The following is a 144,179-nucleotide window of genomic DNA, read 5'->3' as shown; positions in this document are numbered from 1 at the left end:
TATAGTAAGACTTTATATTAGGTATATTGGTAGTAGGCTGGGTGCGGTGGCTCACACATGTAATCCCAGCACTTTGGGAGGCCAAGGCGGGTGGATCGTGAGGTCAAGGAATCAAGACCATCCTGGCCAACATAGTGAAACCCTGTCTCTACTAAAAATACAAAAATTAGCTGGGTGTGGTGGCGTGTGCCTGTAGTCCCAGCTACTCTGGAGGCTGAGGCAGGAGAATTGCCTGAACCCAGGAGGCGGAGGTTGCGATGAGCCGAGATCAGGCCACTACAGTCCAGTCTGGCAACAGAGTGAGACTCTGACTCAAGAAAAAGAAGAAGAATTATTGGTAGTAAAAAGATCTATTCTGCCATTCTAATGGACAAAATGATGTATCATTTTATTTTGTATTTTAAAACCTTAAAATTAATAATAGTATTTACTTTTATATTATTACAAAAGCAGTCCTAGAAAAATTAGGAAATACAAATCAGCACAAGAGAGGGAAATTCATAATCTTGAAAATCTCAACTTTTTGCTATATTTGCATTGCACTTGCTTTTTAGAGCATGGCATTATTTTATGGACAGCTTTCTTAATTTATTCCACAGTTATCGCTCCATTCTTTTTATGTTGTTACTTTTCCTGTGTTAATATCAGTAATTAAATTTTCCTGGACAAACACTAATTTTATAGAGACTTCAAAATTATCTCATATAGAGGTGTACATAGCATTCTGTTTAAAAGATATCTCATAATGGCAGTGCTATTTTCTCATAACTTGCATTTATGACCTGATGTTAGAGAGCAGGAGGGATTGAAATCATCCTACCTTCTTTCAGATGGGCAGGTTTATTCTGTTTTAAGTGGTTTTGCATTTGTGGGCCAGGAAACATGTTTCTACATCCAGTTCCGCTGGTCTTGAAGAACTTGAAAATGCCTCCCTATTCTGGCGGTCACTTGCATGTGGCCCCCATCTTCAATATGCTATGCTTTCCTTTCTTCCCTACCCTCCACTGGCTTCTTCACCTCCACCCCCATGACTCACCTCCTGCTACTTTTCTGGGAAGTTAGGAGAAGCTGTCTCTAACTGTTAACCTGATTCTGTGCTTTACCAAAACCCAGAATATATCTTGAAAAGGTATTTTAAAAAGGAAAGAAAAATAGTATTTCTCTATTCTCTTAATTTATCTAGGTTAAATGCATTTTACTATGATTAATACACAGGGAAATTTAAAAAATTAGTCTTCTTAAGAATTTTACAGTTTACTGAAAAAAGAAGACACATATACACATAACTGTAATTCAATGAAGAAAGTGTGATATGCTATAAGAGAAGATGCTGGTGATATAGTTCGGATATTTGTCCTTGCCCAAATCTCATGTTGATTTTTTTTTTTTTTGAGACAAGGTTTCACTCTGTCTCCCAGGCTAGAGTGCAGTGATTGTGATCTTGGCTTACTGCAACATCCATCTCCCAGGCTCAAGCCATCCTCCTGCTTCAGCCTCCTGAGTAACTGGAACTATAGGCACATGCCATGGTGCCTGGCTAATTTTTGTATTTTTTTTTTTTTTTTTTGTAGCGATGGGGTTTTGCCATGTTGCCCTGGCTTGTCTTGAACTCCTGAGTTCAGGTGGTCCGTGCACCTTGGCCTCCCAAAGTGCTGGGATTACAGGCATGAGCCACTGTGCCCAGCTCCATATCTCATGTTGAATTGTAATCCCCAATGCTAGAGATGGGGCTTGGTGAGAGGTATTTGGGTCATGGGATCCCTCATGGCTTGGTGCTATCTGCATGATAGTGAGTTCTCATGAGATCTGGTTGTTTAAAAGTGTGTGGCACCTCCCCCCCACCACCTACTCTCTCTCTTGCTCTTGCTCTACCATGTGAGATCCTGGCTCCCTCTTTGACTTCTGTCATGAATGTAAGCTTCCTGAGGCCTCTTCAGAAGTAGATGCCAGTACCATGCTTCCTGTGCAGCTTGCAGAACTATAAGCCAATTAAGCCTCTTTTCTTATAAATTACCTATTTTCAGACACTTCTTTATAGCAGTGCAAGAATGGCCTAACACAGGAAATTGGTACCAAAGAGCGAGGCATTGCCATAAAGATATCTGGAAATGTGGAAGCAGCTTTGGAACTGAGTAATGGGCAGAGACTGGAAAAGTTTGGAGGGCTCAGAGGAAGACATGAAGATAAGGAACTTATGTAAACTCCTCTAAAAAGTTTGGAACTTCTTAGAGACTGGTTAAATGATTGTGACCAAAATGCTGATAGTGATATGGACAGTGAAGTCCAGGCTGCCAAGGTCTCTGATGGAAATGAGGAACTTATTGGGAGCCGGAGCAAAGGTAAGACGTAAGATGTGGCCACATCTTATGCCTTAGCAAAGAGTGTGGCTGCATTGTGTCCATGCCCTAAGGATCTATGGAAGTTCGAACTAAAGGGTGATGATTTAGGGTATCTGGCAGAAGAAAGTTCTAAGCATCAAAGCATTCAAGATGTGACCTGGCTGCTTCTAACAGCCTATATTCAAATGTGGGAGCAAAGAAATGACTTAAAGTTGGAATTTATACTCACAAGAGATGCAGAACATAAAAGTTTGAAAAATTTGCAGAACGGGCATGTGACAGAGAAAAACAAAGCTTCTTCAGGAAAGGAATTTAAGCAGGCTAAGGAGCAACCACTTGCTAGAAATGTGCATAACTAAAAGGGAGCCAAATGTTAATATCAAAGACAATGTCCCAAAAGGCCTCGAAGGTGTTTCAGAGATCTTCTCAGCAGTCCCTCCCACTGTAGGCCCAGAGGCCTGGGATGGAAGAATAGTTTCATGGGCCAGGCCCAGTGATCCACTGCCCTGTGCAGCCTTGGGACACTGACTCCCACATCCCAGCCACTCCAGCCCCAATGGGGGCCAAGTACAGCTTGAACTGCTACTTTGGAGAACATAAGCCATACAGTTTGGCAGCTTCCACATGGTGTTAAACTTGTTGGTGCATAGAGCACAAGAGTGAAGGGTTGTCAGCTTCCACCAAGATTTCAGAGGATGTGTGAGAAAGCCTGGATGTTGAGGCAGAAGCCTGCTGCAGGGGCAGAGCCCTTACAGAGAAACTCTACTAGGGCAGTGCTGAGGGGATATGTAGGATTGGAGCCCACACACAGGGTCTCCACTGGGGTATTGCCTAGTGGAGCTGTGGGAAGGGGGCCACTGTCTTCCAGACCCCAGAATGGTAGATCTACTGGCAGCTTGCTGGCTGTGCCTGGAAAAGCCACAGGCACTCAACTCCAACACACGAGAGCAGCTGTGGGGGCTGCACCCTGCAAAGCCAAATGGGTGGTATGGCCCAAGGCCCTGGGAACTCAGCCTTGCACCAGTGTGCACTGGATGCAGGATATGGAGTCAGAGGAGATTATTTTGGAGTTTTAAGATGTAATGACTACTTTGCCGGGTTTTGAACTTTCATGGGGCCTGTAACCCCTATCTTCTGGCTGATTTCTCCCTTTTGAAACAGGAATATTTACCCAATGCCTGTGTATGTTGGAAATAACTAACTTGTTTTTGATTTTACAGGGTTGCAGGTAGAAGAAACTTGTCTCAGATGAGAGTTAGGATTTTTGAGTTAATGTTATAATGAGTTAAGACTTTGGGCAACTGTTGGGAAGGCATGATTGTATTTTGCAATGTGAGAAGGATATAAGATTTGCTAAGTGCCAGGGGCAGAATGATATAGTTTGGATATTTGTCCTTGTCCAAATCTCATATTGAATTGTAATCCCCAATGCTGGGGCCTGGTGGGAGATGTTTTGGTCATAGGGGTGGATCCCTCATGGCTTAGTGAAGTCTTCATGATAGTGAGTTCTCATAAGATCTGGCTCCCACTGTCCCATATGAGATGCTGCCCCCTGCTTCACCATCTGCCATGATTGTAAGCTTCCTGAGGCCTCCCCAGAAGCAGATGCCAGCACCATGTTTCCTGTACAGTCTGCAGAACTGTGAGCTAATTAAACCTCTTTTCTTATAAATTACCCAGTCTCATAGCAATGCAAGAATGACCTAATACATTAGGGGAATTTCAAGGGAGAGCTTATTTTCAACTGTAGAGATTAAGTTTTCATAAGAATTGTCATTTGTGCTAAACCTCAAATGATGGATTGGATATGACAAAGCTGTGCATGAGGCAGGAAGGGCATGCCAAGAAATAATAGCAGATACTGGGTCCAGAGGTAGCAGTGAGTGCTGTAGGTGTGGGAGATATTTGATTGTTCCTCTGGGGGAGTGTTTGGTGGCTCTTTGGCTAGGTGTTTGGTGGTTTCTCTGGAGAGGTTTGGTGGTTCCTCTGGGGAGGTGTTTGGTGGTTTTTCTGGAGAGGTGTTTGGTGGTTCCTCTTGAAAGGTGTTTGGTGGCTCCTCTGGAAAGTTGTTTGGTGGTTCCTCTGGGAGATGTTTGGTGGTTCCTCTGGGGAGGTTTTTTGTGGTTTCTTGGGGAGGTTTAGTGGGTCCTCTTGGAAGTCTTGGGTGATTCTTCTGGGGGACTGTTTGGTGGTTCCTTGTAGAGGTTTGGTGGGTCCTCTGGAGAGGTGTCTGGTGATTCCCCTGGAGAGGTTTTGGTGGTTCCTCTGAAGAAGTGTCTGGTGGTTCCTCTGGAGAGGTATTTGGTGGTTCCCTGGGGAGGTTTAGTGGATCCTTTTGGAGGTGTTTGGTGGTTTCCCTGAGGAAGTGTTTGGTGGTTCCTTGGGGGAGGCTTGGTGGTTCCTCAGGGGGGCAGTGTTTGGTGGTCCCTTTGGGGGGTAGGTCCTCTTCAAAGTGTTTGGTGGTTCCTTTGGGGAGGTTTGGTGGTTCCTCTGGGGATGTGTTTGGTGGTTCCTCTGGGGAGATGTTTGGTTGTTCCTTGGGGGAAGTTTGGTGGTTCCTTGGGGGATGTTTGGTGGTTCCTTGGGGAGGTTTGGTGGTTCCTCTAGGCCGGTGTTTGGTGGTTCCTTGGGGGATGTTTGGTGGTTCCTCTGGGGAGGTGTTTGATGGTTCCTCTGGGTAAGTGTTTGGTGGTTCCTCTGGGAGGTGGTTCTTTGGGGAGGTTAGGTGGTTCCTCTAGGGAGGTGTTTTGTGGTTCTTTGGGGGAGGTTTGGTGGTTCATCTGGGGAGCTGTTTGGTAGTTTATTTGGTAAGAACGTAGGAAGTATAAAGTAAATACTGATTATAAAGTACCTTGATGCTAAGGAGGCTGGCCGCTTTAAAGGTTTTGAGGGAAATAAGTGGAGCTTCGCTCTAGAAAAGTTAACCTGAAAGGCATTCCCATATTAGATCAGGGATGGGAGAGCCTGGAGCTGTACCCTATCATATAGGCTTGTCTGGAGCTTTCAGACAGGCAGTGACTGACTGAAGCTAGCTGGTGGTTTGCTTATTAAACATGTCTGAGTGAATTTTCTTTATTCTACAAAGAAATATTCTCTCTCTGTCTCAGTTTTCTTAAAACACATGGCCCTCTCAATCCATCCCCTCACCCTGTTTTGAATAAAGACATGGATTTTAGAAGTTAACAATAATTGTACCCTTACTTTGTGCCAGACACTATTCTAAGTGCTTCTAAATCTTTTTTCCTCACAACCATTCCACAAGCTTGGTATTGTCCTTTAACAATGAGGTTTTGAGGCACAGGGAGATGAGTGAAGCTGGCTGAGGCCAAACCTGTGATCAGAATGGTGGCCGAGGGTTTGAATCCAGGCAGTGCCTGGCTCCAGAGCCCTTTGTTCTTCACCATTGCATGATGCAATTGAGGGTAGAAAAAGTGCCTAGATTACAAGCTAATCAACTGAGCAAGCACAAGTTTAAAAGGCCACTGACATTTGCCCTCAGTGTCCAGAATCTCAGTGGAGGGCTCATGGGAGGCTGGAGAAGTTATGCCCTAGCTGAGAGGCAACCTTGCCTCAGCTCTAGCTGGTGGCTGCCATGTAGGAAAACAGGCCACTGTCACCAAAAATTTCAAATTTTAAAAGAAGCTGGAAACCTAGATTTTCATGTGAAATCTCTTGATTGTTAAATGGTGGTTTAAATGAGTTTAAACATAATGATGTTATATAAGGTACCATTCGTGGGAAGTAATTAAGTGTTGTCATGAGTTGTGATTGATTCCTATGCCTCCCTCCAATTCATTGCCAATTCTCCTTTTCTTTCTTTAATTTGGCTTTAGCTGCCTTTTGTGCATTAGGATTTCAGTTAGACAAAGTGATAAGAACCGTAGCATTACATTGCTTATAAGGAATGACTGATGCTTGATTTCTTTGAACAGCTAAAGATGAATATTAGGAGTAGTTTTATATTAGCACACTGTATAATTATAATTTTAAGGTACCATTATTATACTATACAGTGTGAGGGAGTGGTGTGATTCAGAAAATTCTCTTAAAATTTTTATCTCAAATTAGAAACTATAACCCCCTTAGACATAGCCTTCAGCATTTTTCCAGTTTGGGACTGTATTGGTCCATTCTCTCACTGCTATGAAGAAATACCTGAAACTGGGTAATTTATAAAGAAAAGAGGTTTAACTGACTCATGGTTGTGCAGGCTGCACAGGCTTCTGCTTCTCAGGAGGCCTCAGGAAACTTACAATCATGGTGGAAGACAAAGCCTTCTGGAAGCAGCCATGTTTTACATGGCCAGAGCAGGAGAAAGAGAGTGAGGTGGGAGGTGCCACGTGCTTTTTAAACAATCAGATCTTGTGAGAATTCTATCACAAGAAGAGTACCAAAAAGGGAAATCTGTTCCCATGATTCAATCACCTCCCACCAGGCCCCACCTCCAACATTGTATTACGATTCGACATGAGATTTGGTGGGGACGGGGACACAGACCCAAACCATATCAGGGACTATGGTAATACCCTGCTCTTCATTCAGGTAACCCCCTCACCCCTGATTCTCTCCTCTGGTTTTCCCTTCCTTCTGATCCAGTGCAGAAGACATCTGGTTTTGGACGTCTGGTCTCACTATCTCTTTCCATAGCAGAGAAGCAAAGGATTCTTTTTCCTCTTTGATTTTTTGGGTGGTGTTGTCCAACCCCAACCAACGTACTTTAAACTTTTTATGTTTGTTCTACAGGAGATTACAGAGTCCAGGTTATGGGAGCTTTTTGTTGGAACACATAACATTTCCATCAATAAAGTTAGCTTCCTATAAAACAAACAAACAACCCATACTAAGATGGCCAAATAAGAGACATTTGTGGACTGGACTTGGCCTGCAGACCATCAATGATTGTCCCTATGTGAGGGGTCAGGGAGGCCAGTTCAGAGGCCACCATAGTGGCCCAGGCAGGGGGTAAGGAGGGCCTGGGCCTACATCCTGGGTGTGAGAAATTAGGAGAGCTCTGCTGTATGTCAGGAACCTCCCTCTTTTTCTTAGCATAAAAGGAAAGCCAGGCATAATTATATTGGTTCCTTGTGAGATAAGGCTTTTCTGACACCCTGGTATAACTGAGAAAATCTTTTTTCCCCTGTCAGATATCATGTCAACCCAATTGTTCACAGCCCGGTCCAGGCTCACTGGAAGATGGACATGGAAAGAATAGAGACTTTGCACATTTGTATTTAGCATCATGTTCAGAAGCACCAGTGAATGGGAGTTTGTATCAGTGATTGTACCTGCGGGATTTAAATTTATAATAGAGGTGATTGAGTGATGATACTCATCAGAGGCTAACATTGAAAGATTTTCATTACTTACATTTCCTAAAGAAGGGTTTCAAGGAAGGGGCACACCATACCACGTAGAGCCACATGATGCTACGGGCTGAACGTTTGTGTCTTCCCCAATATTCATATGGTGAAACTCTGACCTCCAAGGTGAAGGTATTTGGAAAGGTATTTGGCCTTTGGGAGATAATTTGGTCCTGAGAGTAGAGCCCTCATGGTGGGTTTAGTGCCCTTATAACAAGAGACAAGAGAGAGCTTGCTTCTTTTCTCTTTTTTTTTCCCTCTCTCTCTACTGTATGAAGATACAGCAGGAAGATGTCCATCTGCAAACTAGGGAGTGGGTCCTCCCCAGACAGTGGATCTGCATCTTGACCTTGAATTTCCCAGCCTCCAGAACTGTCAGAAATGCGTGTTTGTTGTTTATGCCACCCAACCTATGGTATTTGTGTCACGTAGTCCAGGTGAACTCAGACACAGGAGTGTTGGTCAGGAGACAGAACGGAGTGAGGGTGAAGCACAAGCCAGAGCCTCTGTTGTGTTTTCTGCAGGAAAGGTAGGGCAGCTGGGAGAAACAGTTTAGGATTGGCTACTTCTGATACTCCAGTGGGTTTTAGGAATGGGGCTATCCTTAGTTGTCCAGTACCTGGCTTTGGGTGGATTTTGGGCAGAGGAAATATTGACTTGACATGTGAGGTCAAGGAGGTGGTTGTTGGGTAAATAAAGGAGGTGGCTGTGGGGTATGGACTCAGGACACTGTTTGCATATGAAGGGTGTAGAGTAAGGCTAGTTTATTATCTTGGAAATAAGTTGGTCATGGGAGGGCAGTCTCTCCCTGACCAACTGGACCCTCCAAAATGTGAGAATATTATAAAATATAGAAAATAAAAAATATTGGCCAGGCACAGTGGCTCACACCTGTAATCCTAGCACTTTGGGAGGCCGAGGTGGGCAGGTCGCTTGAGGCCAGGAGTTTGAGACCAGCCTGGCCAACATGGCAAAACCCCATCTCTACTAAAAATACAAAAACTACCTGGGCCTGGTGGTACATGCCTGTAACCTCAGCTACTTGAGAGGCTGAGGCAGGAGAATTGCTTGAACCTAGGAGGTGGAGGTTGCAGTTAGCCAAGATTGAATCACTGCATTCCAGCCTGGGCCACAGAGCAAGACTCTGTCTCAAAAAATATATGATTAATATAGAGTTCCATCAGGGATTTTGCACTTCCAATAGAAGTAGGAATTAGTTAAAGGGCTAACTTCTTTCTTTAAATAATTGTTTTCTTTTAAAAATGAACATTTAACAACCAGCAGTGAAAAGGGCTAACTTCGCAGAGAGACCTAAGCATGTTGTCTATCTTGTAGGTCTTGCTTCATTTAGATGAGATAATGAGAATAGATGGGAGCTTGTGCAATTTGTAGTCAGCTTCATTTCCTGGTTCTCACACACCAGCCTGACATTGTTGTGTTTGGATTCACAACATGGCCAGGGGATGTTTACATCCCCACCCAGACAGCTGTGCTCATTGAAATAGAAGGAATGATGATGATGTTTATTTCCGGAATGGTAAAACACTGAAACCCTTGGTCTCTAAAAATAGGTCACTGTTTTACTTAGAGGTGAACTGGCATTGTTTACCTAAATGCAGAAGTGTCTGACAATGGTTGTCCAAAGTTAGTTTAAGTTGAAAAAGATCTTACATTATTTCGAAAGTGTCAGAAACGGTAAGTCTTTGAAATTCTGCAGATTTTTATTCCTGGCATAATCAGAAAATTTGGAACCACGATTACAAGACTGTTTGCATGTATTTACTCTAAATTGGCCAAGTTTGGGAAATCATGAATGTAGTTGATTCTTATCTCATCAGTTCTCTAAATCAGAACGGCTTTGTTGATGCCTGAATGCTGACCCTGAAAAGTTTCTAAGGCCGCCTCAACCCTAGACTTGACTGGCCCATTTAGGAATAAAACAAAGTGTGCAGAAGAGTCTGCTTTACCAGTGACAGTCTTTTTCTTGTGGTTCTAGGGAAGCCAGATAACTCCGCGGGATGGCCTTTAAAAACATTACAGAAATCTCCATTCTGCAAATCTAAAGATAAAACTTCGTTCTCTGGACATGCTGTGCTCTCACACAAGAGTGCAAGGTTGGTGATTATTTGTGTAACAGTAACACTCTTCTACTGTTTAATGCTCCCTGGACCTAGCATCTTTGTCCCCAACCCCTATAGCTGTATTTCTCACACTGAATATATTGCCCTCACTATTCCAAGAACTTATGTTGGAAGCATAATAAGAGAAGAATTTGACAGGCCTCAGGAAATTTAATATAAATGCAATAGTCCTTTTTGTCACACACCTGCATTGATTATTAGTGGTTCTCCCCCTTCTAGTCCCTCTCCTGTCTGAGCAGCCCATAAACTATTACCAGGTCAGTGTTCTGAGACCCATTTCTGCTTCATGAACTTGCAACAGGCTGGCATTTCAGACACTGCAAGATCTGCTCAGTCCTTTAATCTCCAGTATCGTGTTCCAGCACATCAAAACCTGAACTGTCTCTGTGACGTCGTCTTACCTTCTTTCTGGGTCTCCCTGTTCCATCCCTATCTGGAGTGTGCTGAATCAGTTGTCCACCCATGTAGACCTACAAGGCCCACTCAAGCCATCGCTTCCATCAACCCTTTCTCAGCTGCTCCTGCTGTCCTCCCCATGAACCTTGCAATTTAGCAGTTATTTATTGTTTTATATTATTCTCTGAAGTATGGAAGTTTTTTCCCCCAATTCAAAAAGCTGGTTTCATTTGTGTTAGTCTATGTCAGAAAGAGTAGGAGCAGGTTTCACCAAAGAGCCATGGCAGGGTGGTTCAGAGCTCAGGAAAGATCTGTAGGATAGCTCTCCAGCTGCTTACAGAAAGGCATTGCCTAGAGGGACTTTCCATGGCTCAGAGTCAAACCCTCAATTTTGCGGGCTCAGAGGCTTAATTTTATTCATTTGTTCTCTCAGCAGGTTTAGTCTCTGAAGGGCAGACTTACAGTAACTGAGCTCATTTGTAAACTGAGCAACCAAGCCCATTTTTAAGATCCAGAACCACTGAGGAAACTCAAGCAGTGCTCTTGGCTCTTGGCTGGTGCACGCGCCCTCTGGGGGCCTACAGGAGGTCCCAATTATCATTAGCGGTTGCTTGGTAAGTTAAATAATCTACATGTTTTATGCCCTTGAACTACAATCAGCTGGATGCACCTATTGCCTCATAGGTCTGCATGCTGTTGGAACCACAGGAGCCAAGTGCTCAGTGCAGTCACCCTTTCCCCTTCATGTGCTGGAAGGTCATTACCATAGTCTTGTGGCTGGTTGACCGGCTGTGCTACGTCCCCACTCAACACTGCAAATGATTGACATATTCATGGAGGTATTCTGACTCTTAAGGTGACTTGACCTATTTTTCCAGGCACTGATTTTACATTTTGTCTTTCCAAGCTCAATCTCGATTCTTTTATTTTAAGATGAGGGTGGCTTCCTGGAGCCTCTGAGTACTGACAACAGTGTGCTCTGCTGCCGAGGCATCCTGCCTCCCTATGGAGAACATGGAGTAGTCACTTAATACCTGCCACCCAAGGGACTGGATGGAAGAAGGGCAGGCTTCAGAGGATTTACACTCTGAAGACAGTTATGTTTGATCTGAAAATGAAAAAGTGGTGAATATTTCTTAGGTTGTCAGTCAGTCTTAAACTATTTGAGTTGAAAAGGGAACCTATAATAATGTTCCCTCCCGGGCTATTTTATTGTGCTGGGAATCTCCTCTCTATGCTGTAAGCCAAATATTCTAGATCACGGGTCAAGGATGAAAGAGCACCAGCCACCACCTCTTGGACTATTGCATCCGTGCTCAGCTCTCAGGGGAAGGCTTTGCAGAAATGTCTGCAGTAGAAGAAACACATGCTTTCAGCAGTTGGCGTGGAAGTGGTTAGCAGTTTCTTTAAAGGAGTGAGAAAGAGAGACTTGTGGGTTCAAGCCTCAGTCCCTGGGCTGTGAAGATGGAACTAATGTAACCTCTTTGGCTAGAGATCATGGCAGCAAGGTCTCCGCAGGAGAGGTAGCACTCTGCTCTCTTTTCTTGTTGTTGTTTCAAACAGGACATGACCTCCAGTAATTTAAAGGCTGTTTTGATTTCTTCTTCCTTGAGACAGCTCATCCTGCCTCTAGCTGGTTGCCTGTGAGGAGGAAGAGAGAGGAAGGAAAATAACGAAAGAGGGAAGGAAGTTCCTTCCCCACATTGAGTGACCCGGCTCCCGCACCAGGACATTCAGGGATTTATTTCAGCATGTTCTCCCCACCCCCACCTTCCTTTCCATTTCCCCTTACTCAGACTCTCCAGCTCATCACAGCTGGCCATGCAATCTCCCACCTGCAGAATGGGCCCTGCCTCTTTCCCAGACCAATCTGGGCTTGAGGCAGGAAGCAATTAAGCAGACCTATCAAGTCCCTCCTTACTTCCAGACATCCTCATGGATCTGCTTGCTAACCAAGCATGCACGTCCCTCTGCTAATGCTTGAGCTGCTGCATCACACCGGGAGTGGCAACAAGCCCTCCTTGTCCCCCTGCCTCCTGTCTGCTGGGACAGAGCACCTGCAGCTGAGTTCTCCAGCCAGAGCCTGCCCCCACAGGCTCTGAATCCACCATTCTGCTTGGGGATGACCTCAGAGAATTCTGAATCCAGGAAAATTCTTGGGCCTGCAGGCTTTAGCTCTCCTCTCAACTCTCCATGGTACACCTATTTTTTGATATAGATAATCAACATTTTCTCAGTCTTGTGTAGAGTATTATGCAAATACAGCTTCTCTAGTTCTTTTCCAACCAAAATGCTCCCTGTAAGTTCTTCCTATATTGAAATTCTGCAGCCTCTACTGCCATTGCCCTTCTGACTGGGACTTGTCTCACTGTGTCCTTGTGGATGTCCTTAAACCTGAGCCCTGATTGCCTTCCCAGATGCTACCGGCCTGCTTGCCAGGGCTTCTCCTGAAGTGGACCCTGCTTTCCCATTGCTGTGCCCTGCCCACTGCTGTGATTGCTCCTGTTGATCAGCCCTCATGGTTTGCCTGAGCTATCCCTATAGTGCTCTATTTCCTGAGACTCAGTAACAGTTGCCTGCAGGGAGTGGGGGCCAGGAGAAGGATAGAGATTTGGCATCTCTAAAGCCGAACATCTTTTTTTTTTTTAAGACAAGGTCTTGTTCTACGTCGCCCAGTCTGAACATCAGTGGTGTCATCTCGGGTTACTGCAACTTCTGCCCCCCTGGATCCAGTGATCCTCCCACCTCAGTCTCTTGAGTAGCTGGGACCACAGGCATGTGCCACCATGTCTGGCTAATTTTTGTATTTTCGGTATAGATGGTGCTTTGCCATGTTGCCCAGGCTGCTCTCAAACCCCTGATCTTAAGCATTCCACCTGCCTCGGCCTCTCAAAGTGCTGGGATTACTGGCATGAGCCACTGTGCCCAGACAACAATTTCTTTCTTTTTTTCTGTTTTTTTTTTTTTTTTGGAGATGGGGTCTTGCTATGTTGCCCAGGCTGTACTTGAACTCCTGCACTTAAGCCATCCTCTTGCTTCAGCCTCTGGAGTAGCTAGGACTATGGGTACTTGCCACTATGCCTGGATATGCTGACAACTTTTAAATTCTGTTTAAATTATTTAAGTGGGGGTAATGACAGAATGAGGGAGAGTGTTTTCTAATTTTTACTTCAGAACTTCGTCTTCTTTTGTGGAAAAGGGACCAGATCACATTTTGACCACTCTGTAATGAGCTCTGTGTAGTGATTTAAGTTAAAGTGGGCCGTGCTCTCAGATATGGTTCAGTAAGATTTTAGCATTCCCTGTAGCTCCAGACAGCTAAATGGGGCTCTGGGCCTCTCCAAGAATCCCTGGCACCTGGGCATGCCTCTCCCATCATGGAGCTCTCTGCAATATGTTGTGCCAGCCTCTGTCCGTGACTCCAGGTATTTCGGTTTTCTTATTAAAACAATAGTTGTGAGATACAACAAGCTCTTTGCAAAAGAATGGTAGCTGTTAGAGATGCGGACACACTCAGACATTTAGTCTGTCCCTTGGGGATCAGTAGAGTTTTTGGTACTGATTTCTCCAGGGCTTTCTCCAGTCCAGATTAAAATAATCCTTCAAATGAGCCTTCCATCGCACCCCTTGGGATATGTTTCTATTCTCATAAATTTTACCATAAAGACAATTTGGGGAAAAAAAGTCATTTTTGTTTCTTTTCAAGAAAATTGATTTTGACATTTCTGTCCTTACAGGAAGCTTCTGATGGAAGAATTGCTTTGCAGCTGAAGGACTCTGTGATGTGGAGTGGACTCAAAGGCCCTCAAGAAAATAAAAGAAGTGGCTGAAGTCCTTTGAGAGAGGATCTGTTTTATGATAGTCTTTGAAAAGAGCATAGATCCAGATATGACTGGTTTCAGTGGGTCCAACAGGGTGGTCGAAGGTGGCCAGTCGTGTTTGGAATCTTTTCACACTGAATGCGAGGTGGGGAGCCAGACTGATTATCAGAACCTTTGGTGCTCAAAGACTCCTTCAGTAGGACATGATGCTGAAAACGGGGTGGGGGGGCCTGGGCTCAGACAACCAGCATCCTCGTCTGACTCCACTTGGAAAATGTCCCTTGTTCTGTGCTCCCAAAGCAGTCTGTTCAATGTCAGTTAGAACAGGTATTGCATTATGTTATAATTAGACATTTGTCCTTTTCTTCTTCTTTAGACTATGTGCTGTTTGAGAGAACTATTTCTTATACAACTGTCTAGATCATAACAGGCACTTGTAAATATTTGTTGGCCAACCCTGGTCTCTGCACATTAATAAGTTAAATTATTTAAACTCACAGCAGTTTTATGGAAGAGATATTATTAGCTCCACTTTACAGAAGAAGAGACTGAGGTTTAAGTTACTGAGTTATTTACCCCAAGTCCTGCAGCTAGTAGGTGGGAGAGCCAGGTTAACAACCCTCAGTAAGAACCCAGAACATGATCCCCAAATCAACTTGACATCAAAACTCAAGGTCTTAAGCCAGATGCTGTTTTCCCTGTCTAATCACAAGTCGTGCTTGGCAGGTATTCAAATCTTGCTGTTGACTGATGTGATGTGCTTTTTTGTCAAGTTTGCCTAACTGGGTTTTCCCTACTGTTTTCTAACTTCTCTGATAATAAAAACATATTCCTTCCATGCTGCTGTTATCTGAGCTCCAGAGATTCCCTCCCCCACCAAATCTGTCTCTTTCCCAAGCAGTACTAATTTTCCTAGTAAAGGGCATTTAGTTGTTTTCTACTTCTACTTTTCTGATCATACATTTAAAGGTTTCTTTTTTGGAGTATTTCGTATCAGTTTTGGATAAAAATAATACGTTTCCTGAGAAATACGGGAACATTGGCCCCTAAGGGAAAGTGTGATTTGGCCTCTAATTGGTGTATTTTATGGCCTCCGAGGAGTGCTAACGTGGGAGGCTGCACGGGCTATGGCCCCACTGCAGGTCAAATCAGGCTCAAGTGGGAATAAGCATGACCTTATTGTTTCCAGACCTTTAGGGACAGCTAGCGTGCCCTTATTAATGGGATCTAGTTGTGTTGTGAGTTTAGGGGACAGCAGAGTGTGGGGAGCCAGAGTTGTGGACACTGGAGAGCAGGGTTAGCAGACCCCAGTTGCACATCTATTTTAATGAGCTCAAAAGATTCAAACTCTCTGGCTTTGTGTGCTGACACACCCTGGGGTGAGGTGTGGAAAAATCATCATGGCTCAGCAATTGAGGATTTCAGAGGTAGAATGAGAGGCATGAGCCTGCTGACTGGGATCCCAGTAAATCCAGCTGAAAGATGTGGCTGGGCCAAAGGGGCCTGGTGTACATGAAGTCTGGGAGATCGAGTAGAGAAATCCGCCACCTGGTTAGTGAGTCCAGCACTTCTCGCTGGTTGACTCATTAAAATTATGTTAGTCATGTCCAATGGACCCACTTGCCTTTGCTGCTAGAGAAAGCTCACAGCCTCCATTGATGGATGGGAAGGTGGGAGAGAGGAGTGCAGAGCCAGGAAGCCCAGTTTACTTATAAAGAAGAAAAAATAGAAAAAGGAAGGCTGGGCGTTGTGGCTCAGGCCGTGGCTCACACCTGTAATCCCAGCACTTTGGGAGGCTGATGTGGGCGGATCACTTGAGGTCAGGAGTTCAAGACCAGCCTGGCCCACATGATGAAACCCCATCTCTACTAAAAATACAAAAATTAGCCAAGCATGGTGGAGGGCGCCTGTAATCCCAGCTACTGGGGAGGCTGACGCAGGAGAATTGTGTGAGCCTGGGAGGCTGAGGGCAGTGAGCCAAGATCATGCCACTGCACTCCAGCCTGAGTGACAGAGAGACATTCTGTCTCAAAAAAAAAAAAAAAAAAAAAAAAAGGAAAAGAAAACAGAAAAAGGAAGGTCAGTGTTGAAGCTACCTGGGCAAATCTGTGAAGAGATAATTTAGTCAAGGGACTACTAAATTAAAAACAATAGTATAACACATACACGTGGACACACACGTGCACGCACACAACCAAGCCCATATGCTGTATGTTGAAGCCTGAAATCACTGCCGAATTTCTGTCCATGTGTACATTATTTTATTGTTTACAGTAATTGATTCAAACCTCCAGTGTTGCTAAAGTGTGTAGGATCTTTTTCCTCTCCTTACTTGAGTCTCATTGGATTGCTGCTGGTACTAGTCGGTTAGCTATTTGCTAGCTGGTCCCCAGCAACTGGTTTTATTTTTTATTCTATTGATAGTGTGAACTGTTTAACTGATGACTCGTATTAAATATTTGCTGAATGTAAGATGTTCTGCTGGAGACTTGACTTGCGTAGTTTGCAGCTCTGAGAGTCGGGTATTATCATTCCCATTATATAGAAGAGGAAATTGAGGCTTAGAATGTTCAATGACTTGCACTCAAGGCTGCATAGCTGGTTAGAACTGGGATTCAAATATAGGCTTTTCCGACTGCAAGTTCCTCCATGGGATTGATACATTTTCCCTGATTGGGGTTTTTCTTCCGTATTGGCTGCTAGGCTTCTGAAGCTAAAGTCATAGCCTATTTCTAGCAAGTGTGAAGCACTTGATGAGATGTATTAAATATATTGAATTAAATTCTGGTTTTATTTTCATTACCCTTATTTCCCCTTTCCAAGATTTATTTACTTATCTGTCTTATTAATATCTATCTATCTACACATTTATTTATTAAATAGACTGTCTCAAATTTTTTGGACAAGCTATTTGGTGGTGTAGTAGTAAACAGGAAGAAAATACCTATGTAAAGAAATAACTTTCTAGACCTAATAATTTCTAATAAATTTTCCATAGAGTCATGAAACCTAGCATATATCCTATTTCCTATTTCTTTACTACTTTGCTTATCTCTCTGTTTTCCTTTCTTTCTTTTTGAGTTTTAAAAGCCTAAAGCCACAGTCAAACTTTTGGCTATATGCAAATTATTTTCTTATTTGATTGACTCAAACCCAAATATTGCTAAATAAATGTTTGGGAGCTTTTTCCATTCCTTATTCTGGTGTCATTAAAGTTCAGCTGGCTTTGGTTATAAGAGTTCTAACAGTTTTATAACAGGTCATTTGCCTATTTTCATTGCACAGTGGCAAATAAAATGCATTACATGAAGCTTGTGAATGATATCATTTTACCTCTTTGTTGAGAGAGAAAAAAATGACATTCTTGGTCACTTTTGGGAATTCCTGTAACCAGACACATTCTCTAGCTTGGAGACAGACTCAAGTCCTTCAGGTTGAAGAGAGAGCCTAACTCCTTCCTAAATAATCAAATAGTTATATCCACCAGTTTTTGGAAGATCAAAGGCTTAGGCCACCAGCAGGTTCAGTCAGGATGGTGGTTTCTGATAGGTTCAGCAGTGAGAACACAAAATGAGTTTAATTGGCACAGTGTGAGAACTTTTGTTTTTTTAAGTTTGAGTATTTTGGTGTATTAGATATATAAGCACATCAAATGTGTTATTTTAAGGATACAATTCCTTAGCGTAAATCTAAAATTTTATAAATGTGTTATTTTTGAGACAATATGAAGTAAATTAGCAGCACATAGTGAAAAATTTATTAAAGTCATAGGTTAAAAACTGAAGTGTTGGAAACTTTAAATAAGGGCAGTCTTTCCTGGAGAAACATGAGATGAAGGATGCCAACTGCTGGATACCTGGAAATTCTGTAGTGACTGGGGCTACCATTCATTAGAAGGTCCTGATGCCTTTTTGCCCTTCTTCACCTCTTGAACGTTGTTAAATGTGACCTTCTTGTGCTGAATAAAGGTCACTTTGATTTGTGTTGTTGGTGTACTATTGGTAGATGTCCTGCTTATCAGCTTCTCTTTATTGCAGCAAATTCCCTTTACATCTCTTGGATCGTAGTTTTTCAAATTGAGCATCAGTCTTCAACATTTTATTTGTATCCCCATTAACTGAATTTGAAACATCAAACAATTCTAGCATTTAAGTAGTTACTAGCCTTTTATACATATTGACAATTAGCAGAAACTGATGTGTCCCTCATTTTAATGAACCCAAGTGGCATATAATCCAATGGAATCACGACCCATTTAAAAATGCATAAATAGGTTCTTCTATATCAGTCAAATATTTTACATCATTCCTTTCTCTCCTAGAACTTGGATCTCTCTTCTTTTCTCTAATAACTTTATCTTAATGTCATACACTTTTACACTTGAAAGTTTTCTGTTGATCACCCTGTTGTATTTCTTAGCAACATATGTGTATTTTGTTCCTATGAATAAAAGGCTCTAAGTGTTTTTTTAAAAAAAGACCTTTCATATTGGATTATCATTATAGGCATTATTGCAGTTAAAACAATACAAATAATTTAATAACTTTAAAAATTTAATAAAATAAAAGCAAATATTCTTCAGAAACACAACTTTTAATGAGTTGACTCTGTTGTATACTTATGGCACCCTGGTTAAAATAAGTGTCTGACTATCTCTTTATTTTAACAGTTTTGGGTTATACAGCATGATTAGATGCTGGAAAGGTAAGAGGTAAGACTGTTTTGAAATGAGCCAAAAAATATTCATGAAAGGGAAGTTGGGAAAGGATGACTTCTACCATGGAGACCTTCCCTGACAAATCAGTTTTAGAAAAGTGGACGTTGAGATATGGAAGTTGAATCCCTTAGAACTACCCATGGCCTATAGCCCTTAAAAAAAGTAGTGGTCTGAAGGTAGTGGAGAACATTAGAAAAGTCATGAAGAAGGTCAACTTCACAGGTGTACAAGCTGTGCTGTTGCACAGGTCCCAGGCTCACAGGGGTCCCGAATTTGTTTTAATGCTCTGCTGTCACCATCTTAAAATTCTTAGTGATTTTTGAACAAGGGACTCATATTTTAAATTTTATTTTAATGAGGGCCAGCAAATTATGTGGCCATTATTGGTCATGAATGTTTGACAGGGGAAAACCTTGGCAGAGAAAATAAGATGGTAGTTCCAGAGCCATCTGGAGCTAGCTTGCACCATCCTGTTAGAGCTGATTTATTAAATATTTGGGAATTATGAGAGCCAGTCATTAAACCTACCACTTCAGGAATATTTACACTGCAGATAATCTTCAAATGTTACAAATCAGGCTTTTCCCTGAATGTTACACCACTGTTTATTAGTCACTTAAAGGTGAAATAATGTAACAACTAAAAGTTGACTGGTCATATTTTGTGATTGACAACTAAAACAGTGAGATTAAGAGAAATAATCATAATAGCTAAAATCAGTTATCGTAATAATCAGGTACAATGCTAGATGCATTACAAAGATTATTTAAACCTCAAAAACCCGTATGAGGTGTGCTGTGGTGTGAATGTTTGTGTCCCCCCTAAATTCATATGTAGAAATCCTAACCCCAAGGTGACAGTATTAGGAGGTGGGGCCTTTTGGGACGCAATTAGGTCCTAAGGCAGAGCCCTCATGAATAAGATTAGTGCCCTTATAAAACAGACCTGAGAGAGCTTGTTTGTCTTTTCCAGGTGGGGACCCAGCACAAAAGCACTGTGTATAAATCAGGAAATGAGCCCTCACCACATACCAAGACTACCAGCACCTTGATCTTGGACTTACCATACTCCAGAACTGTGAGAAATAAATTTCCGTGGTTTATAAGTCACCCACTCCATGGTATTTTATTAGGTAGCCTGAACAGACTAAGAGAAGAGAAGATTATTCCCATTCTACACATAGAAAAACTGATGAGCAGAGAAGATAATTAACTTGCCTAATGGATACCTAGCTAGTAAGAGAGAATCAGTGAGCTGGGACTTAAATCCAGAGGCTGTATTTCTGACACCCCACATTAAAAGCTATTTCCCATGTCTCCACTCCCGACCCTAGTAAACCTATTTCCACCCATATCTTTTCCACCAGACAATCTCATAAGCCTCCTGACCATTAGTTTTGTACCACAAAATCTTCAGGTCTATTTGAAAAGTATTAACATGCTAGCAGCCCTTGCTCTCGGCACCTCCTCAGCCTTGGAGTCCACTCTGGCGGCGCTTGAAGAGCCCTTCAGCCCGCCATGGCACTGTGGGAGCCCCTCTCTGGGCTGGCGGAGGTGGGAGCTGGCTCCCTCTGCTTGCAGGAAGGTGTGGAGGGAGAGGCGGGGGCGGGAACCGGGCTGCGCATGGCGCTCATGGGCCAACGGGCTCTGGGTGGGCATGGGCTCTGTGGGCCCCACACTCCCAGTGGCTGGCAGGCATTGCCGGCCCCAGGCAGTGAGGGGCTTAGCACCTGGGCCAGCAGCTGCAAAAGGTGCACCGGGTCCTCCAGCAGTGCTGGCCTGCCGGCGCTGTGCTCGATTTCTCAGGGGGCCTCAGCTGCCTCCCTGCAAGGCAGGGCTCAGGACATGCAGCCCACCACACCGGAACCTCCCCAATGAGCGCCACCCCCTACTCTGCTGCGCCTGTCCCATCAACTGCCCAAGGGCTGAGGAGTGCAGGCACACCGTGAGGGACTAGCTGGGAGCTCCGCCTGCAGTGCAGCTGCGAAATCCACTAGATGAAGCTAGCTGGGCTCCTGAGTCTAGTGGGGACTTGGAGAACCTTTATGTCTAGCTAAGGGATTGTAAATACACCAATCAGGGCTCTGTGTCTAGCTCAAGGTTTGTAAATACACTAATCAGCACTCTGTGTCTAGCTGACCTAGTGGGGACTTGGAGAACTTTCCTGTCTGGCACTCTGTATCTAGCTCTGGGATTGTAAATGCACCAATCAGCACTCTGTCAAAATGGACCAATCAGCTCTCTGTAAAATGGACCAATCAGCTCTATGTAAAATGGACCAGTGAGCTCTAGGTAAAATGGACCAATCAGCAGGATGTGGGTGGGGTCAGGTAAGGGAATAAAAGCAGGCTGCCTGAGCGTGCAGTGGTAGCCCACTCCAGTTTTCATGTGTACTGCTGAAGCGTCTTTTGTTCACTCCTTAACAGTAAGTGTAGCTGGTGCACGCTGCCTTTTTGAACTGTAACATTCACTGCAAAGGCTTGCAGCTTGATTCCGGAAGTCAGCGAGACCACGAACCCACCACAAGAAAGAAATTGCAGACACATCTGAACCAGCTGAAGGAACAGACTCCAGACACCCCACATTTAAGAACTATAACACTCACCGCGAGGGTCCGCGGCTTCATTCTTGAAGTCAGTGAGACCAAGAACCCACCGATTCTGGACACATCCAGTGTCTCTTGGGTTTCCCTGAGGCTTTAGCACTATCCCAGTGTGTCCATAATCATTGCAAATCCTAGCTGAAACATTTTTATCTACATTCAATTTTGGCGTCTGGGTTATTTAACCAGCACTTGTTCTGATCCAGCCTATTTGATGTAGGCTAAGCAATATATATTTACTTTGACTTTCTCACTCACAGATAACCCAAAAAATGCCAAATAGTTCATATTGTACATTCAGTAGTGTTATGACTGTAAAAATCCTAGAAAATGTACATTTCACATTCATAACAGACGTAAGTTCAAATTGTAGTCCAGTCACATATTAGCTGTGCAATTTTGGATGGTACCACTGTCTCTTATGTGTAAAATGAGTATTTAATAGTCACCACCTCGTAGGATTGTTGTGAGGATTGAGATAATGTAAAAACACACAGCTTCATAAACACTAGCTATTTTTCTCATTGCTAAAAATTAACAAAATTAAAATAATTTGCAAACACGTGAACTTGAGATACTAAGATTTTAACATATTTATTTGTAAAACTTGAATCATATTTGCAGTTTTGTATCCTTTCATTTAATGATAAATACTTTTTTCTGTTTTTGAAAAGATTTTAATTGTGGCTAAAAGGCATATAACATAAAATTACAATCAACCATTTTTAAGTGTACTGTTCCATAGCATGAGGTACGTTCACATTTTTCTACAACCAGTCTCCAGAAATGTTTCATCTTGCAAAACTGACCATACCCATTAAACAACTCCCCATTCCCCTCTCCTTGCAACCCAGATGTTATTTTTTTTCTTTTTTCTTTTTAAATTATACCTTAAGTTTGGGGATACAGGTGCAGAATGTGCAGGTTTGTTACATAGTTATACAAGTGCCATGGTGGTTTGCTGCACCCAACAGCCAGTCATCTACATTAGGTATTTATCCTAATGCTATCCCTTCCCTAGCCCCACACCCCCTGACAGGACCCAGTGTGTGATGTTCCCTCCCTGTGTCCATGTGTTCTCATTGTTCAACTCCCACCGTGAGTGAGAACATGCAGTGTTTGGTTTTCTGTTCCTGTGTTAGTTTGCTGAGGATGATGGTTTCTGGCTTCATCCATGTCCCTGCAAAGGGCATTAACTCATCCTTTTTTATGGCTGCATAGTATTTCGTGTGTATGTGTGCCACATTTTCTTTATCCAGTCTATCAGTGATGAGCATTTGGGTTGGTTCCAAGTATTTGCTATTGTGAATAGTGCTGCAATAAACATATGAATGCATATGTCTTTATAGTAGAATGATTTATAATCCTTTGGTTATATACCCAAGAATGGGATTGCTGGGTATTTCTGGTTCTAGATCCTTGAGAAATTGCCACACTGTCTTCCACAATGATCAAACTAATTTACACTCCCACCAACAGTGTAAAAGCATTCCTATTTCTCCACATCCTCTCCAGCATCTGTTGTTTCCTGACTTTTTAATGATTGCCATTCTAACTGGCATGAGATGTTATCTCATTGTGGTTTTGATATACATTTTTCTAATGACCACTGATGAGCTTTTTTTCATTTGTTTGTTGGCCACATAAATGTCTTCTTTTGAGAAGTGACTGTTCATATCTTTTGCCCACTTTTTGATGGGGTTGTTTTTTTCTTGTAAATTTGTTTAAGTTCCTTGTAGCTTCTGGATGTTAGCCCTTTGTCAGATGGATAGATTGCAAAAATTTTCTCCCGTTCTGTAGGTTGCCTGTTCACTCTGATGATAGTTTCTTTTGCTGTGCAGAAGCTTTTTAGTTTAATTAGATCCCATTTGTCTATTTTGACTTTTGTTGCCATTGCTTTTGGTGTTTTAGTCATTAAGTCTTTGCCCATGCCTATGTCCTGAATGGTATTGTCTAGGTTTTCTTCTAGGGTTTTTATGGTTTTAGGTCTTATGTTTAAGTCTTTAATCCATCTTGAGTGAATTTTTGTATAAGGTGTAAGGAAGGGGTTCGGTTTCAGTTTTCTGCATATGGTTAGCCAGTTTTCCCAACACCATTTATTGATAGGGAATCCTTTCCTCATTGTTGCTTTTTATCAGATTTGTCAAAGACTGGTTGGTTGTAGATGTGTGGCATTATTTCTGAGGCATCTGTTCTGTTCCATTGATCTATATATTTGTTTTGGCACCAGTACCATGCTGTTTTGGTTATTGTAGCTTTGTAGTGTAGTTTGAAGTCAGATAACATGATGCCTCCAGGTTTGTTCTTTTTGCTTAGGGTTGTCTTGGCTATAGGGGCTCTTTTTTGGTTTCATATGAAATTCAAAGTATTTTTTTCTAATTCTGTGAAGAAAGTCAATGGTAGCTTGATGGGGATAGCATTGAATCTATACATTACTTTGAGCAGTATGACCATTTTCAGGATGTTGATTCTTCCTATCCACGAACATGGAATGTTCTTCCATTTGTTTGTGTCCTTTCTTATTTCCTTGAGCAGTGGTTTGTGTTTCTTCTTGAAGAGGTCCTTCACATCCCTTGTAAGTTGTATTCCTAGGTATTTTATTCTCTTTGTAGCAATTTTGAATGGGAGTTCACTCATGATTTTGCTCTCTGTTTGTCTGTCATTGGTGTATAGGAATGCTTATGATTTTTGCACATTGATTTTGTATCCTGAGACTTTGCTGACATTGCTTATCAGCTTAAGGAGATTTTGGGCTGAGATGATGGGGTTTTCTAAATATACAATCATGTCATCTGCAAACAGAGACAATTTGACTTCCTCTCTTCCTATTTGAATACCTTTTATTTCTTTCTCTTGCCTGATTGCCCTGGCCAGAACTTCTAATACTATGTTGAATAGGAGTGGTGAGAGAGGACATCCTTGTCTTGTGCTGGTTTTTAAAGGGAATGCTTCCAACTTTTGCCCATTCAGTGTGATATTGGCTGTGGGTTTGTCATAAATAGCTTTTATTATTTTGAGATACATTCCATCAATACCTAGTTTATTGAGAGTTTTTAGCATGAAGGGGTGTTGAATTTTATTGAAGGCCTTTTCTGTATCTATTGAGATAATCGTGTGGTTTTTGTCATTGGTTCTGTTTATATGATGGGTTATGTTTATTGCATTGTGCATGTTGAACCAGCCTTGCATTCCAGGGATGAAGCTGACTTGATTGTGGTGGATAAGCTTTTTAATGTGCTGCTGGATTTGATTTGCCAGTATTTTATTGAGAACTTTTGTATTGATGTTCATCAGTGATATTGGCCTGAATTTTTGTTGTTGTTGTTGTGTCTCTACCAGGTTTTGATATTAGGATGATGCTGGCCTCATAAAATGAGTTAGGGAGGAGTCCATCTTTTTCTATTGTTTGGAATAGTTTCAGAAGGAATGGTACCAGCTCTTCTTTGTACCTCTGGTAGAATTTGGCTGTGAATCCGTCTGGTCCTGGGCTTTTTTTGGTTGGTAGGCTAATAATTACTGCCTCAATTTCAGAACTTGTTATTGGTCTATTCAGGGATTCAACTTCTTCCAGGTTTAGTCTTGGGAGGGTGTATGTTTCCAGGAATTTATCCATTTCTTCCAGATTTTCTAGTTTATTTGTGTAGAGGTGTTTATAGTGTTCTCTAATGGTAGTTTGTGTTTCTGCGGGATCAGTGGTGATATCCCCTTTATCATTTTTTTATGGTGTCTATTGATTCTTCTCCCTTTTCTTCTTTATTAGTCTGGCTAACAGTTTATCTATTTTGTTGATGTTTTAAAAAAGCCAGCTGCTGGATTCATTGAATTTTTGAAGGGTGTTTTGTGTCTCAGTCTCCTTCAGTTCTGCTTTGATCTTAGTTATTTCTTGTCTTCTACCTTTTGAATTTGTTTGCTCTTGTTTCTCTAGTTCTTTCAATTGTGTGTTAGAGTGTTGAATTTAGATCTTTCCAGCTTTCTCCTGTGGGCATTTAGTGCTATAAATTTCCCTCTAAACACTGCTTTAGCTGTGTCCCAGAGGTACTGATATGTTGTGTCTTTGTTCTCATTGGTTTCAAAAAACTTATTTATTTCTGCGTTAATTTTGTTATTTGCCCAGTAGTCATTCAGGAGCAGGTTGTTCAGTTTCCATGTAGTTGTGTGGTTTTGAGTGAATTTCTTAATCCTGAGTTCTAATTTGATTGCAATGTGGTCTGAGAGACTGTTTATTATTATTTTTGTTCTTTTTCATTTGCTGAGGAGTGTTTTACTTCCAATTATGTGGTCAATTGTAGAATAAGTGTGATGTGGTGCTGAGAAGAATGTATATTCTGTTGATTTGGGGTGGAGTTCTGTAGATGTCTATTAGGTCCACTTGGTCCAGAGCTGAGTTCAAGTCCTGAATATCCTTGTTAATTTTGTCTCGTTGATCTGTCTAATATTGACAGTGTTCTAATTTTATAAAATGTTACTTTAAAACATACTTTCTGGCCAGGTGCGGTGGCTCACGCCTGTAATCCCAGCACTTTGAGAGGCCGAGGTGGGTGGATCATTTGAGGTCAGGAGTTCGAGACCAGCCTGGCCAACATGGTGAAACCTTGCCTCTGCTAAAAATACAAAAATTAGCCAAGGGTGATGGTGGGTGCCTGTAGTCCCAGCTACTCAGGAGGCTGAGGTAGAAGAATTGCTTGAACCCAGAAGGTGGGGGGTGCGGTGATCTGAGATCACGCCGATGTACTCCATCCTGGGTGACAGAGTAAGACTCTGTCTCAAAAAACAAACAACAAAACAAAACAAAAACTTTCTAATGGCTGTGTAGTATTTAGTCTTTCAGTGGACCACAATTTTGGAATATTAAGGATGTTTACATATTTTGGTGCCATAAAGAATGCGGAGATAAACATTTTTGCTCACTTCATTCTTTGAATCTCTGATTATTTTTTGAAATAGAATGCTGGAAGTATTTGATGAGTTAAGTGGTATGAACCATGCCAAAATTTTTTTATACATAGCATTGAATTGGTTTTTAAAAAAAGTTTACTATTTTACATTTCTATCTGTAGAATGAGTGTTAATATTTAAACAGATCTTTACTAACCCGATATGAAGGAATAACATATCTCTGCCCATAAGTGGACTTCTTTCCGTCTGATAGCCTCTGTCTTGTTCTGATTCTGCAGTAAACCTTCCCTGTGAAAGGCTAGATCCAATCCTTTTCTTTTTTCCTTGGCTTCACACTGTATGCACACAGGTGATGGTTCATTAAGGGAATGTTTATGGTAGATATACTTATGGTAAATAACTTGGTTTTTCTAGCCATTTCCAAAGTGAGGGACAAAAAGAATCTTGGTCCTAGAGAAAAGTGTTTTAGCAACTCTTTCCTGTTGCAGGTGAGATGGACAGTTTTGTGTGTCAACTTCATCAGGCTACAGTACCCAGTTTCTCAATCAAACACTAATCTAGGTGTTGCTGTGCGTAGATGTGATGAACATGAAACCTTTGGCTGTGGGAAGAGATAGTCATCTCTTTTTGCCACATTTGAGTGAGCTTGCATATAGCTGTAGATACTCGTCACAGTCCTTGAGTCCTTGAAGAAAGCCAGCCTGAGATGAGGCCATTGCACAGAGCATGGCAGAACCAAGACAATTATAGAGAAATTGAGTTTGACCCCTGATAGAACTGTGCCTCAGCCTGTTCTCTCTCTGGATTTTTACATGAAGCAATGTATCTATTTTATTGTTTAACCCACTTTGAACTTTGGAATAAACTTTCTAAATAATACACTAAAAAATCAAACACCTAATTATGACTTTTCCTGATTCAAAACTTTTTAAATATCTCCTATTGTTCTCAAGATAAAGTCCAGAATACTGCCTCTCCAGCCCTATCCCACACTGCAGCCTCTATTTGCATCTTACCATGAACTACTTGGAAATACATTCATTTCCTAGGTTGTATTACACTGTCTGTCATTTTTCAGACCTTTGCACACATTGCTCTTTTTGCTTGGAATACCTGCACTTTTTTCCTGACTGATAGCTGTTTGTCTGTGGCAGTCATTGTTGATGCATAAAGTCACCATCTCCCCTTGCCATCTCCCACTCTAGAAGTTAAATTATTTAATGTTTATACCCCCAAGTTTCCCTAGTGGCTAAGGAAAGCCATGTAATCTTATTATGAGACATAGATTGTATCAATAAATTTATTGGGGAGGTGCTTCTGGGAAAGATTTTTATTAACCTGATGAAAATGGGACAGATATAGCTGATTCAGTTCTTTCCCATGCTCCCTTGGTGTGATGCCTGGAGCTGGGGCAGCCTTTCTCCACCATGTGGCAACAAATATGAAAAAAAGTCAAGAAATACACAAGATGGCCTGCAACCCATTGTCAACCTCTCACCAAATGTAGCAGCTACTTACCGCCAGAATTCTTACTATTTGTTAAAGTTGCTGTAAGTTAGAGTTTCTGTTACTTGCAGCTGAAAGCATTCCTAAATTCAGTTTATCTACTTACATGGCATTTCCTCTTCCCAGGGCCCCAAGATGGGTTTAGGACTCTTTTCTGAGCTCTTAGAGCAAGTTCTGCATACGTCTACCGTACACTCATTGTTTACTTGTTCTTTTTTCTCTCAATACATCATAAAGTCCCCAGAGACAGGAGTTGCGTTTAACACACACTTATATCTTCAGCACTTACACAGTAGATGCTATATGATAGTTATTACATAAGTCAATAAATGTTGTTTATGAACATATTCCCTAGAGGAAAGGTAAAACAAAAGTTGGAGGGTATCTCTATATATCCCTTTTCTCTAGCCACACTCCCCTTTTTTATAGTTTATTTATTAAGGAAGTGCCCTTTGAAAGGGAGATCACAGCTTCCACGGGCTCTTGAGTAGAGGAGTCCACCTTTGCTCCAGTGGCCTAAACTGACCTGGAATTTTTTTCACGTAATTTAAATCTTGCTTCAAAACCTTTACTGAGTCCAAGTCTGCGATCTCATCACCAAGGTGGATCTTGCTTTTAAAGTACTCAACTGTTCTGCATCTCAACCCCAACCCTGAATACTAAAACTCTCATTACTACCTTTTTCGATTACTAGTGCCCCATCTGGTATAATGTGTTTGCATCTTTTATACTGTATTATATGTGTGTTGAGAAGCCTGATATTTATCTATAAACCCATCTTAACTATGAACTAAGATAACTTAAAATGGAAAACTCAGAATGGTTTCTTGTTTAAAGCTTTATTTTGTTCCATTCTGTTGCAACATGCAGAGGAGTAAGAAGAAGAAATGGAATGCTGCTGACAATTCTGTGAGCAATGAGTGACATGCTGAGTCACACAGGGAGAACAGAATTTGCAAAGTAATGTGTCACCTCTGGGGGCTCATTAGGCATTACCACTCTGCCTTGGGCATCACTGACCAGACAGCATTATTTGACCCATTTTATGATAACCCATATTTACCTTAAATAATCCATTCTGTGATCTTTCAATGGAAAACATACTGCTATAGAAGAATCAAGACATGCATTAGTTTCAGTTGGGAGAGGGCAACAACTCAAGTATTTTTGCAGTTTCTGGTCTGGTAAATGTGTCATGCAGTTTCTTTTTCAAAAAGCGACACATAAAACACTTAATTCAATTTAACAACAAAGTTTGGCTTCTAGGCAGTTTCTCGTGTGTGACTTCAACAGGTTTTCTTCAGTTGACTACGGGCATTTCTAAGGGATATTGCATGAATTAACAATGCTTGCACAGAGAAAATTAAGTGTTACCTCGGTATTTATACTGCTATATCCCTTGGTGCAAATCCCAATGGAAGACCTGCTTCTCCATGAGCTATTCCTAGCAGAATATCTTTCCAGTTCCATGATACTAGAGACAGAACTTAAAACACATGAGGGAAAAATGCACACTTGGGCTTTTCGTTCTTTATTATCTCAGTGGAGTGGTCATGCACTCCTTTTTCCAAAGCCATAAAGCTTTTGCTGCAGTGAAAATCCTTCCTGCTAGGTTGCTCAGCAACAGCTGCACTTCAGCACGTGAGGACTATTTCATGCTGGTTACAGAGAAAATCCTGTGTAGAATGGGATGGCGCACTTAAGAATCCTCTATTTCTTGTGTTTATTCAGATTAGTAGCTTCAGCTTGGCCCTGGATTATTGGGAGGCAGAAGGCCTTGGTATAGTCTTGCCTGATCTCTAGCTCTGACTTGATGGAGGTGGGACATATGTGAGAGCTTGGTCAATGCTACCTTAGAAGCAAAATTGGGAAGTGGGCTGAATTTGTTTTCAGACCGGATCTATTTTAATTTGTGATCTTGTCTCAAAATTAATTTTTAATTATATAGTAGTACCCAAATACATTCTTCTTATGAAAATGGAATGTTAGGATCAGTCTGAGGTCTCCTTGATCATTCTTCGCAGGTCTTCCCCCTCCCAGAGGTCACTGTTACCATCCATGCATTGGGGATCCTTCTGAAAACATTTTGTGTGCATTTACGTACATGCACGTGCGCTTTGGGACATCCCTGTGTGTGTATGTACTTGTGTTTGTTTTACAAGAAGGAAGACTATACTATCTGTTTTGTTTGGCCACTTGCTTCTTTCAATCAACAATATTTCCTGGAAATACATGTATATAATATATATGTATTCATTCCTTTCTTTAAAACTATCGTGTTGTTTTCTTGGTGTGGTTTATACACAGTGGTTGACTTAGCCCTTCTGGGTTTGATGAACATGTATACTGTTTCTAGTTTTGTTTCTCTCTCCTACCTCCTGAAGTTGGTCACTACTGCTCACTAACCACTGCCATTCTGGTATCCACACATTGTCCCTGCAATGCCATAAAGGACTAAATGAGCACACTTGGGCAACCTCATGTCATGGAGATCTTCCCTTCCATCCAATGGAAGAAAAGCATCAGATTAAACTAACTTATTATGGGGTCTTTTTCCATTTCAGAACTTGGGATGGCTCTCTGCTTTCTGCAATAGTGGTTCTCAATCTTTATTAAACATGAAAGTTGTCTGAGATGCTTATTAAAATGCAGATTGCCAGGCTTTACCTCCAGAAGGTCTGGAGTGAGCCCCAGGAATCTGCATTTTAACACATGCTTCAGGTGATTCTGTTGCAGGTGGCACCTACATTTTGAGAGCTAATGTCTAAATTACAATTTCTTTTCGCTTCCTACCCTCTCCCACCAGGCCTACCCTTTCCCTCTTCTCTGCTCACGAATTAAACTCCTCTCTCCAGTCTGTAGATGAGCGTATGCTTCTGAACTTAGCTTATTTTGTTTCCTCTGCTTGGATTTGCCTTTTCATTCCCCCATTCTCAATTCCACCCGGTAAATTTCTACTCATCCCTCAAGGCCCAATTTAAATGTCACTTTCTCCACAAAGTCTCCTTCGTTCTTTCCCAGTGCCCCCCTTTCCCTTGGTTCTTTATTCTGTTGCTAATAAAAACGCGTGCTTGTGTGCATGCATGCATTTTTAATGTACAGTTATACAAGGTCCACATATGTGGCTGTTAAAGCTGTGCACTGCACAAGCCTGGGGGGCGTCATTCATACAAATAATTATTGTATATTTATTTTGAAAATTTCTGGCAGATGGCAGTAAAGTGTCTTAGTCAATAATAATTGTACATTTTAAAATAACCCAAAGAGTGTAATTGGATTGTTGTAACACAAAGGATAAATGTTTGAGAGGACGGATACCCTATTCTCCATGATGTGATTATTATGCATTACATACCTGTATCAAAACATCTCACGTATCCCATAAATATACACACCTATTATGTACTCACAAATATTAAACATTTTAAAAAAATGTCTTGATAAAGGGGCAGCTTTTTCAAATTCGCACAGTGTGCCATTTGGGGTGGCCCCAAAGCTGTTTATAGAGTCTATTGTCTTCCTAGACTGTGAGTCCTTCAGGAGAATAATTAGGCTGGCATAATGATCTGCGAAGATCTGTGAAGAATTAGGCTGGCATAGCCATTGGCACACAGAAATAAAAGTCAACATTTACTGAAAATTTACTATGAGTTAGACATGTTCTAAGGACTTTTCACTTTAATTTATTAAAGTTATTTAATTCTCATAACAGCCATATGAGATTGCTGCAATTGTCATCCGATTTTAGAGATAGCAAAACTGAAGCACAGGGAGGCTAAGTGATTTGTCTGAGGGCACACAGCTGGGATTTAGCCTAAGAAGCCTGATTCCTTTCCCAAGCTCTTGACTATTCAAATATGTTTATTTGAATTATTGTTTCTGATTCCAAGCTAACTTATTTACTTTTATAAGGTAATACTTTTAGGCATTTCACTATGTTGGCATCCTTAGGCATGGTGGAGGAAAAGATAAATTAATACTAATTGATATGTGTATAGCCTTGTACACAATTACAAGATACATTTACATATAGTGACTCATATGACTTGGCTTTGTGTCCCCACCCAAATCTCATCTGGAATTGTAATCCCTGTGTGTCAGGGGAGAGACCTGGTAGGGGGCGATTGGATCATGGGGGCGGATTCTCCCCTTGCTGTTCTTGTGATAGTGAGTTCTCATTAGATCCGATGGTTTAAAATTGTGGCACTTTCCCACCTTACTCTCTCTCTCCTGCCACCATGTAAGATGTGCCTTGCTTCCCCTCCATCTTCCACCATGATTGTAAGTTTCCTGAGGCCTCCCCAGCCATGTGGAACCATGAGTCAATTAAACCTCTTTCCTTTATAAATTACCCAGTCTCAGGTAGTTCTTTATAGCAATGACAAAATAATGACAAAAATAATAATGGTTTCCATTTGTTAAGTGCCTCCTATATGCTAGATATCTCCCTACAAGATTCTTTATATATGTTCATTATTCCATTTAAAAATCACAGTTACATACAAAAGTAGATATTAGTTTCTCTGAACAGTGAAGGAAACTGAAGCTCAGTGAAGCTAAGTGATTTGCCTAAGGCTACCAAGTGCAAGTGCTGGCTATGACCCCAAGCTTCCTGACTGACCATCTTTGATTCACATTACCCATATGATAGAGGCGGAAACTGAAGCTCAGAGCAGCTGAGAGCCTTATCCGTGTCTTATGGTTCAAAACCCCATATACTTCGCACTATAGACTGTTGACCCTTAGAGTGGCTTACTATTGAAACCAAACTGCTCCAATTGCTGTATTTTTGACTCTGAGATAGTTGGCAAAACTTAATCATGATCAAACTACATCTTACAGACGAGGTGTCTGGAGTTTCAATGACTTGCCCAAGATATATCTAACAATTGGTTAAGCAGGGACCTGAACCTAGGTGGTCTGACTTCAAATGATCATCAACAGCTTTCAACCCAAGTTATAGACTGCAGAAAGCCCCCTTTCCTCCTGAGCCTCACTACAGAGTCACCCCAGAGCTGCTATATCCATCTATGGCCAGTAACCTGCAACAGTACCCAAAACGTCATAATCCTTTTTGTATTTCAGGTGACAAAAAAAAGAGATACATGTTGCTTTTCACCAGACTAGAATGACAACAGCATGCTGAGATTCATCTGGAAAACTGGAACCTTCTGGTGGAGGCGGAGGGATCTAAGCTGCACATGGCAGGCTTGCCTAGACCCCAAGAAGGAAAAGTGAATTCACTGTTGGTTGGTGGCTGAAAGCATTTCTTAACTCTTGGTATGATTGTGGTGATGAACTAAAGAATATAATCCATGGTAGGAAACTTCCCATGGGCTTTTGCTACTAAAATTACCTAAGTTGCCCCTGACTCCTCTATTGGAAAATGTATTGCCAAGTCAGTGAAAATCTCATGTCATAGGCAGTTAGGCAGTTTTTTTCCCTGTTTTTATCATGGGCAGAGACCAATTTGGAGATACATACATTTGAGTCACAAAGAGCACTCCCGGCCTGAGTTATTTATGCTCAAATTCCTCAATGTCTAATAACAAAAATGTCTCTTCTTATTAGGAATGTCAGAAACAAAGAGTTTTCCCCTGGGAGTCTAAATAAAATCACACATCTGGATAGGAAATTTTAAAAAATTGTCCAGATCTTCTACATAGTTGGAAGTTTAGCATAATACAAACATTTAGAGTGAGCTTTTCCCCACCACTCACAGAGTTACTCCTGTTCCTTTGTAGAGAAATGATTAAATATTATTACAAGGTAGAAACTCCAACTGTGAAGATGAACTCTGAACTGTTAAGCCTTCAAGACTTCATTATGTAAGAGTCAATTCTAGAGAGTTCTTGATGATCAGGTTGTATTTGAATCAATGTATTCAAAAACCATGAAGCAAATATTCAAAACATTCTGTGGCCTGGCTATATTCACAATATTGGGAGAGACCACTATATCAGTAATCTTATAAAAATTCATAAAGGGACTTCAGCATGCAACTGAGGCTGGGACCCACTGTAACATAAACCATGTTATATGTGTGGTGGGATATTGATCTTCTCAGCTTTTAGGGGGCTACAGCCCCTGTGCAAGAGCAGGTCACCTCTGGCCCTCAATCCTGCTTATCTGGGTTGTGAAGAAATATGATTATTTTCTATGTGAAATAGGCTGAGAGCACCTGGTGGTTTTAAAATCATCCCTTTCATTTATAGAAAGTGCTATGGTCTGAATGTGTCTCCAAACTCATGTGTTGGAAATTTGATTTCCAATGAAACAGTGTTAGGAGATGGGACCTTTTGGGAGATGTTTAAGCCAGGAGGGCTCTGCCCTCATGAATGAATTAATGCTGATATAATAAGGGCTTGCAGGAGTGGGATCACTCTCTCTCTTGCCCCTTCTGCCTTCTTCCCTGTGAGGACACAGCAGAAAGACCCTCACCAGTTGCTGGCACCTTGATTTTGGACTTCCCAGCCCCAAGAACTGTGAGAATTAAATTTCTGTTATTTCTAAATTGCCTAGTCTCAGGTCTTTTGTTATAGTGGCACAAAATCAATTAAGATGGATCATCAGCCCAAGTGCCATGAAGTCAGTGTAGGCAGCCATTAAGTCAATCAGGTAAGCTGGTGGCTTCCGACAGAGGGTGCCTACTATGGATGTACTTTGTTTCTTTCTCTCTCCACCACCCCCTATCACCTCTCTTTTCTCCTGTCTGCTGGCCTGCTTACCTGTTATTCAATTACTTATATTATTTTGCCAATAGTTTTCAGAGGAGAGTCTTAGGAAAACATTATTATAAATCTTTAATAAGTATAAGAGATGAGCAATTGGTTGAATGAACTTAGCACTGTTGCTTAGGCACCTCCTCCTCTGGATTTACCTATGGGAGTCCCTTAATCTGGAATTCTGTCTTTCACACACTTTCTTGTATCTTGGGATTTACTTACCTGATCTGTCACTGGAATCCTCTTATCTATATTTCCCCATATACGCACCTTTCCTGTATTTCATGACTCACTTACAAATGCTGTCTTCTCTGCACACCCCTGCAATCAGAAATATAATCTCTTGCATTTTTGAACTGTTGTAGCACTTTGCATACTTTTTTATTTTATTATTATTTTAAACTGACAAAATTGTATATACTAATGGTGTATAACATGATGTTTTGGCATATATATGTATTGTGAAATGGCTAAATCTAGATAATTAACCTAAGCATTACTTCTCATACTTATATTTTTGTGGTTGCATCTTATGCCTTAAAGCACCTATCACTTTGTACAGCAAGCAGGTGGGTGTTTGTATACAGGACTTATCTACTGGCGGTGAATATTTTTGGTGGCCTATCAAGCTCCCATTTTCCTTGTGACAGGTTTCATTTTCCAAAAGAAGTTACAACAATAATTCCAGTGTCACATATTCTTCAGAACCTTGCCACTGAGCCATAAATATATGGAATTTATGTTTCCATCCCTTGGCCCTGGGTGGGCCTTTAGACTGCTTCTACAAATATATGTAATGGAAATGAAGCTAAGTTAGAAAAAGCAAGATAGTAGCACTCCCCTGACTATCTTGGGACATGTGCCTCCAGGACCCTGAGCCATCGTGGAAGAAGTCTGGTGACTCTGAAGCCACCATGCTGGAAAGACCATGTAGAGACACCACATAGAGTGAGGAGTAAGGAGCGCCCCCACTGATTATCAAGCAACCTGTCTTTCCTAGCCAATGCCATGTAGAAAAGAGATGGTTGTCCCTGTCTAAATTGCAGATTGTAAGCTAAATAAGTTGTTGTTTTTAGACCACCACGTTTTGCATGGTTTGTTATGCTGATCATTACTTTTCCTGTTTTCTATCACAATGTCAGATTTGCTCAGCCATCTGACCCTCTCTCACCAGTTTATAAGCTTATTGGAAGTTCTATGAGTGGTTCTATTTGGTCAAAGGGTAATCTTGTCCACTTGCTACTGATCGTTTCAGGATTCAATTCAGGTCCAAATGCAAGAGGAGAGGTTTGTTGGGGACTCCTTAGTTTGTTTTATTTTTTCTGGGAAAACTTCTGGAAGCAACGTTTACCCTCTTCTTTTACATCTTGTCATGTGCAGATGTAGTGGGTCTAGAACCACTTCACCTATGTCATTACCAGTCTGAGATGAGTCTTGCTCATGGAGGAGAGCAGAGGCCAAGAGTATTTCAGAGGAATGGAGCTAGAGTCACTGGAGCAGACCATTCCCAAGGCCCACCCTAATGCAGGACTTCCCATCATGTGAGTATGTCATTAGGATCAGGCTTCACTGTGAGTCATGTGGACCTAAAATAACAATGACTTAAGTGGGATGGATGCTTCTTTTTCATGTAAAAGTCTGGAGTAACTCAGGACAGGGCTAGTGTGGCAGCTCCACTTGGTAAAGTCCTCATAGACTCCGAATTCTTCCAGATCATCACTCCACTATCCCCAGGATATGACCTTTATCCTAAGGTCCAAGATAACAACCTCTGTTTTCCAGGCAGCTAGAAGGAGGAAGACATAAGAAAGAAGGTGAAGTGTATGTGCACTCTGTCTCTTGAGGAAGATACTTAGAAGCTGCCAAATCGACTTCTTTTTATATCTTTTTGGCTAAAGCTTAGTGTGAAGGAGGCTTGGAAAAGTAGTTTTTAGTGGCCACATGCCCAGGTAATAATTAGGAGTTATATGATTATGAGATATTGGGGAACAGCTCAGACTCCGAAACAGTGAAGCAATAAATTTCTCTCCCATTTAAAATGAGTTTACATTGGACTTTCTATTAACTTGTAGCCAAAGAGGTCTTGACTAATACACCCGCTTTCTAGCACATAATCTAGAATACTTTTCTTGCTCCAGTTTGTTGGCCCAGTTCAAGTCCTGGATCCTGGAAATTATAGACAGAGTAGTTGTGTGCTTTCCTTCTCTTGTCTTATATCTTTTAATAGACAAATTATAATAGTACAAGATAGTCTAAGTCAGGAATGGGAAAAGCTTTTGTATTGAATGCCAGCCTCATTTCATGAGCCCTCCAGGAGGGCAGGGACCAAATTCTGTATTGTCTACTGCTACAGCACAGCACCTATGACAATGCCTGGCACATTGTAAGTGAGCAATAAATATTTGCTGAGCAAATGAATGACTAGATAAACTCTGATTGATTCATGTAGGTTTCCTAAGGAGTTGTGTTGAGGAGGGTTCCAGGGCTTTGTCTGGGCTGAGCCATGATGCATTCCTGATATCTGCTGTGAGCTCAGTGTAGGGAATGTCAGGTATTTGCTGGTGCTTGATGAAGAAATACCTCTGGTGATTCTTTATAGTAGGTCTGTTCTATGCATCTTACACATTGTATATAGACATATATTTCAATTAACAACCATCTTTTCCCATAAAATTACATTTTTTCCACATAGGAAACTTGCCATAATAACTTGCACATGGTAGAATCAATAAATATTGAGTCTCAATTGTGTTTCTCAAAAACAGTGCTCTGTGTGTTCACCGAGCTATCAATGAACTGCCCAGATGTGTTTTAATTAAATATTCCTACAGATGCCTTCATGCGTATTTACTCCAATTAGTGCCTTTTAATCCTCAGGAAAGAAATATAATTAGTACATCACAACTTGTTGGTAATGCTAAACTGAAGGAGAAGCAAATACTAGTGAAGGACTTGAACCAATCAAAACCTGTGTAAAGAGAGTTTTTGTTTGTTTTCAAGGAAAGTAATTCAAAGCATATATTAAGCATCTAGGAGCAATGACAACAACAGAAATGTCAAAATAGTCATGGTGAACGAAATGCTAACAAGACCCATGTGTGTAATGTGACTTCCTGGTGGGAAAGGGCAGGGCTATTTTGGCTGGAATGTCTCATGGAGGAGGGAAGTTCAGCCCTTCTCTTGAGTCTTTTAGGTGCCATTGCATTGAGAATGCTAGGTCCAGTTTTTAGACTCATTTGTCCCTCTTCTCAAAAGATGCTTATATGGGTGGAATAAAGATAAATGCACATAGATAATGATAGTTAATAATAGTCGATATTGGTAGAGGTCTTTTTATGTGCTGGCTGCCACCCTACATACTTTCTATTTATGCTTAATTTGGTCCTCACTACAAGCCCTTGAGGTAGCTGCTAATACTTTAAGGAATTAGGGATTGGTTTATGATGAGAAATATAGGGAGAGAATCATGCATAGCTCACCTGGGAAGGAACAAGAAAGATGTCAGCAATAAGACCAAGCCAGGAGTCCCTTGTATTTGATTTAGAACATGAAGAGAAGAGCTGTACTTCAGAAAATGAACTCAGGCTGCATGCTGACACAACACTTTAATGGTAATAGGATAGCTGAGATTGGGCCTCAGGGTCGTCCCCTTTTGAGATGCTGAACTGTATTGGCATGGAAGGGATGGCCAGCTCAGTGGGTGTTGCCTTCTTCAGTAGCAGTCACATGCAGGACGTGGATTCTTGGGCAGGAAAATGGCAGAGGAATGTAAGTACAAGTGTAGCATTCTTTGAGGAGATACTTTTCTGTTTTTTTGAGACAAGGTCTCGCTCTCTCACCCCGGCTGGAATGCATGGCTGCTATCTCTGCTCACTGCAACCTCCGCCTCCAGGGTTCAAGCGATTCTCATGTCTCAGCCTCCCAAGCAGCTGGGATTACAAGCGTGTGCCACCATGCCCAGCTAATTTTTTTGTATTTTTAGTAGAGATGGAGTTTCACTATGTTGGCCAGACTGGTCTTGAACTCCTGGACTCAAGCAAACCACCTGCCTTGGCCTCCCAAAGTGTTAGGATCACAGGTGTGAGACATTGTGCCCAGCCGAGGAGATATTCTTTATGCTCTTTCTAACACTTAGAGGTTATAAATTTGTAGATTAGGAAATCTCCAACGCTGGATATTTTTAACAGATGTCTCCATCTCTTCTTTTTCTCCTTCTCTGCTATAGTTTCTTCCTTAGAAAGAATTAGATTACAAGGACAGATGTGGTGGCTCATGCTTATAATCCCAGCACTTTGGGAGGCTGAGGCAGGAGGACTGCTTGGGCCCAGCCTAGGCAACATAGTGAGGCACCATCTCTACAAAAAAAGAAAAAAAAAAAGCCAAATTGACCAGGCACTTGTAGTCCAAGCTACATGGGAGGCTGAGGTGGGAGGATCGTTTGAGCCCAGGAGGTCAAGGCTGCGGTGAGCCGACATCACACCATTGCATGAGACTCTGTCTCAAAAAAATAAAGAAACAAAGACAGAAAGGAAAAAAAGAAAAAGAAAAGAAAGAAGAAAGAAAGAAAGAGAAAGAAAGAAAAAAAAAGAATTAGGGCCAGGTGAGGTGGCTCATGCCTGTAATCCTAGCACTTTGGGATGCTGAGGTGGGCAGATCACTTGTGGTCAGGAATTCAAGACCAGCCTGGCCAACATGGTGAAACCCTGTGTCTGCTAAAAATGTAAAAATTGGCTGGGCGTGGGGGCAGGTGCCTGTAATCCCAGTTACATGGGAGGCTGGGGCAGGAGAATTGCTGGAACGCGGGAGGTGGAGGTTGCAATGAGCCAAGATTGTGCCACTGCAATCCAGCCTGGGAGACAGAATGAGACTCTGTCTAAATAAAAGAAAAGAAAAATTACATTACAGTGCTGTGAACAGCAATGGGAGAAAAGAGCATATCAGATAGATGCACTATAGCTATTTTATAATTTTTTGTGGCCTATGAGTTACTGGGAAGGGCCAGAATGTTGCAGGAGAGTTCACCAGAACTTTGTCTTAGTCATGTGGGGAGAGTAGTAAGTAGTGGAAAGAGTCTCATAAATCCCCTTATCACTAGTAGCTCTTTCATCACCTCCAGACCCCATATGCCTCATTATCTTGTCATCTTTCTGCCTGGAAACTTCATGGGGAACTCAGAATATATTATGAGCAAAGCTATAATACCAAACTCTGTGCTGGAGTACTTCTGCCCAACAGCCTGGGACAACTCCTGACATGATTGCAAGGGTTGGGCAATAGTTACAGGGTTTGTGTCATGGGGGTTGAGGTGTGATTAAAGGCAGGGTAGAGGTGCTGCTCGAAGCCCAGTTGCCTTTCCTAGGGAGGTTCTGGGTCATTCCAGGCCAAGGTCTGCAAGTCATTTAAGAATACCTAATTCAGTGCTGCCCACAGGATGTTAGATTGTGGAGGAAACTCTGGAGAGCAATTTCAATGGTGGAAGAAAACAAGGCATATATAATAAGGAGTAGAGGAATCATAATATTGAGGAAGTAGAACATGGGTTAAGAAGTTAAACTGATTGGATACAATGGCTCACTCCTGTAATCCTAGCACTTTGGGAAGCCAAGGCAGGAGGATTGCCTGAGCCCAGGAGCTCGAGACTAGCCTGGATAACATAGGGAGACACTATCTCTACCAAACAAACAAAAAAAGATTAGCCAGGAGTTGTGCCACACACCCATAGTCCCAGCTACTTGGGAGGCTAAGGCAGGAGGATTGCTTGAGCCCAGGAGTTTGAGGCTGCAGTGAGCTATGATTGCACCACTGTACTCCAGCTTGGGCAACAGAGCAAGATCTTGTCTCAAAAAAAAAAAAAAAAAAAAAAAAAGAAGTTAAATTCTGCTTCATTTCTCTTCAGTGTCAAGCACCTGCTAAACTAACTGAGCAAATAAGGATGTGGGTCCCTCTCATGATAAGAACTGATGGTTTTCACTTGCATATATATATACATGTGTATATATATGTGTGTGTGTGTGTGTGTGTGTGTGTGTATAACATAATGTGGTATTTGCTCCATACTCTCATATGTATTTGAACTAAAATTTCTGTAAAATGAGAGTGGTTGATCAATAATGCTTTACGAGATTCCTAAATAATTAAAGGGTTAGATGTGATGCTAACAGGAGTTAGTAACACAGAGGGGATGGAAATTGGAGCCGAGAGCTGCAACAGTGCCTCCTGCCACATGGTGTGAACTCAGAAACCCTATGAGAAAACAACTGGGTGCTTACTTGATTTGCCAGCCACCAAACACACATTGAGATCTCTTCCCCCTCTGCCTGTAGGACCCCTGATCATTCAAGATCAATATTTCCAAAGAAAACAAAATCATTCATTGACATTTAGGACTCTGTAGCTCTGTGCCCACTAGTGGTATTGTCACCAGGGACTAACAATGATCTTTGGAGAATTGTCAAGACTTTAATGAGCTCCTGTGCTTCAGGTGCCAATCTGCAAACCTGAATGCTCTGAGGGCGAAAATTCAGGAGGAGTTAAAATGGCCAAGGAATTCAATTTCGGCAATGAACATGCTTCCATCTCCTGGAGTTTTTACTCTGGACTTCTTGTATATGTCAGAAGAACTTCTTTGTGACTTGGACATTGGGAATGAAATCAGATCTTGAGATTGGCAGTGTTTTGCCCAGTGATTTCAGTCCTATACCTGAGTCCTTCTGCCTCTTCATTCTTTCTCTTGCCCCCCCTTTATCTTCAGCGTCAGTGTAACACAGGCATTTTAATTTTAAGAATACTCAGCCTGCCTAAACTGGACTGATGTGTGAAGTGTCAGGTGCCCAGGAGGAGAACTAAGTGTTGATTGACGGTCTGCTTACAGCCTGAGCTGCAGCCTGGCCCTGCAGCAGCCTTCATTAACAGAAGCTTCTTTGAAGAGCCTGATGTTCTCACTTCCAGATTGTCCCGTAGGCCCAGCTATGGTTCTTCAAAGTCTAAATGTTAGGGCTTGTTCTGCCTCTAGCCACATGCTAGAGATGTTTTCTGTTTTCCTCAGTCTGTTTTGTCTCTGGTGCTATGGAAATCCTCAACTCATTCAACCAGGAATTTAGTTTCTCATCCTCTTTTTAAGTCATATGGTTGGTAGATTTCAAACAGGATTAATACAGCCTCTGAGTTTATCCAGGTTTCCAAGTTGAAATCTGACACTGATTCCATCACACAGGTACAGAAGCAAGGGATGGGAGGCCACTTCTGTGGGCAAACTCAGGGACGGAGAGAAGTAATAATGAGTTTGGAGCCTAGGACTCCTCTAATGGGAGGAAGGAGCTTGTAACTTTGGCAACAAAACTACTGTGGCTCTAAAATAAGCAGAAACGTGATCCAGTGACTTCATTTCTTCTAAGAATCAATATAATTTAAAAAAAAAAGAAAGAATTGATCCAGTTTTCAAAACAACAGAAAGATTTTTTTCTTTTTTTCTTTCTTTTTTCTTCCTTGTTCTCTTCCCTGCTCTGCTGCCTCTCTTTCTTCTTTTTTTATTTTAACTCTCTTGTGTCCTAATGTGAAAGATCCAAGGAAAGTTATTTCTTCATTGAAAAATAGATCTGTGCAAATTATTCATTACACTTTATGATGCCCTGAGTGCTCTATTTACACTGCATTGCTCTTTTATGATGCTTATCAAGGATTATGGACCTAGGGATTAGGAAAAATGGTGTTTGGCTTTATTCATTTTATAGCTGTGCCATCCACTACCTTGGGTGGCGCATTTGATAGGCAAGAAATAAAACTTGGAAAGGTGTGGTGTACCAAGTATTTAAAACTAAATGTAACCATCCATGGAGACCCTAAAGCAGAGGCTTTACCTAATACGTTTTCATGCCCTAGAGTCTCATATAGTGTCTTATATAAAGTGGATACTCATTCAACTTTAACAGTGGACATATAAGATATTAGTTTCAACTACTGGTCTCCTTCAACCTTCTGTGACCTCCTGGAAGAAAGGAGCAAACAATCCTGAAACGAACAAGCAACCTCTCCAAAACTTTCGGTTCCACATACTGGGTACCGTATAGCAAAATAACCCATAGTATGTGTCTTGAGCTCGATAAGTAATGAGAAGGTTGATTTTTTATGTGTATAAACATCTCTGGGTTGCTTTTGAGTGTGTATATAAGTAGAGAGGCATAGAATGTCAGGTAATCTATTTATTCTACTAAATTTTATTTTTAATAACAAAAGGACCCCTACTGTGCTTAGGCTATAACCATCTAAACATGTGCTACTAGTTTGGGTAATATTTTAGTTATAATCCCATACGTTAGAATTCAATGTCTGTCACTTGTCAGCTTTTTTTTCTGTAGAATGCCCAAAAAATCTTTAAGCTGTGAACACGTAGCATCAGAACGTCAGTGTTGAATGAGCCTCTGTGTGCAAAGCCCTGCCTCAGACACCGTGTGTGAGAGGTGGGCAGGGCAGGAGGAAGAGCAGACACCAAATAGACCATCTCAAGAAAGGTCTTTTTGCTTCAGGAGTTTACTGTATTGCTGGGTGAATAGGAAATGCACACAAACCCATCATCTCTCAACACCTATGATATATATTGTTGCTTACTCATTCTTAGCTTTTCAGTAACCCCAAAGAAGGTGTTTTGAGGCTGTTACTACTTGTTTTCCTGAATCAAGGAAAGATAAATGAAGTTTCCTTAGTGGAACTGGAATCTATCTGCATGACTATATTTTACACACACACACACACACACACACACACACGGTTTTCTTTGGTTAAGGTGAGTCCCCTTTGGCCTTGGCCTTGGTTTGTCACATTCTTTCACACAAATGGTGACTACTAAAGATATCAGGTTTTTCTGACAGCTCCTGGCACCCAGCAGCTTTCAGCAGGCGTGGTTTCAATTTATATTTAGTCTCTTAGACGCCCTTAGCAGGCTTATTCACACCATGAGGTGAATGAGGGTGGAATGACCAGGCCATAAATCATCTTCCTGAACATGTTCTCAAAGAGTCACTTCTAAAGGAGCAGGATCAGGCAACCTGTGTAGTACTCTCTACTAACAAGTTCAAAGCCCTTGTAGACAAAGGCCAATTGATCTCAGCACCCTTTCTCTTTGGAGGAAGACAGGGTATCCCATTTAGAGAGAGGTGAAGTTACTTTCCTGAGGTCATGGGGAGCTCATGGCAGAAAGGAATAGAAGCCTCCATCTGGCTGCCTTCTCTGTTACCACCCCCTGCCTCAGGTTGGGTACGGTGAAACTATTTTTGATTCAGATAGGGTTCGCCTTATCTACTCTTTATTCAACAATGAGAATGAGTTCTCCGTATTCCAACCTGCTTCTCTTGGAGGCCAGAAGGAACTTTTGCACTTGGGGCTTCTGCTAAATGAAATACAGAGGCTTAATCCGGGAGCGCTGATTGTTGGGCCATCGTGGCCTCTCAGCAGCTGTGTGTCTCGGGAAAGTCACTTTATTGTCTGTGATTTGGTTTTTCTATGTGTAGAATGGGAAGGCAATCCTGATGACAGGGCCGGGTTCCTGTGAGGGCCAAATGGGATAATGCACCAGAAAGTCTTTTAAAGCTTTTAACAAGTTATTGTGTGCATTTTTTTCTTTTCTTTTTATTTATTGGTGTGAAATCTCCCACAGTGTGTGTTTATTTTCATAAAATGGGAAACTTTATGCAAACAGAAATATATATACTAAGTATTCAACCCCCATGGGAATATTAACTTTCTGTAAGAATCTATCTACTACTCACTTCTTTTGGAATATTTTGAAACCAGGATTCTTCCTGCTGTCTGTTTCATCTACTGAACCCTGCTCTCCTAAGGAGCTTCCTAAAGAGCTTTGTCTCCTTATTGCTATGGCCAGTGGCTTTGTCTTTGTGTTGAAGCTGCTTTTATAAGGATTATGACAGTGAGAGAAGTCTAGCATGGCTAACTCCATCTTGCTTCTAGCCTCACAGGCTGGCTGACCTTGCTCATTCCTGGGCCTAGGCCAAGCTAACCATGGGAGGAATTTACTTGATAGTTTAACTTGAAAACACGGATAATAGTCGCTCTCTAAAATGAACCCCCTTCTTTCTCAGGTACCAAAACTGCCTTTGTAAAACTAATGAAAGGCCATGAGATTATGGGAGGTGCCTGAATTTTACTAAAATGTGGGTGTAGTTTCTCTAATCCCTTACTGCTCAGGAGTCATGCGGCCACGGGTCACAAGATTTGTGACTTCCCCAATTGCTTCTATAGATAACATCAGTATTGTAGAACCTAAGATTGGTCTTTTGAGATGTTTTTCAGACCAATTCCATCTGGACTCATGACTCAACTGGTCCTGTGGTCAGTCCCCTACCCAGAGACGGACTCAGTTTTCCACATCCCTGTGATTGCATCCCCAACCCATCAGCTGCACCATTTCCTAGTCCCTTGCCCACTAAATTGTCCTAACCTCTGAGCCTTCAGGGAGACTGATTTGAATAATAACTCCATCTTCTACATGGCTGACCTCGAATTAATAAAACTCTTTCTCTGCTGCACAGTGAATTGGTATTTTCTGTGCCCTGCACAGGAAGAACCCGTCTGGTCATTACAGTGTGCATCCTTCTAGAAGAATGTGGCTTCTGATGCTTTTTACAACTTCTTGATTACAGTTACTTATCTGGATTTTACCCAAAAACCCACGAAATATATGTACATAGTGACAGATCAAACTATATCCAGAAGTGTATAAAGAAAATGTTAATCAATTTCCCTTCCCCTCCAATCCTGTCCCACTTCAGTCATCAAAGTTATTAGTTTGGTGGCATACTCCCACTCTTTTCTCTGTGCATATGCAAATGCAGTTAACTGTGCACGCATAAATATGGGTTTCTCCCCCTTATTTTTTACAGAAAGGAAATCATATTATAAATATTACTTTGCAACTTACATTTTGCTTTAAAATATAGCACATCCCTTCAGGTTAAAACATATATTATTTTTAATGGATACACAATATTTCTTAGTATGAATATACCATAAATTATGCAATTATTTTATTACCTGGATTCAATGTTTCAAGTTATTCCCTCCACTCACCACTGACCAAAAAAAAAATGCTACAACCAACATTCAAATACAATTATCTTTAAATATACTGGTGCTTTTATTTCCATGTGACAGTTTTTCAAAGTTGAGGCGCATCATTGGGTCAATGCATTTTGGAATGTATTAGGTGCCACAAGATAACTGTTAAAAAGATTGCAGGCATTTCCACTCCCACCTGCAATGTATTAAAGAGCCGGACTCCCCACACCCTGGCTACCACAGATGCTGTCAATACTTCTGATAGGTTTTAATTTACATTTCCTTGATCACCGAAGATTATGAGTATTTTTTCAGATGTGAACTGACTGTTTTGAGTTCCATTCCTGTGAATTACTGTTCATATTCTTTGGTCTTTTTCTATGGCAGATTTTTTCATGTTAATATTAACTCATTTGCTATATGTACTTTAGATGTGTTATGGTCTGAATGTCGGTGTCCATCCCCGCCAAATTCATATGTTGAAACCTAATCCTCAATGCAATAGTATTGTACTGCAAGAGGTTGGGACTTTAGAAGGTGATTAAGCCATGAGAGCTCTGCCCCCATGAGTGAGATTAATTCTCTTCTAAAAGAGGCCCAAAGGAGCTTGTTTACCCTTCCACCATGGGAGGACACGTAGAAGGCACAAGGAACAGGCCCTCACCAGACACGGAAGCTGCTGGTGCCTTGATCTTGGACTTCCAGCCTCCAGAACTGTGAGCAATAAAGTTCTGTTATTTATACATTATCCAGTCTAAGCTATTCTGTTATAGCAGGTCAAAAGGACTAATTCAAGATGTTTTCTCCTAGTCTATTGTTTATCTTCTATTATTTGTGGCATCCCTTGCCACATGAGAATTTTTAAGTCACATGCTCTCTCTTTTCAGAAATCTTTTTATTATCTGTGCAGCTTCAATATTTCTGTTTTCCCCTCTCTCCTGCACTTTTCCTTTTTCATTTGTCTCCTGGTTTCCTCTTCTTTTTTTATCATGGTATCCAGTAGCTATGAATTCTGCCCTCTTGATATTTCTTTTTCTTCTCTCAAAATTTGGAACAATTCTTTGTCATTTCTCACCTTTATGCTGACGACATCCTTATCTGTAACTCTAGCACCAACCTCTAGTCCTAGGTGTTCAGTTCCCCATGAGGCATCTACACTTGGATCTTTCTCCCTCACCCACAGACAGCTTGCGTAAGAGCAAATTCTTTGTTTAACCCCCTGCCAAAAGCACTTCTTCCCACCAACTCCTCTTCTATATTTTTTCTCAGTATAATTAGTTCTCTGTCACCTGGACTTGCGATTTTGGGGTCTTCAACTCTTATCCAACTCACATAAGGGTTTTCAACCCAGTCCTTTCCTCTCTCTGCCCAATGCCTCCTCCCTGGTCTAATACCTGGCACTTTGTGAGGAAATACTTCCATTTTTAAGGTGTGTGATTCCTCCTACATGGACACAATGTTTGGTGCAGTGTATTAGGAAATGCTCTGGTGCTTGGAAGAGTTAAAAACATGGTTCAGGGTGAGATTTGTGGGCATGGGGATCCTGGACAGGAAACCTCACTGGAAGAATGAAGTCATGTGTGATGCCAACCACCTGGGAAGCAGGTGAGTCCTAGGGATGTCCAGGGAAATGAGAAAGAACTTCCACTAAGAAGGATCTTCTCTAAGTTTGATATCCAGTTCGATACTTGCTCCCATTTTGCATGTTTTAAAGATGGTTTTACCACCTGAAAAAGGCTGGAAGGTGAGGATATCAGGCAAGAAGTATTCAGGGATATCAGCTCTTGGAATGAGTATCGTGTTCTGAGGAGATCATGAGGAACAGGGTAAGCAAGCTAGAAAAGGATTAGAGATTTATGTTTCATAAGTCGAATTGGTTTTCTTAGTATTCTTCCTGTGTTTCCACTTTATTCTCATTTATGAGTTTTTTTTTTTTTTTTTAAAAAGAAAACTAAAAAACAAGTTTTGGCTTGTGTCAGCACTGCTAGGGGGACAGGGCAGCAGACCGCTACTGGGATCAGCATGGTAGTGTTAACAAAGATGCTGATGGATGAGCTCAAGGAGAAAGGGAAGGTACTGAGTGAGAGCAGCTAAGTACTTGAGAGGCAATGCAGTGAAGCAATGGAGAATGCAGGCTGCACAACTAGATTCTGGCTCCACCACTTGCTAGCTGTGTAACTGATATGGTTTGGCTGTGTCTCCACCCAAATCTCATCTTGAATTGTAGCATCTATAATTCCCACATGTTGTAGGAGGGACCCAGTGGGAGGTAATTGAATCATGGGGGTGTTTTCTCCCATTCCCACACTGTACTCATAGAAGTGAACACATCTCACGAGATCTGATGTTTTTATAAGGGGTTTCTGCTTTTGCTTGGCTCTCATTCTCTCTTGCCCACTGCCATTTAAGACATGCCTTCCACCATGATTGTGAGGCCTCCCCAGCCACGTGGAACTGTGAGTCTATTAAACCTCTTTTTTTTTTTTTTTTTTTTAAATAAATTACCTAGTCTTGGGTATGTCTTTATCAGCAGTGTGAAAACGGACTAATAGAGTAATCTTCAGCAGGTCTCTGAACACTTCTGTGCCTCAGTTATCTTATCCATAGATGATAATACTAATAATAATATCTACTTCATGGTTCCTGGGAACATTAAATGAATTAATATGTCAAGTCCTTAAAACACAGTGACTAGCATATAGTAAATATTAGCAAGTATCATTATTATATCACCTCTCCTTTGTAACAGGAGACTATGCTTTGGATACTACATTTTGGAGACTCTGCAGTTTACTTTGATAAGGAAGATGACATTCTTTTACATCCTTCATGCCCTGAAAAATATACTAACCTCCCATTTGTCACCCTCGCTAGATTTTCTAGGCTGTAAACCAAGCTTCTCCAACCTAACTTATTTTGTTGCTGTTGTTCTGTTTTTTTGTTTGTTTGTTTTAGGCTTTTAGCAGCCTGAAGCCATGGCTTATAGTTTCTGTCTCTAGTGATAAGCAGGAAAGAGGGATGAGGAAGGGGCTTTACTGGCCCAACTGGAAACAGAAACTAAGAACCCATGACTGTATTCTCTCCCTTGGACACCCTGCAACCATAGATTGCATCTGATCACCAGAATATCCTTCCTCAGAGTGTACTTGACCCTGGATTCATTCTGTCTGTGAACATCATCTTTTCCTCACAATTTGCTTTGTTGAGGTTGGTCTCCTATGCTATCCTTGTTGCTACCTCTTTGACTTCCTTACGAATATAAGAATATTCCTTTACCTGGAATGTTCTCCATTGCCAACCACCCTCCACCTCCACCTCTGCACCTCCCTGTACAAATGCTACCGATTCTTCTGGGCCTAGTGTGATCCAAACTTTTCCAGAAAGTATTCTATGGCTACCTTAGTTTTCAACTAGTGGGTCATCTCTACCAGCTGTTTTGCTGGCACCTTGAGTGCAACGTATTTAAATCTGAGGACTTTAACTTTCACTTTTCCCATTCATTTTCCTACAGTTTTTCTCCTATTGATGCCAACCGGGGTATGAGTTGACGACACCCAATCAAGATCCGGTAGAAATTAAGAACACCCAATAGAGATACATTGTCCTTGACACTTTTCATCCCATATTCTCCACACTAATTGGCTACCGTGTCATCTTGGTTCTACCTGCTAAGTAATTATTCCATCCCTCTCATTGGCTTTTGTTTGGACTATGGAAATACATTCCTAATTATCTCCTTGCCTCTAATCATGTTCCACTGCAAACAATACTACTTGCAGGAATTAAAATGATTTTTTGAAGATGAAAATGTGATTGTCTGAGTCTCCTCTTTTGATAGTCAAAGGCTTCCTATTGTATAAAGCTGAAATCTCCCTCCTTTTTGCTATCTGGTCTCTACCCACTACTGGGATTATGTCCCATGACTGAACTTTGACTGTGGTTCAGCGATGACTGAAGCATGGTGCCATTTCCTCACTCTGTATTTTGCACACTTAGTTCCTTCTACCTGGAAGATCCTTCACTCATTAGTCTACTCGGAAAACACCTTTAAGACTCTCCTCAAATGTCACCTTTTTGTGATAGTTCTCCTAGTTCTCATATCCACCTTAATGACTATCATCCATCCATCTATTTATCTATCTACCTACCTACCTATCTACCTATCTATAAACTAATAGTCCAATCTTCACTGTTGTAAAATTATATGTGTGTGTGTATATATATATAAATTATTTTTTCTCCTTCTCTATCTCGCTGTAAGAATATATGTATATATAACTACACACACACGCACACACACACACTGCATTGAAAGTAAATGATTTGGGCTGGATGCGGTGGCTCATGCCTATAATTCCAGCACTTTGGGAGGCCAGGGTGGGAGGATCACCTGAGGTCAGGAGTTTGAGATCAGCCTGGCCAACACGGTGAAACCCCATCCCTACTAAAAATACAAAAAATTAGCTAGGCATGGTGGTGCGCACCTGTAATCTCAGCTACTTGGGAGACTGAGGCAGGAGAATTGCTTGAACCCCGGAGGCAGAGGTTATGGTGAGCCAAGATTGAGATTGTGCCACTGTACTCCAGCTTGGGTGACACAGCAAGACTCTGTCTCAAAAAAAAAAAAAAAAAAGAAAAGAAAGAAAGTAAACGGTATGTTTATAGGCCTACCAGCCCCCAACCAGACCATGAGTTTCTTGCAGGTAATTGTGGGTTATTAATATTCTTCTTATCTAGCATGTACTTTACATGTTGTGGGTGGTCCATTAATATTCATTGAATAAGTTAATAAACAGAACAAACATACTTTTTACAACTGGAGTACAAAGTCTGCAAGGGCAACCACAGTGCCTTTTCCATACTCTTTCATCTCACTCATGCTCTGCACTTAGTAGGTGATCAATAAATATTTATTGACAATCTCTGTGAAATTCTGCCTCTCAGAAAGTGTTTTATAGTATTATTTGAAAATGTTTTAATACATATATACTATGCTCTCATAATTAGATTTCCATTCTTTCAGGATAGGTGCAATTTATATATATGAGTGAGATGGAGTCTTGCTCTGTTGCCCAGGCTGGAGTGCAGTGGCATGATCCTGGCTCACTGCAACCTCCACCTCCCGGGTTCAAGCAATTCTGCCTCAGCCTCCCACGTAGCTGGGATTACAGGCATGTGCCACCAGGTCCGGCTAATTTTTATATTTTTAGTAGGGACGGGGTTTCACCATATTGGCCAGGCTGGTCTCAAACTCCTGGTCTCAAGTGAATCGCCTGCCTCTTCCTCCCAGAGTGCTGGGATTATAGGCATGAGCCACTGCGCCCGGCCAAGAGCAATCTTTTTTTTTTTTTTTTGAGACGGAGTCTCGCTCTGTGGCCCAGGCTGGAGTGCAGTGGCCGGATCTCAGCTCACTGCAAGTTCCGCCTCCCGGGTTCACGCCATTCTCCTGCCTCAGCCTCCCGAGTAGCTGGGACTACAGGCGCCCGCCATCTCGCCCGGCTAGTTTTTTGTATTTTTTTAGTAGAGACGAGGTTTCACCAGGTTAGCCAGGATGGTCTCGATCTCCTGACCTCGTGATCCGCCTGTCTCGGCCTCCCAAAGTGCTGGGATTACAGGCTTGAGCCACCGCGCCCGGCCAGAGCAATCTTTTATACATTGCTATCCCCACAGTTACTCATGCAGTGCTGCTGAATGAATGACCACTGATTGAATAACCAGGTAGCAAAGTCTGGATTATTTCCTTCCAACTTTTATGGCATTTTACTTGATGGAACAGTATCTCGTCTCTCCTATTAACGGTTTCTGGTGAAAATGTTGCCAAGGCCTCTGGAAACACTCCTCTTTGGGCCCAGCACAGGCTCTAAGTTCTTTATACAGGTCCCGATGTGCTCTGACAGGAATAACATCTCTAGGTGTCTCAGATATCACTCTGAAAGCACCCGGTCATTGACTTTCTCCAAGAAATGGCAGTGCTCCAGGGCTTGCTCATTTTGGCTGGTGGTGAATGAAAGGGACTCCCGGGCAGCCTGTCAAACTTGGGTGGCCATGTTCAATTCTGCCTTAACCAGCAGAGAGCTCTTTGGTGTTTCCTTATCTGCCAAACAAAAATGATAATTGCCTCTCATCTATCTCAATGAGTTATGAGGAAGCTAAACAAGGCTGTTCAATATGAAGGAAGCACAGGTTGGAAGTGCTTGAACAGCATGAGTACTGAATAAAAACCAGAAAATTCCTTCTCATCCAGTATTAATACCTGCTGTGACCTATAGCTGAGTGATGGAAATTATAAATGATTAGGAAGTAGAGATTTGTTCCATCAGATAAGGACACTTAGAGAACCATGAATATGAAATGCCTTTTTTTCTTCCATTTTAATTCATTTAAATCCAAATACAGTATTTGTCATCTTTGAGGATTTTGTATTTGTTAGTAATGTAAAAGAAATGAATAACATTTTAGGTCTGAGTCCTCTATTTCTTAACACGGGAGTGCCTCCTTACAAAATGATGGCCTGAGTCAAAAGTGTGGTTGTCACCTGTGATCAGACATTGCCCCCTGGTGGTCAAAAGTGATCTCACATTTTTCCCAAGAAAGGGAATCAATCCAAAGGAAACAGACCAATCTGTCTCACTCTTTTTCTCCCTCTCTCCCCTTTCTCTGCCCCACCACCACTTCTTTTCCTACTTACTGTCCTTCCCATATCCACCACGTTCTTTTACACCTCACATCTGCCATGTACACTTTTATCATTCATTCCTGTATAGACTTACTTGTTCAGTTTATAGTCAAGGAGACATTTATCGAGTACCTACTACGTGCCAGGCATCTGTCACCACCTCAGACAGGAATTTTTGGGCCACTTCATCTTAGTTGATCTCTCCCTTTTCTCTGTAATAGAGCATGGTTCTCATAATTTTCATGGCCATTTCCCCAAGTTGTGTGAATGATTATACTTATTTCCTGTCCACCTCCCCTCATCATTTGACGTCTATGAAAGCAAGGAGCATGTCCATTTTGATCACTATGATGTACTAAGCACCTCGACAAATATTTGGCACTTAACAGTTCCTCAATAAAGTTTGTGGAGTGAATGGGTAAAACCTAAATCATTTCAATTGCAATGTGATAATTGTTGATAGAGGCAAACGCAGAGGGTTACAGAAGGAGAGCGGAGAGCCAGCCAACTCGGGGAAGTCGGGGGGCATGGAGATGTGTTCAAGACAGGTTCCTGAAGGAGGCCGTTGGATGTCTGAGAAGCAGGAGGAGGCAGGCAAACAAGGAGGAGGAGCAAAATCATCCCAAGCAGAGAGGACAGCATGAGCAAAGGCACGGGCCTGAGGAAGAGCATGGAGTATATGGGAGCTGTGAGTATTGTTTGGTAACGTGGGAGGGTGAAGTTTGAGGGAGGTGTGGTAGGAGGTAAAGCTGGCTAGGAGGACAGAGATCAGGTTATGGAAATTCCCGTATGCCATGCTTAAGACTTTCCAGTGGGTAACTGGAAACCTTTGTAAGAGCACGAGATAGCTACATTTGTTTTTTAGCTTTGCTTTTTTTTTTTTTTTTTTTTTGGCAGATCACCATCTGCATGGCCTCAAAGCTGAGGATCAGGTTCTATTCATTTACGTGCAGGGCCTGGTATGCAGGGAGCACTACATACATGTTGAATGCAAACATTAATTAGAAAGAAAAGGAGTGTTTTTTTAGTAGAGATGCGGTTTCACTATGTTGGCCAGGCTGGTCTCGAACTCCTGACCTCATGATCTGCCTGCCTCAGCCTCCCAAAGTGCTGGCATTACAGGTAGGAGCCACCGGCATGATGGTGGGTACCTGTAATCCCAGCTACTCAGGAGGCTGAGGTAGGAGAATCATTTGAATCCGGGAGGCAGAGGTTGCAGTAAGCCGAGATTGCACCATTGCACTCCAAAAAAAAAAAAAAAAAAAAAAAAAAAAAATTGAAAGAGAAGGAGTGAAATAAAGGCAGTTATGGGGATGGTATATTGCAAGTAGAAGATAAGACAATGAGCAGAATGAGCACATGTTTGTATGTAGAAGAAAGAGCAAAGGATAGAAGATGAAAGTGAAAGTTTTTTCCCAATGAGTAAACTCCATGGTAGATCCTCAATGAATGCTTGTTGAATGAATCAATGAACCTTAGAGCTAGTTACTAGAGAAATATGGAGCTGAAGTTGTTGCAGTGAAATTCTACAGATTCTACAAAGTTTGCTGCATGCCAGGCACAGAGCCAGTTGCATTAAATAAGTTCTACTTTTGTCCTGGGCTTGTTGTATTGCTTATTCTGTAGTGTCTTATTGTATATGCCATTCAAAGACCTAGACCATTGATTTGCTTAGGTTTAACTTACACTTCATAGGGTTTCAACTATGAAATAAGTAAGGAAACTCTTCCGAAATTTGGGTATCTCTTCCAGAAATTGGCCCCTACCTAAAAATTTATAGGTTTTGTTCTTGGTGTGCTGTCATAAAAATTAAATTTTGGCTCATTCATGGGGTAGAATTTTATCTTAAATTTATAGACAGAGTCAAACCCATTTTGGGGTAGTTTTTACATGTTTTTCTCTTTGTAGAGACATTGAAATTCATGGGTTTTAAAATAAATATATTACATAAGAGTAAGTTTCACTGTGTGGCAAAAACCTTTCTAGATTTCACTGCAGTTGCTGGAGGACATGAAAACTTAAGAATCCAGCACAAAAATTTACAAATACTATGGATTTTGTAAAACTCTTAAGGAATGATCTGTTTTTAGTGAGGGTTCTTATATTTTTAAGTGTATAGAATTCTTTAGTGGTAACAGAGTGGGAGAAGCCTGGTGTGGGGCTGGAAAAGAAGTCTGATTTGGATTTAGACTCCAGAGAGTTTCTCTTTATGAAAATAATTTTTGGGTGGCATTTAAAAAAATTCCAAATAGTTATGGCTTTTAAAAAGACGATTAGCATGGCCAGGTGTGGTGGTTCATGCCTGTAATCCCAGCAATTTGGGAGGCCAAGGTGGGTGAATCTCTTGAGCTCAGGAGTTTGAGACCAGCCTGGGCAACATGGAGAAACCCCATTTCTACTAAAAGACACAAAATTAGCTGGGTGGGATGGCAGGCGCCTGTAGTCCCAGCTACTTGGGAGGCTGAGGTGGAAGGATTGCTTGAGCCCAGGAGGCAGAGGTTGACACAATGAGACCCTGTCTCAAAAAGAAAAAAAACAAAAAACAAAAAACAAAAAAAACAAGTAGCAATCACAATAATGTCAGAAACTACTCTAATTATGTCAAACAGAAAGAGATTAGAAGAAATTTGGTGCTTTACTAGAACTTTGGAAGTGCTGAAAGAGTGAAAGTCAGAAGGCAACTACTTTAACTGTGATCCAGAAAATCAGGAAGTTCCTGCTGCCACCCAGGAACCAGGAGATGGTAGGAAAGGCCACCGCCATGGCACAGTTGTCCTAAAGTGACAGGTAGTCAGGGAAACATAACTACCTAAAACGAGCTTGTCCAACTTGTGGCCCATGGGCTGCATGCAGCCCAGGACAGCTTTAAATGCAGCCTAACACAAATTCATAAACTTTCGTAAAACATCATGAGTTTTTTGTGTGATTTTTTTAAAGCTCATCAGCTATCCTTAGTGTTAGTGTATTTTATGTGTGGCTCAAGACAATTCTTTCAGTGTAACTCACGGAAATCAAAAGATTGAACATCGCTGACTTAAAAGACCATGTTTGCTGAAATCCGCACATTCACTGCCAATTACGAGAAAGGCCTCTGGTCCCCTTCCATCTTCCAAATCAGATGCAGGTACATGGCATTGCAAGAATCTATAGAGTATCAGAAACGCCAGTAGCAAAGAAGACAAGGAAATGCAGTTCACAGACTTCTAGTCTCTGGGAAGGCTATGGAGGAAATGGGAATGATGCTGAATGACATTAGATAATATCTGGCATATTCATCAATAATAATTAAAATAGTTATAATTTTACAGATTTTTTATATCAACACAGTATACCTTGACTAATTTTTCAGAAATTGAAAAGTAACTTTTATGAGTTCTTGTATGTCTGAAACTGTCTTTATTTTGAACTCACATATGATTGATTATTTGGATGGATACAGAATCTTAGGTTCAAAATTATTTTCTCAAGACTTTAAAGATACTACCCCATTATCTTTTAGCATTCAGAGTTGCCAAAAAAAGTTCAGAGGCAATTTGATTTTTGTTACTTCATAAGTAAGTTATTTTTACCTCTGTTGAAATTTAAAGGATTTGAAGTTTCAAACGTGAGCATTTGTATGGGGATAGTCTTTTTTTGTTCACTCTGTTTGGCACTTGGTGGGTTCTTTCTGACTCACGTTGCATTAGTACTAGAACATTTTCTTCTGTTATTTCTTTATTTTGTACATGAACTTGTACACGAACTTCCCCTCTCCAATCTAAGTGATCTAGAAGAGCTTTTAGATGAATGTTGGAACCCTCCACCCATCCTTCCTTCTTTTTTAACTTTTCTTTTAATGGGAGTGATATGCTTTGTTCTTCATTTAAGGATATTAGCTATTCTTATTTCAAAGCCCTCTGTTTTCTTCATTAAGCCAATCTCAGATTTTCTGTTCATTTGTTTTTGTTTCTGTTTGTTTTATTTTAGTGTCTCTATTTTATGGCATTTGTTTTTCTCAAATATTGTGATTCTCTGTGGCATGCTCTTCTTTATTTCTGAGCTTTTGTTTGCCGGCAGTTGAATGCCATTTCTATTTAGCATAAACTTCATGTGGTGAATATAGAGACGGGGAGGGTGTGCTGTATAGAGAGAGGATTTGTTTGTGGATATGTGTACTCTTACGCTTCTTTGGTGTGAGTAGCTATGTGAGGCACTACTCTGCATCTGTGTCCTTAGGGCTTATACTCTTAGGATTGCTTTAGTGTGAGTCCAAAGAGTGATCACTGACTGATGCTCAGCAAAACCTGGAAAGGAGAAAGGAGTCAGTTGGACTGGATGCTCAGGAAACATGTTCTTAATTAAATACGCATTCTGATATCTGATTGCTTTAGCATCTGTTGCCTCTCGACTCTGGGCTTAGGGCTCCCCCAGATTGCATATACCTCTGCAATACATGGCTTCTACCAGCTGGGTTTCTCTATAGATCTGAGTCCATCTGTCTTTCGGAGGTTGCTCAAAATTTCTGGCCTGGTTATAGAACCTTTGTTTTCCATTACTGCAGTGGAATTATTTTATCTTTAAATATCTTTGATGCCAATTCACAGGTTTTGAGCAGAGGCAGTGATACATGAATATATCCAGCCCTACATCTTGATCCAACTGGTGACTTCTCAATTATGATTTTTAAAAATTTTGTTCCTTCACTTAATCTTAGCCAAAAGGCCGCGAAGTGATAAAATTTTGTTCCTTAAATCATTTATAGTATCACTGAAATGAAAGGAACTCACCATTGACTTTAAACATTTTAATTGAAAAATTAGATTTCAAAACGTGTATATTCAAAATTATCATCCTTGTTTTATAGCACCAAAATTACAAAGTTATTCTGTCTGCTCTGAAGTGTTACAACATGCAGACCTGCCCAGTGACTGAAAAATCAGCTTGTTAATCTGTTGAGATTACTTTTAAATCTGAGTTTTTGATTCTTTTGTTTTTTACTACCCAGACACTTAAAAAAAGTTGTCACTGGCTATGGTTGTGGGCTACAACTATGAAAAGAGAAGATGAATATCAAAACCATTTAAAAAGTGTGTGTTCTCTTTATTTTATCCATTCATTTTCATTCATTCATTTGCTCCATAAGTATTTATAAGACTTCTGCTATAAACTAGGCACTCTGTTAAATGTTAGGAATAGCAAATCACAGTATTTTCTAGAAACCAAAGGAAATGAGGCTGCTACATAGGTTATGAGGCTCTGGTAAGAGATGAAAGCAGTGAGATCACAAGTTTGTAAATTATGCTACAGAATTTAAATTATCTTAAGGGCAATGAGAATCTCCCAAAATATTTTAAGTGGAGAAGTGACACAATCAGATTTCAATTTTAGACACCTCTCTCCCTTCTTGGTTAGAGTGCGTGGAACAGATTGGAGGTGGGTAATTTTTTTTTTTTCCAAAAGACTGCCTTGTTTCTAGCACTTTGTTCTTGCTCTTCTCATACATTTGGTATTAACATCATTTTACAAAAATGAAAACGTAGCCAAAAATATAATCTAGTTTAATTAAGAAGGTTGCATTTGATTCTGTAATATATATTCTGTAACAGTAGACATTGCTCACGTTTAATAGATTTTTTCCCATCTCTTTTGTGGTAATATATAACTATGCTTAGTTTATAGCCTTATACTAGAAATTATGTCCTTTCTTCTGTAACCATTAATTTCATATTGAATGTGTGAACATTAATAGTTTCCAAGATAGGTATTACTCAAGATGTGAAACTTTGGGAGAATCCTTGAGTCATTCTGTTACTCCCACTATTTCCTTAGAGTATATAATTTACCATTAATTGTTCATCTTCCAGTAGATAATGAAAGAGCTATAGAAGCAAAATATTGCTTCCGAATAAGTGCTTGTTAGTGAGTAAACAAATGAATTACATATAGAAAGTTGTTGACAACAGTTTGAAGTTGTAACTGATTCTTATGCTTTGTTGGGTGATGTATTCCTTCATCAGAGTAAAGGTATGTGGCTAATATGTTTGCTCTCTATGGCTACAAAAATTGTGAGAATAAATATGTTTATTTATACCCTACTATGTTCCAAAAATGGTCATACACACACACACACACACACACACACACACACACACACACACACATATATATATAGGTTCTCATTGCAGGCAAATATGTGTTTGAAAATTAAATCTCTAATAAAACTTCTAAGAGAATGTAAGTTGTCTAGCTATAACTATAAAAATCATTTTGAATAGCTATTTGGAATGAGTTTAATATAAAGTTCATGAAAGAAAAGTTTGCATCTCAACACTATTCTTATCAAGCTACCAATGTCATTTTTCACAGAATTAGAAAAAACTTTTCTAAAATTCATGTGGAACCAAAAAACAGCCTGAATAGCCAAAGAAATCCTAATCAGAAAGAACAAAGCTGGAGGAATCACACTATTCAACTTCAAACTATACTATAAGGTTATGGTAACCAAAGCAGCATGGTACTGATACAAAAACAAACATGTAGACCAATGCAACAGAAGAGACAACAAAGAAATAAACGGCACACATACAGCCATCTGATCTTTGACAAAGTCAAGAAAAATAAGCAATGGGGAGAGGTCTCCCTATTAATTTAATGGTGTTGGGATAGCTGGATAGCCAGATGCAGAAGAAGGAAGCTGAATCCCTACCTTTAATCATATATAAAAATTAATTCAAGATGAATGGATTAAAGACTTAAATGTAAGACCTTAAACTATAAGACTCCTAAAAGAAACCCAAGAAACACCATCGTAGACATCAGTCTTGGGAAAGAATTAATGACTAATCTTCAAAAGCAATTGCAACAAAAACAAAATTTGGCAAGTGGGACCTAATTAAACTAAAGAGTTTCTTCACAGCAAAATAAACTATCAATAGATTAAACAGACAACCTACAGAATGGGAGAAAATATTCACAAACTATGGATCTGACAAAGGCCTGATATCCAGAATCTACAAGGAACTTAAACAACCAAACAAGCAAAAAACAAATAACCCCATGAAAAAATGAGCAAAAGGCATGAACAGATAGTTCTCAAAAGAAGATATACAAATGGCTAACAAACATGTGAAAAAAATGCTCAACATCACTAATCATCAGTGAAATGCAAATCAAAACCACAGTGAGAGGCCATCTCCTGCCAGTTAGAATGGATATTTTAAAAAAGACAAAAAATAACAGATGCTGGTGAGGCTGCAGAGAAAAGGGAATACTTATGTACTGTTGGACTTATGTACTGTTGGTGGGAATGTAAATAAGTTCGTCCACTGTGGAAAGCAGTTTGGAAATTTCTCAGAGAACTTAATACAGAGCTACTATTTGACTCAGAAATCCCATTACTGGGTATACATCTGAAGGAAAATAAATTCTTTTACCAAAAATGCTAAGTGTGGTGGCTCATGCTTGTAATCCCAGCACTTTGAGAGGCTGAGGTGGGAGGATCACTTGAGCCCAGGGGTTAAATGGGCAACATAGTGAGACTCCATCTCTACAACATTAAAAAAAAAAAAATCAGCTGGGCATGTTGGTGCACCTCTGTAGTCCCAGCTACTCAGGAGGCTCAGGTGGGAGAATGGCTTGAGCCCAGGAGTTTGAGGTTGCAATGAACTGTGATTGTGTCACTGCATTCAGCCTGGGCGGCAGAGTAAGACTGTCTCAAAACAAAAGCAAAAAAACAAAACAAAACCAATCACCCTGTATTAGTTCATTCTCACACTGCTGTAAAGGACTGCCTGAGAGTGGGTAATTTATAAAGAAAAAGACGTTTGATAGACTCACAGTTCCCCGTGGCTGGGGAGGCCTTACAATCATGGCAGAAGGTGAAGGAGGAGCAAAGTCACATCTTACATGGTGTCAGGCAAGAAAGCTTGTGCAGGAGAACTCCCATTTATAAAACCATCAGATCTCATGAGACTTATTCATTACCATGAATTATTCATTACCATGAAACTGCCCCCATGATTTAGTTATCTCCACCTGGGTCCACCCTTGACTTGTGGGGATTATTACAATGCAAGGTGAGATTTGGGTGGAGATACAGCCAAATCATATCACCTTCCCCAAACCCAAAAAGACACATGCACTCACATGTTCATCACAGTACTATTCACAATAGCAAAAAACATGAAATCAACCTAGGTGCCAATCAGTGGTGGACTGGATAAAGAAAATGTGGTACTCATACAACATGAAATACTACACAATCATAAAAAATAATGAAATCATGTATTTTGCAGCAACATGAATGTAGCTGGAGGCCATAATCTTAAATAAATTAATGCAGACATAGAAAACCAAATGCCACATGTTCTTACTTGTAAGTGGGAGCTAAACCTTGGGTGCCCGTGGACATAAAGATGGCAGCAGTAGACACCAAGTACTAGTCAGATAGGGGTGGGAGTTGGGGGAAGGGCTGAAATACTAAATATTGGGTAGTATGCTTAGGACTTGTGTGATGAGATCATTTGCACCTCAAACGTCAGCATCACGTGGTATACCCATGTAACAAACCTGCACATGTATCCCTGAATCTGAAATAAAGTTGAAATTATATTTAAAGAGCTTGTATCTCAGTTCCTTTTAGATAAAAACAACAAAAATAATGAATACTTTATAAGTATAATAGTATGTATGACTCACTAGGTGTCAGACATTGCTTTTAGTGCTTCAAGTTGCTAATACATTTAATTCTCACTAAACTTTATGAGGTTGGTACTATCATTATCCTCCTCCTTGTATCTGAGGAAACAGAGGCCAAAGGGATTAATCTGTTTGTTTACTGTCACATGACTGCTAAGTAACAAAGGTGGACTTTGAATCCAGCATTTTGTTCAAAAGTCCAAATTATTGTCTAGCACGTCATGCTGCTTCCAAATAGCTAGGAGCTATTTCAATAACCCATACAAGAGATGATGGTAGATTAGACAGAAGTGATAGGGTCTATAACTATACATATAGCTCCATCTAGATAGGCAGATTTTGAGAATAGAGGCAACAGAATTTTCTTATGTTTGTCTCTGGGGCATGTAGAGAATAAGGGGAATCAAAGATATTATAAGAATTTTGGCTGAGCAATTAGAAGAATGAAAATGCAAGAGATTGGGAGGGAATGTTGGGAGCATTGTTTTGGATGTGTTTTGAGATGCCACTTATGTATACAAATGATGATGTTTAGGTAGTCAGTTCGTCACATGAGACTGGAGTTCAGGTGACAAATCTGGAAAAATGAGTTTAGGAACTAGCAGCATATGTATGATGTCTGAACTGTAAGATGGGTGTAGATCATCCAATGAAGTAAGAGTAAGCATGGATATAGAAAAGAAGGAGACCAAAGACTGATCCCTGGGGCATGCCAACATTTAGAGTTTGGGTAGAACAAGAGGCAGCGAAGAAGAGACAGAAGCAGCAATACTGAGATGAGAGGAAAGCCAGGAAGGTGTGGGGTAGGAAAAGCCAAGTGAAGAAAGATATCAAAGAGGAGGCTCATCAGTTATGTCAAATGATAGGTAGAGTAAGATGAGGGCTGAGAACTTACCATTGGATCTAGTGCCATGGAGATCATTGGTAACCTGACAAGAATAGTGTAGCTGCAGTGGAATGAAGGTAAAAGCCTTATTGGAGAGGGTTTATGAGAGAAGGAGAGGGAATAAATGAAAGACAGAGAATGGAGACAATGCTTTCGGAGTTTTGCTATAAAGTGAACTGGAGAAGTATGTCAACAGCTGCTGGGAAAAATGGAATCCAAAATTTTTTTAAGGTGCAAAAAATAATAGCATGTTTTATGCTGAATTTGTAGAAAGAAAAATGATGAAATGGGAGGGAGAGAAGAGAGTTTCTGGAGCAATACACCTGAGATGGTGAGAGGAGATGGGATCTAATGTAAAAGAGGAAGTACTGGCTTTAGAGAGCTCATCTGCAGTAGTAGTTGGAAGGCAGAGCATAAGGGTGGTGGTAGGTGGGTTGATGTGTTGGAGGGAGTCTGTGGAAACTATCTTCTAATTGCTTCATTTTCCCAGTGAAGTAGGAAGAAAAGTCATTAGCTGAGGATAGGAGAGGAGGTGTTGGATGTTTGAGGAGGTTTAAGAGAGTATAAGACTAGGGACATATAGTGTGATTGCCAGGAAAAATTAAGGGCTCACTTGAGGTTCATGTTCATGAATTTAAAGAGATACCAGTCAGCATAGCTATTTTATTTCTACAATTATGTTCATCTGCATGGGTACAGGCATGGATTAGGTGGAGAGTTAATTTAGTTAGCATTATGGGTTTGACTTTCTGAAAACGACACATTAAGAAAGGGAGTTATTGGGTTATATGAGAGAGATTGCAATAATGGAATGATTAGAATTTAATCTGGGTAAGGAGGGAAGACTAAGGATGATAAAGGACATGGAAAGCTTCTATAAATTGATGGGAGTCCCAGTGAGGTTGAAGGATAGGAGTCAAGCTACTCAAGAAATTTGGCTGGAGAGGCAGGAGATGTTGGTCAGAAACTGGCATGCATGGAATGGAGATAATGGAAGCATTGTGATACTTACTAGTGAACACCAACAAAGAAGCGAAGTGGTTGAATAGATTGGAGACATGAACTTCAAGAGTGGGTGTCTTAGAAAGGACTTAGAATGGTCTAAAAGTCACATATGAGAGCGAGGAAGATACTCAGCATACCTCCTTGAGAAGACTGCAGATGGGGCAGTGTCTTCAGGGGAGAGAGAGGAAACACTCTGTTTGCCCCTCAGATTCTCTCTCTGCTTTTCTTCATCCTGCTCAGCCTCAGAGGCTGAGTTCTATACACAGGACAACTGGGCTCCCTTGCCCTCTAATTTCTGGTTAGATTTGGCCAGTGTGAAACCTTGGCTAGAGATTGAAGGGTGAGGGAAGAAAGATATTTAGATATTTATTCCCAAATCCTTCATTGCTAGACTGCATTTGTTGGAGGCTGAGTTCCTCTCCTAAAGGTCATAATTTCTGGTCAGGCAGTGCTTCATCATCCTCTGTTGGTTTCTCTTAATCTGCCAACACCCTGGTATAGTTTGGATGTTTGTCCCCTCCAAATCTCATGTTAAAATGTGATCCCCAGTGTTTGAGGTGGGGCCTGGTGGGAGGTGTTTGGGTCAGCAGGATGGATGCCTCATGAATGGCTTGGTGCCCTCCTCATGGTAATGAGAGAGTTCTTGCTCTATTAGTTCACGTGTAAACTGGTTGTTTAAAAGGGCCTGGGGGCTCTCTCTTGCTCTTTCTCTCACCATGTAACATGCCTGGTCCCCCTTTGCCTTCTGCCATGAATGTAAGCTTCCTGAGGCCCCATCAGAAACTGAGCAGATGCTGACACTAGGCTTGTACAGCCTGGAGAATTGTGAGCCTAATATACTTCTTTTCTTTAGAAGTTACTCAGTCTTGAGTATTCCTTTATAGCAACACAAAATGTACTAAAACACACCCTTTAATATAATTGTCATTCAATTCTCTTTATTCACTCTTTTTTTACTGTGCCTTCTGTTTCCTGCTAGGATCTAAACCAATACAGTGATCAGTAAAAACTTAATGACTCTTGGGTCCCCAGGTTTGGTGGACAGCGAACAGGCCGAGAAATCTGCTTCCAAGGAGATTCAGATTCCAAGCAGGCATATTTCTCAATGTCCTTGTAATGTGACCAAGGAGAATAAAGAAATAGGAAGATTGCTTAGAGAACAGAGCCACGAGTCAAGAAGAATGTTGGACTGAGGAGCTCCTCTCTGGGAACATAATGGAGACAGAGTCAAGGAATGTGTCCCGTCTCAAGGGTAGAGGAGCCTCACAATGTCTGGCCAGTGGAATGCCAGAATTTATATGATCAGTAAATGTGGTGCTGCTCTCATTCTTATCCTTTAGAATGAGCGTGTTTATTGTGATTATCTTGTCCCATTTTGCCATTACGTATTGAATATTCAGGGAATGAAATATTGTCTTTTTGATTTATTTGTTTCTCAGGTTCAAAGAACCCATGTCTAAATGTGTGTGTGTGTGTGTGTGTGTGTGAGAGAGAGAGAGAGAGAGAGAGAGAGAGAGAGAGAGACAGAGAGAAAGAGAGAGAGAGAGAAAGAGAGAGAGAGAGAACTGTGTACCACCCAAGACATTGAACTTGATGCCATGACCAAATGATACTTGGAGGTTTTATATCTTGGGGACAATGTGAGTGTACATTACATGGAGGAAGGAGAGTGAATTATTTAGTGACTAGCAGTGTGACAGTCATTTTTATGACTCATCAAATAAATATTTCTGACTTTCCTCCTGAACTTACAATGAGACTGCACTTTTCAACCCATTTAGAGTTAAATGGGATCATAGCACTTGCTTTGGCCAATGAGATGTGATGTGTGCTACTTCTGGGCAGAAACTTTAAGAGAGCTAGCGCATGATTTGACAAGCGTGCACATTCTCTCTTCTACAGTGACCGGCAACGTTCCAGATAAAGGCAGCTCCATCGCCTTTGGCTCCAGAGTGAGGCACAGCATAGAGAAGAATCCACAGTGAGCAGGTTGGACATGTAACAGGAGTAGGAAATAAACCTTTGTGGTTTTAATTTCCTGAGATTTGGGGGTTTTATGACAGCCTGACTTAGCCTTTCCTGTTATACTGTAGTGAAGATAATTTCACACAGAGTACAGTGTGTGCGTGAAAGCCTGAAGTGTCATGTCATTGGCATGTCAGAGAGAATAGTTTGGGGTTCAACGAGAGTAGTGTTTGTTTTGTTTTGTTTTGAGATAGGGTCTTTCTGTGTTGCCCAGTCTGAAGTGCGGTGGTGCAATCATGTCTCACTGCAGCCTCGACAACCTGGACCCAAGTGATCGTCCTACCTCAGCCTCTTGAGTAGCTGGGACTACAGGTGCATGCCACCATGACCAGCTAATTTTTTGTTTTTTTTTAATAGACATGGGGTTTCACCATGTTGGCCAGGTTGGTCTCGAACTCTTGAGCTCAGGTAATCCACCTGCCTCGGCTTCTCACAATGCTGGGATTACAGGTGTGAGCCACCACATCCAACCAGTTAATTTTTCAATTTTTCATAGAGACAAGTTTTCGCTGTGTTGCTCAGGCTAGTCTTGAACCCCTGGGCTCAAGTGATTCTCCCGCCTTGGCCTCCCATGGTGCTGGGATTATAAGTGTTAGCCACGGTGCCTGGCCAAGAGTAGTGTTCTTGAGGAAAGAGAGATGGTTTATGAGCACTTTAGTGACATATAGAGGAGTGCAGACTGCATTCTGCAGATAGAGGGGAGGGGCAGTGGAGTCCTGGAGAGACTTGATCACTATGTGTCGGGGCGTGGATTGAAGCAAAGGAGACTTGTTAGAAGGCTGCTACAAGTGTCTACCAGGACCCAAACTAGACGGTGGTTCTGGAAGTAGAAAAGAAGCAAGGACTGCGGGACAGTGTGGAGGTCAAATTGACACTATTTGATACTCAACTGGAGGTGGGTGATGGGGGACAGTGAGGAATCCAAGACGACTCAGGTAATTTGGGGGAGCTTGGGGGCCTTATCTTTGCTCTGGGCTCTGTGCTTGCCTCAGCAGTTTCAGCAAACGGCCTGATTAGACGTCAAGGATGTCCTGTCCAGGGGCTAGGAAAAGAGAGATGATGGGTTATTTGGCTGCTAAAGCCACAGAAGTCATGTCTCCCCCTTTTCAACCTCTCCCTCAGGGGGAGGAGGGTAGATGGGTCACAATATGCCTGTTAGCACTTTTCCCCCCATTGTTTTCTCCTCTCAAGTGTTGTGAAGGCTAATGAAGAGCACAAAGGCCAGACTTTTGCTAGGAAAGAGAATGACCTTTGTCAACATTCAGTTGTTCCATACATTTTTGGGTGTAGAAGAGATAGGAGAGGAGAGTGAATCATCAAACCAATGGAACTTTGTGAATTTTCACAGAACACTTCAAAGACATTTATGCAATTTAAACACAGTGCTGAAGAAGCCAAGACGCTGTAAAAAAAAAAAAAAAAAAAAAAAAAGAAAAAAAATCTGTAAATGGAACCAGGCTAACAAACTGGGTAATTCACAGAATGGCAAATCCTCGCAAAAAGCACTGTTAAAAGGTGGGGAGCATCTTCATATTTTTGAGACTTACTGAAATCATGTTGTGTGAGAGATGCCAAGACATTGGTACTCTGATTCCACCTCAGCTCTATTCCAGCCCCTGGGTGCACGATTGCTTCCATTGTTTTATTATCCTGCAAAACACAGCTGTTCTTCTTGCTTTTTTTTTTTTTGGATTCCTTTGCATCCTCCCACTCCCAAACATTTTTGAATAAGAGTGAATGAGTTTCTTTTCATGCCCTGCCTCCAATGGAACATGTCCTAATTGAAACGATGCCCTCAGTGTGGCAGCCACAGAGAATCCACACACCTGGATCAGTTGCATTGTTGACAGCAGGGCTTCTCAAGTGAGGGCTGCAGACAACAGTATTAGCATCTTCTGGGAATGTGTTAGAAACACACATATTCAGGCTTCCAGAGACCTCAGGAATCCAAAGCCCTGGAGGCAGGACTGAGCAATCTGTTTTTAACAAACCCTTCATGTAACTCATAAGCACACTGACATTTGAGGCCCCCTGATCTAGGGAAGCTTCCTAGATACAATTCTCCCTCACTGGTCTGGAAGGTTTGGAGGTGTTCTTTTTTTACCCCCACTGTGAATTACACTCTTTTATTAATTTTTCTTTTTAATTTTTTTTTTTTTTGCTTTTTTATTTCCATAGGTTTTTGGGGAACAGGTGGTATTTGGTTACATAAGTACTTTAGTGGTTACTTGTGAGAGTTTGGTATACCCATCACCCAAGCAGTATACGCTGCACCCAACTTGGAGATGTTCTTCTGAGGAACCTCAAATAAGGGGAGAAGTCATGAGATGTAGGCACTGTGGTCTGGAGCCAACCACTCACCTTTCCTTCCTCTGCTTTTTCACTTTCTTTGTTTTTTTTTTTTTTTTTTTTTTTTTTTTTTTTGAGACAGGGTCTCATTCTGTCACCCAGGCTGGGGCGCACTCAGTGGTGCGAGCTCAGCTCACTGCAGCCTTGATCTCCCCAGGCTCAGGTCATTCTCCTATCTCAGCCTTTCAAGTAGCTGAGACTATGGGTGCTCCCCACCATGCCTTGCTACTTTTTGTAGAAATGATGTTTCACCTTATTTCCCAGGCTGGTCTCAAACTCCTCCCTTCAAGTGATCTGCCTGCCTTGGCCTCCAAAAGCGTTGGGATTACAGGCATGAGTCACCGTGCCCAGCCTGCTTCTTCATCTTTGAGATTAGGCAGTTGGACTGGTCAGCAGTTTCACTTCTCATACAAGGTACTGTGAGAAGTTTGTCAACTATTTCTAATATTTCAGAAACTTCTTAGAAATGATCTATTTCCCCCCAATATGCTGCAGAGGCTGACCAACATATTGTGTTTGCTGTTTTGGGGCCCAAATAAGCTACTGGACTGTGAGCTTCTTGTGGTCATTCAAGTTCATGTTTCCAGGGCTTATGACAGAGTCTGACCCAATGAGTAATGTTTTCCAAACTAAGCTATATAAAACCAGTATGAAGAGACAGCTCATGTCGTGCTAATGGGAAGCTCATGTGTATCACATCAAGCATGGGCATCGTCTGTAGCAGTGTTAGATTCCCACAAATATTAAAGGATATTCAAAATAGACACCAGGTGGCCGCAACCCTAAACTTGGCTTGTTAGAGCTCCTATGGACCACAGCCCACAGTACTTATTCACAAGTCTGTGTGGTTTCAATTATTTATGATTTTCTGCTAAAACTGGATGTGGTTCCTTTGGTCCTGTAAGATCCATCTGGGTCACTGATAGGACCCTGCTGTGCCCATGTGTGCCGTGTGTTTATTGGCAGTACAAAATTCAGCAGCACGGCAGGGATCACATCTTAACAGACGGCCTAGGCTGGGGGAGGAGTTCTGTGGGCCACAGGGGAGAACTTGAGATAATGCCAGGAACCTTCAATGTTTCAAAAAGGGCTCTCTCCCTCAGAATTATCAGTCTGAATCTTGCGGTACCTTGTTCAGTCCTGTATATTTTTAAGGGAAACAGATTGAAGACCTCTCCCACTGTGTTGCTCCATCAGAGGGCACGAGAAAAGAGATGCGGCCTGCTGCTCCCAAAGGGGAATGACTCAGCAGGGCACTGGTTTCCTTCAAACTCTCCTTATTATCTCTTTGCCCGTGAGACTGTCTAATTCAGTGGCCACCCTTTTAAAATCTGAACGCCAGGGTCAGACACACCAAGGGGCAAGAGAACAGACCAAACCTTTATTAGTTCACAGAACTCCAATTCTTTATTAATCACAGCTTGCTCACAATGACATACAGGAAAATAGCACTAATGAAGAGTAAATATGCAGGCAGCAACCTTCAGGAGTTGGGAGTTGGGGAGAAACGACTTCAAAACTGCGATAGGTACTTATGTTGGGTATCTGGTGATTCTTAGTTGGCACAAATGCCCTGCCTAGCCCCCTTAACTGCGTCAGCTTCACAGATGGAGTGTTTTGTTGTTGGTGTTGTTAGTAGGCAGGATTGCCTTACACTGGGGAAGAAAGACCAGCTTGAGTGAAAGTCCGCAGTGTTTTTGATTTTGTTTGTATGTGTGTTTTAATGCAACAACCAGCTCACAGTTTCCAAGTGGAAAAATATTCAGTAGCATCATGTACTTGTACTATAGGTAAGAGCTTAAAATGAACATCATCAATCATGGCATCCACAAATAAGCCACCTGACACATTAATTAATTCATTCCATCAAAAGAACTTAAACTAGAGAATTAAGCCCACTTTATGAAGAGCGATTTCACGGCTACTTGAACCATTCGAATTTGGATTTGTGTTCAGCACTTTCAAAGGTTCAACTTTTTGCTTCTACCCAGATTGGTCTCAGATCTGTCTTCTCATCCATCCCTTTCTAAAGTCAAAGCACATTTGTAGCACATAATCCAGGAGAAGCAGAAGTAAATGCTCTAACTGGTGGTGTTTCTTAGCCTGGTTTTGTAGTTTTTAGGCAGTAAGTAGATTATGAGCGAACAAATGTGAAGGTTCATGTGGAGTCATAATACCTGTGATCTAGGTATGGTCTTAGTCAAGCTCAGAGATAACAAAGCCTTCTAGGTCATTAGGCAATGGTGGGTTTCTAGCACCATAGACTGTCTACTGACCTCATTTTTCTTTTGGAATGGAGTTAGACATGGGGAGCTTCAAAAAGAACAGACCTAGCAAATTCATTTGAGTGGAAAGACACAACATCAAAAGCCTGTTACAGGACATGTAAGATTATGAAATAACTTGCATAATGCAATACTTGTATTTTTTAACAAAAATGTAAGTATTTACAAAATAAGATCCAAGGTATTTTTTAAACATCAAGCAAAACATTCTGCAAAGAGACCGCATTGATTTTTTTAAATTTTTGATTCTGTTTTTTTTTTTTTTTTATAATGAGTTCTTTTTAAACCATGTCATACATTCCCCATCCTGATATCGCATGATCCATTATAATATAGGCAGGGGGATTTACTATTGTGGGGCGTGCCAGACCCTCCCTTGCTTCAGCCAGACAGTTCAACCTGGAGTTCCTTGTTCCTGCGCACCTCCGCAGCATGCCTCTCCTAAAAAACACAAAAGGAAGAAGAAATGTCATAGGCCCTTGTTGTCTGGTCCTTTGCGTACCATGTGCTTGACTAGAAGTAACCCAGTTTGTTGTCTACTTTTAGGAGCTTTTCTCATTTCAGAAGAGAGGAAAATATAGGCCCCATAAAATGTCATGTTAGAAAAGATCTTGTAAGACTTATCGTGTTTTAAAAAATATATTTAACACTGTTTTTGTTTAAAACTATGACCAAAAGTTCATGTTATTAAGATAATTTTGAAGACTAGGATCACAGTGTAAATCCAGAGAAAGGCAATAAAACATCACATTATTGTTTCTCTATCATTTCTAATGATGTCATTCCTTTTGACTAATATTTTAAGGACTTTATAATCCTGACGGACACTCTGGGAGGGCTAGATTCAGGATGAAGACTTTCTATACTGCTTCTTAAACTCTTGGCCTGTTTGTCAAGGTCCTTCATAACTGCAGTCCAAGTGACTTTTCCAGTCATAACCCCCATCTTTTCCTACACACACTTGATGTTTCAGTGTAGTGGAATTGTCTTGTCATGCAATTTTCAATGCTAGTCTTTCATCTCCACTGGTCAGGATTTGTAAACCTACTCTTTAAACCCTATGACCACTGTCCTTTTCTCCACAAAGATTTTTGTGAGACTGCAAAGACTAATCTGCAAACTTATCTCACTTTCCATTTGAACACCTGCATAAGTCTTTCCTTTTATTCTAGCTTCTATTATGACCCTCTCTGTTCTTGTCTCCTCTGTTATATTTGACTGTAAGCTCATTGAGGGCCTGGACTATGTTTTCTCATTTTTCTTCCATTTGCAGGGCCTAGCAGAGAGCTTTGCAGATAGCATGTGACTGGTGGATGTTTATTTACGTAAGGAACCAAGGTACTAGCCTTGAGTTGGGAACTGAACTTCCTGAGGAGGGAACTGATGGAGAAAATGTGGCCCCAGTATATTTTAGTATATGGCTATACCTCAGATGACTAAAATCACAGTGTCTTGCATATATCATAGGTGCTAAATAAATGTTCATCGAATTGAAATTTTAAGATGCTAATTATTATTGGTATTATTTATATTTCTGTTTAGAATGTTGTTTATATTGCTTCTCTCCTTCCCTCTGAAGCTCCAGAAATTACTTGAGACTCCATAGATTCTTTTAGTTCAGGGGAAATAAACTTGACCAGCTATAAAGTAAATCTTATCATTAAACTCTATTAATCGCAAGGGGTCTATATTTATAGGCTTCTTTATATTATAATAATGAATATTTATTAGACACTTAATATGTACCCGACCTGCATCAGTACAGGTTTTATCCGTATTAGGTCCCTTAATCCTCACAATAATCCTATAGTGGACATTCTATTATTGTCCCCATTTTGCAGATGAAGAAACTGAAACACAGGAATGGTAAAGTAACTTGCCCATGTTCATGATACTAACAAGTGGGATTTAAACCCAGGGAACCTGGCTCTACAGCTCACCCTCTTAATCGCTGCTATACAATTTCGATGTTGAGTGAGGAGAACATTTTATAGTTGCATGGAAAAATGTGTCTTTTCAAGTGTAGATTCTGGGAGAAAAAAAGGCATAACCACCCTACATTTCCTTCAAAGATACAGAGTTGGAGTAAGCAGGAAGTCGACTCTAGAGAAAGAGATTAAAAACAATTTTATTTAATTGGTTTAAATGAGCTTTTGCGTATGTTCAAAAACCATGAAGAGAAGGAAAAAGGCATGTATAGAGAAATCAAATCCTGTTTGGAAATGTCACAGGGGAAATTAGCATGGATGCCGCTGATTCTTCTTTTTGTTCTGCTATTATGAGGAAAAAGATGAAGCAAATTCTTTTCTCATGCAGAAAGAAACTAATTAGTGAGAGCTGAGCTCTGGCAAAAATTGAGAAAAAGCCCAGACCATCACTATGCTAGGAAAAAGAAGCATCAAGTCTAAAGATTCATATAAATTCAAATGATAACATAGCAGGAAACATTATAATTAGTATTATTAGACTACTTTGGAGTACACTTCTTGTTAAACTCAAAATTAGTGTTAACGAAATGGATTTTGCCATAGGAAAGAATAAATATAATTTGTGAGCTTGAAATAATGTGGAAAAAGAGAAAATAAATAATTATGAGTTTCTAATTAAAAATTATTTGTTTTCAGGCATTTTAGTCACTCTATTATTCGAACACTTTACATTCACATTATCAAATATCTACTCATGAAATGTTAATGTGACTTTATTTCAAATGTGGGAGAACCAAAGGCAGTCATGCAGGAAGCATATAATTTCCCACACAGTCTGTTTTTCTTATCAGCTCACTGTTCGCAATTATCAGACCTTGAATCCAGAGGTTCCTAAGGCAGTTGTGATACTCAGAGAAGGTTCATCAAGAAGACTACTCTTTGATAATATTTATTTCATTATTGAGCTCCTGATATTTGCTAGCCACTGTCAGAGGCCCAAGCATATCTAAATTTACAATGTTTTCTGCAATTTACCCCCTTCCTCCCATCCATATAAAGGAAATGTAATGCAGTATGTTAGCATTGTGTGCAACTATGCCTTTTATATGAAAAAAGTATGAAAGTTGATTTTGGGAAAAATTCTGGTCCTCTAATTCTTTCCTCTAATTTCATAGAAAGGTTTCTCTCCTGGAAGGTAAGAAATATGCAGTCTTTTCTTTCTTTACTTTTTAATGTCCCTTTAATCTCACTAGGTATCAAATAGAAACAAGGACTTGGACTATATGACCTAGGATGCCAATTTCATCTATGGAATTCTGTCATATGAGCCTAATTAAATTCAAGACGAGGTCAATATAATCAAAAATCCATCTTCTTACTGATGACTATGCACTTGCAATATAAAAGAGGGGTCAGGAGTGAGTTGTGTGAGCTAAGAAAGCACATGTTCATGCATTGAGATGACGGTGATCGGGAGTCATGGGCAGCTAGTAAAAAGGTTTGGAGTCAAAGAGATTTTCGTTCAAATCTAGTCTCTGTGGTCTACTTGTGATCTTGGCCAAATGACTTAACCTTTCTAAAGACCAGATTCCTTACATGTGAAATGGGGATAATCACAGTATTTTCTTCTAGCGTTGTTGTTTGGACGAAATGTGATAGTACATCCAAAAATGTCTGGCCTATAGCAAACAATTAATAAAGGCTAGTTTTAATCCATTTTCCTATTTCATTATTCATTCATCAGATATGTTCAATAGTAAGTGGTTGCACAAATGCTATTTGTGAATCAGAACCATAGGAAAACAAAAGATGAAAATAATACAATAGTTGTAAATTGATAATAGCTGAAATCTATAACTAAAGAGTTAAATATTATCAACATCATGGAAATGCAAATTAAAACCACAATGAAATACCACCTCACTCCTGCAAGAATGGCCATAATTAAAAAGCCAAAAAAACAATAGGTGTTGGCATGGCTGTGATGAAAAGGGAACACTTTTACACTGTTGATCGGAATGTAAATTAGTATGACCACTATGGAAAACATAAAGAACTAGAAGTAGAACTATCAGTTGATCCAGCAATCCCACTACTGGGTGTCTACCCAAAGGAAAAGAAGTAATTATATGAAAAAGACACAGGCTCATGCATGCTTATAGCAACACAACTTGAAATTGCAAAGATATGGAGCCATCCTAAGTGTCCATTGACCAACAAGTGGATGAATAAAATGTGGTATATATACACCATGGAGTACTACTCAGCCATAAAACGGAACTAAATAGTGTCTTTTGCAGCAACTTGGGTGGAGCTGGAGGCCATTATTCTAAGTAAAGTAACTCAGGAATGGAGCACTAAATATCACATGCTCTCACTTATAAGTGAGAGCTAAGCTATGAGGATGCAAAGATGTAAGAGTGATATAACGGACTTTGGAGACCTGTGGGGGAAGGTTGGGAGTGGGGGCGAGGGATAAAAGACTGCATATTGGGCACAGTGTACACTGCTTGGGTGTCGGGTGCACTAAAATCTCAGAAATCACCACTAAGGAACTTTTCCATGTAACCAAACACCACCTGTGTCCCCAAGACTACTGACATTTATAGAAGAGTTACATATTATCAAAATTACCTCTTAGGGAAAGAATCACAGAATCTTATTCCCTGAAAATATTTTTATCATTTTAAGTTACATTGTATTATGTTCTACTATTGCCACTAAAATAATGGCTATAATATTTTCATTTGACATTTTCTAGATATTAGAAGTGAAATGATGAATTATAGTGAAACAATTTCTTTTATTTCCTAAGTACTGTACTTCATGGTTGGATAGGGGAAAGCTGTTGTCAAGTTTGTCTGGGTTACTTGCTTCTCTCCTTCCTAAACAATACTGAAAGCTCCTTTGGTATTTGTTACCATGTTATGAGCTCGGAAGTCTTGGCACTGACTAAGATGATATAGTAGAATTACAAAAGAAAGAAGCTATGATACAATCTGGTTTAAGTGGGGAATTAAACAAGGTTCAGTAGAAGTCCTCTTCAGTGACTTGCCATGTTAACCCTCTCAGTTCCTTCCATTGTCCTGCTGTCTGATGGCTCCTAATGGCTGAGTTGCTTGAGAGGAAAAGGCTCTTCCCTAGTATCGCCACATACTTTCCTTCTCATTGGTTGTGTTGCCAATGGCATTTCCACACCTGTTTAGCAATTTGCATTTGAAAATTTAACTATCTAATTTAATTAAATGCTACACTGATGGAGAATTGTGAGGGTCGAGAGAAACCTTTGGAAATACGTGAGAAAGTGAACTATTTAGTAGATATTGGGTGAATAAACTATAAAAGCTATGGAAAAGTTGTAAAAAGTCTATATCCAGGTTATTTTGCAAATGGCTTTAGTCCCTGCCCTATTTTAAAGAAATTAAAACTGCAAATCATAGCTAATGTGACATGAGTGTGAATAATGGCAAGAAAAGAAACCCCCATAGAACTCCCATTAACTGATCAATTTTTTGAAAAGATATTGGGCCCAACTACATCAAAAGATTGGTCAATAAGTTTACATTTAAATATTTGACATTAAAATTATATGTTTAGTGAGTAGAGGTATTGTTGTTAAAATGATTATACCTATGTTAACTGATTTTTCAAAACTAACTGTCTCACTGCAATTCCTGACTGGGTCATTTGGAGCTCCTGCTACTCAGGGTTCCTAAAAGGGTCAGGTGGTGAATTTCCTGCAGGATGCTGCGTAGTGCATTAGGGGAGAAAGGGACACATCAGGAGAGGAAGAAAGTGTCTTAAATCATTCCTGTATGGCAAGAACAAGTGTCTTTCCTCCCTCTCTTTCCTTTCTCTCTGCTTCCTCTCTTCCCCTCTCCTCCCCTTCTCCGTTTCTCCCTCTTTCTACTTCTCATATCACTCTAAGAATAAGAACATTTTTAACTTCACCAGTGTATCAGTCATAATCCACTGACTAGTCTTTTGGGTCCTGGATGTGACATCAATAGATCAGCTAATGCAGGTCTTTGTGGCACACGCATCCCTTCTCCCACAGCCTTCTCCGCATTTGATTCTTTTCTATGTAATAGCCTGGAGTGTTAAGATGAGGTGCTATAAAAACAGGAAACTGAAATAAAAAATGAGTGTAACATTCTTCTTTGGAGGAAGAAAGAACACTTATGCAACAAAGACAAAAAATACTAACATACAATTTATGATGACATCACAAACCATATTTAAGAAACATTTAGCACAGTAGTTCTCAACCATGGCTAACTATTAGAGCCTACTAGTGAGCCTTTAAAATAATACAAGGTCCTTGGCCCAATTCCAGACAATTAAATCAGAATCCCTAAAGAGCTGTCCAGTAGATTCTGAAGTGCAGTCAGGGCTGCTTTTGCTTTAGGCTTTCAGTTTGAGCTAAAGGCTTTGAGCTAACATGGCTGGGGCTCTGAGGAGTTTATGGGAATTTGTCTGTCAGTGACATTGAAGATACCATTATGGGCATCATGGTGAAAATATGCTTGAATGCTCAATTCTCTTAATTGAAGGGAAAAGGGACTGAGTGCTGAATGGTAGGCAGATTGTGGAAAAGCTTGCACAAAGTTGTATCATGTCTCTTGCTTCATTGATAGGGCCAGTGAGGGCTATCAAAAGGGTGGGCGCATGGTGTGAATTTACCTTGATGTGAATTTGCTTTTACTGATATTATTCAGTGTCTTTGCATTTACTGTCTATATTGGACCATACTACATGTTGTCTTATTCTCTAATTGTTGGTGCTATATTATTTATTGTTGAATTATTTATTGTCTGTGTTGGGAAAGACATGGTTGGTAAATACCTTTGATATTACAAAGGTTCCTAAGCATATAGTAGGGACTCAGGACATATTCATTGAATGATTAACTCATTAATAGGTATCATTTCAGAAGCAGTCATTTTTTTTTCTCTTTTTGTTTTAGAGACAGGGTCTTGTTCTCTTTCTCAGGTTGAAGTGCAGTGGGACGATATTAGCTCACTGCCGTCTTGAACTCTTTGGCCCAAGCGATCCTTTCACCTCAGCCTCTGGAGTAGCTAGGACTACAGGCATGTGTCACCACTGCTGGCTAATTTTTAAATTTTTGTTTGATGAGGTATTGTTATATTTCCCAGGCTGGTCTTGAACTCCTGGCCTCAAGCAATTCTCTTGCCTTGGCCTCCCAAAGTGCTGGGATTACAGGTGTGAGCCACCATGCCCAGCATAATTATCTTTTGATATGGTAGATTTCAGAACAGCTTATGTTACATTGGCAGTTTCATGCCTTTTGGCTTTACTGTTATTACTGACCCTCTTTTAAATTTCTAGTTTCATAGGAATAACTTCATTCAAACAAAATGCTAAATATTGCTTATAATATAAAACTTTGTCTTATTTTAGGAAAAAGCAAAGTAGTTTTAGTATACACAAACACATTCACAATATGTAAACAACAATTTTGTACTAAATCCACCTATGTGATATACATCAAATAAAAGTAAATTTGGTATTTCCTCTTTACTGAGGAGATAAAAGATCTTGACTGACACTGGCCAAAGATCCTATTAGATTTGAAAAACACCTCATTAGGTATGAAATACCAGAAAAAAATGTGGTCCTAGAAATTATCTTGGCTGCATTATTTGATATGGGATAGAATGCTGACAGCTGAGATTTAAATCAGAAAAGGCTACAAACCACTAGTTCGCAAATCTGGCTGCATATTGGAATCATACAGAGAGTTTTCAAAATGCATGGAAGCTGGGTCCCATCCTTGGAGATTCTGCGGGTTGATGTCAGGAATTTTAAGCACTCTTTGGGTTGATTATTTGCAGGAAAAGTGGTCTGCAGTTGTGCATGTATGTATGTATGGGGGAGGGCACTAAATTTGGGTGGGAGTGGAAAGACTGAGAAAACGAGCTGAGCATGGCTGGGCTGGGTAAAGAGAAAAACACACAGAGAAGAAAAAAATGGCCTATTAAAAGCTAGCACTTCTGGAAATACTAGATAAAATATGGAAATTTTATGAACTATTTTACAATTGAAATCAAGAAGGATATGCCCTGTCTGGGCACTGTGGCTCACACCTGTAATCCCAGTACTTTGGGAGGCCAAGGCGGGTGGATAACTTGAGGTCAGGAGTTTGAGACCAGCTTGACCAACACGGCAAAACCCTGTCTCTACTAAAAATACAAAAATTAGCTGGGCGAGGTGCTATACGCCTGTAATCTCAGCTACTTGGGAGGCTGAGGCATGAGAATTACTTGAACCCAGGAGGCAAAGATTGCAATGAGCTGAGATCGTGCCACTGCACTCCAGCCTGGGTGACAGAGAGAGACTCTGTCTCAAAAAAACAAACAAACAAAAAAAGGAGGCTATGCCCTGTGTTTGGGTATGTGCAATTTGAAAAATAAAAATGCTCTGGGACTTCCAGTGATAAAAATCTTGCATTGAGGCCTAATTGAGAATGCTGCAATGAGATCAGCAGGTACCGTTCCTAGCAACGTCACTTAATTTTTTTAGGGCCTAGGATGTGAGATGAAGGTTGAGTCACAGTGATCTCAAAGAGATCACACAGTGGCCCTCTGCTGTCCATGTTACGAGCACTGATCAAGCAGGAACATCCTTAGTTCTCTAGAGAAGTGCAAAATGCGGGCAGATGGCAGAAGACTGACTGGTTTATGGTCATGGGAGTAAACTTCAGCAAATGGAACTTTGCTCTCCTGTATCTGAGTAAAACATATGTTCCTATACCACCATAAATCACCTGGAGAGAGCCAAATTCTGTTGCCTCTTCCAAATTGTGACTTGACTCATTTGGGTGAAAAGCAATGACATTGTTCTGAGAGTATAAAAATACCAGCTTATAAATAAAAATTTAATCCAAACTTTCATGTTTTGGATCAGGCATCAGATAACTATTCCAGCTCTTGCCCAAGTCAGCAGTCCTCGTCCATGTACCTCTGAGAACCTCAGTGTCTTACTGCGGCATCAGAGCCCACACACCCTTCCCCAGCAATGCTTTCAAAAATTCCTCAAGAGCACAAATGAAGACTCCATGCAATTGTATCCTTAAAAGGTTTCATGCCTGATTTCCTTTGTTTCTAGCTGGGTATTTGCAGTCAGAGACTGAGAATGAAAACAGAATCATCAGAACCCTAGGATAAGGTTGTTTGAACCTTAGATGAGATGGGACATCTCTGATAGAAGACATGAAACTCTGAGAAATAGTCAGAAAACAGGAGGCTCATCTGACTAACCTCTTAGGGCTCTGATGACAGGCACACTCCTGTTTTGCTCTGCATCTCCAATGCCTATCACACAAAGGCACTCGCTACTGGCGGGAAGCATGACTGACTGCTCAGAAAAGGATTGAGGCATCTTTCTCAAACATCCTGTTTCTCAATGCTTCATCCAATTTCTGGAAACGGACACAGCTAAACTACTCATAGCTATACTGTATATTTTCAAAGGAAAGGTGTTTTGAGGGGATAGGTGGGGAACAGCATAGAGAGTACAAAAGTGAAAGAGAGCGTTTTTCAGAGCAACTCCAGCACAGCTCCTCCTGACTCATGGGAATGAGTATACATTGAGGTTGTTGAGGAGAAGGGCACCAGGATACCAGAACTGGATGAAACATCCCCTATGAGCCAATCTTTGCTATGGTCCCATGTGATGCCGTTATACCCAATGGCTTACCAGTGTTCATAAATACCCTGGCCTTTCCTGGCAAATATATTTTTCTAATTTAATATTTTAATTAAATATATCGATTTAAAGCCATATAAATATAAATATTAAATCAAATGTTATTTATATTTTATATCAATATAATATACTGACATTAATATTTCTGACGTCACATTTTTCTTATAGATTGCCTCGTGAGGCTTCTATAGAAGTCTTACACATTTCAAAAGCATGAATCAGCCTCCCTAAATCCACTCATCATGGGAAAAATTGAAAAAATTCCAGCCTTAATGTTGGATTCCCACTCCTCTACCATGTGGCACCCCCTGCTAAGTCATTGCTGCACTGTGAGACCCTGCCCATGGGAGTTAGTTGTCCTCACACCTGCAACAAATTTTGACTTAGTCTCTGGTGCCCAGGCATATGGAAGTTCACCCAGCTGTGTTGCATATGAATATATCCATCTGCTCAGGACTCTGCTGAGATTACCTTTTCCTGCAGACGTTCAATAATAGCAGCTAGATTAGCCTCACGGTTTTCCTTAATTTGTTCCATTTTCAGGATCAGCTTTTCCTCCGCCATCTTGCTGAAGTTGTTGTTCTCCTCCAAAGCCTTCTGAAGGACTTCTCGCTCGTGTTCCCTCTTCTCTGCCAATTGTTTCAGCACCTGGGCCTCCTGAGACTGGGGAAGAAAAACATAGCCATCTTATAATTATCCAAACACAAACCTAGCAGAATAATAGCCCACCAATTGGAGGGAGCGTTCTTTTCCGATGAATAGTATTTCCAGCCTTGAGCACTATTGTCAAGTCTGTACTCATCTGCAGGGCTTAGAGTTTTCTATAGAATGTGGCTAGTTGGGAAATGCGGTTAGCTGAATTTTCAGCTGTGAATATATTTCAGACTGTCTTAGAAGAAGCAGCATTGAATCCTCATTGAGGAGTTACAAATTTTTTTTTAAAAAGAAGTTGTTGCTAAGCATTTATGCAACAGAAATTCATTTATAATGAATTACTGGATGGCAATATCCCATTAAAGCCTGAGGAAAATGGTTGAGGACTGAGGCAAGTTCTAATCTTCCTGATCCATTGTTTTTTAATCAACTGTAGGCTAGGCCTTACAATGAGCTTTTCAACTTTCATCAATCAAATCATCAAATTCACTTTCTCCTTTTATTTCACACTCCCTTTCCCCCACCCCCATCCCCCATACACCAAAGTCTCTTTGGAGATCTGAGAACAGTGCAAACTTAGTGTTCACTTAGCCACAGAGAGCAGAAAGTCTTTGTTTTGACCCTCTCTTGAAACCCTGTGGTTGCTCAGTGATTTAGATCCAGATGTACACCCTGCCCCGCACTTTGAGCACTGTAATTTTCTTCCAGCGTCAGGAGGCTGTATGGCTCTGTACAGTGGATGGTAATCACTGGAGCACTTGATAACAATGCAGGTGCCTGGCATCTACCTCCAGAGATTCTGATTCCAAGGTTCTTCCGTGAGGCCCAGTGATAAGCATCACTAATGATTCAAACGCAGGTAGTCCAGTCTACCTTTTTTAAGTCCTACTGGCATGGGCTTTGATGTCAGGTCTGTGTTCAAGTCTTACCTCTGTTTGTGACCCAGGATGTGTTATGTAACTTCTTTCCATATTCTTTTTATTCTCCCCATTATGCAGCTAAGAAAAGTCCTACCCAATACTGACCTATCCAGGTTTAAGACTAAAGTATTACACACTCATGGCTCCTGGATAATTTCTTAGGATCAGCTGATACCCTGAGGCGATCCTTCACAAGAGTAATTATAAATGGGAATATCTAAACAATGGTCGATCAAAAAATATTCCTAAGTTCCCTGTTAAATACTGATTACCATTGAAAGCATTAATGGGAAAACATTTTAGTTGATGGTAGTGGTTGTGGGCATTTACTGGAAAGGTCTTGTTGTATAAACAATATGGGGCCTGGAGAAAGGAGAAACTTCTCTTCAAATAAAATTCTACAGAAATGGTAAAGTCGGACAGCCTTACATTTCTTTATTGATGTGTTTATTCTGAAGTTGATCAGGAATAGGTCTGTGGCTCACTGGAGATTAGACAGAAAATCCTGGAAACCAGCCCTGCCTCTTGCTTTAACCCCATAATGGTTCCAGGACAGTTTATTATTTATTTGTTTTTGTTTTTATTTTATTTTATTTATTTTTTTTTGAGACGGAGTCTCGCTCTGTCACCCAGGCTGGAGTGCAGTGGCCGGATCTCAGCTCACTGCAAGCTCCGCCTCCCGGGTTCACGCCATTCTCCTGCCTCAGCCTCCTGAGTAGCTGGGACTACAGGCGCCCGCCACCTCGCCCGGCTAAGTTTTTGTATTTTTAGTAGAGACGGGGTTTCACTGTGTTAGCCAGGATGGTCTCGATCTCCTGACCTCGTGATCCGCCCGTCTCGACCTCCCAAAGTGCTGGGATTACAGGCTTGAGCCACCGCGCCCGGCCTTGTTTTTATTTTAGATAGAGTCTTGCTCTCTCACCCAGGCAGGAGTGCAGTGGCGTGATCTCTGATCACTGTAACCTCTGTCTCCCAGGTTCAAGCGATTCTCATGTCTCAGCTTCCTGAGTAGCTGGGATTACAGGTGTGTGCTACCATGTCCTGCTAATTTTTGTATTTTTAGTAGAGACGGGGTTTCATCATGTTGGTCAGGCTAGTCTTGAACTCCTGGCTCAAGTGATCTGCCTGCCTTGGCTTCCCAAAGTGCTGGGATTATAGGTGTGAGCCACTGTGCTTGGCAGGTTTCAGGACATTTTTAGTGGAACCAACACTTTCTTACCTTGTATTAGTTTCAGGAAAACTAATACAAAAATAATAAGAAAAGTATAACATAAATTGAGTTCAAACTCCAGTGGAGCCTTTCTGGAAGAAGTATGAATAAAATATTTTCTAGCTGGTTCACTCTCCTGCCTCTAGGTGGGACTGTCGGTAAAGCATCCTACTTAGACTTTGCTTATTTGCTGTTATCAGGACTACCGAATTGTTACAGGGAGAGAGGTGTGTGTGTAAATCGCGCAGTGGCGCGGTCTCGGCTCACTGCAAGCTCCGCCTCCTGGGTTCACGCCATTCTCCTGGCTCAGCCTCCCTAGTAGCTGAGACTACAGGCGCCCGCCACTAGGCCCGGCTGATTTTTTGAATTTTTAGTAGAGACTGGGTTTCACCATGTTAGCCAGGATGGTCTCGATCTCCTGACCTCGTGATCCACCCGCATTAACCTCCCAAAGTGCTGGGATTAGAGGCGTGAGCCACCGCGCCGGGCGCAATGTAACATTTCTACTCAGTGGCTTAATAATTCCTTCCTGCTCCTCATAGATCAGTGTTTCCATTACTGCCCTAGATAGGATCCACCTGGATTTTTAATGGCCACTTTTTAAAAGTAGCCTTTCCACAGAAACTCCTGTGGCACAGTGACATGAGCCCTAACCTGGTATTCTGAAAGCCTGGGTTTGTATTCTGCTTTGCTGACCCTGGCGCTTTGAGATAGACTTCATGGCCAGGGGCCATGCGCCTGCTGCTCTTCAGACAGGATCAGCTTACAGAGAGTTACTGCGCATTATTATCAAGAGGCCACTGCAACTGCCAAATGTTTCATTTTCAGATGCTCCAATTAACTTTGGCACTTTGTTCAGTTGTGTTTTAACTTAATGTTTACATTTGCGTTCTTAATTTTCCTTTGTGAAAGAACCAAAGTCAAGAGGAAACAGCATGGAAATAAGATTCAGACGGGAAGGCTTTGAAATTACAAGGTAATACAGCAACACACACTTTTCCATATTTCTTGCCTTGGTGGGACACATTTGATCTGCATGAACAAACTCCTGCAGTTCCCATTATGAATAATGGAGAATTCCCATTATAAACAATGCCTACTGCATTTACTGGAGTGCAACGTTTGGCTCAGTTTGAAATGCCTCAATTTAATGGGGTTAGTACTTTTGTAGCTATTGGGGCTAAATGAGATTACACAGCATAGGTGTCAAGTGCATTTCTTTAGCACAATTAATGGGGTGAAACAGAAACAGAAGGCACTACAGAGTGTGGTCACGTGAGTTTGCTGCTAACTCACAGAGACCTGCCAAACTGGGCCAAGCTGTGCTTCAGGGCTGCTCACTTCTGTGGTGCCTTTTCTTACACTCTGGAAGGGAATGTTATATCCACTATTATCTCGACTCACACATTTGCAGGACCTAATCATTGTCTGTGTTTCAAATATTTAAAGCTTAAGTCCACACACACAAAAATACAGGATGTGAAGTCAATTATGGTGGAAAGCATTCTATCCTGAGGAAATACTTATAACTTCCTATATTAGTCTCTATTCATAAGCACTGAATTTTGTTAAAATTTAGAGACAGGGTCTTGCTTTGTTGGAGTGCAGTGGTGTGATCTTAGTTTAGTATAGCCTCAAATTCCCGGGCTCAAGAGATTCTCTTGCCTCAGCCTCCCGGGTAGCTGGGACTACAGGCGTGTACCACGACACCTGTCCGGCAGCCAATTTTTGAACAAAATATTCAGTGGAGCTAATAACCATGGGGACATCTACCTCAGTTCCTAAGGTCTCTGCTACCCCATCGGGGCAGAAAGGCATAACCTCCCTTCCTTTTTCACAGTGTAGCATCCAGATAGATATTGCTGCCCATGACTCCTCTAACTCATTTCTTAGGTAGAACTTGATTCTCACATGAACATAATTTAATCTTCTAGTCAGACCCTCAAGGAAGAAAATTGGTTCTGATTCCAATGAGCAAATAGGCAGTTTAATCAATGAGAAAATAAGCAGTTAGTCCAGAAAACTGCACTAAAACATGACATGAAATGAGTGAGGCTGTAGAATAAAAAACATGAGATATACAAAAGTGGCAGCATTTTCCTTCATTTTTGGCAAAGAAGTAAAGTTCTCACTACATGTTCAAATAGGTATTCTTACTTTATATCTTGACTGTGCAGACAGTGCAGATTAGCAGAAAGGAATTGGGATTGCATGGACTTACGACAGGGAGGGTGGTGAAGTGAGAGAATCACTAAAAGTTGTTAAAAATAAATTGTCCAAGGAAAAAGTATCTGGTCTTGGAGGAACACTTCTAAATAACCTGTACCTAACATAGAAGGTCACTAAAATATTAAAATGGAAAATTAGGGCAAGACAATGATCAGCTGATATAATGCAAATGTCAGGGCAAAATATAGAACTGAGATGTTCAACGTGACATTCCGGGAGACTAAGGAACCTTCTCGATCTTGCTATTATGGGAACTGAGGCACATTACTGGTGAGCACCTTTCCTAGGCATAAACCTCCTCACACTGAACTCAATCATTGAAATAATTACATGAGAGGTACATGAAGGGAAAAACAATGAGACAGGGAAGGAGACTTATTGTACATTTAGGAGCACTTTAATATTTTGCAAAGAGGTTAATTACCAATTTTTATATTACTGAGTATAAAAGTTTAATTACTGTACAAATGGAGTGGAAGATAAATTTGAGTAACTGGTACATAAAACTCATTTTATGTACACAGATGAGACTTAAGACTACATTTTAGATAGCACTAATTTTCCATTTATTTCTGAAGTAAACATATTTATTTTCTTGTCACTTTTCATTATTTGGGGGATACATTACTTGCTATCCAGGACCGTTGATCAGACACTGAATCTCCTAGTACCAAAAATGCCTTTACACAAGTAGGTTAGGTGGTGTGTCTGTAATTATTGACTTTACTGCTAACAATGAAAAACCATTATGACCCATCTAAAGTCACAAATAATGTCCTGTTGAAATATGACAATTGAATATAATTATGTAAAACCAAAGAGTATAATATTCACTTTGTGTTGAAGAGCCCGAAGCATAACAGGAAATTTAAAATGATTAAAATCCAAAGACCTTTAGAATGAGCCCTTCTGCTAAAGTGTGTAATGGGTTTACTGTGGTTAGCTCCTAGGAAAAGAAACGTGGGGGTGCTCTTCTTCACCGAGAAGGTAGCACACAGGAAGACTCTGTGGCCCACGTGCCATATTCTGTAAGGAGCAGAATGTTTCCTGAATGTCAAGCTGTGAATAATCCAGTACTTTGTTTCATAATCCATTGCTATACAAACCACCCCCTCTTTCCCTGGATTCCATTTTAATTGCCATCTACAATGTGAGATACCAACAAATGGAAAAGGTAAGTCTATCATGTTTGGTGACTAATGATCCACTTTTATGCCATTTTATTAAGAATAAGCAACACATCTTCCTTTCAGAGGCTTAGTGACTTTGAAGCTGATTATGCCAGTAATGAGAGCATGCTAATGAAATCTCGCTGGACTGGTTCGAGTAGGGTGCTTTTTAATTTAATCTCTTTTAGGGTGAGATTTTATCAATGTCATTAAGATCCTTTCGTTTTCACAATATTAATTTTTTCAAGACACTTTTAATTGGCCTGACCTATTTGTATATCTATTACCTATCAAACTTTCTTTTCTTCTACGCAATTTGATAAAGAATATTTTATAATATTTAAAAATATTGTCTGGGCACTCTGGCTCATGCCTGTAATCCCAGCACTTCAGAAGTCTGAGGTGGGTGGATTACCTGAGGTCAGGAGTTCGAGACCAGTCTGGCCAATATGACAAAACCTTGTCTCTACTAAAAATATAAAAATTAGCCGGGTGTGGTGGTGGATGCCTATAATCCCAGCTATTTGGGAGACTGAGGCAGGAGAATTGCTTGAACCTGGGAGGTGGAGGTTGCAATTAGCTAAGGTGGCACCACTGTGCTCCAGCCTGAGCAACAGAGCTAGATTCTGTCTCAAAAAAAAAAAAAAAAAAGGAATGTATTGTATGGTAGCATTTCAGTCTCTGTTAATGAGAAACTTCTTTTCTTTATAAAGTCATTAGTTTGCTAGGTAATCTCTGTGAGGTCAGAAACTGGATGCATCTTCACATAGTAATTGTTAACCCTTTTACCATGCCGGTTATATGTCTTTATGTAGAGTAACCTTCCAATTCTCACACTAACTACATGACATAAGTTCTATTACTAGTCTCATTTTACAGATTGATGAAAGAAGACATAGGGAGATTAAGTCACTTGCTTGAGGTCACACAGCTTGTAAGTGGTGGAACCAGGATTTGAACACAGATATTCTCTTAACCACAGGTTCTTAAAGACAATGTTTTAAAGATGCTCTTAAACACTGTGCCCTGCTAAGGATGCCCATGTAATTGATTGTCCAAACTGGAACACTTATGAGAATAAAAGAGAAATAATTAATAATGGTATCAAAACAACAAGAGTTAGCTGGAGTTGTCCTGGGCCAACTGGGATGTATAGTTAGGCTAGCTCTGCTGCCTCTTGCCAAATACATGTTGGTTGAATGAATGAATAAATGATAAATGGATGGTTAAAGTGTTCATGTCATTTCACCCTTGTGGGTCAGTTGCATTATGGAAACTTTGATTTCAGGAGATGAGCTTCAAGCTGCCCAGATGAGATTGATACAGACTCACAGAAGTGATTATCACCGACTACCAGCGATAACCAAAGAATGGAGAAAAAGCAGGGAAAGGGCTTATTCTTTTTATGACAAGCTTCTTCTACTAGCTAATCACTGGCGCATTAATTCTGCCTCAAAGAAGCCTGAGGGAGTATCCTCCAACCTAGTAACCAGATGGTCAGTGCTGCAGTAATGTCAACAGATGGAGTGGGGAGGTGAGGAAATTGCCAAAACATTGAACACAAAGTGAATCTGAGCCCAAGTAGAGACGCCTCTGTGGCACCCTTCCAGCTATAAATCCAGAAAGCCCCCCAAACACAGCCTAGGTCATTAGTTCCCTGAAGGGATCCCTGAAGTCCCAGGAAGAGGCCTTCAAGGCATTAAGGGTAGGGGGGAGGGAGGAGAACTCATAAGGTTTTTTATGTTTAAAACGCCCTAACAGAAATCACACTTCACATCTATATCCATGTCTATCTGTATATTTACTTTGAGTTAGAATTATGTCAATTCAGTGCAAAACTTTTTATCTTTTAATCAGAAATAATTAGCAATTACAGATTCCTTTGATTATAATCATGGTAAGATAATTTATTAATACTTGTTTAAAAGTAATATGTTCGCTAGGTAGAATCTTCAGAAACCTGTAACTTATAGGAAAGGAAATAGGTCCAGGGCAATGGAATGTTGCTAACCTGTGGGCCAAGTGGAACGTGTATGTATTTTTGGAAAGTCTGTAGTGACTCCTTACTGCTTATATAATGGAATTTGCGCACTCACCTGGCATTCATAGCCCTCCCTAATCTCACCTCACTACTCTCAAACTCCCTAGCCAAATCCACTAGTCCAAACCACTGGTCTACCCACTTCTCTGAAACACACACTTTCTGCATTCTTGCCTCTGTGGATCCTTAGTTCTGGAATCACTGTCTTAATCTAGAACGTTTTCGTGTTTTCTCTATTTATCTAATACTATTTATTTTTCTAGTCATCTCCCCCTTTTAAAAAACAGATACTTCTTTAAAAAGATGCTGCGACTCACATAAAGTAGTGAAATCGTTTTATTATCCTTAATAATCTCCCATTTCATGCGAAGTCAAAGTCCTTAATTGCTACCTCTGACTTCAGTTGCTACCACTCTCCCCCTGCTGTCTCAGCTTCAGCCACGCTGGCCTGTGTGCTATTTCTCAAACGCACCTTGTACATTGCTATCTCAGGGCCTTCGTACCTGCTACTCTCATTACTTTGAATGTTCAGGTCCCAGAGAAGAGCTGCCTGCCTTACTCCCTTGCTACCTTTGTGCTTCTTTTCAAATGTTCTCTTACTCAAGAGGTTTTTTCTGACTATCCAATAATTATATTATTATATATAGTAATAATTATATATTATAGCTTCTTTCACCCCCACACCCCCAGTTCTCTTTGTCCTGCTAATTTTGTGTCATCTAATATGCTGCGTATGTATTTATTAGCTCTTTCTCCCCCACTCGAATGTAAGGTTGATGAGTATCCCCTGTGCCTAGAACGGGGACTACCAAATAGTAAGTGCTTGATAAATATTTGTTGACTGAGTGATTTTGCCCAGACTAGGAATTCCTTAGTACTGTTTCAGATGTCATTTGGAAACTTAGTGCCTGTAATTGTTTCAGGATGGGAGGATGGAATAAAAAATCAAAACAAGCTATATATTGCCACTTTCACATTTGGCCCTGTAAGTTATTATTTATTTATTCACTTAAAAACATTTGTAGTAACTCAGGCAATGGCTAACAGGAGTTGAATAAGAAAGAAAAATATTTTTTGTAGTACTAACTATTGCCAAGCACTATTAAACAAAAGACAAGTTCTATCTTCATGGAGTTTATAATCTAGTGGGAGACATAGGGTTAAACAAATACGTATGCATATAAATACTAATATGCCAATAAATACTAATTACTTACTAATTGTGCTAGGTGCTACAAAGGAAAACCTGGTTACCATGAAAGAGAGTAAGAGATGAAACCCAGGTTCAGAGAAATCCCCTCCCCACAGTGAGGAACTGAAATAGAAGTAGAGTAGGTAGCTGAACAAGAGGGCGTGAGATTTAGAAGATCCTATTACTTACAGTGCATCCTAAACTTCACACTTGCATTAGCTCTGACGATGTAAAGATTAAAGCCATAGAATGGAAATGTATTTTGAACTTTCCGAGTTACCATATCAATGTAATTTTTAAAGAATACATATATATGTAAAAGTAAAGTTGAATCTGAATAATTATCTGGTATTTATTTTAAAAACTTAGGCCTAAAGTTTCCCCATTATTCCCTAGATGTTTTCTGTTTTAATATCTGTATCTGCTACTGGCTGCCTTTGGCTACTAGACACTGGGAATATATCTAACATGAACTGAAAAGAGTTGTAAATGTAAAATACACACTGGGTTTCAAATACTTAGTATGATAAAAGAATGTGAAACAGCTCATTAATACTTCTATATTGATTATATGCATATTGAAATAATGTTTTGAATATATTGGGTGAAGAATATTTTATTAAAATTCATTTCACATTTATTTTAAAAATGTGGCTTGCAGAAAATTTAAAAATACACATATGGCTTACATTATATTTCTTTCTTTCCTTTTTTTTTGAGATGCAGTCTTGCTCTGTCATCCAGGCTGGAGTGCAATGGCACCATCTCTGCTCACTGCAACCTCCACCTCCTGGGTTCAAGCAATTCTTCTGCCTCAGCCTCCCCAGTAGCTGGGATTACAGGTCCCCGCCACCATGCTCAGTGAATTTTTGTATTTTTAGTACAGGTGGGGTTTCGCCATTTTGGCCAGGTTGGTCTTGAACTCCTGACCTCAGATGATCCACCTGCCTCGGCGTCCCAAAGTGCTGGGATTATAGCCATGAGCCACCACACCCGGCCTGGCTCACATTATATTCCTTGGACAGTACTGTTTCACAGAGCTGCCTAGATTGATAGTTTTCATTCCATCTATAAGAAAATAACTGTAGCAGGGCAACAGAAGAGTGTTGCAAATTGAATAGAGTATGAACTAAATAATTATTCTACTTGTTATAGGAACACTAAACATTTATAGATAGAAAATGTAGACATCTATAGTTTTGTTTACTTAAGATCCATTACCCCTTCCTCTTGGGAGAACACCTCGATTTTTTCTGGGGAACTACCCTCCACAATTCTTACCCCAGAGATCTTAGTTAAACTCCTTTGCAGGTCAGTGGTGGGCATGTGATTCAGGCTAGCAAATCAAACTACTACATCCTCTTGGCCACAATGATTGATTCTAGGTTGGACATGTGATCCAGGTCAGGCCATTGAAACTCAATTTCAGGACTTTCGTTAAATATTGGGAAAAAGAAGTTCTGTTTCTGCCAGAGTCACTAAGTTGCGAGAAAAATAATTTGGGGCCGGGCGCGGTGGCTCAAGCCTGTAATCCCAGTACTTTGGGAGGCCGAGACGGGTGGATCACGAGGTCAGGAGATCGAGACCATCCTGGCGAACACGGTGAAACCCCGTCTCTACTAAAAAATACAAAAAACTAGCCGGGCGAGGCGGCGGGCGTCTGTAGTCCCAGCTACTCGGGAGGCTGAGGCAGGAGAATGGCGTAAACCCGGGGGGCGGAGCTTGCAGTGAGCTGAGATCCAGCCACTGCACTCCAGCCGGGGCGACAGAGCCAGACTCCGTCTCAGAAAAAAAAAAAAAAAAAAAAATAATAATAATAATTTGGAACTGACTATTGAAATTTAACTTTCTTGGTAATGAAACCAATTAAATGCAGGAAGAGATGACAGGCATTAAAAGAAAATTTTCTGATAATACTGTGATCCCTGGATCCAGCTGTTCCTAATGCTGTTGCCACTCCTAGACTTTTTGGTTCCATATTTGCTTTTTGTTTTAACTAGTTGAGTTGGGTTTTGGTTATAGGCATGTCCTTACTAACATAATTACGGAGATATATGCACTTGCTAAAGACTCTTGAAAGAGAATTAATAGTTCTTTAAATTAGTGCTAATTAAGTCAGTATAACCCAAAAGAGTAAAATCAATTAGTGATTTTTTAAAGTTGGCACTTTCTGCTAATTAGTTGTATTTTCTTTTAATTAAAACTCTACCATTAACAACAAAAAATAAAAAGATACAAATAAAACTTGACCACTAGGACATAATCTGTATGGTGATTTTTGCATTACAAAATTTTTAACAAATAACTGGAAAGGTGATGGAATATGGCTTTTAAAGTGTTCCAAGGAATACTTTTTTTCTGGGCATCATAACACTGGATGATTACATTTGTAAATGTCTTTTAACCATGTGGCCGGTTTCTAGTTCAATTCAATTATTTAAATGTATAATCATTGATAATTTCTTGCTGTCAGGGTGCAGGAGCTTTATCAGATTCATTAATTAGTAACCTCAGGGACTTTTATAAGAACACCTACTTAATTTTGATGATCCCAGTTCTTTTTTTATCCTCAATTATTTCTTTCAAATTAAGTATATTACCTAGAAACACCAGCAACATCCTAAATCAGGATGTTGAATTTTGGTTTGAGTTTTAATTTCACCTCAGTCACTGGCTCTGTATTCTAATCAAGGCACAGCATCTCAATATATGTCAACCTATGACTCATATCTCTACCTATTGCCTATAAGATGCCAGTGCTTGGGTCAGAACTTAAACTACTTTGGGTGCAACATGCTCTCCACTGTTTTAGGCATTGCTTATATCTGTTGTCAGCAAAGTTTTGATAACTTTGAATAATTTATTTTAGCTTTACTATGAGAATAAACTATAAATAACAACAAAAAACTGGTATGTTTTAAAGCAACTACTTCCTGTATATATATATAGTTGAGTTAGTAGCTCAGGTTCCTGCTTTTTAAATCTAGAACAATGATAACTAGTATTTTATATATATATACACATGCACACATACACACACCAATATTAATATATAATTATGGTATATGTATACAATATTAATATATAATTACAGTATACATATACACATATACACATCACATATATACCAGTTACCATTGTTATATCTATATCTATAATTGGTATATCTAATATATAGAGATAGCTATATATAATATATCTATAATATAGATATCTCTATATACCAATTATCATTGTAATTTTATATATATATATATGAAATACTCATCAGACATTTGGAGAACATCACTCTTAGGTAAAAATTGAGATCAGCATGTTACACATCATAGGAGGATTTTTTTTCAACTACAAATATTAGTGTTTTCTTGTTTAGAAAATTTAATCTAAGGATTTCTAACGTTTGAGCTTTATTATTTGATAATACACATATTTGTGTACATATATGTGTGTATATATGCACATATACTATACACAGCACATCTGTGTTTGTCCTGCATTCTCTCTTGGAGAATTCAATCTTTAGGAGAAGGACTATCTTCATTCTCTTTTTAATTATCCAACATAGAAGCGTCCAAAGTGTTGGCTGACTTTTTACAGACAACATCATAAAACTTCCTATTTAACTGTTCTTCCTGTTTAACTGAAATTATGTATTCTTTGACCAACATCTTCCCAGTCTCCACCCTAACCCCTGGTAACCACAATCCTACTCTGCTTCTCTGAGTTCAATTTTGTGAACAGTCCACATGTAAGAGAGATCATATGGGATTCGTCTTTCTGTGCCTAGCTTATTTCACCTAGCATAGTGTTCTATTACAGAAAACTATACAGATGCATAGTATATAAAATGTATATAAAATTACAGAAAACATCAAAAAAACAACATCATAAAAGCAGGGAACATGTTCTTAGTGATTACCTGATTCTAAAATTGTATCATAAAAAGTAATGGGAAATACAACGTAGGAGATTAATTACCTAAAATAATTCCATTTTTGGATGATCAAGAGTACCTTGATGGGATTAACTACCATAACCACATGGTTGGAACAGGCACATTCAGACAACTTCTGTCTGTGTACAGAGTCCCTAGGATACCTGAATGTTCTCAAATATTAATACCCTTGGCTCTTCTTAGCCATGTGATTATGGAAAATTAAAAATTTGGCGAAAGGAAAGCTCTTTAATACAAGCAGGGACCAATGGCAAAAAGAGAAAAAAAAATAATCAAGGCTTAGAAAAAGATAAAGAACATATTCAAAGCTCTCAGAGAAGGTCCTGATCTTGGAAGGACCAACTTCCAGGGCGGGCAGTGGGACTCTGAGGAGGAAAGGGGCAAGCTCTTGGCCCTTACCCTGTGGCCAAGAGAACAAGAGAACAGCATCCGGGCAGGAAAGATCTTGGAGGGAAGATCTGGTAATTTGTAATTCCAAGGAAAACCACGCCTGACACAGGGGGTGACACAGATCCTGAGAGGGAGGAAGCAGCACTCCTTCCCCTCCCCACCACTGGAGTTTGACAGGGCTGTGTTTTCTCTACAGTGCGTCTGCCTGATGGACTAGGGAAGGGAGGCTTTTATAATAAGGGGATTCAGTATAGGGGAAGGGGCACTAGGGCACTGAAGCTCTTTGGGTTTCTGAGAGCTCTGGTTTGGCTAGCCTAAAATTAGCATATTATCTACAGTTTTTACCCCATCTAGCCTGGCTCTGTGTTTACTGAAAACCTATACATGTTGGGATGGCGCAGGTTCAGCTGTCATTGTTCTCTGTATGTGTGTGCCCGCATGTGTGAGAGGGAGGAGCAGGGGAGGGAGAGAGTGAAGGAAAACCTATGGAAAAAGTTACCTTTCTTCTTTCCTCTGCAGCCTCCAGTTTCTTCTGGATCTCCTCCAGAGACAGGTCTTTCTTCTTTGGAGAAGCTAAAGTTCGTGGGGCTTCTGAGATAGGAGATGGTGGCTTCAAGATCAGCTCAAAAGCCTGGCCAGAGGCACGTTTGTTGATTTGCTTCACTTCCATATCTGAAAAATGAACATTTGAGAAATGTTAAGCATATAAAGTTTGCAGCATGGGTTTATTTTAATAATTGAGATTCTAGCAATTGGAAGTAGTGTTGTTATTCTGGGAGATAGGAATAAAATGCTGTTTATGAGCATTTACTCTGTGTTGTTTAGAACATATAAGACCTCTCTGTCTTTAGTATAACTATGGATATATTTTAACAGAATATTTACAATATTGAGAAATTTGACAATACCTATAGGGAGTTGAATAATGGTAAGCATACTTAGAAAAACCTAGCCTAAATTGATTTTAAATTAAGCTTTATTTCCCTTTTGAATAAATATGAGCTTTGCATGAAAATCAAGCAGCACAGATTTTTTTTTTTGGAAATTATCATAGCTGTAGGCACTTTTTGGTTAGACGAGAAAAATAACGGAGTCCTCCAGTTCTCACATATAATGAGATATCATTATATAGATATGAATATATATGCATACACCATTATATGTATTATCACCATTCCTGTGCTTAGGAATCACAGGAGCTACGTTAGAACCAATATAACTCCCTGAACAGTTGGGCATATTTGGCAAAGTCACTGCTGCTATGCAAAGCATCCTGCTGATTTCTGTCTTGCCCTTCTGTATATTCATTGCTTCCAGTCATCAATCATGCACAGTGTCCACTCCAGGGATGACAGCATCACTCTGTGATGGGGTCCTTGTCTTCAAGATGCTTACAGTTTAACGGGGGCAATAAGCCAACACCCCATTGTAATGTCTTTGCTCCTGTGTTGTTGCTGCTTAGAATATCCTCCTCTAGTGTACCTCGGCTGGAGCTAGGAGCCAGGGAAAGAGCCACTGTGGTGGAGGAGGGAGGGGCAACATTGACTAATCTAATTTGTACACATACACATGGAATACTATTCAGCCTTTAAAAAGTTGGGGGAAATCCTGTCATTTTTGATAACATGGGTGAACCTGGAGAACACTATGCTAGGTGAAATAAGCTAGGCACAGAAAGATGAATCCCATATGATCTCACTTACATGTGGACTGTTCATAAAATTGAACTCAGAGAAGCAGAGTAGGATTGTGGTTACCAGGGGATAGGGGTGGAGACTGGGAAGATGTTGGTTAAAGAATACATAATTTCAGTTAAACAGGAAGAACAAATGCAAGATACTTTTTTCTTCTTCTTCTTCTTCTTTTTTTTTTTTTTTTGAGACAGAGTCTCACTCTGTTGCCAGACTGGAGTGCAGTGGTGCTATCTCGGCTCACTGCAACCTCCGCCTCCCAGGTTCAAGCAATTCTCCTGCCTAAGCCTCTTGAGTAGCTGGGATTACAGGCGCTCACCAACACGCCCGGCTAATTTTTGTATTTTTAGTAGAGATAGGGTTTCACCATGTTGATCAGGCTGGTCTTGAACACCTGACCTCGTGATCTGCCTGCCTTGGCCTCCCAAAGTGTTGGGATTACAGGCATGAGCCACTGCGCCTGGCCACAAGAGATTTATTGTACAACCTGCTAACTATTGTTAATAACAATGTACTGTATTCTTGAAAATCACTGAAAGAGTAGATTTTTTGTTCTCATCGCAAATAAATGATAGGTGTGTAAGGTAATTCATACATGAATTTGCTTGACTTAGCCATTCTCTAATGTATATATACATAATTCCAAATATGCCATACACCACAAATATATACAATTTTTATTTGTCAATTAAGAAAAAGAACTGAAGAATGGTTAGCCATTTTTTTTCTATCAGTGGCTTATGTATGAAAGATAAGCAGATTATCAGACTCTTATGTTTTAAGCCTGCATAATAGAAATTATAATATAAAATAGTATAATTTATAATAGAAAAGATGATAACTAGCACCTGCTAGGACATTTATAATTACAGAACTCACAATTTAGTAAAATATAATGATTTTTAAAAGAACCTCGTTGGTCAGCCCTCAATTTCAGATGAGCATTCTTTGAGTACCAAACTCCATCTCTCTGGTTTTAGCCCACTGATCCTTGTTTGAGGTGTGAAGCTACCCATGATTAGGCCGTTCTCTGTGGTGCACCACCAGTTTTCAAGTATTTGAAAACAGTTATGTTCCATTTCAAGTTGTTCCCCCAGGCTAAACATCTTCAAGTGCCCCAGAATGACACTGTTTCTAGATCTTTACCACCGTATTATTTCCTAACCTCTAAGTGCTCTCTAATTTATTAATATCTTTTTAAAGTTGTGGCAACCAAGCCAGTAGGTTATGTCCCCATTAATGTTCTTTTAGCAGCCTGGTTAGTGCATGTAGAGGCTGTGGCCAAGTAAAATGCCAGACTGTCAGGACTTGACCTCAGATCCTTAGCTGCTAATAGATAGTCTAGATAAAACTAACTCAATAAGTATATTGAAAATGATGTGGGCTTTTTCCTTCACAAATGTAAAAATGTTTTTCATTTTCCTGATGGCATCCAAGATTATAGTTAAATTTTAAATACAATTTTATAAAAAATATGTAAGCCTATGGATAAGGATTATAAGATAACATGGGCAAATAAAAACAGCTTATTTGATAAGGTGATAGTGTTTTAAATGGCTTAGGTTAGAGGCTCTGGAATTAGAACTGCCTATATTTGCATCCAAATAGTAAGCCCCTCTTAATAGCTGTTTGACACTAGGTAAGTTAATTAACTTCTTTATGCTTTTGTTTCCTCATTTAAAAGATGGAAGTAAAAAGAGTACCTTCTTTCTAAGGTGGTTGTGAAGATTAAAAGATAAAGGATGCTGAATGCAAAGCACAAGCCAAATACTTAGTGCTTACAAATGTAAACAATAATAATAATTTCTTGTTATAATGTTTGCCTGTAATAAACAAGTCACATTATTATCCAACGTAGAAATATCAGGTCAAGTTAAAGACGGCAGAAATTTCAAATTCTCTACAGACTCTTTTAGGAAGCACAGTTTACAAGCACTGTTGAATTATCTATTCAACTTCAACTTTAAATATAGCTCAATAAAAATTATAGAAGCCTGTGGAAAAGGATTATGAGAGAACACAGGCAAATAAAAACAGCTTATTTCAAGAATCAGCTCACACATAACTTCACATTTTTTCTTCCCCTTTTTTCAATCCCTAACCGAGCAAAAACCATCCCTGGCTCCTTTGTCCTAACCACTCTGTGTTCTACATTCTGGTCGTTCATGTAAGACTCTTCTACTAAGCCCTGAATTCTTTGAAGGTGAGGACTACGCCGTATTGAACTCTGGATCCTCAATGACAATCCATAGTTAGACATTAGAGTCTTGTAAGAAACATAGCTGGATCCTTCGTCACAGCTACATCTAGCAAATAATAAAGATCTGTCTAATTTATTTGCTGACCGAATGAATTTGTACAAAGTAGGCATTGGCCCTGCATTCTAATGAATGTTTTGTTTGGAGACAGAATTCCTTTCACATGGAGGACACTTCCTTATGGAACAGTTAACTAGCATTTATGATTTTTGTGCCATGATAGAATAACTTTGGAAGGAAAATGCCTTTGAGTCCTCGAATAGGCTTTAAAGGCACAGAAGGGGTTAACTGCCACAAGGTCAGTTTGTCTTGTTGTTAATGTCTTTCTTTACATATGTGGAAAAGAAAAATAATTGTGAGCCTGAGAGTTAGCAAAATATGCCTTAGGGATATCTAGGATACATAGAACTGTATAAAATATTTTAGTTAAATTGACTCAATTAGGTAAGGATGATGTTGATAATGATAGCTATCATTGTAGAGTGATATAATGAGCTAGGCTTGGCTTTGAGTATTTGACTTACATTAAACCATTTAAATCTCACAACAACCTCAAGAGGAAGATGCTAGAGTTAAATGAGACTCAGATAATCCAAGTATCCATTTGCCCAATGTCATGTGGATTGTGGCAGAGCCGAAGTAAGCAAAATGAATCAGGATAAATCAAAACTAAAGAGTTGCACCTCAATAATGTTAATTGCCATGCTAATTCTTTAGGCTTTTCTTTTCAGACCCTCTTTATCTAGGGCCTCAGTTGTAAGTCAGTTTTATTTATTGAGTCAGTTATTATTATTATTATCATTAGCTTGTTGACATGTATACACCAAATATAGAAACTATATAAAGACTACAATAAAGCAAAAACAGTGATGGTTGTTGATTCTTTCTCTTGAGTTTTCTAAGTATAAAGCATTTTCTTATAAATTATGATCTTCTCCAATTATGTCTTAGCCTATTATATTATTTGCAAAGAAAGGCCTTAGACATATTGTGGATGCTGATATGCTGTATGTGGCTGTTAATAAGAATCCATCCACATTTCTTAACCGACATTGATGTGTTGTTATTAGCACCAAATTCAAACTGTTTTGAGCAATAGGTAATCAATTGGACATAATAGCTAGACACAGCAAGTCAATAGTGAGATCTACAAAATATTGATGTGATTATATCAGGAGTTGTGAGAAACAAATATATATCAACCTTTCTTAATGATCTAGCTAGCAGGGGCATGTCTATCATAGGTAACTCACCATCATAAGTATAGATGTTGATGTTGCGAGGTTCCGGGTAAAAGCAAGAGCAGATCAGTGACAGCATGGACAGCTCCTTCATTTTTTCCTTGTAGGCTGAAATGAAAAGCTGAAGATTAGTATATTTCACTTTTTCTGAATTTCCCTTTACTGCTTCTTTTAATTTGAATAATAATTATTGCTTCCTGCAGAGTGAATATTGCCAGGTAGACTCCTTTGCATTCTTTCACTAAATATAAATGAATACAAGATGTCAACAGAACTCTGAAGTGCATGTTCCTTATTGCAGAGGACATGAATTGCATATTATAGCAGGTTAAATAACAAGGGAAAGAAAGGGACTTAGAAAAACAGGGAAGGTCGAAGGAATTAAGATCTAGCAGGATAGGAGGGAGAGAGAGGAAACAGATGGAATCAGTGGAAACAGACATGACTACCAGAGAGAGGGGCTCATTCTAGTAAATGTGCATGCAGGTCTGTTGTACATAAATAAGATTCTGGAGGGCTCATCTGCTGATTCAGCCTGAATTGCCTCGTACTCATTTGGGAATAGTCAGAGAACTCGTCAGGATAGTTATTAAACAAACACATTATCCAGGGTCCTATGTTGCTGCTTTCTCTTAATCTCCAAGGGCATTTTCTTATCTGTCCATCTTTTCTTTTTTCTTTCCTCTCTCTTTCTCTTTGAGACAGAGTTGCTCTGTCACCCAGGCTGCAGTGCAGTGGTGTGATCTCAGCTCACTGCAACCTCCATTTCCTGGGCTCAAGTGATCTTCCCCCTTCAGCCTCCCCAGTAGCTGGGACTACAGGTGCGCTCCACCATGCCTGGATAATTTTTGTATTTTTTGTACAGACAGAGTTTTACCAGATTTCTCAGGCTGGTCTCGAATTCCTGGGCTCAAGCAATCCGCCCACCTTTGCCACCCAAAGTACTGGGATTACAGGTGTGAGCCTCTATGCCCAGCCTCTTTTTTTTTTTTTTTTTTTTTTAATTTCAAGTTTTATTTTAGATACAAGGGGTATATGTGAAGTCTTTTTACATGGGAATATTACTGATGCTGATGTTTGGGGTGCAGATCCCATCAGTCAGGTATTGAGCATAGTATCTGATAGGTAGTTTTACAAACCTCTCTCCTTCTCCCCTCTAGTAGTCCACAGAATTTATTGTTCTCGTATTTATGTCCATGTGTGCTCAGTGTTTAGCTCCCACTTATAAGTGAGAACATGCTGTATTTGGTTTTCTGTTCCTGTGTTAGTTCACTCAGGATTATGGATCCCAGCTGCATCCATGTTGCAGCAAAGGACAGGATTTTATTTTTTCTCATGGCCATGTTGTATTGCATGCTGTATATTTACCACATTTTCTTTATCCAACCTAAATAGATGGGCACCTAGGCTGATTCCGTGTCTTAGCTATTGTGAATAGTGCTGCCATGAACATACCAGCGCACGTGTCTTTTTAGTAGAAGGATTTATTTTCCTTTGGGTATATACCAAGTAATAGGATTGCAGGGTCAAATGGCAGCTCTGTTTTAAGTTCTTTGTCTTTCCCTCTTTCTACACACACCAAAGCCCTGGATCTGAGCTCTGATTACGTCTGATAAGGATCTCCTTCCCTCCCTTGCAATCCAGCTTGGGTGCCAATCTTGCCATGCAGTTGCGAGAGTCCAGATTGTTACCTCCTTAGTCCTTCACTCCCCTTCCCCATTTCATTTTCTCATTTTCCCTCTAGGAGGCCTCCTGCCCCAGTAAACTTGGTGAGTATCTCATCACTGTCTGTTGTCATCAGGCCAGGTATCTGCAAACTACCAGATGGGGGCAAGCAGGTAAAATCTTCTTATCTTTATTAATTATGCAATTAGTAAAATTAATAAATTAAGGAAAAGGGAAGAAAATGATGGGTATACTGTGCACTAACTTGTGAGAAAGTATAAGCAGATGGCTGTGACCTAAAATATAGACCTCCCAGGTTAACAGTTGCCTCTTGGCAGGGGCTTCTGGTCATTACGATAATATAACCCAAGGGAGAGTGGGTATCTTGGGAAAGAGGATTTTCGGAAGATGAGTTTGGGTATTATTGACAGGTCCATCTTTCCTTGGCCAGAAAGAAACATATTCAACCCCTGGATGCTTTAGATCCACAGATATTAGAATTATTCTAAGAGATTATTTAGTCAACTGTCCACCTACCTCACAACCAATTTTACAAATGAGGATATAGCTCCACAGAGGCCAAAGTCACATATAGCCAGTGAAAACGGTGAAGCTTCTGGATAAATTGCAGTAAATCAATCTATTTTAAAACTGCCAGAAGGCTTTCTTCTAGCTCTACATTTCTAGGGTGAGGTTCAATGTGTTAACAGGTGCAAAGATCAAATATCATTTGCCTATGATTCAACCTAGCACATCCTGAGGATCTGCTAAAAGAATCTCCTCATTATTTAGCTTATTTTCTTAAAATAAGCAATACATTTTGTCTTGTGCCATAAAAGTCCTGGAACACCCATTCTGAGATACTTTATTGAACACCATTGGAATTTTAGAAGGCTAAACCAAATTTCTTTGTATCATTTGTTTATTCGGTTAGTGAAATTGTGTCACTTAATAAAGGCCCAGCCAGATCCAGATTCATATGGATGTTCAGTGAGAATCATAATTTCTGCCAGAGGATAAAACATTTGGTGATTTAATACATTTAATTCCATGAACTAATTGAAAACAATAACAGCAAGGTTTTGTAGGCTGGTACCTTTTTTGGAAGAGAAATGCAATCTGGTATCCAAAACATTTTGCAAAATTAAGCACATATTAGAAGCATATGAAGCATATTACATGCTGACTTTATTAAGAAGGGTCAATCCAAACATAAAAATAAAATAAAAGATTTTCCATCTCACAAAATAGGAACAGATGAAAGCTGTAGCAGAACATGAATTTTTAGTGAAGAAAAACTCCTCAATATCTGTCCTTAGGAAATGAAATTCAATAATTTTCACTAAGGTCACTGCCCTAATTATGCTTGACAAGCTAATAAAGAGAGTTTAGAGTAAAAATTGTCAGGAGCCAGCACATTTAGAGCCCTATGTGTAATGAATAATCATTACTATTATGGACTGAATATTTGTGTCCCCCCAAAATTTGTATTTGAAATCTAATTCCCAATGTGATGGTATTTGGAGGTGGGGTCTTTGGAGAGTAATTAGGTTATGAAGGTGAAGCTTTCATGAATGGGATTAGTGTCCTTATAAGAAGACCAGAGAGCTAGCTCAATCTCTTTTTGCTACATGAAAATGCAACTAGAAATTGGCAGTCTGCAAGCCCAAAGTGGGCCCTAACTAGAATCTGATCATTCTGGTAGCCTGATTGCAGACTTCCAGTCTCCAAAGCTGTGAAAAATAAATTTCTGTTGTTTATAAGCCACCTAGTCTATGGTACTTTGTTTTAGCAGCTAAAACTAAGAAAATGACTGATAAAAATGTTCTTTCTTGTTCAAGGTGGTCTGGAGACAATACCCAGTTAACCTCTGTGGGTGATTCCTTTAATAGCATTCTTATCTTTACTGTTATTTGTATCAAAGGCTATGACTCCACATAGCATGATGCTACCCAGTGACAGCCACTGCACAGATTCTCATTGATGAGTTGCTTGCATTCTAGGGAGATCCTTAAAAGTGAGCTGCAACCACAGTCCAAGTAAATCCTGATTGCTTCCCTGAAGCAAAGGCACACTCTCCTGTGAAGAAGGGTTTCCTCCTAACGTGGTACAGTTGCCCAAACTCCCCAGATGGCATTGCTGGAAAGGTATGTCATCAGGAAACAAACTTAAGACACAAACGAATAAGGCACATCAGGTTATGTACCTGGCTAAGGGAAATAGTGCAAAGAGAAAAAAAAGGGAAGAGACTTAATGAAAGAAGAACTGATAGGAAACAGTAACTGAATTTGGAGCCACTGAACACTTTGAAAGGTAGGATTAACTCGTGAAAGACTTCTCAGAAAGATTTTTTTTTTCCGGCTTGTGTGGGAACAACCATTAACATGAATTTTAACACTTATCATTTTGTTGTTATTTAATTTGGAATTGATAGTGCAGTATCATAAGAATTTCTTCTGTTTATTCATCCTAGGCAAAATTTTATTTGACACCTTAGTTTTGGCTAATGCTGGGTTTTGTAAAAGAAGTAGCGATATGTATTAGACTTCCTGATCACATATAAAAGATAGTAAAGAATGCCCTGGAAATGTCATTAATATACTACTTTGGGAGAAAATGTGTCATAATCTCTGAAAGGAATACTTGTTTGTGTCCCGACACATTGGTGTTCTTAATGACCGTAAAGAAAACGTCGTTTGCAGGACCAGATGGCTGACCATGGCCTTGTGTTCAGGACGGCTCTGCTGATGAGGCCCAGATCTGTTAGCACATTCCCTTTCCACTTTTCCTTTCTCTTGTTTTCCCTGCAATCATATTAGCCTAGTGGGAGGTTTTCTCGGGAAGTCCTAAATACTCAATTTAAATGCAACCTCATTTTTTCCTTTTGAAAAGTGCCTGGGGATAAAGTAAAGGATAAAATCAGATGCTAAAGAATGCAGGATAGAGGTCTCTTGCCCTTGGTTTTACGGCAATTCGATTTGCACGGTTTCTGATAGACAGAAAGGACAAAAGCACTTTATTTGAAGCTTGCCAGCTTATATATACAGTGGCAGAAAGCACTTCTTTCCTTAGGAAAAAAAAACCCCTGTCATTTCCAGGCAGTGGTGTCTTTAAACTGGGTAGAGTGGGGCACTGGCTATGGACCCTGCAGTCCTCAGAGCTGGTGCCAGGATTTAAAACGGCAGCAGTTAATGGGAGGAACAGGGTTCTCTGCAAATGGGTTCTAAAAACACCTGAGTCTTGCACCTGCAATTGTTAAACCCTGCTCTTCTCCTAACTCTGTCCTCCCTTTTCTCTTTCTCCCATTACCTAAGTCTTAACATAGACAGAAATCAGCTACCTTGCAGTTCATTTTTGGTTCCTTTTTTTTTTCCATAAGGAAATAACATTTCCTTTTTAATTTCAGAAATTAAGCCCCTGATGATAATTTTAACTCAATTCTGATCATATTGTGTGTGTTTGGAAGTTTGCTTACTTTGGGGCACTATAACTCAAGGTCAGATTTTTTTTTTAAAAGTCAGATATGTAATCCCATTTAAAAATCCTTTTGGGAGGTCCATCCCTGTGATATTCTTTTTAAAAGACAAAATAGACTAAAATAATTTCTTTTCTTTTTCTTTTTTTTTTTTTTTGAGATGCCCAGGCTGGAGTGCAGTGGCACGATCTCGGCTCACTGCAAACTCCGCCTGCCGGGTTCACACCATTCTCCTGCCTCAGCCTCCTGACTAGCTGGGACTACAGTCGCCCACCACCATGCACAGATAATTTTTTGTATTTTTTAGTAGAGACGGGGTTTCACCGTGTTAGCCAGGATGGTCTCGATCTCCTGACCTCATGATCCGCCCGCCTCGGCCTCCCCAAGTGCTGGGATTACAGGCATGAGCTATCGCGCCCAGCCAATAATTTCATTTTGAACACTTCTTACATATTATATCGGCTCAAATTCGGAGCATAAAATATTTTGGCTGATGAATATGTAATTAATGATGTAACATTTAAAAAGAAAAAGAAATAACTCAGATTTTTAAATACTCCATTTTAACATCTCAGAAGATCACTGACATGAGGTAATATTCTAGATATTTCTGCTATGATGATGTAATGCTAATTGCTTTAGAATAAAATTAGATTCAGTCCACATTCTACCCGTCTCTCTCTACAGAAATTATGGTTTTCTAAGCCAGGGAGGTTTTGAAAGATTAATATTTTGACCGAGCAAAGCATTATAGTTTTTCTATGGGAATAGATATCAAATCAAATAAAGGGACATTTAAGAAGGTCAAAGCAGTACAACCCATCACTGGGTTATACAGAAACATATGAGGCTCTTAAATTTCAATTTGATGTATTCTTGGCACCAGTGATAGTGACAAGGAAAAGAAACTAGATGACATGAATCAGTCCTTGTGATCAAAATTGTAATAGAAGCAGTAAATTGTTCTAACCTGGTACCTCACCTTACCCTGGATTCCAGTTAAAGCTCCTGCTGTGTTTAATGAGAGTTCCGTTACATCATGCAGGCTCTTGTCCTTTTTTTCTTTCCCCTGATGAAAGAAATTCTTACAGTCCTTTTTGGAGACCGAATGACACTGTGGTTTAAAGGAGTAATGAAAGCCCTTTATTCTGTTTATGTGTCAAGATTTTTATCACCAAGTCTAATTCTGAGTATTGAGGGTTTCCTCCCCCGCCAAGCCCCTAAATACTACCAGATAGTAAAACCTAAAATGATAGGTAGATTGGTTGGGACTTAAATGAGACAAAGCCAGGGTGAAAAATGGAGAGTCTGTTCATCTGGTTAAGGACAGTTCTCACGTAAGAATGACTATGCTCTTCCCTTCCTGCAATCTTCTGAGCTGGGCTGTTCCTGAGCAGCAATTTGAGGCTGCCATGACATTCTCTGAACTGTTTCTCCAAAATGGCTCAATGTAGCCCCCAAGTGATTTAAATTTCTCACTATTACTTTTTAATTCTTGGCTGAAGAGTAGAAAATATATTAGATCCATTTTTAATTAGCAAAACTTACTTCCTATGCAGAATGATTATTGCATTTGTGGGTCCAATGCCCAGAGTCACAAATGTTTTGGTCACCAGTGATAAGGATGCTGGCTTCATTGTTCACTTTGTTGTAATGTGTGGCTTTTCTCCAGAAAATAAACCTTGGCTTCTATCTCACATGGGTGTTTGAATTTAGCCTGACTATGACTTTGTATATAAGACTACATAAGGGTGGATTGCCTATTATGCTCTCAATGAAAGCAGAAACTTTTAGAAATAAAAAGTGTGAGACTTTTATCACACTGCAAAATAAAAAAATATTCAGATGACACTATTTCAGTTCATGGGCTAGTTGACTTTTCTGCTTGAATTAACCAGAAGTTGGGAGACTGAGAATACAGATTTAATGAACTCAAAAGGAGTCCTAGAGCTATCACCATGGGATAGGGTTGACTGTTTTCAGATAATGAAATATCTAATTTATATAGAACAGTGGGAAGACACGGAGTTAGATTAAAGCAGCAGCAATATGTACCACAAACCTATTAGTTATATCATGATATAATTCCTCTATTAATCTAAGGAATTAAAAGTTCAGAGCATATTTCTTGGAGAATTTGCATAAAAACCTTACTTCCATAGGCTGGTATAAAGTTTCAATGGATTTGAAGAGCCTCCATATTGCTGTTTTAGATCTGAGTATGCCTTGTAAAATTCACTTTATGTATAATAGTTATTAACATCAACTGTGAAACAAATATTTTAACTTGGTGTTACTGCCAAGTAATATTTATCAACATTCCACCAAAAAGAATTCTTATCTGGGTAGTGGACAAATTGTACTTAAGGCAGTCTCCCTAAATGTTGTCTTAGGAAATGAATGATATCTGAATAATTAATGGAAGATAACTATTTCAGACAAAGGCCACAAAAGCTGCATGTAGGAGCCGAAATTTTGCTTCCCTCCATAATCCTAAAAAGAATATCCACGTGTTCTTCAATGAAATTTTGTAAAATGTGCAGTGTGTAGCATTTACTCAACAGTGTCCTCAAAGTTGCATTTTGCAAACCCCATTCATTAGAGTTTTATTTTAGGCACTCATTCAAACACTGTGCATTGTTTTGCACAGTTTGTGGCATTAGTTTGCCTTATGTAAATGGTGCAGTGAACAAAAACTGAACAGTTAGGTAAGAGTTTCCACCTGAATGACAAGCCCCATGATTTTGCTAGTCATACTTAAGTAATATGTCTTATGGTCACTTTGTGTCAAAGAGAATAGAATAAATATATTCTATTTTATATTTATAAAATATGTTATATTTTATGCTTGTAAAATATAACATATACTATATATAAATAGAAAATAATACTGTCAAGGTTTATAACTGCCTGATGTTACACAAAAGGTTGCAGTGATTTTATTTTGGAGTATCTCTGGCAGTACGTGGGAATAAGAGAGCCTGTGAGGTGAGTGTGAAGCGTCGTACTGTTTGTTCCACAGTGTAATTATCTTCAGCATCCATCTCAGAGGCAGCTAAATAGGGTGAAATAAATCTTTTGGGTTAACCTAGATATGACATTGAAAATTGCTTTTTTGTTTTGAAACTCAAATGTTACTTCCTCAAGATTTGCGATGTAGACTCATTTCCTGAAACAGGTTTTATCACATCATAGCCTTGAACTTTAATGAGTATAATTTTCTGCAAAGAACCTAAGGCAATATACAATGCAAGTAAGTAATCCTCCTGAAGCCTTTGCATTCCAGTTTTTTGTCATCCAATTTATGTTACAAATAGGGTCAAAATATAAAAGACAACTTACTCTAGGATAAATTTTCCATTAAATTTTTTTTCCTGGATACTTTGAAATAAAACTCCTTTGAGAAGTGGTTATTTTCTCCTGAATACACAGTTCTCAAAGGAAGACATATTAATGTCCAGCAGTTATATGAAAAAAGGCACAAGATCACTAATCATCAGGGAAATGCAAATCAAAACCACAGTGAGATATCATCTCACACCTGTTGAAATGTCTGTTCTCAAAAAGACAGGAGATTGGTTAGCCAGAATGTGGAGAAACTGAATCCTTGGGCACTGCTGGTGGAATGTAAATTCCTAGAGCCATTATGAAAAGCAGTATGCAGGTTCCTCAAAAAATTAAAAACCGAACTACTAGGCCAGGTGCCATGGCTCACGCCTGTAATTGCAGCACTTTGGGAATCTGAGGTGGATGGATCACCTGAGGTCAGGAGTTCGAGACCAGCCTGGTGAACATGGTGAAACTCCGTCTCTACTAAAAATACAAAAATTAGCTGAGCATGGTGGCATGTGCCTGTAATCCCAACTACTCAGGAGGCTGAGGCAGGAAAAATCACTTGAACCCAGGAGGCAGAGGTTGCAGTGAGCCTAGATGGCACCACTACACTCCAGCCTGGGCGACAGAGCAAGGCTCTGTCTCAAAAAAAAAATAAATAAATAAAAAATAAAAAAATAAAAAAAAACTACTAGATGATTCAGCAGTCCCACCACTGGGTATATATCCCAAAAAAGTGGAATCAGTATGTCAAAAAGATTATCTGCACTCCTATGTTCACTGCATCATTATTCACAAGAGCCAAGATATGGAATCAATCTGAGTGTCCATCAACAGATGAATTAATTAAGAAAATGTGCTACATATACACAATGGAATACTATTCAGCCTTAAGAAGGAAATTCTGTCATTTTTGACAACACGGATGGGCCTGAAGGACATTATGTCAAGTGAAGTAAGCCAGGAACAGAAAGACAAATACTGCGTGATCTCAGTAAAAAAGTAGAACTTGTAGAAGCAGAGAGTAGAAGGGTGGTTTCCAGGGGCTAGGGTGGAGGTGGTAGAATGAAAAGATATTGGTCAAGGATACAAAGTCTTAGTTAGATAGAATGCATAATTTCTTTATATTTCATAATAAGTATATATATGATAGGCATAAAATATTATATATGACGTGACGAATGCTTCATAAAACAATTAATGTCTCAAATTTCAAATTGTTAAACTATCAGGGCAATTTCTACTCTTCCACATACTACATGCAAGGTCTATTTTTGGCTTCAAATATTCTTTTTCTACTGTTAGACAGAATAAGTGATGCATAAAATATAAGCTTTTTGGATACCATCTGGAACTCCATTTGAATCCTTGATACTCATTCTTAAGACATGAGAAGGACTACATGTTGCTATGACTGGCTGAGTCAGATTGGAATAACCTGTGCATTTTATCTGTCACAGAAAATACCATATGACTTGGTCATAAACATACCCCCCCAAAAATTAAGGCAAAAATAGAATCAAGTGTTTGATCTGCATAGATAAATATGACTTGGAATTTGGCATGATAAATTGCTGATAAACCAAACTCACAACTTGGGAATACATTATAAATGAAGGCACAATGTTAGCTTCCCTTTATGTCCTATTTTCTCTTGTTTATTCAGCCTAAATATTACTTATAAAAAAAGGTGGGATTCTTGGTTTTAAACATTGCTCAGATCTTCAAAAGTTTTACAAAATAATAACAGGAAGGGCCAGACAGAGGATATATAGATTAGAATGTGGTAACAATTCCTAAATGTCTCCAGTAGTTGTGGCCTTGAGGTTCATTAAGACTGGGTTTGTATTTTCCTAAAAACAGAAGTGAAGCAAACTTAATGGTTTCCATCACAAGGGGTTTGGAGTTTCTTTTCTTTCTTTCTTTCTTTTTGTTTTTTTCAAGGACAAGGTTATTTTCCAGGCTTGTTTCACAGACCTTAGCCCTTACTTCTCTATGGCTTTGTTTGCTGCTAATCATTTCCTTGCAACTATACTTAAGTTTCTTGAGGGCAAGGGAAGGCATCTCCTTTAACATTTGCTGTATTTTCCCTCGTACCGACGAGTGTGTGTTGCAGTTAGCTGGTGTTCCATAAATGCATATTCATTGGTTGCTAAGCAGGGGGGGGGCTGTCCCTTAGCTGCAAATGGTAGCTGCTGAATCTTCCAGTGGCCCAGTTGGCTTCCCCATGAAGAAGAAGTGTAGGGTAGGGGTTAAGAGCCTACCTGGAGCCAGACTGACGTCAACTCTTCTGTCCACTAAATTCCTTTATATTATGCTACTGACTGGTATTTCTGTGCATTTTGAAGTGCAGGAATACTTCTTCTCTTCCTTGGCCCTCACCACACAGCTTTAGCTACAGTGATAGTTTGAAAATGGAACTACTTGGTGGTACCACTCTAATTTCTTGGCGTAGAGGCAAAATTTAAGGAAGTATTCTCATTTCTATCCTTCAAAAGGCAAACTTCACAATAGCAGATAATCAACCTTCTCTATGTAAGGAAAAGAGAAGGCAGGTGAATGTCTCCTTTGTCTTCATTTATATGTTCTCTCGCTTATTTGAGCTCCTATACTAGTGAGTGAATGTTAGTTACCCCAGGGTAAGGGCAAGAATATGATAGAAACTGAAGATTCGAGCTCTAGGTCAGGAACTATTCAACCTTAGATAATTTATTCAACCTTCTGAACATGAGTATATTTATCCACAAAATGGGGATAGGGTATTGTTGTAAGGATTGAGTTAGATAATGTATTGAGAAACTGAAGTGCTGTACAAGACATTGCTAATAAGCATTAATTTCTCCAAATTGATCTTTATTCTTTTTCTTTTTTGAGACAGAGTTTTTTGCTCTTGTCGCCCAGGCTGGAGTACAGTGGCGTAATCTCGGCTCACTGCAACCTCCACCTCCTGGGTTCAAGCGATTCTCCCTGCCTCAGTCTCCCAAATAGCTGGGATTACAGGTGGCAACTGCCACGCCCAGCTAATTTTTGTATTTTTAGTAGTATACTGGGTTTCACCATGTTGTCCAGGCTGGTCTCGAACTCCTGAACTCAGGTGGTCCACCCACCTTGGCCTCCCAAGTGCTGGGATTACAGGCATGAGCCACCGAGCCCTGCCTGTTCTTTATTCTTTGGGTGACCTTTTGAAGTTTTAAGGGGCTTTGCTATAGCCAAGTGTTGTGGAGCCTTATTTCTTATAATTCTCCCTGCTTCTCTTACTTACTTTGTCATAATAATCAAATCACCAAACACAGTTAGAGCTCTCACTATGTCTCTTAAAGACTATGTGTACAGTGTTTAACGAGGTCAACTTGGGTCAGACTGATTTGTTTCAAATCCTAGTGCTACCATTTTTCGTCGGCTGTGACTTTACCTCCTTTCCTTTCTCACCTGTAAAAATGAGGATGATAATCCTCCTATAAGATACTTGGCACAATCACAGTACTTGACCCAGTAAGTACCCAATACATGTTGGTAAAAAATGCAGCAATGTGAAGAAAGACAAAGTAAGTGAAACAAGTTTCTAGCCTAAAAGAAGTCATTAGTATAGTTGGGTATAAGAGAAAAGAAAAAGTCTATAGTGCAAAAAAATAAAAAAATAGTTCAAAATGTGGAAAAAAGTCTATAGTGAAAAAAAAAAAAAAAAAAAAAAAAGAAGTTCAAAATGAGGAATCTAGAGTGCAGTGGAAAGAGCATTAGATTTGAAACTTGGCTCTTCCCTGGCCCACATTTGTGATCAGAAGCAAGTCACTCAACTTTCCATGGCTTCTGTATTTCTTTCCTGTCAATCAGGAATAATGAGACATGTCTCAAAGTGCTATAAAAATCAAATAGGAAAAAGTGCATGGGACATGTGACTTGTAGCTGGCTCAAACAGAGTAGGTGAATGATAAATAACAAGGGACATGATAACAAATATTGCTACAAGATGGTATATGGCTAGTAGTCAAATTCATTGTTAGATAGTAAACTTGTGAGAGTTCACAAGAAGGAAAGATCAAGGAAAGCTGGATTCAAGGTTGACTTGGAAAGCCTGCTCTTATTTGTTTTGTGGAGAGCATGATCTTTCTGAGCAGCAAATTTGAGAAATCCTCCTTGACTTTTTAGCTGGCTATCCTCACCGTATGTATTCGTAGTTCACTTCTAAAATTTATCCAAAGGGATGAAACATATAGTTTTCTGGATAGAATAATTTCATGGCTCTTTGTTATTTGTAGGAGTGACATCTTTTTGCAATGAGTTTAAGTGGACAGGTTTTTGTTTTTATTCTTTTCAGCTATGCAAGCTGGACACAAAGTCCAGTTTTTTTTTTTTTTTGTTTTTGTTTTTTTTTTTTGAGACGGAGCCTTGCTCTGTCACCCAAGCTGGAGTGCAGTGGCTGGATCTCGGCTCACTGCAAGCTCCGCCTCCCGGATTCACGCCATTCTCATGCCTCAGCCTCCCGAGTGGCTGGGACTACAAGCACCCGCCAACACGCCCGGCTAATTTTTTTGTATTTTTAGTAGGGACGGGGTTTCACCGTGTTAGCCAAGATGGTCTGGATCTCCTGACCTCGTGATCTGCCCGCTTCGGCCTCCCAATGTGCTGGGATTACAGGCATGAGTCACCGTGCCCGGCCTCTTATTTCTTACCTTGGGTAAGTTGTAATACAGCTTGCCACAATCCATAACGAATACACACTGTAACTGTGTACACTGTCTTAAAAAAATTCATTCTCAGAAAAATTTCAACAAATGGAATCTGATTCCTTCAAAGCCGCTTAGTTCAATATTTCTTCAATGTTGTTTCTGAAGTTAGAAAAACTTTTCATCCTAAATACTGAATTTCATTTACCTTATTTGTTTTACCACAAAACCTTTTTTGAAAAACATCATCAACCAAGTCTTTGGTTCCTAAGACTTGCAATTCTTTTATTTCCACCTTTATGCTTTGGCTCTGCATTCCAGAACCTCATTAGAATTTTTTTTTTTAAAATAAGAGAAATGCCTACATTTTTTTCAAAGCTGAACTCTCCTGCTTAGTGCAATATATTATGACCTTGTGAGAGTTTAAATTGTAATGGTGCTTTCATATAAAGCTCCTCCTTTGTCACTATTCCATGTTTATGAGAGAGTAGAACATATTTTATTACCTGTATTTTATGGCTTATAAATGTGAAAAAATACTGAGGATTTTTATATGCAGATTATCAACAGTATCTAATATGAAAAAGAACTGTACTATACTAGTAAGTATAAGCACATATTTCTCTTAATATGTCTGCAGCTATGTCATAAATATAATTCCTGGTTTATGTACCGTACATACATTTACATGATTTGATATTTTGGAGGCAAAACAAAATGCTTAAAATGCTTTGTTATTGGTAGTTATCCTCCCTTAAACCTTTGTACTCAGATGCTAGATGAATACTAATTTTATTCCACAAGATATCTTTGTTGCTCTAGTAATTACATTTTACTGATACCTTATAGATTTTAAAAATAGCAGTAACAGATTATTGATTGGTACCTGAAACACTATTGATTGTAAAGGCGTTGCTTTCATGTGTGGTTGAGATAATAGTCCTAAACTCTTAAGTATCCATATCCTTTTCGTCACCACACTCCTCTAAGGTATATTCTGTTTGTATTATTTGACTCAAGTGTCTTTGTCGTGCTCATCCTCTAATGGGTGAAGAAGTGGAAGGCTAAATTGATCCAGATAAGAAAGTAACTGGAGGATCCCTGAAAGAAAAGATCTAGCTGAAGGAAGGGTGTTTAAAGTGGAAGCAGGAGAGCCAGGAGGGTGCCAGGCATGGAGGAGACTGGGAGGTGGCAATGAGATATTGTGCACAGTCAGGTGATATGGGGTGGGAGTGAAACCTTATGGATTGATAAGATGTTAAGAAAGAACGAGAGGTTCTGTGCGTGTGTATGCATGCGTGCATGTATATATGTGTGTGTGTGTGTGTGATATAATTCTTTTTCCTGCATTCAAAAGACCTCAGTGTAGACTTTTATATTTTAATATTTCTAAAGTCATTTTTTATTTCTACTGAATGATGAACCTTCTTGGGTAAGCAAGAAGGCTCAGTTTTATTGAAGGCATATAGGTATTTGAAGTAGGGTGACATATAAAATATGACAGGGAAACATGAAATAAGAAATATATGCAAGATAAATATACTTTTATTTTAAATACCCATCTTACTTATTGTGCTGTGACCAAGATAAAATGCTTAACTATTAAATTCTGGCACTGCGTAGAATGGATTTTTCCTTGGAGATATACTACATTGGCTGCTGTCTGATAGATTGATACCAACTCTCCCTCTACCATGGAGAATTATTGAGCAGTAATCATTTCCTCAATTCCAAGTAATTTCTAGGTTTGTAATACATGTAGAAATTAATGAAGTATAAGAATTGAGATGTTTACTTTAAATTTTTATTATTTTTATTTAGTATTTTCATCATTTACCTAGGGAATCAGGGAAGGGGATTAATATTTTTGATTACCAAATGCTCAACAATCAATTGCTTACTTAACAACCATGTGATTTAGGTGTTGTTTTCCTATTCATAACTGAGAAAATTGTAATATAGAAATGATTAATAAATTTGCTTAAGAATTCTCAGATAGTGAGTAGTGGAGCATGGTTCAAAACCATGCCCACTGGATACCCACACACGCCTCTAATCCACTAGAGCTCTCTCTTACCTGTAACAGGAACAGTTACTGACCTAAGGACTTTTGGGGGGAACTTGTGGTACTGCTTTTTAATTTTCATAGGATTTTACATTCTTTTGAGTTCCAAGACAAGCTGATTACTTTTAATTGCACAGCGCTTTACACTTTTGTTTTAACTTTTGAACGCAGCTTTAAACTAAACTTTAACATATTTGGACATGGGCTGCTTTGTCTAAGCAGAGTTTGTACCATCTCAGGAAGGTGGACCCATAGGGTAGAGTGTCAAGGTTGTGCCAGGAAGGGGTAGACATGGACCAGAAGCAAAGTAAGTACTGAGTTTTATCTCTGGCTTATCAGCCTTCTCCTATTTTCAGTGTCTACTTGCTGGGGGCACACCTGCTTCCAGAGATTCTCTAAGCTTGATGGCTGCCATCTTGGGCCACCACTTACCACCCTTCCCTTAAAGCAGATTGAGTTGGGGAAAAGTTGGGTGTGGACTGACTATAATAAAACGATGGATGAGTTAATTGCTTCTTCTGAGCCAACGTTCATTTAAGAAGAAGAAGGCTCTTCTTTAGGAGGAAGAAGGGCTGGCCAGGTGGGTTCTAATCACAAGAACTGCAAAATGTCTGATGCTGTTGTCAGAGGGACTCAAGTAACATTTTCTTTCACTTTTCATTACTTAGAAAGTATTTTTCAAAAAGCAAATGACTCAGTTTTTGATTGTGCTCCTTGTTCCCTCTTTACTCATTCTAAATGCATGCACATGGGTATTTATATTATATCTAATGACAATTTAAAAACTCAACTTCTTGCATTTATATATATATATTGTATATATTCTTGACAGACAGTAATCACTTTCACATTTGTTTCCTTGAGTCTGAAAAAGACCTTCTGATATGGACAAGGCAGTTCACATGGCTATTTTACAGATGCTGAATTAGAGGAACGGAGAGAAAAATTGACCTGACCAAGGTGAGTCAGCGGGAGTAAAGACTAAAACTCAGAATCCCTTCTGGGCTCTTGCTTCCATGCAGCACCAGCAGCACTGGTGGAGAAAGGCAGAGCTGATGGGAACTTAGGCTCTGACCTCTTGATGCCTTGTTGCAGAGTTCCAGAGAGGAGGTAACTCACATGCTGTTCTGGCCTGCTGCCTGGGGACCTTACAGGTCACTGCTATTTTAGGTTTACTCCAAGTGTGGTTTGGAATCAGCCTCATCAGCACCACCTGAGAGCTTGTTAGAAATGCAAATCCATGGGACCTGCTTCAGACCCATGCAGTGAGAACCTCTGGGGGTGGAAGCTAGCTCCTCAAACACTGCTGATTCTCAGCAAAATTTGGGAGGCATTTTAATTAAAGAATTATCTGGCCAGATTGGTTGATGGACTCATTAAATATTTAAAATTTTCAGCCTTTTGGTGGATCTTAGTACTTCCTAGTTGATATTGCTAGTGTATCATTATGTACTATCTTGTAATATTGTAGGGCAGTATAATAAAACTGTTAAGATGGTGAAATTGTGAGATGGTGACTTCCATTTATAGTTATACATTTGACATGTACAGGATCTTTTTTTTTTTCTGCAAAAGACTAAATCCACCAAGAGTGAGGAACATTTTTATTTTTGTTCTCGTAATACCTAGCACAGGCTTCAGAACAAAGTTGGTGCTCCAATCCATTTTACTTTAGTTAGTGACACTATCAATTACTTTAAACTGAAGACAAATATGCCTAGTGTGTGGCTTTTCTCACTGTGCATGTTTTATGACAGGACAGTGGAGGCAGTGCTAAACCTTATTTTGTATGAATGTGTATATATGTATGAAATAGGCACATACATGATATATAACATATTTATATATTACATATAAATATTTTATAATAGGTAAATAGTATATACAACTTTATTATATGTAATACATATATATTACTATATATATAATATACATTAGATCTGTGTCCCGAGTCTGCCTCTGAGGCTTGCCACTGAATAAATTATTTGAGCTTAAATTCACCAATCTTTAAATAAGACAACTTGTGTACTATGCCCATCTCAGAGGGATTATATGAAGATTAAAAAGGATGAAGCAGGTGAATGTTTTCTAAAAAAGGCAAGGTCCCATATAGATAGATCATGCAGTTTAATTTTTCTTTCGAACATTTTTTAGTCTTCTATGCTTGCCTGCTCCTTTTTAAAAACTATGTAAGAAAAAAATCATCAGAAGTAGAATAAAAAGATAATTTTTAAAGTGACAAAAGTGCAGGATCATGTAATATGTCATCAAAAGACGAGAACAACTTTGGTAATTTTTCATGTATTTGAATTATGAGAAGGGTACTAATTGGAAATTCTCAGATAAAGCTGTAAGACTGAAATAATAACAGTAGATACATTTGTTGGAAATAAAAATAACTCTGCAGTAATAAAAATAATTATGTTCTGAAGCAGAGTTACCAGGGAGGCTGCAATAAGTCTATCCTAACAGTGTCTGAGATGATTGATGTTCTTCCCCTGAGAGTCTAGAAATGATAACAGTATCATCATGATGGGATTTTCTGGTCTCAGTTTTGTAACAGTCAATATATTATAAATTGGGGTTGTTTCATGTGAGTTAGGTTGCTCCTCACTAGGAAGCCCAAACTGGAAAACTATTATTATAATAGGTTTACCGTGAGCAGCTTTGTTAATGGAAGTTAAACTTTATGGCTGCATTTCACAGGGAAAAAAAAAAATCTTCCAAAAGACAGAGTAGAATGCTAATAAAAATTTAATTTACACTTTAACACGCTCTCTTGTAAAAGTATTTGTGGGACTAGGTTTAGATAAATTTTACTCAATTCTCTTTATCCTGATATAAAGACTTACAACTAAAAGATAGACAGATTTATTATCCTGATGATCTATTGTTATATTGGGTACTTGTCCTAATGGATAATGTACAAACTCCAACATCCAAAATATAATTATTCCAGAAGAATAACTGCTAAATAGGCACTCTTGCAGGCCTTGTTTTACAATCTTTGTAAAAAAAAATTCAGTCCTAGGCAATATTCTTGCTCTATAAAAATAAATTACTTTAAATTTGCTCTATGAGAACTGTAATTATCTATTTCTTGCCATAAATAAATTTTGAAACCTACAATTTTCCAGAGTATTAAATATTTTACTCTGGAAGTCAACAACAAGTGAGGAAAAACTTAAAATATTTTTGTTACCGTTTTATAGTATAATATGTGACTCCTTCTCTAAGTACAATTCCTAGAGAAGCTATATTTCCAGATGACTAGCAAAATGATTGCTGAAATGCATTAATTAACCTTTACATTCACATAAAAGTGTTTTGTGAGAACAAATGTACACAAAATGTTATCTTTAATCATGACTAATAAAAATGGTTATTATAAACACAAGTTTTACTACTGCAAATGTCTCCTTGACAAATGACAGGGCCTGATTCCTTTATTAAAAGATAATTAAAAATGTTTCACAAGGGATTCAGAACCTTCCTACGGTTTTCTCCTGGCTGCCTGCCTGCTTCGGTGGTAATAATATGAAGAAAATCTTGAAATAATATCTGTTATATTAAATGTGCATGTGTAAATTTATTTTATTCAACAAAATGTTAAAACTGAATATTTGTGGCCTATGGAAGTAGTTAAGGAGCCATTCTGAAATGTGCTAACTGTGATGGGACTGAGGGGATTAAGTCAACGTTATATCTGGAACTGGTCATCAGAGTGTGTTCATGCCAGAAATCGATGCTGTGCTGAGCCTGCAGAATGCCACGTGTCTCATACATTACAACCCACACGGCCGCATAGCTCTTTCTCCCAAATCCTAAATCATGACAATTATTTGAATAAGCTCCAGATAAGCTGTTAAAACTAATCATCAATTTGGAAGTATTTTCTCTTCAAGGTGAGTCTGTGATCAGAAAGGAGAAGACCATCTCAGGTCTGTTTAAATAAAATGGTGGTATCACAGGTGTGACCTCTGCAGTGGGAGCACCTCTAACATGGAACAGATACGAGACTAGCAGGATTTGGTGAAACATAAATTCCGAAGCCAGATGGCCTGGGCCCAAATTCTGGATCTGACTAACTGTGTGATCTTGAGTAAGATACTTCAACTTTCTGTGCCTCAGTTTCCGTATCTGTAATAGAACCTACTTCTTAGGATTGTTAGGTGGTTAACACAGTTAATATGTGGAAAGTTCTTAGAACACTGCCTTGCATGTTATATGTGCTATACAAGGGTTAAATCAATCGATAAAAGTTACTTCCCATAGAGAATCTGGAATATATGAATACACCAGAAAAACTGTTGAAAGAAAGCACCATTGCAGGAAAATTTTCGAGTAAAGAAATAGGAAGACTTATTGGCTCGAGGTCCTCAAGTTTAGATTTTTGTCATCTCCAAATGAGGTTATACAGATAGCCACGCCCGACTGCCAGAATTTAATATTTAAAACATGAATTACTTTTGTAATGCTGTCTTAGTGTGTCTTCCTTTCCTTCAATGTACAAGAAATTGCAAACATGGAAAGTTTCCCAGCTTCTGAGAGACCCTGAAATGAACTGTTAACAACTGAATGGCTAACTTGGAGACTTAGTCCAACTTTGTGTTGAGTAACAGTATATTCTGCAAACCCTGAAGCTAGTTTTATTTGGGATCATGTTTTTAGTGCCCTATTTGGGAAATGCTATATTTTTAATTTGAGATATTTCAGGTATCGTATTATTTTTGCAGCATAACATTTCCAGAAAGGTGGTGATGGCTGCATGGTCAGCCAGTCACTGCATGGGAGACCTGACTATGTCTTTGATTCTATTCCTTGAAGATCCTCTTTTTTTATCTGTAAGTTGACTTTCTTAGAAAGTTAGAATTGAATAATGAAGATCCTTTATTGACTTAGATAAGCAGAAGAAAACACACTCTTTTCAAATATACAGTCATAATAAATTCTGAAGAATTTTCTCACATAGCATTCAGGAAGAAATACTCTTAGAATAATTTGGTAAATAATAAATATAAGATATATTGAGACAGCAATCTTTTGTTTTAATTTCTTCAGTATTGCTATTCATAAATAATAGTAAACTTGCATTATTGATTTATCATTCTTGTCAACTGTCCCACAAGGCGCATTCACATTCATTTCTTCTTAGGCAGACTTTCTCTCTCTCTCTCTCTCTCTCTCTCTCTCTCTCTCTCTCTCTCTCTCTCACATGCTCACACAGAGAACCAGATTCTTATTTTCTACCTTTATCTCGAAGGTCTTCTGCTGAGTCCTGCAATATGAATATAATTTTAAAAATCCAATTAAGAGAGAGTGATGGTGCAGAACACATAATTCCCAGAGTAATAAAATCCCTAGGTATATGAGTTCAGAAGTAAAATATTTTGTAAAGATTGCCATGGATTTAAAAATGTTAAGGCATAATACCAGAGCTTACTATGAGGGGTACCTGTATATTACAAGTTAATATCCCTAAAACTGATGTGTTTGGTGGTCAGAATCAGCATCATCTGGGAGCTTGTTCGGAAGACAGAATGTCTGCCTCAAGTCAGATGTATTGAATCAGAATTTGCATTTTAATGAAAATCAAAGGTAATTCATACGCACATCAAAGTTTGAGGAACACAGTAATATGACACTATTAAATATTTTACAGATGGATTAGAGTTACATAAAATGTAATAGAAAAATAATTCTATCAATGCATACATTTAAAAAATCCATTTTTGATGATACCCCAAATTACTTTATGCTTTATATTTCTTCTTACTTCATTAAAATTAACATCGACTTTCTAATAAACAGAACACCACTACAAGGAGATGCTCAATAATCGTTGAAATCTGATAAAATTAGATTGAAATCACGTTGTATTTGATTCTAAAAAGTATCTTTAAACGGAAAAGAAAGACAGACTTAGAAGATGGGAAAAATAATAGCAGTCAGTTTTTGGTACACCTCCTCATTATCACATACCTGCCTGTTTTACTCACTAACCTGCATGTTCTCTGCAGGTGGAGACTCTGATATTCAGATGTGCTCTGAACAGGGGGCACATTTCAGATCGATGAAGAAGTAAACAATGATTTTCTTTAATTTATTCCTTTATTTTTAAGCATTAAAATATTCGGCTGCTAAATAATTTTGCTATTACTACTGACATTTTTCTACTATTTATCCACTACAAAATCTCAGAAGTAACATAAATGGTATTATAGGAACAATGTAATAAAACTGAGAAGTAAAACCATCAGGGAATTATTAACCAGGGCCTGTATCTACTTTCAGATTATGACCACTCATTTCATCCTGTCTCCTTGAAAATTGCACAAGCTCTGTTCATCCACTAGGGTAAAGCATGGCATCAGCTTATTGAATAAACACTTGAATGTTCCTGGTAAAAGAAAAGATTTTATGAAACAATTAATATTTGGAACTAGGTTTACATCAATCATCTACTTTTTTAGAGAACATGATTGCCCTCTAGTGTGGTGAAAAGTTAATGCAGACACCGAGGTTTTCCAACTGACAGAACCAGTCTAGGTTCTGAAAACATCTAGGTCACTGGCTAATTCAGTGTTTTCTTTTTTTAATGAAAAAATTCTAGAATTTTTCATATAAGGTCACAGATCTTGTGACAACAGGATAATATGTGTTTTTCTTCCCACGACCAAAAAAGAAACTGGTGTGAGCTGGGGTTCGCTATCAGCAGCTCCCGGTGGCCACGCCCAGGCCTAGGTTTGTGCTTTGAGCTTCCTCGGGCTCGGAGGCCAGCTTTTTTCTGGCTCTTGTGAGCAATGAGCTAGCAAGGTAGCCTGAGCATATGATCAGTCACACTCAGTTGAAGTAAAAAATAATGGTGATTGATAAATCCGGAATTTTCCTAAAGATGGTCTGAATTTATCAATGAGAAAATCTTCCATTCAATATGTAATTGATTCTTCCACTTCATTGTTAGTTGTACAGATAACAGTGTAATCTTCCACTTCATTGTTAGTTGTACATATTTAACTTTAAAATTCTGTTTTAAATAGGTATTTAAATACTGCTAGGTATTTACATACCTAAGTAACTACTTGATCTTAAATTATAGGGAAGAAAACTACTTTATTATATGAATCAGCCTTGTGGCACTCTGAAAGGATATTTCCTGAATCTGAGTAAAATGTAGCCTCTTGTAGCATTTTTTAATCACTGAGCATGAGCTATTTGATGGGAAGTCCCATTGTGCCAAATGATCAAATGCTTATTCCACAGTCTATCCATTAGTAATTTGAAAAATAAAAACCCAAAGTAATTAAAACTGCTTTCAATGCGACAAATAAAAGTTTGCTAAAAATATTAACGAGGTAATAGCTCTAACAATAAAAACACTCATTTCTGTTTTAGAATAGAAAAATTTACTATAAATGTGTAAGTCACATTATTGTAAAAACATTGTGAATTATGACTAAAGTTCTAGATTTTAATAGCACAAATTGTCCAATCTTAATTATCATTTTAAAAGATACTTTCAGAGAATGTTAACATGCATAGACAAACACCACCAGGTCTATTAATTTATCCTGTCATTCTAGCTATCTGCGACGTGTTACACTGGGTCAGAGAGTGTTTACTGCAGGCTCAGCTTACTCACCTGGTATAAACTAAATACATGAGATTAACTGATAAACTACTGCCATTTCTTTCAGCTTTATCCTGAAATCCTGACCAAATCCTCAGCTTTTCATTTCTAGTTACTTATATATCCATTCAGAAGGTGCCCACTTCATTAGAAAAGATAATGGGGAGTATTATATGCACCTCTTACAATCATGCTGAATACGTAATTGTTTAATGAATCAGGAAAAAAGCACTCGCCTTGATAATTAATTGATTGTCTTTGAAATTGGAATTAATTTCAAAATCTATTATTTTAATACTGCAGAAGTAGTGTTCTTTTCATGATTTGCAAATGCAGTTAAATTATGGCCAGAAAGGATCCTTGCGTTTGTCGTATTTGGGGTGGGATTTTTATTGGGATGGAGGCTACCATTTCACGATCCATGTATCTGTGTAGGATTGAGGCTGTATCAAGAATCAGCAGTTGGAAGAATAGTTTCGCGGGGAAAATTAAAATTTTGTGCATAAGCTATATTTATATATTTATAGATATAACCTTATGTTGAAGATCACAACATCTCAATTATATATGTATATTCTCATCCATTGCAGCCACAAACAATTCTCTGCAGAGAATTTTCCAGCAATCGTTGGCACACAAACCCTGCTCTTAGCAAGCACCTGCACATGTATCTTAGCCACATGAACATACATAATGCTGGCAGGAAGCAAAAATATATTTGCTTTATAACTTAAAATGAACATCTGGAGACAAAATTTCCTTTTTGTGGGGGAAAGGGATGAGGGCAATTAGGAGGAAGCAAAGTGAACGCAACAAGGGTTAATCCTTAACCAAGAGCAATCCACGTCCCTTTTGAACAAATGAGAACAAATAAGGCTACTGAATCATCAAATAATAATAATGATTTTAAATGATAATAATACTGATGATGACGATGAGTTTGCAGCCGCTAGCCCGCAGCGGAAACCTTTCTGAGGGGTGCAGAAAGCGAAGCGAGATCGCCCCCACCACCCATTCTCAGAACCTTTCTGGACGTGCGGGTGAACTGCGAATTGTGGAAAGCTGGGGTAGCTCAGGACACTGCGCAGAAACCAGTCTCCCCGGCTGCACCGCGGGGGCGAGCGCCCAGCTCCGGGGAGGGGAGCGCAGGGCGCGGCGCGGAACTCTGCAGGGCTGGCTGCGCTCCACGCACCCAATCCCCACGTGCGCCCCCACCCGGCCAGCAGTAGGCGGCTCTGGGCCTCAGCTGGGAGGGGTAGGGCCGAGCCGCGCCCCGCTGGAGGAGCGAGGGTCTTCCTTACAGAAGCCCCTCGGGGGGGTCTCCATTCTGGAAAATCATAGAGAACAGAGGTGGGCGGTGGGCTCGGGCTGGGGGAAAAAAGCCCCCAGCTCCGCGGACCGTGGGTGGGCAAGAAGAGAGAGCCCTCCCTGAATCCCTGGGAAGGGGTCACCTCTGCGGTCTCGCGCCGGGGCTGGGTGGGGCCGCGCCTTTGTGTGGCCGGGAGGGGCTCGAGCCAGCTTTTCTGCAGAGCCACCCGCTCAGCTGGGACGAGCTCGGTACTGGGGCTGAGAGCCACGCCGGGGGTCTGTGCACATCAGGGGGTGCTTGGACCGTTGTGGACTGCGGGACTGAAAAAAGAGGTTCCAGGACTGCATACAGCTCAACTGCCCCTCCCATATTCCTCTTCCCCGCCAGTCTCGGAGCCTGAGGTCTCCCCAGCTCCGTGCGGAGGGTGGGGCAGGGCGGAGCCGCGCAGATGGAGCTCTTTCGGCAGCTTTCCCTGTCTCCGCATCTTGCAACCGAGTCCCGGGGGAAACGTGCTTCCAGCTGCCACAGGACCCCAGGCCCCACCCTGCCTGTCCACCCCGGGGCCACTGAGCGCCAGAACCATGGGCACTCAAGGCACAAGGCCAATTGCGGATGAAGGCCCTGAATCCGGAATCTTTTCCGGTCATCCTGTGTCTCTACTGTCTGTCTCTCTGAGCTTATGAAATTGCCGATATTTGGCACTGTCTGACCCACAAAACGGAAATTTCGCGTGGCTCAACTTAAGACTGTGACCTCTTTTGCTTTATATTACGGTTTCATGTCATCTCTATTATTATACACACACATGCCTAGGTTCCAGAAGCTTTTCCCGCAAACGATCAAAGGTCTTCAAAGAACCCTTTATCTGTGTCTATGTCTAAACACTCTATGTAATGTGCTTCCGAAAAGAAAAATGTTAACCCACTTTTCCCATCTCTCTCAAAAGCAGAACAATGAGGCCAGAGTGGGGAGGGCGGGGTCAGTGGTCAGGTCTCTCTTGGAAGCCGCGGCGGGGAGTAGGGAGCGCGGAGCGCGGGGCGTGGCGCCGCTGTCCCCGCAGGGCTGGGCTTCTGGGTGTCACGCTGCGCTCCCCACCCGACCCCCTTTCGAATGAAGATGCAGCACCGGGCGGGGGGCGGGGCTGCGCTGTTCCGCACTGGGTGGGGCTGTCCGCATTGTGCGCCCCGCGCTGCAGGTGCCTCCCCCCGGGACCGCTGGTCCGCACACAAAGAAACCCCACCCCAGCGCCTTCGAAGCCGCTGTCCCTCCAACCCTCCCCACCGCGCGCTTCCCCGCCCCTGCAGCTGCCCACCCGCGCCCTCCACGCCCTCCGCGACTTCCTCTCTCCTTCCCCTCCCTTGCCCTAAAACAAAGGAGCGGAGGTCCTGCCCCCACCCTTGTCCCCCGCCGTCTTACCTCCCTGCACCGCACCCCAGGACTAGCGGTTTCTCTGACCAGACAATACCGTAAAATGTGCCCCGTTCTTTCCATCCCCTCCCCCCGTCCCCACCCATCTTTCAAACAGCGGGATGGGACCGCTTTGACTTTGCAATTTTCTTTTTCCTTTCTCCCACCTTCCCTTCTCCCCTTCCCTATTTTCTTCTTAAACTAGAGAAGAAAAAAAAAAAAAAAAAAAAAAAAAAGGTCGTTATAAAGCACTTTCCAAAACGTCCCTTAAGCCCATTTAAAGCAAACAGTTAAGGTAGCTTCCTCCCCTCAGGACTGAGTACTAATTTTTAAATATGGAAACAGAATAAATTCTCTACCCACAGGAGAGCAACTTACCTGCTTCTACCTTTTAAAAGAAATTCTTCGCTTTAGATTTCCATAGACCTCTTCTCTGCCCTCCCACCTTCCCCAGAACTGCCCTGTCCTTCCTGGTCCTGTGTTACCATTAACGTCTTTTTCTTTATAAAATATCTCTGAATGCTTCTAGAGCTCAAGAAAGGTGGGCTCCAGGTAGAGCCGACGGAGAACGAGGCGCAGTGCCTTACCCATTGCTGTTTTAGCCATTGTAGGGATGTGCAGACGCTGAGCAGTGGCGAAGGCAAAGGGTCCGGCTACAGCAGCGCAGAGAGCGAGAGAGAAGACTGAATAAGGCACTGAGTCTGCAGAGTGGGACCGTGCTAGAGAAAGAGTAAGAGGCAGGAGCCCATGAATAATTATCACTCAGAAGCTCAAGCAGATTGGCTCCCAAGGTCCCCTGACATGACTCCCGCAGAGTCAGAATCTCCAAGCATTAAATATTGATCGGCCAATGGTGCTGGAGTACAAAGTACCACAATGCAGTTTGAAATGGAAATCAGTCCTTCCCTGGCGGCTCCCCCCATTTTGGGGGCCTGATAGTACAGTCCAAGTAGAGTGGCGCTTTAAGCCCTGAAGCTTCCTAGGAGCTAAGAACTGGGCTGTGCCTACCTAGGAGCCAGGAGTCTTGACTTTGCTCATACATGTGCCACTGCACAATTCAATGGAAAAGGATTCAGAGGCTTGAGAAGTCCTCAATATATGCAGGCTTTTGGAAAATTCTGTTTAAACACTGTGTTTTCACTTTTTCATATTTTCTTTCACCTTTGGCTCTGTCCTTGGTTCTAGTCTTTCAGGGCTACCCTATGTCTGGCTATGGTGGCAGCTCAGAGCAGACTTGCATTATTGTCCTTCATCTTTTAGCACAGCTGGACCTAGGCATCTCTAAACTCTTGAAGGTCTCTCAGGAGAGGGAAGCATGGTGTTTTCTTTCCTTGGCACAGAGGAAGGGGCTGCCTGGTTGCTTGAGAATAGGGATGGTAATTATGGTCCACCTGGGGACATGGGGGAAGAGGAGGAAAGTTTAACCTCTGGGGCCTGCGTCCTGTCCATTTCTTAACAGGGCAGAACCAGGTTGGCTGACTGGTTCGGGCATTAAGGAAACCACAGGTGAATGCCATGTTGCCCTGAAGGTGTAGGATTAAGTGGGTCAAAATTTTAGTAACCTTTCCAGGGCTCTAAGGAGAATGCTTTACATGGAAAACTTAGAAGAGATGAAAGGTGTGGTCCGGGGCATTATTTTTCTGAGATCCAGAGACACTACATTTATGTAGGCCCAGGAAAGATTTGTTCAAGTTTTGGATTGAGCAATGTCGTATGTGAGGATCTTTGAGACTAGTTGCAAAAAATGACTTTCATTACAAACAAGGCATTCATTAGTCCCTCCTTCTCACTTAATGGATGCCAGTCATTCATTTGTTCTCTCTCACTTGACTTAAATATATACTGAGGCATTTACCTTGTGCACAGCTCTGAAAATGGTGAGAAAGAGTTTAGTAGTTGCTGCATGAAGCTTTTAATTACTGCTAATTTAACACTTCTGTGACTTTATTGAGCCAGTCTAATTCCATTCAGAAACTGATTTTAATATTAGAAAAATAGGCAAAGAATCGCTAATTCTGACATACTTGAAAGCTGAAAGAAGAGCACATTGTTGCAATCATGAACAGGTATGAAACCCTGGCGAGTTTTTAATTTCAGAAAAATGAATAGATTTTTTTTCTTTTTATTAAAATAAGCTTTTAGCAGCTTTCTGTCCAATCACATTTCAATTTTTTTTTTTCTGTCCTCTGGAACAATACACAGTTTCAAACACATAAAACCATTTGAAGATAGCAGGGCACTCTCCTTGGTGCTGAAATAAATTTCTTCACCTCCTACTTACTTGTAAGACATTTTAACCTCATAGACATTTTGCTGAATGATAGGATGCTACTGGAACTGGAACAATTTTGACCTGCTGAATCATGGGGAAAATAAAAGATGAAGTGGAGATCAATAAAATTATTTCTTGAACAGGAAGATTAGAAATTACAGTTCCTGTCTTTGAACAGGTCTGTGACTATGACACAGCAAGAGAGTGATATGGAAGTTGACAGGGTCCGGAAATAAATAACCATTTTCTCTGTATATATAGGCATTTCCCACTTTAAATGTAAGAGTTAATCACCTCTCACTGGAGTAGTTATCACTTATGAGGTGAAGGATCTTCAGCATGTTTGTGTGACTAATATCTTCAAAGTATTTCTCTTCTCCCCACCACACAATTTCCCCTCAGGCTGTGTGTCATCTCTATACATTCTTCAGCTTCTTTGGAGAATAAGGGCCCTAAGTCATAGCATTAATGTCTTTAACAACTGTAGTTGGCTGCTGAATGAAATCGATTGCACTTTTGATCACTATGAGGAAAACAGAACCCTCATTCTACTGCCCTAAGTGTCACATGTGTGACTCTTTTCTATTTCTGATTTTCTAGGTGTTAGCCACCTAACATCAGTTATGAATTATTTTTAAATAATGTCAAACAGAGAAGAGAGTAGGTTAATATGGTTTACCATAGAATAAAAAGATGTTAGGCAAAATTGTCAATCAGCTAAGAAAAACCAAATAAATTCAAATGGCTGTGCCATTATCAAATTGTTTTTTGTTTTCTTTTATCATTACAATATGCTATCATGCATATTCACATGGGAAAGTAAGGGCAAAATATGAATAGAAAAATTATTTCATATTCAATATGTTATTCACTTATTCATTCATTTGTTCAGCTAATTTATTCAACAAATATTTATTTGATGAAGTTTCAGACTTTTGTGATGCTAGCCAAGCTTCTCCTTAACGTCTAAAAAATAGAAGGTGAAGGAAAATATAACACGTATCTCTTTAAGAAAATATTAATTTGGGGCAGTGAATATGATCTTGTGTATTTTGGATCACGCTTTGTTGAAAAAATTTGAAAAAATAACCCCAACTGGCTCTAATAATAAAAGTGCATTTGCTGTTTTATCTAACCATAGAGATACAGTTGGCACCAGAGGTCTGGAGATGAGATCGGCTTTTCCTGAAGCAAATGGTTTTGATGGGAATGGGTGGACACTCAAAGAATAGGTACTACATTTGCACAATGTAAACTAAGGACAACCAGTATCTGTCTTGCAGGGATTTGGGTAGACTGAAGGGTTATCCTGTATGAACTGTCTAAGCCATCATGGATATTTAGTAATTTTAAGTACTATGACTATATTTAGTGTTTCCAATACATTTAAACCTTTGAAGGGTAGAGAATGAGTAGTGTATATCTTTATACCCTTCCTAGTGGTTGGTTTCATGATTCACATGGTAGATAGTTAAAAACACTTTGTGAAATAATAAATAATACACTGTCGAAAATGATTCAAGATGGCTGAATCCAGTGAAACCATATTGATACTTCTAACCTCCTTTGCTTAGCTTGTATTGGGAGCAGGTATTAGGCTGTTTACCAGTGTTTATTTATTTATATCCTGCCCTATTCCCAAAGAACCTAAATGAGTGGAGCTCACAACAGTAGATAGCCGTTGTTAATTTTGTTAATTTTGTTTTCTCTAACAGCAGTAAGCTGGAGCTGTGGAAATCAAAGACTTGCTAACAGAAATTTTAATTATTGTGGGTTACAGCCTATTGTGTATTATCTCTGTGAGGAGGCCTGAGGTGTTGATTTCTTTCCAAACCAGAGAGTAACAGTTGCTTTGGAGGATTAGCTGATGCCATCTAACACAGTCATATGATCTTCTGCTATTTATAATCAAGTGCCCGGGAAAGAATCCTAAAGTGATTATTAAAAGTTAGTGTGATAAGAGAAACATTGTTAAGGTCAAATTAATTGTTTTGATCTGACCTCAGTTGATTACAAAAGAAGTATGAGAGATAAAATCCACTGAATTTTTTTTAGATGTTTAGAAATTTAGGATATAAAATAGTTACAGCTGAAGATATTTAGAGATGCATCTAAAATAATCACACATGAAAAAATGGTTGACTTATTAACATTTTGATTATTTTGCCATGTTTAAATTCTTATAGATTAATGGGAAAAAAAGGATTAATAAAAAAAGGATCATATGTCCTTTAATAGAACTGTCTAATATGGTTTATTCAAAAGGAAAGTCATTCCAAGGAGGGAGAGCTAGTGTTCTTTATTAGCAGTGAGCTCTGTATTGCTCAGGATTTTGCCAGTGTGTTAGAGTTATTTCTGAAGTACAGAACAAACATACTTTATTGTTTTCTTCTAAAATTGGTTATTTAAAAATGAACAATTATTAGTTAATTATTGTTTTCTTTTATCTACCTAGGGTCTTCTTTATGTCCAAATGGGACTTGTATGTATTAATAATTGGTATAATTCACCCTGAAGCAAAATGACTTACTGAAATTAGTAAATCCTATTGATAGTTTTATAATTGAACTTTTCTGGAAATAAACTTGTTCTAATCATAAGAAGGGCTTGATATAAATTTAATGAGCTGAATCTTTACATTACATTGATAATGTTGAAAACTACTCACTATCTTGGCAGCAATTACTGTTACTAACTTTTTCCTTCTCTCCATGAGTTGATTTACAGCTTGAATCCAGGGAGAACATTAGTTAGACACCATTGAAGCTGGGAAGTTGGTTCCCCTTGAGATTTCACTCAGCATCTTAGTTTACAACCCTCAAATGAGAAAACAGTGGAGACAACGCTGAAGTGCCTGGAAGAGAAATCTAGGAGAAGGGTGACTCACTCTGTTTATCCCACAAGCCTCAATTTATTTTACTTTTTAAACAGAACCCCTACTGTGAGGATTGCATTATATGTACAATAACATTAGTTGCCTAAGAACCTTATTTTTCTAAATCAAGCTAAAAAGAGGAGGACGAGGATGTAGGGAAGAGAAAAGCAAAAGCATTTTATTATACTGCCTTCCTGGGAGATTCTCCCATTAGTCATTTATTAACTAATTTTCTGACCCTCTGAACTTCCACCACCCCCATCCTGCTGTTTTATCAAGTGGAATTGAATTGATCGATGTAGGTAGTATTTTTTAAAAAAATTTCATCAAAAATTTAATTTGACAGTAACTTTAGACTTGAACTTGGCCAGGCTTGGTGGCTCACGCCTGTAATCCCAGCACTTTGGGAGGCCGAGGCAGGAGGATCATGAGGTCAGGAGGTCAAGACCATCCTAGCTAACACGGTGAAACCCTGTCTCTACTGAAAATACAAAAAAAAAAAAAAAAAAAAAAAAAAAGAAAAAATTAGCCTGTTGTGGTGGTGGGTGCCTGTAGTCCCAGCTACTCAGGAGGCTGAGGCAGGAGAATGGTGTGAACGCAGGAGGCAGAGTTTGCAGTGAGCCGAGTTCGTGCCACTACACTCCAGGCTGGGCGAGAGAGAGAGACTCCGTCTCAAAAAAAAAAAAAAAAAAAAATGAAAGAAAAAGAAAAAGAAGAAAAAGACACATTAGACTTGAACTCAACTGTAGACAACAGAACCCCATTCCACTCCTTTTTTTTTTCTCTTGTCACATATTTAATGGCTTTTTCTGTTTTTGGTTTGATTACTCCTTGAACAACACCTATCTTTTTAGTTCAGTTCAGCAAAAACAGAGCAATGTGCAGTTAGGTGGCAAATGCTGCCTATTGCAGCAGAAAAGAAATTTCCCAGAGATTTGCAGATGTGTTATTTGGGTTTATTTAGAATGTACAGGAAATGTCCTCTTTTGGAAAGAGGATTTCAATAACTTGAACATTTACATCAAAATATAGAAGTATTGTACTTATATTTTTGTCATAAACTATTTCAAATGGATAGAAGAGAGCAAATAATGAACTTGTATTAGTCAAGTTAAGAAATTACCAAAACTTTATTGCTTTTGTTTCTTTTTCCTTTTTCATCTTTGCTGAAATCTTTAAAAGGAAGTGACAATCATCATTTAAATTCACCCTTTGTAGTTAAGCATGTATCTCTAAAAGCATGAACCTTTCTTACATAAATACAATTCTATTAAAATACTTAACAATTATAATTGCATTTTAATGATTGTCTCAAGAATACAGTTGCTTTGTTTAAAACAGGACCCAAATATGGTCCACATATTCTATTCACTTTTGTGTTTCTCAAATCTCTTTTAATCTGGTACAATCCTCCCTTCATTTTTAAAATTCCCTTCATTGGCTTTTTGTAGAAACTGGGTCAATTGTCCTATAAACTTTCCTACATTTTGGATGTGACTCTCTACTTCCGATGTAGTCACTTATTCCTGCCCTCTGCAAACGAAAGCCAATTTTGAAGCTTGATTAAATTCAGGATAATCTCACCAAAGAATAACTCAGTTTAATTAAAAGCATGGCTGATATTTATTCACATGTGCTGGAGATCAGTCATAAAACCAAGGCAAGGGGGGAGTTATAAAAACAAAACCTACAGCAACCTGAGGAACAGTGAAATATTGTTTTTTGTCCATGGGCAAGCTGATTAATGAAAACCTATCAAGGAGAGCATTTTCCCAAAGCAGACTGGCATTTATCAGAGAAGGGAACTTTATTTATATGAGTTTTTGGAGAAATCTTGTTACTAAAAGTGACAGAAAGTGATGTTTTATTTCTGGGTGTGGCTGCTGTTGAACTCTGCTGGACTTCTGCTGAGCCCTTCACCTTAGTTAAGCTAGGAGTGTACCATTTCTCTACTATAGTAACGTTGTTCCTCTTCTAGTTAAAGTCTGCTGAGTGAGCTGTGATAGCTTCAGTCTTTTTGACGCAGAATTGCAATGAACTGAATATTTATGACCCCCCTCAAATTCATATGTTGAAATCCTAACCTCCGAGGTGATAGTACTAGGAGGTGGCACCTTTGGTAGGTGATAAGGTCATGAGCAGGGGTGCCCCATGAGTGAGATTAATAACCTTATACAAAAGACCCCAGAAAGCTTCCTTGGCTCCTTTCACAAGTGAGGATACAGCTAGAAGATGCCATGTATGAGCCAGAATACAAGCCCTTGCCAGCAATCAAATCTGCCAGCACCTTGATCTTGGAATTCTTAGCCTTCGGGAACTGTGAGAAGTATATTTCTGTTGTCTAAAAGCTATAAAGTTTATGGTATTTTTGTCATAGCAGCCTACATAGATTCAGATATAGCTGAGTGTCAGCCTAGCATAATGGCAGTATAGTAATTTTTAAGTAATTGCATCTCATTCAGAAGAAAATGCAAAAGGTATGAGGACCATCATAAATGTCAAGAGAAACATTCAAAATCCTGTCTTGTATTTAGTTTTAAAATGGCCTATAACCAACTAGAAGAACAAGTCCCATGGATTAGTTTGGGCAACCTTATTTATGTTTCTTTTTTTAAAAATCAAATTAATGCCTCCACTTTTCCTGAAGTGTTTATCCAGATATTGGTTACTGTATTGACTCAATAGATGGTTGACCTGTAAATAGTTAGGAAGAATTTTATTAGTTAGATTAGTCTAGCCAATACATTTATGCTGGTTGGTTGGACTTCTCAAACTTGAGCTGCGTTATTTGTTTTTTGGTTCTAGTTATAAATGCGGATCACACATTTCAGTCTAAGGAAAAAATACTAGTGATATTTGGTGTCTTGTACATTTTCTGGTAAGTTACCATGTCAGGCTCCCCACAAAATGTGAGAAATAGTAGAATTTTTTTTAGTCCTTACAAAGATGATCTTGACAAAGAATAGGCCACATTTCAATGTCATTAGCATGAAAGGCCTATCTAATTAAATAGGAAAAATAATCTTTTGGGTGCATATAGAAGGGACATAAAAATAATCAGTTGTTATCAGTTGCCACCTTAATGCATTTGGTCTAATTGCAAAGAACAAACATTCTAGGTAAATTTAAACAAGTTGTGAAGTTTCTGAATTAATTCATGAAAAAACAGTTCAATGATAAGTTGCATTATTAGTCACCTGTTCCTTGCTATCCTGACATCCCATAGGTGACTTTGAGGCTCTGGATATACAAGTAACAGCAACTGTGAGGGACCTAGAGTTGAGGCATGTGGAATAGATGTGTTTGAGTTAACACTTTTTAGAAGTGCCTGAGCCATATAAAAAATTGTGCAATTGGCAGTGTTGGCAGTGGTGGAAACTGTCTGTTTGAATGACCTACCTCTGTAAGTTTCTTACTTTGGAGACCTTTTAGTGAGCTCAGGGTTAGATCTCCAGTGGGGCTGAATATTCATGTTGTAAGATCCTTAATATGTTTGCATTAAGAAGTGTAAGTCCATGGGTCCTGTGTTCTGGAGTTTACAAGCAGCAGTAGTGGCTTGAAACACTTGAAATGGCCCTTTTCAATATAATTCTAAGGCTGACTCTCACTGGTGTCTTTCCCTATATAATGTCTACTGGTTGTGTGTTCTGTAGGGGTGTATTCATTGGTGTCTCTTTAGGAAATTCAGTTTGTAACTCTTAGGTATGACTCTTGTGTATGACATTAGATTTTGAAAACACCTGACAAGATCAGAACGTAATAAGGTAATGTGGTCAGAAGGAAAGTGAGAATTTAGGGGGATTTTGTGATGTAGATTACATTATCATTAAGGCTAGGGTGGAAATTTTAGATAAGATATATTGAATTCTTCTGTAAATATTAATTGTTATGATTTTAAATATTATTAGTTTATACTTTGCTTTGCTACATACCCTTAAAGACAAAAAAAAAACTGCAAAAAAATCTTGAACACTCTTTAATAGTTTCTTGTGTGTATAGTATGGCTGTGGAAATTCTAGAACTATTTTTCTAGAAAGTGGGTAAACATAATCTCATTGTTGGGAGCCAGTATTCTCACTGGGGAAGAAGAAGGTACATATATGGAATTGGGGAAAGCAGGAAAGAATCTTGTGGCATTAGATTGGAGTTAGAGATAGAATCATACACACACATATATTTCTTAATAATAAATATATTTCTTAATTCATGATTTGAAGGATATCCCATTTATAATAAAAGTCTATATTTCTTAGCTCTATTCACTGAATGAGCTTAGAAACAATTACACCTTGGTACAATGAGCACAACTGGCATCCAGATTTTGTTTTTGAAATACCATTCTCCACTAAAAGAAACTAGGGCAAGATGAATGTTGGAAAGGCAGGATGATCTTGTCAAAGTATAGGTCACATTTTCATGTGATCAACATGGGAAGGCCATCTAATTACATAGGAAAAAGAGTTCCTAAGGGAGCATATTGAAGGGACAAAAGTTATTGATATAACTGTAGAGAACAAACACTCTGGGTAGACTTAAATAAACCACATAATGGTTTCTGAATAGTTTGAAGCCATAGCCGAATCCAGAGCTAAGACAGAAAGCTCAACCTGAGTCTGAAGCATTTTACTGTGCCCAAAAGTATGGAATTTCTAGAACAATGGAGATTGTTTAAAGGTCACAAGAACCAGCTTGAAGGTCTCTTGATGGCTAAATCTATTATAGGACAGTCTAACCATCAACAGAAATATAACTAATGTCTGGTAACCCACTGAATAAAATAAGAATCTATGGCTTTATGCTGAAGCTAAATAAATAAATGGGAGAGAAGGAAAAATTCTTCATTATGATATAACGTTACGTAATAAACATAGAAGAAAAGATAGTTAAAAAATTATGCAACTATTATAGTTATAATTGACTCAGGAAAGAATCATTAACAAATGCTAAAACTACTGTGTGAAAGTTTGATGGGAAACAGATAATTACATTGTCTCAGAGGACTTCCCCAGAGATCGCTTATCAATCACAAAGAAAATATTGATGATTCTACATGGAGAAATCTTGTGGATGCCATCTGAGCCAGGTGATTGAAGTTAGCATCACTAGTAATGTGATAAACTAACATCATGTGCCTCTCGGCATTAAGGTGCACCAAGTAGGAAGCAATATTACTTGTGTGGTATTCCTGCCAAACTTGCAAAAACAAATTGTTACAGGACAGCAGAGAAGTTCACATTGAGAGAAGGTCCACAAAACAACTAGCCTGTACTCTTCAAATATATCAATGTCATAAAAGCAAAGAAAGGTGAGTAACTATTACAGATTAAAGGAAACTAAAGAGAGATGATAACTAATTGCAATAGATGATCCTGGATTGGATTCTGGATCAAGAAAAAGAGACCACATAAAGATTGGGGATGATTGGTGAAATTGGGATGCTAACTGTGTATTATATTATGATATTATATCAATATTAGATTTTCTGAACTTGATAACTGTATGTTGGTTTATGTAAGAAAATGTTGCTATTCTTACAGAAGATAAACACTGAAGTACTTAGGAATAAAGGCTGGGACGTTTGCAACCATTGGTAATAGCAATGAACATTAGCAATAATAACTTTATTATTTATATGAATATATGAATGTATATAAAAGAAAGACAGAAAGAAGGAGAAATATAAAGTAATGTGCAAATGTGATGTAGGTGAAGGTCATATAGGAATTCATTAAACTGCTCATATAAATTTCCTATAAATTTGGATTTTTTCAAAATAGAAATATAGAAATCATTAACATTTATTTAATGTTTATATAAAAAATAAAATATCATTTTACACTTTAAGGACTTTGAGAGTGAAATCAATGAAGGTACTGTTTTAAAGGAAAAGCTTTATGTAGCCCCTTAAGCATTTCACCTGTAAAGATGGAAATAAAGTACACAGCTGTACACAACTCCCTTTATCTCTCTGCAAAGTTTAAATGTTAGACTTTCAGCAAGGGAAAGCTTCAATCTAACCATAAAACTTAAAGCCTGCTTAAAGGCTTTGTGATTTGGGTAAGTAAATAAATCCATTTGTAACTACTCAAATTATCCTTGAAGTGGAGTTGTGAGTTTTGTTCTACCTTTACAATTTTTCCTGTGTTATAATTACAGAAAAGGCAAGATTTGGTCGCCTATGAATCTTTCAAGGGAAATGTCTTTATAAATATTTTTGAAAAGTTTGAACCAATTTGCCTTTGCCATTGTGGGTATTTCATGTAGCATGTGCACCGAAGGACTGGACATATACTTGGGTGCCATTGAGTAAATGTCTTGAGAATGTCCAAATACATCACTGTTCATTAGACAATGCTGAGATTTCTTTTCTGGAGGGAAAGACTGTTATTTTTGAATAAGTACTTTTGGAGTCACGAAATTAGAGGAGAAGCTTTCTTTTAACACCAAGAATATACAAATCAATAGGGAGTTATGTTAGAGTTCTCTAGAGAAATAGAACCAATACCACATATATATTATACATACATTTCCATATCTAAAAATATGATTAATTAATTAATTCATTCATTTATGATAAGAAATTGGCTCATATGATGATGGAGACTGAGGACCCAAGCTCTGCAGTTCAAAGACCTAAGAAGCAGGAGAGTCAGTGGTGTAAGTTTCAGTCTGAATCCAAAAGCCTGAAAACCAAGAGAGCTGATGGTATAAGTTCTAGTTCAAGTTTGAAGACAGAAGGCTGACATCCCAGCTTGAAGACCATAAGGCAGAGAGGGCTCAGCCTTTTGTTCTATTTAGGACTTCAAGTGATTGGATGATTCCCACCCTCTTTGGTGGGAATCCACAGATTAAAATGTTATACTTATCCAGAAACACCCTCACAGACACATCCAGAATAATGTTTAGCCAAGCATCTGGGGACCCTGTATCCCAGTCAAGTTGACACATAAAATTGACCCTCACAGAACTGCTTTGTGCATTGTAGTTTGTTATGGATAAAGTAATCCTTTTAGTATCAGAAGTGTGGGCTTTAATTCATATTTAAGACTTCCTTTGTATGTAGAACTGCCTCTAATAAGTCATTTCTTTCCTTATGTTTGATTGGGGTATCTCAAGAAGTTAGAAAACCTCTGTTTTTATGTCATGCCTATAGGAGAAACTGCAATGTGGCAGCTGCATTCCTCATTAGGACGGAAGGACCTAGGCCCTCAGCCATCAACTTTTCCTAGAAATTGCTCTCTCCACTTGTTTTGTCCAAGGTCATGCTCTCTTTTCAGGGGAAGCCTACCTCCAGTGACTGATTGATTTGGAGTAAAATGCCTGATTTTCTTGTTGTAATGGGGAATAATTCTGAAAGGTCATCCCAGCTTCAGAGCTTTCCATAGGGTTGCCTGAGGTCTTGGTTAAGAATGCATCACAGCCCAATCTTATCCTCTGTCCAATCTTGCCTTTTTTCCATTTCCCTTCCAGAGGTGCTGAACCCAAGTGTACACTCTGATAAATGTCTTACACAAACTAATCTCTGTCTTAGATTTTGTTTCTCAGGAACCCAACCTGCAACAAAGCTGAAATCATGAACAACTTCTAAGGCATGTTAACTTAAAATTTTAAATAAGGGAGCTTCTGTAACAGAGTGCCTAGCACAAAATATACAGAGACCATTGTAAAGACATGAGTCATCAACAAAAACATACTGAAGTTTTTAGGAAAACATTAGTCAAGTCAGGATAGGGCATTATCAAAAACAGTTAAATAGTCATGAAGTTTATCTTTACCAGGAAGAGAAAGTAAGGTAGCTGCTCTTAGATTGGCGCAACAGTTGACTATTATATGGGAATCAGCAAAGTAAAAATTTATAAGTGGGAATAAGTTTGGCTAGGAGGTGTTGGATGTTATTTTAAAGTAATGAGGCTTGCACTCTCTTAGGGAGTCATGGTATGAGAGGTGAGGCCAGAACACTTTCTATTGAGGCTTCAAGTAGTTAAGCTGCTGCCACTATCACGTGCAAACAAACATGAATTAACAGAGTCAAGAGACATGCTAAGAAAAGCAATGGGCTTATGACAGGGTTCCACTTTAGGGGATAAGCACCACAAATCATAGCTTTTTCTTTTACCTATAATGAGAAGGGTTTTACACAGTTAGGGAATTCAGGAATTGTAATTCCTGCTTAAGAAAGGAGAGGACTCTTTTGGTACTAGAGCCCAACAGGTGTCTCTGGATTATTTATTTTAGTACCCTTCATGGTGAGATAACTAATATATGAAGAATATAATATATTAATTATTTCCAGCATGCATCCCTTATAATGTATAAAAGTAAACTGAGTGGGCCATTTGAGAAGCACCAAGGATTACTTGAGTGAAAACTACATCTTAAGAGTTTTATTGTTCAGAGTTTGGAGACTACATTTAGGAAAGACAGTATCAGAAAAATCTCTCAGAGAGAACTGATCATTACATCATTATATTAGCACAGGCCAGAGGTGCCTGAAGCTAGGAAATTATTACCTTGTTTTGGAAAGGCAAAATTTTAAAAACGAACACAATAACAAGTACAAACATATATTAGAAATAATAGCATTTTCAGAAACAAAGAGAGTTTTCATTAAAAATTACTTAAGGTATCCATTCATCCATTGGTGGACACAGGTTGTTTCCATATCTTGCCTATTGTGAATAATGCTGCAGTGAACATGGGGGTGCAGATATCTATTTGAGATGCTGATTTTATTTCCTTTGGATATATACACAGAAGTGATATATGTGCATATATTTTTTACATGATACTTCTATTTTTCAGTTTTGGAGGAACCTTCATACTGTTTTCCACAATGACTGTACCAACCTACACTCCCATTAACAGTGCACAACGGTTCCCTTTTCTCCACATCCTTGCCTTTTTGAGAATTTGTCTCTCATCTTTTTGATAATAACCATCTTAACAGGTGTAAGGTGATATCTCATTGTGGTTTTGATTTTTATTTCACTGATGATTAGTGATACTGAGCACATTTTCATATACCTGTTGACCATTTGTATGTCTTCTTTTGAAAAATCTCTCTCTCTGTCTCTCTCTCTCTATATATATACACGCACACTAGAATGTATTAATTAGCCATAAAAAATGAAATCCTGCCATTTGTGAAAATATCTATGAACCTGGAGGACATTACGGTAAGTGAAATAAACCAGACATAGAAAGACAAATACTGTATGATCTTACTTATATGTGGAGTCAAAAATACTGAATTCGTAGAATCAGGGAGTAGAATGGCTGTTTTCAGGGGAAGACACGTGGGGGAAGTGGGGAATGTCAGTCAGAAGGTACAAACTTTCAGTTATAAAATGAATGTGTTCTGAGGATCTAATGTACACCATGGTGACTATAGTTAATACTACTATATTGTTTACTTGAAATATGATAAGAGGAAAGATGTTAAGTGTCCTCACCTCACACACACACAAAGTGGTAACTATGGGAAGTGATGGATGTATTCATTAGTTTGTGGTAATCATTATACAATGTATACCTATATCAATATATCATATTGTATACTTTGAATACATATAATTTTATTTGTCAATTAAATATTTTAAAATAAAATTGATTTGTTATGTGTATTTTGCCACAATTGAAAATAAGAGAAAAATTTAAAAAGCAATTTGGAATTATAACGAAAGTTATACTTAAGATCAACCTTTTTCTGAACTAACATATAAAGCTTTCTTTAATAATTAAGATAAGCTTTTATGTATGCATTTAAGCATAAACAACATGTAAAATGTAGGATTTCTCCCTCTTCAATTATATGTGGATTTCTGTAGTAAATTAAGCATATACAAATTTACATAAAGTTGCTTATGCATTTAACTTGAACTTTAAAAAAATGGCAGCCTTATCGGTATGTCCAGGGCAACTGATACCCTCACTGAGTTTGCCATCCTAATAAACTTGCATCTATTCCCTTGATAAGATGATAAAACCCATCCACCATTTAACGTAACAGTATGCAACTACGGTATTCTTTGCAACTACTGTATCACCTATATTAATATCTACTTTTTTAAAAAGTAAATTTTGATCCTTTCCACTTACAAAGAAAACTGGAAAATAGATAATTGAGAACTACTATACACTATTTATTACTTTAGTGGTACTTACTTTTGCTTGAATATTACCCAAATATATCCTAATGGAATTTTCTGTATTTATATGTCCAAAAATAAAAGTTATTTAAATTTTGTTTAAAAAAACTAAAGTTCTACTTAGAAAAAAGGATACACTATTTGTTAGCCTGACATAAACTGGTATTTATTTTCTTTTTATATTGCGACTTAGCAACTAAATTCCCATTAGTGTGATTCACAGTTAAACTCAAACTCCTTTTTCTTCCTATGAATTTTAGTTCGTGTGGTTCTTAAATAACCAGGATTTAAAAAGTATTTTCTACTTTGCTTTCTTGGAGTTTTTGTTTCTCTAGGCTAGTTTACATAAGGGCTTTAGAAGCCAATCATATAATAGGAGCTCCTCTCAACTTGAGATAATTTATAATTTATTAGTGTTCTCTGGAATAGACAAAGGTATGGCAATATGTTTGTTGAAACCTATCTCATTTCTCACTCTGTTGAAGAACCTTATCACACTGCAGAAACATTGAGATTTCCCCCTCTTTCATTATATGCTGTTTTCTAGTAATTTTCCAGTAGACTTCCTTCCCTAAGTCAAGCTAGGGGCTCAACTTTAAATTTTTGTTGACACTAAAAGCTTTCCTTATGCCTTAATTTGGCTTATTTTGTGTATTTCTATGGAACTCCCTATTTCTTTCCTGAAAACAGGAGAAAAATCATGCAGTAAAAATGTGCAAATTTCATGAGAGATCATGAAGCTTCAGACAAGCCAGAACCAATTAGTTATATTCCATCTGCATTCCCTTTCCAGCATAATCATACAATTACCATACAAACAGAGTTATTTGTTTTTCAAGGATGCAAATGTTTATATTACTTCCTTATTATCCTTGTAATATCTGTAAGAGGATTTCTATTTGTGTTTCCTCTTTCATTCTTGACATTGGTACCTTTTGTCTGTTCTCTTTTTCTTGACAGTTCTTGCTTTTGGTTTTGTTGGTTTTCTCTCTTGCTTTTCTGTATCACATTTTATTGCTTTTTGCTCTTTTTTATTTTTAATTATCTTTTTATTTTAGAAAATTTTACTTTTATTTCAATAGTTTTTGGGGTATAAGTTCTTTAGTAGTGATTCCTGAGATTTTAGTGCACCTGTCACCCAAGTAGTGTACACTGTACCCAATATGTAGTCTTGAATCCCTCTCTCCACTCCTAACCTTCCCCCTTGAGTCCCCAAAGTCTATTATATCATTCCTATGTTTTTGCATTCTCATAGCTTAGCTCCCGCTTATAAGTGAGGATATACGATATTTAGTTTTCCATTCTCTAGTTACTTCACTTAGAATAATGGCCTCCAGCTCCATCCAAGCTGCTGCAAAAGACAATATTTTGTTCCTTTTTTTAGCTTTGTCGTATTCCATGGTGTATATATACCACATTTTCTTTATCTACTCATTGGTTGATAGGCGCTTAGGTTGGTTCAATACCTTTGCAATTGCAAATTGTGCTGCTATAAACATGCATGTGTCTGTGTGTTTTTAATATAATGACTTCTTTCCTTTGGGTAGATACCCGGTAGTGGGATTGCTGGATCGAATAGTAGACCATTTTCGTTCTTTAAGGAATTTCCATACTGTTTTCCATAGTAGTTGTACTAATTTATATTCCAACAGTGTAAAAGTGTACCCTTTCCACCACATTCATGCCAACATCTATTGTTTTTTAACTTTTTAATTATGACTATTCTTGCAGGAATAAGGTAGTATCTCATTGTGGTTTTAATTTGGATTTCCCTGATAATTAGTGATGCTGAGCATTTTTTCGTATGTTTGTTGGCTGTCTGTATATCTTATTTTGAGAATTGTCTATTCATGCCCTTTGACCTCTTTTTGATGCAGTTATTTGTTTTTTACTTGATGATTTGCTTGAGTTCCTTGTAGATTCTGGATATTAGTCCTTTATTGAATGCATAGCTTGCAAATATTTTCTCCCACTCTGTGGGATGTCTGTTTACTCTGCTGATTATTTCTTTTGCTGTGCAGAAGCTTTTCAGTTTAATTAGGCCCCATTTATTCATTTTTGCTTTTGTTGCATTTGCTTTTGGCGTCTTAGTCATGAATTCTTTGCCTAAGACAATGTCTAGAAGAGTTTTTCCAATGTTATCTTCTATACTTTTTTGGTTTCAGGTGTTAGATTTAAGTCTTTGATCCATCTTGAGCTGATTTTTGTATAAGGAGATGAGGATCCAGTTTCATTCTTTTACATATGGCTTGCCAGTTTGCCCAGGACCGTTTTCTGAATAGGGTAACCTTATGTTTTTGTTTGCTTTGTCGAAGATCAGTTGGATGTGTTTGACTTTACTGGGTTCTTTATCTTGTTCCATTAGTCTGTGTGCCTATTTTTATACCAGTACCATGTTGTTTTGGTAACAATAGCCTGGTAGATTTATTGATTTATTGACTGATTGATTTTATTTTTTTTGAGATGGAGTCTCGCTCTGTGGCCCAGGCTGGAGTGCAGTGGCACGATCTCGGCTCACTGCCAGCTCTGCCTGCCAGGTTGACGCCATTCTCCTGATTCAGCCTCCCGAGTAGCTGGGACTACAGGCACCCGCCACCACGCCCGGCTAATTTTTTGTATTTTTAGTAGAGACAGGGTTTCACCGTGTTAGCCAGGATGGTATCGATCTCCTGACCTCGTGATCCGCCCGCCTCGACCTCCCAAAGTGCTGAGATTACAGGCATGAACCACTGCGCCCGGCCACCTGGTAGTATAATTTGAAGTTGGGTAATGTGATGCCTCCAGATTTGTTCTTTTTGCTTAGGTTTGGTTTGGCTGTGTGTGCTCTTTTTTGGTTCTGTATGAATTTTAGTATTGTTGTTTTCTAGTTCTGTGAAGAATGATGATGGTATTTTGATAAGAATTGTGTTGAATCTATAGATTGCTTTGGGCAGTATAGACTCTTTGGTGAAAAAATTTCCCTTCTTCTTAGCTGAAAATCTCAGGGAGAGCTATCTGTCTGGGAGTTGACTGGGAATTACCAGAGAAGGCATTTTCAGTTATTTATGGGATCTTCATAATCCTGTAGAACGTGTGTGGTATATGAATTTCTAGATAGTGGCTACTGGAGTGTGGCTTTTGGTGTCTCCTTTCTAGTTAAGCCAGGAATATATCATACCCTTAATTATAATTCCTTCATAAATCTTGGCAAAATTAACAAATTAAGAATCATGAATTGTCCATATTTTTGTGACGCTAAGAATGATCAGAGGGTTATGGGTGGTGATGTCCTGATCCCTCCGTTGTAAAGTTCCCCACAATCTAATGATTCATCTATTGATGATGATTGAATTGGTTACTTTATTTGGAGTAATAAAATGTGGTTTTAAGAATTCTATAATTTCACCCACATCATTCTGTAAAGAAGAATTTTCCTTCATGAAGCAGAGTTATTTTGTTACTCTGAAATATAGTTAATAGAGTAAGAATGGACCCTTAATTTCATCCTTCTGATTGGTATTTTTTAAGTAGAAATTTAAAAATGCTGTTTAGTAAATAGGTTTTGGTTTTTTTACTTTCTCTCTTTATTATTATTATTATTTACTCATTTAACATATCTATATTCGATGTGTTTTAAACTATTACATTCATTATTATTTCTGATATTCAAATCATTTCAAATTTGGCCAGGGGGCATTCTTTCATGTTGACTTGTGTGCCCTTTGAAAATGACACTTTGACCTTCATAACTTACTTGATTTTTGGGATAGCAAAATGTTCATCTAGTATATTTCCAGATACACACTTAGAATCTACTATTTTTTTGAAGGCCCTGAATTCTTTTAGTAGGGAATGGCATTTAAAGTATTAGTGCTATTTGGTTGTCATTCAAGAGGCTTCTAGACCTCTTCAGTGGACAGAGCTAGGAAATTTGTATTTTCTAAAAAAAGAAAAAAATCATGGGTTTATAATGATATTTCAAATTCAAATATTAATTCAATATTAATTAAAATTCAGAATTAATATTAAAATATTTTAACTAAAATTAAAAAATTCTCAGCTTTATTAAATTATAATTGATAAATAAACATTGTATATATTTATGGTGTACAATGTGATGTTTTGATATATGTATGAGGGGACTTTAAAAGTTTGTGGAAAATGAAATTAAAAGATAAATATAAAAAGTGCAAACCTTACTCCTTAACATAAGCTCTATCAAATTCAACACACTTTTGTAAGCAATGATACCAGCTATGTAGTCCATTCCTACAGAATTGAGAGTCCTGGGAAGTTGGCATTATCAATGCAGTCTTTTTACATTATTTACTGCAGAAAATGGATGCCAGTTGAAGATTATTTTAAGATTAGGAAACAAAAATAATTTAGAAGGAGCCAAATCAGGACTGTGAAGTGGATGCCTAATAATTTCCCAACGAAACTCTTGCAACACAGCCCCCTCGTTTGATGAGAAAAATGAGCAGGAGCACTGTCATGGTGGAGAACTCTCTGGTGGAGATTTCCTAGGCATTTTTCAGCTAAAGCTTTGGCTAACTTTCTCAAAACACTTTCATAATAAGCAGATGTTATCATTCTTTAGCTCTCCAGAAAGTCTGCAAGCAAAATGCCTTGAGCATTCCAAAAAACTGTTGCCATGGCCTTTGCTTTTGACTGGTCCACTTTGGCTTTGACTAGACCACTTCCACCAGTTAGTAGCCATTGCTTTGATTGTGCTTTGTCTTCAGGATCATACTGGTAAAGCAGTGTTTAATCTCCTGCTACAATTCTTCAACGAAATGCTTCAGGATCTTAATCCCACTTGTTTAAAATTTCCATAGAAAGTTCTGTTCTTGTCTGCAACTGTCTGGGTGCAACAGTTTTGGCATCCAGTGAAGAAAATGTTGCTCAACTTTAATTTTTCAGTCAGAATTGTGTAAGCTGAACCAGTTGGTATGTCTATGGTGTTGGCCATTAATCATCAGTTCTTTTCAATTAGGGCATGAGCAAGATTAAGTTTTTCCTCACAAATGGATGTGGATGTTCTGCGACTGCGGATTTCATCCTCATCATCTTGTCTCTTCTTAAAACAAGTTATTCATTTGTAAACTGCTGATTTCTTTGAGGCATTGTCTCCATAAACTTTTTGTAAAGCATCAGTGATTTCATCATTCTCCCACCCAAGCTACACCACAAATTTGGTGTTTGTTCTTACTTTAATTTTAGCAGGATCCATATTGCTGTGATAGGGGCTCTTTTCAGACTGATGAATTATTCTTACTG

The 144,179-nt window shown here is 39.4% G+C and overlaps 1 protein-coding gene across 1 annotated transcript; it reads right to left on the bottom strand.

Annotated features, from left to right (window-relative positions):
• Positions 1-69,722: 69,722 nt before the first annotated feature.
• Positions 69,723-124,287, bottom strand: STMN2 (stathmin 2). Its single transcript, NM_001265775.1, has 5 exons — positions 124,213-124,287; positions 98,090-98,185; positions 93,387-93,559; positions 79,599-79,790; positions 69,723-69,912 (listed from the first exon to the last, which is right to left on the bottom strand). The coding sequence occupies exons 1-5, from the start codon at positions 124,229-124,231 to the stop codon at positions 69,853-69,855; spliced, it is 540 nt and encodes a 179-aa protein (NP_001252704.1). The 5' UTR covers positions 124,232-124,287; the 3' UTR covers positions 69,723-69,852.
• Between the last annotated feature and the right edge of the window lie 19,892 nt (positions 124,288-144,179).

The sequence above is a fragment of the Macaca mulatta genome, chromosome 8 (assembly GCF_049350105.2).
Source record: "Macaca mulatta isolate MMU2019108-1 chromosome 8, T2T-MMU8v2.0, whole genome shotgun sequence".
NCBI classification, from domain to species: domain Eukaryota; kingdom Metazoa; phylum Chordata; class Mammalia; order Primates; family Cercopithecidae; genus Macaca; species Macaca mulatta.
The sequence above is the reverse complement of the archived record's forward strand: the minus strand, read 5'-3'. Positions and strand labels throughout refer to the sequence as shown.

Bases quoted from the DNA above. Each gene is read 5' to 3' on its own strand.
- STMN2 (NM_001265775.1), bottom strand. The intron at 93,560-98,089 runs GTGAGTTACCTA...TTCATTTTTCAG, and splicing joins CAACATCTATACTTATGATG to ATATGGAAGTGAAGCAAATC. The intron at 69,913-79,598 runs GTAATCTCAGCA...TGTGTTTTTTAG, and splicing joins TTGAACGTCTGCAGGAAAAG to GAGAGGCATGCTGCGGAGGT.